Source organism: Chaetodon auriga, chromosome 22 (assembly GCF_051107435.1).
Source record: "Chaetodon auriga isolate fChaAug3 chromosome 22, fChaAug3.hap1, whole genome shotgun sequence".
Classification (NCBI taxonomy): domain Eukaryota; kingdom Metazoa; phylum Chordata; class Actinopteri; order Chaetodontiformes; family Chaetodontidae; genus Chaetodon; species Chaetodon auriga.
Window position 1 is genome coordinate 4,656,067 of NC_135095.1, and position 144,179 is coordinate 4,800,245.

The following is a 144,179-nucleotide window of genomic DNA, read 5'->3' on the forward strand; positions in this document are numbered from 1 at the left end:
CTGCAGAAGAAGAGCACTTAATGAGATGGTGTGAAGAGCAACAGTGAGATCTCAGAGGAACCAAAACGATGTGGAAATCATGATGGAAACATGACATTTCTGTTTGTTTCCCTGTATCAATCTGAGGAAGGTTACCGTCTCCTCATCGCTCCACACAGATCCTTTCATTGTGTCCTATTTCTCGTCTCTCCAGTGGAACAGAAGCTTCAGTGAAGGCTGAAGTCACATGCTTCATGTACTTCATGATTTATTCACTAAACCTGTTTCCATTTTTATTGATACACCAACACTTCAATTCCCAATATCCAGCACTTCCATCCATACAATTACAAACTGCATACAAAGAGGGGGGTGGAAACACGCTTGCGGTCGACCTGACTGCCTGATGACACGATGAAATGTAGTTTTTCACGTGGCAAACTATTTATATTGACACATTAAACTACACACACCACCTCAAGCTCAGTGGAAGCACCCACACAAACATCCTTTTTTTTTTAGGTCAGGTCTATTAGTTGTGTCCAGCTCACTCCATCATTGAGTAACCTTGTACTTTTTCATGCAACAACTGGAGCTCTGAATGCAAAATGTCACTGAAAGCAGATCCTTTTTAGAGCATGACATTTGAACATCGCGTGCACCAACTCGTGCACCTCTGTAACTATTAATAAGCTTCGTCTCGTCTTATAAATCAGTGAATAAATGCGGATTCTTGGATGAATCTGTTTCTCCATTTGAGATTGTGTGTGTATGCATGTGTGTGTGTGTGTGTGTGTGTGCGTGCGTGCTGTACGTCAGTGCACCAGCGTTTTGAGCTGACCCCTTCCACAGTGTGACATCGTGCTCAGGGTCCACTGATGCACAGCGTTACCGTGGAGTCACGCCCAGCAACATCAGTCTGACGGCCCGTTGCCAGGACGATGCCAAGGGGGAGGAGTCTGAGGGAAAGGACGATGCCGGCCGGCGAGGAGAGCAGATTACATAATGATAAACAAAGCCTGAGGTGTTTCCCTCATCGCCCCCTCTGGCTGTGTTTGTTCTCTCCCTTTCTGTTTGCTCTCCCTCTTTCCTTCTCCTTTCTGTCTCAGCATCCTTTACCTTTTATTTCTCTTCCCATCCTCTTTTCACTCACTTGTTCCACTCATCTTTTCTCCTTTTTACCTTTCCTCACACTCTCCTTCCTTGTTCCCCATCCTCTCCTTCCCTGCTTCTCACCATCTTTCCTTTACTTCCTCCTATGTGGCCCTACCCTTCCCTCCCTCATGCCCTCACCCTGTCCTTTCCCCCCCATCTCCCTCCCTCCTTTTAATCTTCCTTTCACTTTTCCATTCGAATTCTCTTTCTTAACTCCTCGACACCCTCCTCCAATGGTTTTTTCCTCCCCTACCTTCCTCCCAATATGCTTCACTTCCCTCTTCTCCCTTCCTCGTTACCCTTCCTGCTGTATGTGCTCCGTCCGCCCCTCCCTGTTCCTCTCGAGCTTTGAAGGAAAGCCAGCCAGTCGCCAGGATGATGTATCCTAGCAACAGTTACATTTGGCCCACTCAGCGTCAGGATGAAACAAATTGAATTTTTGGATGAAGGGGAGAGAGGTAGTGATTGGAGGAAGGAGAAGGGAGAGGAGGGGTGAGGAAGGGTAATGCCCATCAGCTGGTACCAGACAGTTTTTTTGGAAAATTGTACAGGTTTGTTGGTCACATCCATCACATCCGACGGCAGAGGATTGAAGACCTCCAAAGTTTCAGAGTTTCCACATGTTATATTTTCTGTGAGTCTGAAGGGACTCATTAGAACAATGAGTTGTGCTCAGATCTGTTTCCTAGTGCTGTTCAAGAGAACGTTCTCCATAAGCTTGATGGACATATTCATCCTGTGGACGGCCAAAGCACAGATAAACTGTGTTGATATATGCTGAATGAAAGTAGTGTTGGGAAGGAAAAGGAAAGGAAAAGACTAAATACTGCAGAAAAACAGCAAAATGATCATTTTTGTCTCCCCGATTTCTGAGGTCAGCATCAGGACCTCTGGATCCAATGCGGATTCAGCATCTCAGTGAGGACTCTTCATCAGGGTGGATGAGCACACCACCTCTCCAGTACTCCTGGCAAATACTGCATCCTCAACATGAGGGATTAATATCCTTCAGAAACACTTTGACGCCTGCCTGATGTTAAAGATTTGAAATGGCAAAGCTTTTACTAGGCAGAAAAGCTCTAATGAGAGGGGACTGCGTGAGCCCCGACGCAGCAGCTCTTTCAGCCAGTCCAGCCTCCCTGTCGGAGCTTCTTGTGAAATACTTTGTCAACTCAAATAAAAAACTCTGACTCACTATTTTATCAATGCTTGTGCAGCTTTGTCTTATGATTTCTTGCTGTGCGGTTAGAGTTTAGTATGTGACACGACTATGTTGCTCACTTGCTGTCTGTTGCTTTCTGTTTCTTTGCATGGCTGCATGTACTGATTCGTCGACATGGTCATTGCATCGCTGCATCAGTGTTCAGCTGTTTCCTGTTGCTCGTCTTTTTTTTTTTTTGTCTTCTGCATGTTCATTTCTTGCTTTTGTTGTCATTTTGGCATAGTATTGTTTTATGTTTTTATCTTTTAGCACATATTGTCTGGATGTTGCCAGGATTGCAGCTCTAAATGAGTCAGCTGGCTCATTTACAGAAATGTTTATTAATGTGTGTTGTCCTTATAAAGACAGTACAGAAATGAAATGAACCTCAAAGGCTGAGCTCTAAGATCACAAGACAGCACTGCCGCCACGTTTTCTAACCTTTCAGTGTGAAATACCGACTCATTCCCAGTCAGTACCTATAACACTATGATCATTTCCAAACATGTGACCACAAGACATCAGCAGCCCAACCTTAGTGAGAGGAGAGGAAACACAGGCGGGAGCAGAGCATTTTCATCAGTTTGCTCAAGTGAAATTGAAAGTAATTCAGAGCAAACACAGCGCAGCAGTCGGGACGTCTTTTCCGCTCCTCTTTCAAGAAAAGTCAACAATCATCCAAACTTTCTCATCAACATAGTAAAGTAATGATATTTTGAATGATTTTCCGTTTTAATTACAAGAATCAACATGAAATTCACACGTACGTAGAAACATATAATATTCATGGAAGTGCTGAGGCGGACCACCAGCTCTGAAGACTGAGCAGCGAGGAAGACGCAGACAGACAGACAGACAGCAGTCTTCACTGCTCTCATCCAGTCTGTCCAGAGAAGTCTGGCTGAGCTCGTTAAGATGATTTAAGAGGAACAGAGAACAACAGGCAGGAGAAACAGGCTGGATGTTTCATCAGAGAGCTGGAGGAGGAAATCTCTGATCGGATGAAGAGAAGCGCTGAGGTGGAGCAGCTCTCACACACCTCCAGTTCCCCTGAAGCTTCCCATCCTCGAACACTGGTCCACCTGCATAGGAAAAGTCAATTTTACATGAAGCTCAGGTTTATAAAGGAAAACTAAATGGGATTTAGGAGAGGCAGGACAGTCGGTCAACAGGAAAGAAGAAAACACACTGTTTCCTGAGAATGATTACTGGACTATATGGCACAGAAATAAAAGGGTCAGAGCTCTTACTGGTCCTTCTATCCGTCCGTCTCTGGAGTCAAAGCCTCAGAAGGTGGGTGTTTGTGAATCATGAGCAGGGCTTTTGGAGACCTTATCTACTCATTTACTGCGCGTAAAGTCAGAGAAACTCTACCCCGATCCATCTGATGGTCTTTTGCATCAGGCACAAACATGAGGCTTATCATGAGATTTGCTCTGAAATCCGTTGCACACTTAGGGAATGGAAATTAAAACTGTAGCAATCATTTCTTCTAAGAGCAATTACTCAAACCATTGTAATGTTCACCCTCCAACGTAGCAAACAAAGAGTTCTTAGCTTCACTTACCAAAGGCTTACAGGAGGGGGAGGCTGGGAGGGAAGACTAACAAGGGCCAGGTGAAACAAATCAACTCACACGGGGAAGGAAAACACAGGAAGTAAAGCCAAAGATGACACATTAGGTATATTTTCAACATAAAACAGGAAATAACCAAACTATCACTGAAAACATAACAAAATGCACCATCAGTTTGCATCTCTGAGAGGCCGGACCATCTCATATAGGGTGGAGGATTGGGATGGAGCTACAGACTTGCCGCTGCCTTCGAGTCCTCTGAAGGAGGACCAACCTTTGACTTGTACAGGCTGAAATGTGCCTGTAAAAACCGTCTGCAAGGAGCATGAATGGAAGCAGCAGCAGCTTTAGAGTTTCAGTTGCTCTTGCTCTGTCTCTCTTCAGGCTTTCCTTGCCCCCCCCTCCCCTTCCCTTTTCGTCCTCTCTCCTTTGTCTCCCTCCCACCCTCCATAGCAGCACCAGAGTGTTGATGCAAAACAGTGGAGCAAAGTAGGGAAGGGACAGAGCTGAGATTGATATCAGATGTTTTGTTGTTATCTGAGATGGACAGGAAGGACTGTTCTGCTCTATCAACCTTTGTCAACGTCCTTGGCTGAGGAAATGACACTGGGGACGCCTGGCCAATGAGCTGTCTGGCTAGACTTGGACTGCTCCGGCTCACTTGGACGTCACTTTCACAGACTTTCTGGGTGCAGTTTGGTGAATTTCAAGGACAGTGGCTGCGTGTTGGTCCTGGTTTCCTGAAATTCCAGATGAGCCGATTTAAGAAGTTTTTTTCTTTTAATGTTTCCACTTTTAATACTACACTGTCTCTTCAAATGATCTGTACTTGAATCTTCTTTCTTGTCATTTGTTCTGACCCATCAAGGATAAATAAAGCCACAATGCATTCAAACTTATGGGGATTTTTTAGGAGACAAGCCTTAAATTCTTTTTATCTTTATGTAACTGCAGCACAATCAGTCTTATCTTGTTACTGGAACACCTGAGGGTTGGTTACATTGCTCAAAGGCACTTAAACAAGTGCTGAATGGCTGATCCATGGACAGCCTCAACCTTTGTAACCTCCAGGCTACAGAGGAACCGTCGGATTATTGGAAAAAAAAACGGTGGACGTGACGGACTGGGTCACAGCTGGATGTCGACGCGTGTGTGTGGTTCAGGAAATCACAATGACAGGTCGAATCAGCTCTGACAAAAAAAAAAAAAAAAAACTGCTGCTCTGCTGGAAGAAGAGTCTCTATCTCCCTCTAATGGCGGCTGAGCTGATCTACAGTGAACTGATTCTTTCAAGCTGTAAAGAATCTTGCAAGCGATCACTTCTGCTGCTTTTATCCCACTTAAGATGATAAATATTCATCTCAGAAGCCAAATGGAATAATGTTATTTCACTTTGTGATTTCAATATTTTATCAACACTAGCTTATTAAGGCCAATACATAGTTAATGTGAGCAAAATACACAGATTTGAATATTTATATGACATAAATGTGTTATTTTTTAGCTTTGAATTTTTTATTCTTTTTTCTAATTATTATTTCCACCATTATTACAATCAGTATTATTCATTGCACACAAGTCTTTGACCTTGCATTTAACAACAAACATTGTGGATAAGACAAATAAAACCTTTGAAGACCTGTGAAAAACAAATAATGAAACATAAAAAGTTCAGTTTGAAAATTGAAAATGGCATCAACTGGCTGCTTCAAGGCCTTCCTGGTATTATAAATAAGCATTATTTCACGCATCAAAGAGGGGCCAAAAAAAGTGCACATGAACTTAAAATGAGAGATAAAAAATATTTTCAACCGGAAAAAGATGAAATTGTTTTGTTTTTTTGATAATAAGATCACAAGTAAACAATCCCAAAAGCATAATAAATCTGATTTAAATCGATAAAATCCTGAACCAATTCCCTTTGTCCCACTTGTCTCTCTCTCAGACACGATTTCATTTTGTGTGTCAGGGCTGCTTCCATTTACTTTCATTTTATCTGACTGCTATTCATTTCTTTTCCTCCATTTGGTTTTTCTGATGTTATTTCGATTCTCTTCTCCAATCCAGAGTCTTGGCCAGGATGTGGACTGACTTCCAGATGTTTCTTTATGCACCTGCTTAGACATCACCTACATATTTGACTAATCTGCATAACAATAAACAAAGTTGCTTACACCAAACACAGACAGAAGACCCCAGGATGTCATTTGTTTTTATTCTGTTATGTTACATGTGACCATAAACTTCCAGGAAGCTATAGTTGCCATGGGGATACAGTAAATATATTCAGGTACTCAGATAGGCAAAAGGGTAGGTGTGTGTGGAAAATCGAGGGGGAGGGGGCAGTTGACATTGACAGTGTGCACAAGTTGAGGACAAGTCGCTTGTGTTTGACGTCAGGTGACGAGGAGTGGAGTAAAACAATCGGTTCTTAAAATCAGCATTGAAAAAGGAACAGTAAAAGAGAACAGTGACCTCACGCTACAAGCCGAGAACAACAAAAACAAACATACAAAAGAAGAATAAATAAAACGTCTTATTTCACAGACGGCGACAACAGACGGCAGAGATGTTCGTTTCCCTCTGAATTTGGTGTGTGAGAGAGCGAGAGAGGGACAAGGACGACGGCGGAGAGGAGCGGTCTCTCTCCCTCTCTCTCCTGTGGCAGGAATCAGCATCCGGAAAACCTACGAGTGGGTTGCTATGGCGACGCTGCGGGAGGGGAGGCGGGAGGGGGGTGAGCTGTGGAGCGCGAGTCAAACACGTTTCTAAGGCTTCGTATGGCACATCCGCTCTAAAACACTACGGTGACTACAGCTGCCACCATGGTCCCAGTCCAAGTCCCCCCCCCCCCCCCCCACCGACGATCCAGATCTTTCCCTTCAGTCCACCTTGGACTCTGGCTACGTTTGCATGCTCCACACCACACCCACCACATCCCTGCTGACCTCCTATCCCCTCCTCTAAACCCCCTACCGACCCCCCCTCCCCAGTCTGACTCTAGAAGGCACTGGTTTATACTTATTTCTCCACATTCTAGCATCTGGATTCTCTATTTAAGCTGAGCGATCGAGGCAATGAGGATACACAAAAATACATGTACAGATACACACGGGCCAGCCGGGTAACTTACGGGGGTACAGCTGGCTCCCGACGATGCTACCAGTTTTTCTTTAAACCTGTGTTAGCTTTACAAAGTTTTCATCGCTCAACAGTCTGCTGACGGCGGAGGCAATCAGATATGTAAACGTCGACAAGGCTAACGTCATGACAGGCAAAGAGTTATACAAAATCAATATTCAGATATGGTCCACAAGTGGTTTGGATCTTTTTTTTGAATTGCCTCAATTAGTAGTTACTGACTTGCATCTCAGGAGAAAATCCTGACAGACTGTGTTAAAAAGGTCAGGTGTAGGTTCTACTATGCTGCCATCACCCTTGGCTGACACTAAAAACAAATGCAGGGTCCAAGGTAAGCCCTTAACTTAGTCAGTCCTCATCAATCAAAGTCCTCAGAATTTTCAGGGTATTATGTCAGCCATTTATTTCTGAACTTTAATATCTAGCGTACTGCTTCTGAGAATATTTCAAAAATCTATGTTTCCAACGAGGAAGGCAACAGATTGGAACCACGATGTTCACTAACTACCTGCAAAACGCCCAAAAAGTCATTTTATTCTGCATCTGCTGCTCAATCACAGCAACGTCTTGAGACCATTGATACGATATGATACGTTTTTCGACGTGAATCCAATTGTGTACCCCAAAGATTTATTTTTTTTTTTTTTGCCCATGTCAATGTGTATCTACAGAGCAGTGGACAGAAAGACACACAAGGTTGAAAAGACTGGCTTGTGCACAGGGCGCGGGAGTGTCTATATTGCGAACCTTGGTGTTGAAATGCCACGCGCTACTAGGAACGAGTCACCCTGTTGGATATTTACACAGTGAATGGGGCCGACTCCTACTCTACACACTGAGTTTGGCTGGTACTTGCGTACATTTGGAATGGTTTTACTATGGTGATAGTAGTAATTATAAAAAGTACATCTCCTCCTTCCACTAGTAGCTTACTAAAGTGTCTATTCTAGTTTTCCTGGTGAACATCTGAGGCGCAAAAACACTGGAAGCAACGATGCTCTGAAACTGACTTCGTCGTTACGGTGCTGAAGTCAGCAGATAAGGGGAGTGCTTCGGGTTTTCTCTTCCACGGCTGAGTCTGGAGTGTGTTTTTATACTTGGAGAGCAGTCTTTAGACCAGCGGGTCAATACACTTTTTAGATTTTGCCTTATATGGGCTAACAAAACATAACTGCATCGCAAAAATGTATGGTGGGAAATGCACTTATTCAGTTTCGCAGTAAGTTAGGTGAAAAGATTGATGCCGTAAAGCTAAAGACAGCAGCCAGTTAGCGTAGCTTAGCATAAAGGCTAGTCAGGCCAGCCTGGTTCCATCCAAAGGGAGCAAAATCCACCTACCAGCACCTCTAACGCTCAGCAATGGACTCATTATATCTTGTTTTATCCGAACAAAAACCAAGTTGTGGTTTTACGGACGGTACGAGCACAGTCGCTTGAAATATCTGATGGTTGCCTCACGTGCTTGTGACGGTGACAAGACATAGCCTCGTGCGTAACTCCCTCTAAGTTAATAAGTGTTGCTTTTCACTGTTTTTGTGTGTATGCTTAAACCAATGATATATATAGCATGTTGAGTAGTGAAACTGTTCCATTTGGACAGAGCTAGGCTGGTTGTTTTCCTGTTTCCAGTCTTTATGCGAAGCTAAGCTAATCAGGCGCTGGCTGCTTTGAACTGACATGTGCAAGAGTGTTTCAGCCTAGCTTTGCTGAATCTTTACCTCATCTTGGGCAGTGGTCACTGAAGTTCATGACAAAACACATCTTTTTTTGGACCTTCTGTTGATGCTCCGAATCTCCTGGGAGCCGAAATGTACGAGTACTTTCAAAGAAATGATGACGATATCAAGACAAACAGCTGACGTTCCCAGTGCGTTTGTGCCTCAAGACAAAATACTGTACATGCTACCTACAGTATACAATGACATTGTGTCAAACGTCTGACTTTTTTTTTCTTGAAACATTGACTTCGTATGCAAAAGGTGAAGTTTTGTTACACAACAGAAATTATAGCTTCTCTTCCTTTTGACATATCACTTGTGTCGTTCGTCTTCCTCGTCCATTTCCACGCGTGGACACCCCCAGTCAATATGAAAGTATCTGAATAAAAAAATAAAAGTCACATAAATTGGACCACTTGGATTTTTTCTCCCTTATCGACGCTTTTTGTTCCACGTGGACCGTTAATCACGAAGGACACACCAAGCAAAGACATAAAACTCTTTAAAAAAAACACAAAAAAACAAAAACAAAAACAGTGAAATTAAAGTTTTGTTTTTTTTTTTTACCATCTGAGTCGTGACACTCTCCACGTTGAAAAGGTTCCCTGTCGTTTGAGGTGAAATGTGAATCAACGGAGCGGTTTCGCTCCATCGGGAAAAAAAACAAAACAAAACAAAACACAAACAACAGCTAAAAATGTCTCCTGTGTTCGCCTGTTACGTCAAGGCAAATCAGTAAGCTCCAGAGTGGCAGTCGAGACTTCATCGCGCCGACATCTCGCCTCCAGCGATCTCTCCTCATCGCTGCTCCTCTCTGCTTTGAAATCTGTGGATCTCCCTGGAGTTTTGGAATGGACTGATTAAAAACAAACAAGTGTTTTTTTTGTTTTTTTTTTAAAAAAAGTCTCTTCTTGTGTGGAAGGCTCCACTTTTCTCGACGTGTGTGGTTAATAAAGGACAAAGAAGAAGACGGTTGGAGGAGACTGTTGTCGTCACTTCATATCTCTAAGTCCCCTCCCCCCCCTCCCCACCGTGACGCCTAATGTTCAGACACTACGTGAGTGTGTTTGCGTGTGTGAGGGCGTCGCTCTCTCTGAGGGCTATGGCTGCTACTTGAAGACATAGTTGATCAGGACCTGAAGGAGGATGAGGAACACGATGATGACGTAGTCGCGCTGCTGGAGGAACGAGCTGCCCTCCACCCGGCCTGCCGCGCGACTCCGCAGCACACTGATGCTCCTGCAAACGACACACAAATCACGCGTCGGCGCTCAAACGGCAGGCATCGCGTCACACTCACGGCACAGTGACACCAACGCTCCGCTCACCTGTTAATGTCCTCCTGCGTCTGCTTTATGGATTCAATGGCACTTTGAAGTTCACTGAGGTCTGCTCCCTTCTTCCTCAGCCGACTGCTATGCTTGCTTTTGTGTCCTGCAGCAGAGCGTGTTAAACGCGGTTACAGCGAGGTTCACCACGTTCAATTTTGAAAGACATTTTGAATAAATGGACAGAGATGGAAATCCAGTCAGGAAAATAAGGCCCACCATTATTCATGAAGTACATGAATTAATATCATATTTCTGACAGAGCTTCCCAGCTGTATGTAACAATTATTCCTCCCATTATAATCAATTAATGTGACCTGAATCCAGATAAGCAGCCATACATTTTCTCTAAAATTGTCCCTTTCCTCAATGCTCTTTAACACTTGAAGGTACGATGGTGAAAGCTCACACTGTTCAACTAATTCTCAGCTTTTTAGTGCACAAATACCTTATTAGCTTCCAGTTAATTAGTATTTTAGATCCTGATGTTCATGCGTATGGACACTTCAACTAAATTAAACAAAACGAAATTTGAAATAGAAGCATGTTCTTTCACCATCACACCACCAGAGTGTGCTGTTTAGTAACTTCATATTATTCTACAAGACCTGAAGTTCATCACATTGTCCTCATTTGGTGTTTCGCAGATTTAGAGCGAGGTCTTAACAAGTGGATGTGCTGTAGATCAACATAACCAAATGATGATTTTTACCATAAATAGTGCAACAGAATAGCCAGTTTCCCTCATGTTAGCCTCGGTGTGTATTTGAACGTGTGTGACTCACGTTCGCTGCCGGACGAGTCTTGGCGGTCGGGTTCGGGTGAAGAGCAGCCACTCTCTGGGCTCTTGGGCTTGTCGCTCTTGGGTTTCCTCTTTGGCACCGTTACCTAAACGCGCATGCACGGACGCGCACATAGAGCACACACACACGCAAAGAGAAAGTGATCAGACAAAGAGGCCACACACACAACAGCTGCAACCAAATAAGAGCACATACACATTTTAGCATCCACACAAGATCAAAAGTCAAACATTAACTGAAGTGTTTACATGCACATTAATACAACAAACTGGTGTGATGATGCAAGAGCTCCCCCCCCCCCCCCTCCCACACACACACTCCCACACAAACATGCTCGCCGGCGTTGGCGCGTCAGTGATATGATGTGCAAGGCATGCTGGTACATCAGTCAGCCACATCCGTTTAATACACTCAACAATGACGCACAGACGGCGTCCAAAATGAACCAAACCTGCCAAGAGCTGGGCCATTAAAATAATTCAGAGGGATTAAAGCGGATTACAGCTCTCATTCTTTATTGAATGCGATGCACTTGTTCAGGCCTGCAGTCTTTGTCAGGCAAATCAGATTTGAAGGTTGATTTGAGGTTGGCGGCACAAACACATTCCAGATTTTGCCTGACAAAGTGCACAAACATTATGAGGAGAGAAGGTTTATTTTAATGACTTTTACCTCCCAAGAAAACCAAAACCAAACGCCAAAGCAAAATACAGTCAGTGCTGATGGTGACAGACACTGATGCACTGACCGAACAGACAGATCACCAATGTGCAATTGGCAGGTGGTTACTTTGAACACACGGACAAAAACAAAGAGTTTGACAGACTCCAATCGTGTGAGCAGCGACTGCAGCCTTTAGCTTCTCAACATAACACGAACGAGGAGCGGCTCAGTAGAAGCTGAGGCCCAGTGAGCACACACGACAGAGACACAAATGAAGTGAAGATGAGGGCGGGTGAAGGGTGAGGAGGGCGTGCTGGCTGATGGCGGTGGTCGGTCTGTTGATGTGATGGATGAAGCTGTTCTCTCTTTGAAGCATTTTATGGGAGAAAATTAAATAAAGCGCAAAAACAAATGTTTGCTCATGTCGTACTGATGTCTGACGGTGTCCCAGTTCTTCTAAGTGTAACTTGTAACCCCTCACCAGGGTTTATTATTATCATTTCATTACATTTACACTGGAAATCTTATTTGCAGCTACAGATGCTGCCTCTACACTGCAGGATTAAGCCTGCAAACACACGTTAAATGATCCTTTTCCTCTTGATAAGACGAGAAAAGGAAGGGGAACGTCTGCTTATCCACTTCCTTTAGCATACAGTTTGACCAAACCTTCCCTCCCATACAGAGAGAACAGCAGCTGCCGGGGCAGGAAGAGAAAGAAAATGAGACAAAGAATGAAAAAAGACAAAAAAAAAAAAAAAAGAGCAGAGGCGACAACGGCGATGGCGGCACAGTGATGGCGACACAAAGAGAAGAAGCCACAATGAAGACGGTGCACCGGATGCTGCGTGGAAGGTGGCTGAGGCGGCGAGCTGCTTTTTTTAATTTTTTTTTTTTAATGGCGGTTTTCGATGGGGGCGACGTACCTGGCACTTGCAATTGTCCCTCCGCGGCCCCTGGTTACTCAGACTAATAAGACTGCCAGAACGTACCATAGGGGTGCGGTGTCGGACCTTGGTCTGGATACAGCCGTCTTTCTCAAACTGGATCAGATCATTGAGCGGATCCCATGGCCTCGTGCTGCGGAGAGGGCAGAGGGGACGCAGGGGGCGAGATGAAGAGACATGGACGTGGGAGGGAAGGTAGAAAAGATGACAGAGACAAAGAAATGCATGAATGACAGAGAGAATATGGACGAGAAAGAGAAAAATGTGAAGAAGAAAAACAAAAAGAAAGAGAAAATGGAAGAAGTATTATTATTCATTAAATTCTGCCACCTAGAGGACTCTCCTGTCTGTCATATGATATATTAAAAGCACTGAAGTCATCAAGAGCTGTGTGACAGTCAGTTAGATGTCACCCCTGCAGTTATAGAGAATGGGCACTAGATGGCAGCCTGTCACTCTGGACAATTCAACACAGAAGAGGGAGCAGCAAAATGAGGGAAGCTTCAATCTGAGCCACCTCATATCAATACCAGCTATGACTGCAGTTCATGTTCTAAACCAGGCGCGAGCAAGACTTGTTTTCAGATCCAGAAGTGTGATTCTGCAATTCTTATGAAGGCAGCTGCATGAGGAGCATCTAACATTAAACTTTCATTGTTTGTTCTGCATAAAAAATGCATCAACGGGAAGCTGTATCAGCACATGTCCACCTATACCAACAAGAAATTGCAGTCCATTCATGCCAAATTCATGCTATATATATGCTTGAATGTTAGAGGAGTCACTCACTCGGCATATCTGTAATGCCACTCTCCTGTGACTGGGTCCTGCTCGAACAGGGCGGGGATCCACTCCTCACACTTGGCCTTCCGTTCGCGGGCCGACTTCCTCTGAACTTCCTCCAGGATGAACTTCTCGTTGGTGGCCTCGGTCTGGTCCTTGTTGTTGATGGCCCGGGTCACGTGCTGCCACAGTCTGACGGATCGAGAGGGGATAAAGTCAGAAGCTGTATGCGAGTAATAAAACCTCCACACTTTTTTTTTTCTTTGGTTTGAGGATCTGCTGATAATCTGGTAGCAGTCCACCTTTCTGATTCGAGCTCGCCCTGCTCCTCTGGTGGGACCGTGCAGCGGGTCAGTCGACTCTGCCTCAGCTCCGGCGTTGGGTTCCAGAAAGTGTCCACAGTCCCCGTCTTCTTGTCGTTGATGAAGATCTCGCTGTCCTGTGAGGGGAACGTCAACAAATAAGTCCTTAGCAGATCAGAAAAGGGTTTAGAATATAACACAGGTCCTGGGCATGACCTGAACCCTTGTTACATATTGTGTATTTGTCAGCGTTTATTATACAACAAGCAGTCATCAGAAGAATGTGTGAATAGCGTGTCTTACCCAGTGTCCTTCCAGCGTAGCTAACACTTCCTTTCCCAGCTTGATCTTCCCAGAGACCTGATTGACGCTGTCACTGCTGCCCAAGAATGGCTGAAGGGGAGAGAGGAGGAGCAGGGAGAAGGTGGGAAGTCAGGACATAAGCACAAGGAAGGGGAAAGGAAGAGAGAGACGCGCATACATACGGTTTACATGCTGCAGTTACTGTGGAGAGAAATACTGCGATTTCTTATGTGTAGTTATATCTGTGCTGGTGTGTCTGTAGGAATAAAACAGGATGGTAGAGTGTGATTTGGTCTGGCTTGGTTTTGAGATCAGGCTTAAAAGCACTTCAACGCTAACTATTAAAGACCAATCTAACAACCAAAGAAATTAAGCTAGCAATCATTGTCAACTTCCAATTAAACTTAATGAAAGTACTTATACTTAATGGTTCAAACAGACAAACTGCATTCAGCAGCGCTCGACTAATCTACAAGAAGCAATAAACCGCTACAACATGAAGGCTGACAACGAGAGACGTTTGTGCGCTAATGCTGATTCCGCTGGTTGCATTCCCTGACATGTACCTGTCGCTAGTTCATCACAGGATGATGCAGTTGCAGGTGTGAATTGTGGCATGGAGGAGGGGATGGTTTTCAGGGGGGAGAGGGAGTGGAACGGTGGAGTTGGTGGTGGCGTGAGACATTCAGAAAAGTCACATGAGTTCTCTCTTAAGACGTTCAGCAGCTTCAAAGATCCTACTCTATCAAAAAAGGACTGATAACATCTCCTACTCTTATCGAAGTTCCTTCATTTCAAACAAGAAAACAGAGCCGTACCTTCAGTTTGAACTCAAGCTGAGCGCTGTAGCCTGTCTTCTCACACGCGATGGTGATCTGACCACCCAGCTCCAGGGTCATGGTGCCGTACAGGATGCCTACCAGACGACAAAGCACCACCAGGAAATTTCAGGCTCAGAAAGCGGACACAACTTTTCATCCTCACTCTTGGTAGCTTATTGACAGACGTGTCAAACGTTCTGGCTTGGTATCCTTTCACTGCTCGTGCGCTATGTTGTATTTGTCTTACGTCTCTCTGTGAGTGACATGCTGATGTGAGATCAGGGCGTGAGAGAGAGAGAGCAGGCTGAACTCTGACCTTTACAGTGAGCGTAGGGCATGTTCATCACATAGTCCTCTCCCCGGTTGAGAAAAGTGAGCCGAGCCTCCCCGTCCAATATGGCCGACAGGGAGTTTCCTAGAATGCGCACACCGGCAGTCAGTGGACAGATGTTCTTGAATAATAAATCCACAGCCGAATAAACACGAGCATATGTTTTTATTAGAAATGGGTGACATCAAGCGGCTTTTAGCGGTGCCAGTGTGCGCGTACCATAGAACTTGGACTTGGCAAGGATGCTCCCGCTGAGGCAGAACCCGTCCTTCCTGTTACTGACATAGAAGGCTGACACTGGAGGATGATGGGACACCTGAAGAAAAGAAATGGCTTGAAATCAGTCGAAACAACGACCATCAGCCATTGGGTCATCTTCTCACAGAGAGCTGTTTTATTACCTGTTCCGCGATGTAGAAGGTCTTGCTGTTGGTCTTCTGGTGGAGCCACATGCAGCGGTACGTCTCTCCAATAATGGGGTTGTAAGGCTTCTTCAACCCCTGCGGATGAAGACACAACATCTCTTATGATATTAACGTAACATATTGTATACAGAAAGTATGTATACTGCAGCTGCCCAACATGAAGACTCTTCTACATTTATTCCTCTGACCTTTGGTTTTTTGTAAAATCCAGAGATGTACCACTTCACCACCTTCTTCATCCGGTTGTAGGCGTTCTCTTCGATCGCAGCCCTGAGAATGAAACAAATTCAGACTGATGTTGCTCCATAACAGCTGCTGATGAACTCCATATGGAGAACTATGTACAGCATTCTCTTGAACAGCTCTTTCAGCTTTCAAAGAAAGCGTCCATGTGTCACATTTTATAGAGCAACCAGTCACTCAGCTGCAACTACAAAGGCCCATTGCAACAAAAGGAGTCACTGGTAAATTCATGCAAATAAAAAAGACGTGTACTCTGATGTTAAAAACTAAAAAATTAACTGAGGACACATGGGAAAATACCTTCATAATTCATTACTGAAGAAGAAAAAGGGCCATCACAAGCAATCACCTGATGTTCTTTAAATTAGCTGTTGTGCTAAAAGTGCTAAATTTCAGTCCTTACAGATATTAGATAGATATTATTACAAGACATAATGAAGTATGTTTTTTTTTTAGTATTTGAACTTTGGACAGAGCCAGTCTAAACTACGCCAATAGCCTGCTGGCTCAAGCTTCATATTCAGCATAAAGATGTGATTTGTAGTGACCTTCTTGTCTAACTCTTGGCGAGAAAGCAAAAACACGTATTTCTGACAATGTGAAGCCTTCGGGCAACCTGAAAATGAGCAGGCCTTACTCTGACAGGAAGTCTGCGTGGTAGTAGTAGTCTGACAGTTTGTCCAGAAAGGACCTCGGCTCCAGGATGAACGTGGGCAGCACCACCTTGGACAGGTCCATGCCAGGTCGCACCTGCTTCAGCAGAGTCCAGATCAGAGATTTATTCTCCTCTGAAACCGTCTCCGTCTGCGCGGCCTCGCCAGCCTGGAGAGGACGATGCACACAAGGGAAGAGAAGTGAAAATACTGCCTCAAAAATATTCCCATTCTTGCAGGAGTCTCCACATGATGAGAAGTTTTCTGTGACTGTTTGTGCGACTGGTTTGCAAAAGGAGGTTTTAATTGGCTTCTAAATAGAGAGATTTTCCCTTGGCTTCAGCTGGTGTTTAATTAGTGAGCTGTCAAATGCAGATTTCATCAGAATGGAAATGCTTTCACACTTATCTTCGTACCACCACAGTCACTCCCATGCACACCAACCCACACAGACTGCGATCAAAGCCTGTCCATGCTTTCCTGGTAGCCCCAGCAGAGGAAAAAATGCTAATTCCCCCTTGTTATGCTTTCGGCTGCACTTTTGATTCAAGCTGAAGATGGAGCTGGGTGCTAGAAATCCTCTGAGAATACGCTGCATCACTTCAATCACGCTTCATCAGTAAGACATTTTTAATACCAGCTCTGCATGACAGCAGTGGATTTGAAACAAACTCTCGTCCCCTACCTCTCCAAGCTCCTCGTGGGACTGTTCCAGGTACGGGGTTTCCCGCAGATGTTCATTCGGGTCCAGGTCGATGTATGAGTCGTCCTGCCGCTCTGACGTGTCGCTGTCGCTCTCCTCACTCTTCTCCAGGCCCTCTGGGTCCGACTCCTCGTGGTCCTGCTCCCCCTCCCTGTCTGACTTGTCTGAGTACAGGTCTGGGTCTTTCAAATGGTCACTGTCATTGAACCTAGGTGGATTGGGTGGTACGATGACAGCGGTTAGCTTCATCCTTTAAAATAGGAAACATAGTTGTAGCTGGTGGTTTATGTCCTACTCACTGGAAACCATGGATGTTATGTGCTCGGAGAAGGCTGTAGAAATTAATGGAGTGTTCTCCGCCAGTGGCTACTGTGCTCATGTCCTCCTTCCCCTCGCGGATCATGGTCCTCTTCAGCAGGCTGGAGCACTTCAGGGCCAGCTCTAAGGCGTCCATCCAGCATCGACCTGGGAAAGAGATCAGGAAAACCCGCTGATGAGTTTAGCTTTGCTGAAGACAGGTGCAGCAAATATTTTCAGGCTTTGCTGTGAGTTCATTTATCCTGCTCGCTAAATGAGGAAAACATGCTGGAACAAGGTTTCTGACACCAATTTTTCAGGGCATTCTATAAATCTTACGCATAGAAATTATACACTGACATGGAGGAAAGTAAGGAGTGCGCACTAGAGTAGAAAAAAGCAAGTGATTTTGGACACGCTTTGAATTCCAGCACCACGGAGAGAGACTCAGAGAGGGAGAGACAGGATTGGATGTTTCAGCACCATGGACAGAGGCACAGTGCAAGATGGGCTGTGGCTAAAACCATTCACTACTTACAGTGTGGAAAAGTCTCTAAGATTTTTTGATGCCCTTATGACGGATATTTTCCTCCTGACAACAATAGCTGAAGTGTGACTGACAGCCTGTCTCTTACCATCAGACTCAGAGGCAGCACGGAAGATGAGGTGGCTGCTGGGTAATGGCTGAGTGATGGAGCCGACTGCTTCTCCTTTAGGACCCTGAAGACAGCAAGAAGCAAAGGGAGGAAGCACATGTCAGGTAGGTGTTGTTTTTGTGTCTTGATTGAGCCATCGGTCATGTTTAACTTTGTTTCTTTTCATTTGAGACGATTTAGTGAGTTCCTTGGTGGTTTCCTCGCTTCAGCTGCACAATTTGTGTTTCTTTTTTTTTTCCCCCATTTTTAATCATTCATGTGTGCAAATAGAGTAAATGCAGACTCCAGAGCATGCCATTATGTAAATGAGCTATGAGAGGGGACAGAGGGGACAGAAGCTGATTGAGGGAAGTGTTTATTTCAATACTGAAGAGGACGATGGGGAGAGCAGGAACGCTGTAATCTAAAATGCAGACCGCTAATTGCGATTCAAGCCTTTTCACGATGCAAACAGGAGGGAAAACACTTGCAAAGCGAGGTCAGTGATGAATACGAAATCACAGTTAGAGTGGACGACTGAACAAAGCTGTAAACACGGGAACAAATGGAAAATGTGCACTGGCAAATATGAAAATGGCCTAAATCAAACAAAGATGAGCTCTTAATTATACAGTTAACGTCCATATTTGTTTAACTATTTGCTTTAACTGCGGGGGAACAAAGGAAGTTTCGTTCTCCTGATTGTCTGTTTGTGTTCACTTTGTTTTGTTCAGTAAAACAGGCTGCATTCAAATTCATCCATCCGTGTAACAAACCTCTGGCACTGTGCTCTATCATCAATCTATTCTGAAAAATAATTAGAATATACGGTCAGAGACTTCCACTGCAGGACAACGATATTATGTAATGTACAGAAAATATTAAAGGTAAAAGAACTGATCAATATATTGGGAAATACACTTAAACTATGATGTTGATACCAGTCTCATTTATGCATGGTAATTATGAGGTTTAGCTTAGCTTAGCATACAGGCAAGAAACAGTAGGAAAGAGCTAGCCTGGGTCTGTCCAATGGTAACAAAATCCAAAGATAACACATTAAAACATTGTGGTTTTACAAGCAATGATGAGGCGTGTGACCACGAAATGGTTGCACAACCCCCCCAAAAAACTGTAAATTATTTTTTGTTTTTTGTTTTTTTAAAGCTCTGGTTATTGTACAGATTAAAAAACAACAAATAATGTGTTAGTGAGCTTTAGATGTGCTGGTAGGTGGATTTTGCTTCTTTTGGACAGACCCTGGTTAGCTGCTTCTCCTTGTTACCAGTGCTAAGCTAAGCTAACCGGCTGTTGATGGTAGCATTGTTTTTACTGTATCGATCTGAAAATAGTTTCAAACTTCACATCAAACTCTCAGCAAGAAAGACAATAAGCAACATCCCAAACTATTCTTTTAAAGGCCAGATTTTCTCTTTGCTTTCCTGTATTGAAATATACGTCATTTTTCATGGACTTGCCTCCAAGAAATCTGTTTCCCTGGGAACAATAGGGCGAGGCTGATATCAGAATAACAGTATATTCAAAAGAAAACTGCTGCTTTTATGACTTAAGGTTGGAATTGAATATCAGGGGAAACTTTTACAAGCCAGAATATAGCACACTGGAATTAGGCCCAAGAGAGTTGGAGGACGAAGAGGCTGTTTTATGAAGTTTTAAGAAGAAAGTGTCTCTTTTCCTGTGGTGAAAATTCTCTTTAAGGTTTCCATTAATACTGTTCAGGCAGGGCATTTTTATCAGAGAGCCAAATTTCACTCACCACTTGCTTTCTTTTTGCATTTACTATTCTATTTGATCCATTACAAGCCTTTCCTTTATTCACGTTAGTAGCTTTTACTCGGTTCAATGGCTTCCTTTCTTGCTGCTGTCACTCCCTACATCTTAAACTTCTCAAAGTAGTTGGTTTCAATGACTTTTCTGTCTCTTACAAGTCAGTCAGACTACTTGCATCGCCTGTACATATATATACGTATAGATTTTCTCCTGAGACTCACTAATGGCTGCAAACCTAGTATCTCAAGGTATATTCTGACCTTGACAGCCCAGATGGACTGTTCCAGCGGATGGAAGAGCTTGAAGCAGAACCCGTCCTTCTTAGAGGGCCTCTCGATGAGCTCGCAGGCGTTGAGCAGCACCGTTCCCACCCACTGGCCGTTTTTGTGGGTTTTATAGATGAGCAGGACCCCTGGTTTCAGCACGCACCACAGCTTGGTCCAGCTCTTCAAAGTGCCACGGATCTGGATCGAATAAAGACAAGACAGATAAATGCCAGACAGTCTAAGGCCTTACCTCAAAATTACCTTCTGTATTATGCATTCTGTATTATCATGGTCCATGAGGAACCTGGAGGGGTTTATTCAAAGTGTTTGCTTTCTTCCTTCTGGCCACTTGAGGAAACACCATTTGCATTAAATAAGCAAAGAAGCTGAAAATGTGCTGTATTTGTCCTGTAACGTGGTTTGGGGGTAAATACTCTAAGAAGTGTACTTCCAATGTGGGACAGTGTTGCCAACTCTTTTCAACGTACAGCACTGAAATCAACTGGAAACGTCTCTACAACTTGCTAGAGTGTGTCTCATGCTGACCCTTGTAAAGAAGATATTCAATGAAAGTTAAAAAATACAATCAAGAAACAAACTAACAGTAGGGTTAGGAAGACTACTATCTGCATCCAGTTATCTTCTACCCTTTAAAAGGATCGTTAAGTAAAATACTGAGTGCTGCCCAGTCAAATGTTGACTGCGGGGGGCAGAGGATGTTCCCACCTTTAGCCAGTCGGCCATGACGATAACTGAGGGATCAGTGATGGTGCTGAGCAGCTCCTTGGTCGCCCTCTTCTTTTCTTCCCTGTAGTTTTTCTTCTGCACCTGCAGGGAGGACAGACAGACAGACAGACCGGCAATGCTACGAACCTCAGTTCAAACAACTGTACACATTAATATTCCAAACTGGCTTTTGCACTGAACATTTTACATTTGGCAGGAAATAATCAGACTGGAATCAAACTCCTCAGTGTCACCTGGCACCTCCTGACTGTGTAGTGAGTTATCTGCTGCGTTCTACTCCTCCCTGTAAATGTAATATATCCTGCCTGTGCTGCACTGGATGACACTGGTGCGCAATTTGAAGGAACAACACAGTATTAGGAGAATTCTACGCAGTATTCTCAGCAGCAGTGTTTAGGCTATATAACACTCTACATATAAGGTTATTTTTAAGACTCATCAAGCCGGACTTAAGCTGGTTTAAGCTCACTTACCTTGAGGGACTCCTTTTTGGTGAGCTTTCCTCCAGACGCCGACACATCCTTGTCTGAGCCATTGTACAGCTTTGTTTCAGACTGTGAACGCACAGGAGGGAAAAAAGACCACATTCATCTCCACTTAACATCTTCGAATATTAAATCTCTATCTATCATTCGTCCATCTATCGTGCTGACCCGAGAAAACACGACTCAAACATGTCTGATGACTCTAACCAAAGCTTTCCTGTGAGGATTTGTGTTTCAAAATGCCATCTACTTAACATTCACCAGCTTGTTGTACTGCTGTACTCTGTATAAGCTGCTCTGGATAAAGTCATCCACTAAATGACAAAACGTAATCTTGGCTGCAAAGTGTTCTTCTCTTACTAACAAATACATTACCGCATATGACACAATCAACAGAATTTGCTGAAATGAGGACCTGGCATTCTATTTTTTGACGACAGCATTAGCAGAGAGCTGCGGCAGCAGTGGGAAACAGCATCTAGTAGTCTGCTTTTTCTTTCCCCTAAAGCTCGCTTGCTTCCCTGGTAGCCCAATCTTAGCTCAGTTAGCAGAATGAAGGCTATAAATGCCAGTGCAGGTGTGTGCCAGCTCCCTTCACAAGCCAATTGGAGCGATTTAAAGTGAAGAGACAGACAGAAACGTGTGGGGATCCTAAAGCACTGCTACTTAATGCCTTAAACGCCCACAGGCAAATACTGAAGGGACACGATAACAAGCACCACAGCTAAAATCTTCTCTTTGCATCCTTCTCATATTCGGAAACGCATAAAGAGTTTCGTCTGGCTGAGGCTGAAATGCATGTGAGGTTCTACGGAAACATGACCAAGGCTCAATCCTGCTTTTCTAAAGATCTTGGACATTCTTGATAGCAGAATCTAAAGATCAGCGGAAATCCACAGATATGGATTCATCAAAATTTCCTCTTAGTGTTGGGAAGCCTCGCTGATTTCCAGCTTTTGAGTCTCTGAAATGATTACCCTGTCATATGTCTTCATACTTTACAAAATCCTCACAAACACGGAACAGGATTCCTGTCTGATGAAAGTGTCTCTGCTGTGACTCAGAGGGAGACTAAGACACCCACGGCTGAACTGACAAACATATTTGATGTGGACTCGACAGATAAACCAGACGGGCCTCCTCCACACTGAGGATTTTGAAAGCACGACTGAGTGTGAAATGTTTGATGTGTACAGTGCACTTGATGTGTGACTCATCTCAATGTAGGATATCTCATACCTGAGGCGAGACTGGGAAAAGGAGAGACGACGAGCAGTAATTCCCTTATTCTCCGGTCTCATTACAGCATTGAGTGTGCCCAATTGTTCCTACCCGCCCATCATAGAATATTGAGTGATTTTTCTTACCTTGCTCTTAGATATGGAATGTGAGTCCTCTTTCAAAGGCAGAGGCAAGAGGTCCTCCTTCCCTCTCTCGAAACCTGCCAGAGAAAACACAACAGCATAAAGAAATGCTCCATCATCATCATCACTCTCCAGGTGACCTGCAGCATCCCATTCCAACCAAGATGCTGTGAATTCAGGCAGACTCCAGGACACTGACGGGCATTTTCCACTCTTTTCTGATGTTAAACAGAGTAAAAGACTCATTGAATCATTGAAAATAATCAGGATTTAAAGTTTTAAATGAAGACAAATTGTGCTTGCCCAACTGGTTTTATGTGGTGTTGAGACTGAGCTCAAAGTGCCATTTTTTTACTGCCCTCCCTTTGATGTCCAAAAAGGAAGTTTTCTAAAAATATATTATTAGCTGTACATTTTACAGCTTGCTTTAGTACTAAAATAATTACGTGATTAATCAATTTGTCAGTGATTTTCAAATTATCTACTAAAAATGATTTTCTTCTTCAGAAATACCACATTACTGCTCCGACTGATCGGATGTGAGCTGCTTTTCTGTTTTATATCAGTGGCAAACTGAATATCTAAACCTTGAGGTGATAGCAACAAGCTGATGCCTGCTGCAAGTCCCTAATCTGAAGTGAGCTCTAAAATTAGACAGGCTGGCTGCTGAAGGGAGGTTCCCTGTTTTAATCCATAGTGTGGAAAGTGAACCAAAGATTTGGATACTCCATCACCAGCTGCTCCTGTGAGGTTGCTGACAGGGGATGTGTGTTTCCATAAATGTCCGACTCGACAATACTGAGTGTGTCTGAATGCAGCTGAATGTAGATATGATGCGTCATGACAAACCCGAGCAAACGGAGCCTCGCTGATCTTCATTTGAGCTCCACCGTCGCATTTCTAATCTTTATTAGTGAGCCTGTTTCTAACCAATTAGTCTCACCTCAGCAGCAGGTTCCCCACTAAGACTCCCGCAGTTAGTGACACCAGTGGTCTGAAGGTGACGGAGAGCCTTTAAATATTTGATAGTTTCCGTCTCCTATCCACAGCCCATCAGTGTTCAACCACGAGGAGGAAGGAAGTGCTGCTGAGTTTCATGCAAATAAGATATTTAGCAGCTGGAAAAGAGTCACATCTTATTGGAGCAGTCAGTTGTTTTAATAAAACAACCGTGTGTCTGTGCTTGTGGAAAAACAGACATCCTTCCTTCGTATGTTTTCAAATTGCATACTTTAATTTCATCCAGCGCATTCCTTGGATGACATCTTTCGTGAAGTTTCAAACTCGGATGCTTTTAATAACAACAATGTGACGTTCAGTGCGTTACTGGACTGATTTTGTGCAGAAATGTTTGTCATATCTACTTTTAATAACCTGCCTCTTCTACCTTGCTTCCTCTGTTTGCAGCAATGTCTTTCAACAGCCCAGGCAAACACGCTGGCTTGCTGACAGTCCTGGGTATAATAATGGAAGGTGCAATAGTGCATCAGTGTTGCCTCTAACTAGCTGGTAAACAAACACTTCTCATGGCTTGAAACACATAATACAACACAGGGTAACTGCTTTAAGCCGGAACAATACCTCTTGGGAATGAAAATAAGGTGCAACAGGTGAACTCATCTGTTGTAAAAGGGGTGCCAAAACAGAATGAAACCAGTAACTACAGATAAAAGCGCCTTCTTGTTTTCTATGCCTACCTGTATTGCAGGTGATTGAGAGGAAACTAGAAACAAGAGTCTTTCATTTAGCTGATTGCACCAACATCAGAGTTACACAGTGTTATTTTCAATTAGCTAAAGCTCCGATTAACAATGAAGAATTGAGGGCATGCACTTGTCTTTGCTGCCTTATGAGCGCTGCCTTTCTTTTAACATGGAACTAGTGTCAGTGGTACATCAGATGTCCCACAAGACCATCTGTGCCCACTTCACAGGGGCATCTCCATGCCAACTTCAGCTGGAAAACAACTCAAGGACAATTTAGCCACTATAGCAACCAACAAGAAGATACGTCACTCATCGTCCTCTTCTCCCCAACGTACAGTGAGGAAACTGGCTGATGGCTGATTCAAATGTTATATAGTCACGGTGTTAAAAATGATGGCGCGGTAGTGAATTTTGGGTTACATGCAAATATTTAGCCACCGGATAATTTAAGTGAGACAAAGAAACCTGAAACAGGATGAAATATTTTGAAAGAAAAAAAAAGGACGAGCACTAAGTTAATGAACTCACTAATTTGCATGCTTATTAGCCCTCCACTTTCCAATCAAGCATTTCGACTAAATTAATTTAGTCCACTGTGATGAAGTGTCCTATTTCAATTTGAGACACATTCAGGGGGCCCCTCTCCACTCCATTACAAGTTGTGTTCAGAGACCCAGATGTATTAGCATTTTGTGTCAGAATTATTTTATTATAAGGTGAGGAGCGAGATGATATTATGATAAATAAAATGACGAAGCAGAACATTTAGCTCCTGAGGTGTACTGGAAAAACACAACTTCATTTATCAGTGCGTCTAAAATAAGGAAGGAAATAGATGGATGTACTGACATGATTATTGTTGCCAAAGATGCCTGTAATTTGTTGAAATCATGTGCAATTAGTCATTTCAGGTGTCACTTTAATCAAAAGAACACCTTTCCTTCATTACTAGAAAACATTAGCTCCTAATATCATCCACAGGGTTTGAGGAATCTTTCATGTGTAATGTTAATCCTAATAAACCCGCATGAACCTTTGTGGTAAATGTTTTGGATTATGCAAAATGCAAAGGACAATGGCTAGGCTTAGAAATGGGATTTGTAACGAGGGCTACGGGAAATTTTGATAAGCGTTTCTTCCGCTCGGGACAATGGCAGAGCGGGGAAGCAATCAACGTGTGAAACCAGCGGGTGGCTGGTAGAGGGGATTTTAGCGAGAGTGAATTTCACACAGAGGAGCTTGAGCACGGTGATTTTTTTTAAAGGTAGGAATACGTTAATTATACTCAGAATACTCAGAATACTGTCAGCTGTTGAAAGTATCTCACTTTAAAAAAGGGAAGGATTCACAGAATGGTTTGGAGGAGCAAAGATCAGCTTGCAAAGATTTTTTTTTGTTTTTGTTAACCTGTCACAAAGATAATGGGGACAGTGCTGACAGATGCCACTGGGGCTGGCTAAGGTCAAAATCCAGTCTCCCAGACGGAGACGTTTTGGATGCTGTTATCCCTATCTGGTCTATTTTTTTGGACTGGCTGAGAAGAGGGCTGCACCGCTCTGCAACACAATTGTTGCGCTGCAAAATGAATCATTTTAATGTACTACAGCTATCATTGCAGCCAAATTCACAAAGTGTGGCAGGAAAAAGACCCCATCCAGTCAGTGTTCAGTCTATTCCAGACCTCTGACAGCAAACCACTTGGAAACGGCTCTAAAATGGAAAGCTTAGAGTAAAAGATAGCACATAAGTCAAATCAAAAGGAGCAAAGGATTGAAGCTCAATGAGAATATCAACATAAAAAAAGCTTATGCGGTGAACATCCTTTGGGAGATTTCACTGGGTCAAAGCAAATGAAGTAACTGGCAGAATGAGTCTGTCTTCATTTGAGCTCTTTTTTTTTAGATTTAATGTCTTTACAAGTGCTCATGGCTTTTGTCTCACTGCACATATTTACAGGACACCTTTTCATGACCTCGAGTGTGCACATCGGCTAAATCTAACCCTTTCTTTGTGTGACTGAACGTCAGCGAGTGTGTGTACGGAGCTGAAGTTGCAGAGGACGCACGCACCACTGCAGCCTGACTAAGGCATTTGCTTTTAAAGACTAGCGCTGCAGTGATCTGCCTCTGCATCAAACACCAGAGATTGGAGACAGAAAGAGGAAGAGAGAGAGAGAGCAAAGAGACAGAAACAGTAAAGAGACGGAGAGAAGAAGACCTGTACGCTGCGACAATGATTGTCTTTCCGCATTAATGCTCTGCCTCACAAAATGAATACAGTCGAGATCGCTCGAAGCACTGCACCAATATGCCCTGGACGACAGACACAATAACAGAGGTGAAAGTAAGGTGGAAAAAAGATGAACCACTGCATTCAATCAATTCCTGTACAAAGCACATATTTTCAAAATGTGCATGAACGCTCTCTAAACATGTTTCCTATTTTCATTGAGGTATTACAGGATATGAACTGTCCTGTCACTCAAGTCTCAAAAAGTGCTGTCATGTTTGAACGCTTAAACATATCAAGAGGAAACGCAGTGTTTAGATGTGGCTTTGAGTAACGTGTAAGAACGGCTGTGGTCTATTTATGCTTATGGAGATGAAGGTAAACACAGCGACATAAGAGAAGGAAACACTGAGGTAATCGTGATTCAGTGTCAATTTCCATCCAGGTTCATGTGAAAACATCACTTGAGAAACATGATTTGCACTGTGGCATTTTATACATCCAGCAACTCAACCCTGAAATCATCTGATATCGTCCCAATCATGATTAATGCAACAGTGGAGCAGCCTCTCCCACCAAAAGCAGATTCTTTTCAAGCCACTTCAGACTGAACTGTGTTCTTTCAAGACAAGAGCACTATCATTTATTAAAGCTTCGGGGAAAAACATGATCGATTGAAAGGAGGAAGTAATGCAGCTGTGTAGAATACCAAGCTTATATTTTTCTTTAAACCACTATTCAGAAGCAATGCAGAACTGTGTGAAGGCTACCATGGCAACAGGTAGAGAACAACAAATGGAGGAAAAGGCTGACAGCCCTGTTACCCTTCATAATACATCACATTTAGGGAGAAAATTGCCTGAGTGTTTGCTACTGTGGAACACTTGCCATGGCAACAGCGTGTCTAGTATTTTGGCTCAAAAATCATGAAAAGTTAAAGATGGCTGGTCCACCGAAGGGAAAGGAGGCACAAAGTTATCCAATTAGTAGCCTGTATTAATCCCAGATCTGTAAAGTATAACATATTTGTTGTGGTGACACTGATTCATTAGCAAAAGTTCTTGAGTGGAACGCACTGCTTGGCTGAATTCAACTGTTTTTGCTGCTCAGACTGAATGCAGGATTAGAGAATATTGCACCACAACAACAAGTTTCAACAACATGACTTCCTGCAGCTGTGAATGCATCCAGACTGAAGGAGAACAGTCTGTTACAGATGTCAAATATTTGACTGTAACCTCTGCAGCTTGGATAGTTGGGATGCAGGTCAGGATGGCATAAAGTTGTCCCACAGTAATGCAGAGTCATTTAACTTCATGAAAATACAATACTGGTGAATGTAAACATAATATGTGTGATTGGCATGCACGTTTCTCTGGAATTACCATCATCATTCTTTCAAGAATCTACAGAAAAGAACCAGCTTCCACTAGTATTAAAGGTAAAGACGAAGTTGGTTTTATTAATGACTATATTTCGTTGTACTTACTTTGGACATAGTAATACAACTTGAACAAAAAGGATAAAGGAAAAGGGATCTCTTGCAATTTAATATTGTACTGTCGTAAAGCTGGGAGACTTAAATTTTAAAGGGGACGGTCAAAATCAAAGCAGAGGAGGATGAAATATGCTTAATTTTAGCCGCTGGTGTGGGTGTAGCTCCAAAAATATCCCAACCCACATTTCCCATATCGCAATTCAGTGTCATCTTTCACTGACCCTGACTGTCTCTTAAACCTATATATATTAACACAGGCTTCCTGTTATCAGTATGTCATCTACGAGCCCAAACTGTCATAACCCTGATGGCATTATCAAGATTATTTAGTCAGACTTCACAAAGACATCATACAACTGGTTTGACAGGTTGAACAGCACTCTGTGAGATCAGTAAACTGATTATGTAAAATTGGTGGTATTTCGGCTGTGTAGACTCTCATTCATCAAGGTGCTTCCAAAGGCAACTGGACTTGCTTGCGGTTCTAGATAAAGGCCAATCATCTTCTAGAACCACAAGCAAGTCCAGCTGCGTTTGGAAGCACTTAGACGTGGTAGGATTTTCCTTTAAAAGAAAGCTTTATCAATAGTTTTAACATCATTGCAGGCACTTTTCTATCCCTTTGGGTCCTTCTTATCCACTCTAAGCTTCATTTCTCTTCTTTGCTACTGGGGCACACCACGTCATGCCAAGTCATGCTGACCTCAAGATGAGCCCTTATTCCACCTAATTAAGTGACAGCAAGGGTACAGCCTTTTCCACTTTCTTGTTAGCTTTATAAAGGTCCGACTTTCAACCTCCAAATCAATTTCCTTGCAGTTCGTCCCAGGCTACAGAGGACGCAACGGTATACAACGCAGCAGAAAGTGACAATGAAAAAAATGTTCTTTAGGATGAAGTGTATTTGTGGCTTGTCACAGTAGTTTGTAGGGGCATCAACAACCAGCACAGCTGAGCCCAAGCCTGCCCCCGCACTTGATCATTTTCATCTCCAGGCCTCGTTCCTGGCCTTCAAACCTGTTTCTTACGCAGCCTGTCAGAGTATTTCACTGACAAACATCACAACAACTGAGCTGAAGTGGTCCAATCCACTTTAAAAGGGTTGTGTTTTCATTCTGTCTGCACACAGGCAACTTGACAAGACAGAAGCACATTAACTCTCGGAAGGGGTGATATTTCAAACAGGATGTGTCTGGAGGAGAATGGGGGCATTAGGCAGGTTGTATTACCATGGCTGCTGTTCCGTGTTGGTGTTCTATTTATAGTCCACTGGTGGAGTTCATGTGTACTGTCAGATGCTGGCCTGTTGCTTCGCCTTTGGTAAAGACTGCAGGCCAGTGACCTGGTGTCCAGTCATTTGATATAGATGAAGGCTTAAGAGAATGATACTTCAAACTTTTTTTCAAGTCTATTCGTTTCTGCCACAATGATTAATTAACAATCATTTTCATTATTGATTAATCTTGATTAGCCCAAGAGTCCAAGGTGATGTCTTCAGATGTCTCATTTAAAATGTCATTGCTCTCTTAGTTCTTGTGTGCCCTTTCTGATCAATAACTCTTTGGCATCTGATCATGTCCCTTCGTATTTCAAATAATTTGCTGTTCATCCACTTCTCAAAAAACAAATATTGACCCTTCTTTGTCCCAGAACTACACTGCCTTTTCTAAGTTAACTTTTAACAATGAAGGTCCTTGGAAAAGTTGCTGCTAAGTAGCTTCCACCTGTCTTAGATGAGCACAACATTGTGCCCATAGTGTCGCGAGTTGAGATGGCGATGATTAGACACACACTCATCCCATCTTGGATGGATTGTAATTTCTTTGTGACCTGCCTGAGACTTTCCTGGAAAGCTTACAAATGGTCCAAAATACTGCTGCCAAGATTTTTGACCAGGTCCTCCAAAAGGTCTCATGTAACACCAATTTTAATTTCCTCCTCATCAAATTTGGAATCCAGTTCAGTATTCTAGTCTTGAACTGGAACAATCCAAAACCCAAAGCTATTCAGTTTGCAATGGTATAAAAGAAAGAAAAGCAACAAATCCTAACACTGAAGAAGCAGTGACAAGCACATTTCTGGCATTTTGGCTTGAAAAACACTGAAAAAAGGTGATAAATTATCATGAAACTCATTTTAGGCATTGCATCTGCACAACTAATGAAACCTGATAAAAGACTCTCTGCTCCAATCACAATAGGAAATGAAATGGCTAGAGACAATTCTTTGACTGGCAAACATAACCGCAAAGCAGAGCTTCTGACACCACACACATTGCCAGCAGACAAACAAAAACTGAGTCATCAACCATCCATGCGAGGCTGTTTTCTATGAGACACAAAGAGAGCACAAATCCTGAATATGTTAAAGCTACGCAGGAGTAAGCACAATCGTGTCTGCAGACTGCAGCCGCTGCGGACATAAAAAACAAGGAGATGGACGTAAAAAGTAATGGAAGGTATAAAAAAAACAAAAAAACAAAGTGAGTAAGTGCAACCCGCTTGCACCAGCTGTCTCCTGCAGTCTCTCTAAAAGCTGTTAGCAGAGCATCTAAAATAAGGATGAATGGAGTCGAGGCTGGGAGCTGACTGGGAGAAAAACAACATGACTCAGACGATGTCTCGCGGCTCCAGTTATTTGTTTTTAGGAAAGAAATGTGCTTGTGGCCTAAAGGTCACCAGCCTGAATCCCCAGACATGGAAAGGTCTGAGGAGACAATCACAGTGATGAACAATCTCCAGTCCCTTGATAACTGCTGTTCAGGTGTCCTTGAGCAAGGCACTGACTGAGCTGCTCACTAGAAAACGGCAGAGGACTGAGGTTTCATAAGGCGTAGGTCCGAATAATGTGAATTATTGTTTGTGCACAGTCAGCCTGTTCCCGGATTAATAAAGGTGAAAACAGTCATCTGCAAAGGTGGAACAGAGAACATCCACTCTGAAAGCTCCTGCGGCTGCCAGCTGTCTGCCTCCAGGCTTGTGTCCTTTTCAGCAGGACAAACATAGGAAAGATCACAGAGGTAGGGATTTCACAAATGAACACTAAACTGATTTAATCCTAAACGTTGTATGAGCTTTGGTGCGCTTCTAAAAACGAGGATTATCACTGCACTCTCAGAGAGGTATCACCGGAGCCGGAGTGAAAACGAGCCGGCTGAGCCGAGACCTGAGCCATCTTCGTTCATCAGTTTGCACTGGCCTGCTCAAACTGCAGCAGCAGCCCGGAAACGGTTATCAGTTTTATTCTCACGGAATACAGAGAGAGTCCTTGAAGTTAAGAGCCACAAGCAAACATCTAACAACTACTGTGTGACCAAGCAAAATCCTTCAAGGACTGACACAGTGTTGCCTGTTTCAAAGCATTTATCATTAGTATGACTTTTAACACACTACCATTTCTTTTTCGCTTAAAGTTGAACTGAATTGAGTTCATTTTGCTCTAGAATCAGTACATATATATCCCCTGTGTTTGCTCTGACTTTGGTACCTTTTATTTCTTTGAGAAGACGTTAAGATTTAAATCACAGGGTAGCATACAGAGTGCTGAGGTTACAGGACTACCCGCTGCTGCAGGTTCTGACAGTCTGATTTGCTATTATCATATCAGGAGGGGACCCAAGAAAGGGAGACGGCTTCTGAACTGTAACTGCAGGTGCTGATGACTGAGCAGGTGTTGAAATGACGTGAATCAGCCAGCAGTAATGTTAACAAACTGGGCTAAATAAATTCCACTTTCAGTGTGGACGTTAGCCTAACTTGCTAACTTACACCTTCTGCGGGGAAAAGAAATTCGACAGCAACCAAATGTTGGGTGTTGTGTCGCGGATGTCTTAAATCACAGCTGATGGCAACATTGTGTTGAAAAGGGGGGGAAAAGCATCTTGCACAAATGTTCATAGAATATCTGATTATGAAGCACCACTTTCAGAGGCTCACCCCAGAAGTTGACAGTGGATGTCTTTGCAATGCTAGCCCTCAGATGTCAGTCAACAGCTGCCATGAGAAACACCATTCCAACAATATGTCCATATCCAACTATGCTTAACAGCTGCAGTATGATTGTAGTTTGTAATGTAGTAATATTGGTTGCGTCCATTGTGTTTATCAGTCAGAAATGATTACACTGTATTTCTAAAGAAAGTTACTCCTTGACTGTGTTCATGGTGGTAATGCATTCAAAAGCCATTTTTTTTAGGTTCCTTTCCCCTGCTAAGATTAACAATATTTGACAGCAGAGAAATGCTGTATGTCAGTCAGACTATCCAACCTCATCCAGACTGTCTGAACCCATTTCTCCGAAGGTCTAGACTGAAATCAGCTGAGTGCAAACAAGCTGACACTGCACTGATCACAAGAACTCATCATTTCTGTTTGAATGTAGAGACCTCAGCTACTGCCAACAGTCCAACTGAACAAAACCCTGTAGTGAACTATGTGACACACTTTCTTCACAGCTCATCGGTGCCAGCACTTTAAATGAGGAACTGAGGTCTGTTCACTTTTACATCCACTACCACAGAGATGCAAGTCAATCACAAAGTAAAACTACAGGGTCCACTAATGGGCCAGCAACACTTCCTGGTATGAAGATCTACAAAATGCTGTCTCCACACTATCATACACCCACCTGGCAGCGAGATGGGTGACAGCTCATTATAGCCCCCAAAGGAGGCATTGCGGATGAGTTTGCGTCCGTCCGGGTGCGGAGGTCGAAGTGACGCTGTCCCGCCGCACGTCGAGAAACGGCGACGACTCAGGACGCCTTCCTCTTTCATCATGGGGACGGCGGGAGCTCCCTCGGCGTGTGGCAGGAAGGGAAGGAAAGGGTGGGGGACTGGTAAGGAAACTCAAGGGTAGAAGGACGAGGGGGGTCGGCAAGAAGTCCGATCTGTCCCACGCAGCTAGTGAGCCAAGAGCAAGAAACCAACCAACACACACACACACACACACACGCACACACACAGAGTAGCTCAGACACCAGGCACTGAACCAGTGCAATATGCTGCTCTCCTCTACGCTTCCTTCAGCCGACTGCTCCCTTCCTCCCTCACACACTCTCACTCTCTGCTGTGTGAGTGTGTATGAAAGCAGCAGCCTGTGAGTACTTAATAACGAATAAGCCGAGCCCCTCCTACTCCCTCTCCTCTGGATGGGTAGGAGAGCTGCATCTTAGCTGGAAAACAGCCCTCGTGCTGCACATCCCATCTTTCTCTTCTGTCAATCTCCAGCTGCATTTTTAATTCATGGTTTTAGACTCAAAGGGACACTTCTTTTTAATATTTTCTAAATATTGCTCCAGGAGAATTTAGTCTCACCAGCCACTCTTATGATATCAGTGAATGGTGGGAGAAACACAGGGAGGATTTGGTTAAAATTAGTCTCTTTTTCTTCTCTCACAACAGCTGAGTAAATTAAAACCCACATGTTTGTATAAGACCTATAAGATCTGTCATTTGTCAGATCACAGACCACAGACTACTGAGGTACCTGCCCTCCAGCTGGTGGCTAACACAGCCAGGTAGCAGCTAGCGTGGCTGTTGAATGGACTGCCCAAATCAGAAGCATCAGCGCTACCAGCTAGGGTGGCATCATCAGAGACAGCGGGAGTTTAAAAAAAAGAGCTGGCAAACAATATTTTAATCCAGGTGCCCACAAAACCATCACTTTACCTGGAGAGAGTTCCACCACTGAGTGTTTGCTTTTTCCTAACGCTGCCAGTTATATTTCACCTTAACGGCGACACAAATACAGCTACTAATTGGAGCTTGTGGCCAGATTGTTTTCAGCAGCTTCCTGGATGCTTTGTAATTTACTCTTTGCTACTAAGAAAAAAGATAAAGGCTTTGTTAAATGAGATTTCTCAGACACTGAGCTTGACAAGTTGATCCCAACATAGATCCAAAATGGAACTCTACTAGAACTGGCTCTCTGTAGAAGGACGAGCTTGCAAGCTGGCAAACACGGTCATCTCCCAGGCTGGTGTGGGTTTACCACTGTGGAACACATGCAATCCACACTGGTCCATGTAGGCACTCTGGTTTAAGCTCTGTGCAGAGGAAGACTCATTTCTCCACCAATAGGAAAGGCTCTAAGAGGTTGCTGTTGTGTGCTGTTACTTATGAATATGCACATTAATAGCCATGAAATGTCCCTTTAAGGCACTGCATGTCCATGCTCTCCCTCCTTCTAACCACACTATTCTATTGTCTTCATCACTCAGGTCATACAGCTCGTAACATGTGAAGGCTATGCATCAGACTGTGCGCACAGACACACACTCACTCACACACACACACACACACACACACACACACACACACACAAGCACATACAACCACAAAACATAAGCTCTGTTGAGGACAGAAGGAAGCTCTTGATCACACCAGTGCTCAGCTGATCCTGCTATATTTCCCAGATGTAAACCAAGAAAACCAATCTCTTTCTATGGATGCACTTTCACATTGTTAGATTTCTACATTCAGCTTTTACAGAATCAGCATGAAGATTCACAAAGACTGTCATATTGAAAAGACTCGTCACTGACTCCTGGGTACAGTTTATCCGTGCTGGAATCAAACACTTTGTCTGTAACCAAGCAGGTAACGCTGACTGTTAATTGCCTCGGTTGGCAGACGTCTGTGACGCACTCATCGCACATTTCAGGACATCATGTTATTTCAAGGGTGCGATTCCAGCTGCATTTCAGCGAATAAAATGTGGCTCGGCCGACATGAAAAGCTGACATATTCTGACGTGTTTCAGTTCGAAACTGAGCACTTTCAAATGCTAGTCGTGTTGTGCTGTTTCTGATTTTTAAAAAGGAAAACTTGTTTATTTGCTGTGCAGAAGGCCATGAAAGAGAATTACTTTCATTAGGATGATTCATACCAAAAGACAAGATAGTGTGCCTTGGAAAAGGATCAGTGGGCACCAGTGGGTCCTGTATCTTTGAGGAAATGCTTGCACTGCCATTGGGTTTTATCTTTGAATCCCAGTCTCCGAGGCACCTCATCTTCCCTTCAGATGACCGGTCCTATTTTACTCATATTAGCCCCTGAAAGAACCTCCAGCATTCTGCTGGCATCATACCAAACCTTGCTACCAACTGTCCATGGACACATATAATCCCTACAAAACAAGTGTCCCTGAGCTAACTGATGAATCTTAAAACTGACAAATTTGCAGCTCTGCCTGCCTGACTCAAACGTGCTTTAATTAACACAGGTTATTAGGATGTTGTAGATGTAGAATTCCAGATCGCAGACCTAATTAACCTCCCTGCAGAGGAAAACTCCACTTCTGCTGGTCCAATGGTATTTGAGCAGCATTTGAGAAACATCTGCTAAGTATAGTCATCATCTGGGTCATTTGTCAAGTTATTTCCACTAAAGTAGGAGTTTCAAACAGGCCTGAATGAAATATTCTATACACTCTACTACCAATAGTAAAAAGCATTCCTGTCACAAGGACATGCAGAGCTACTGAGCACACAAATGTGAGCGCTGTTCAGTATCAGCTCTTTGTCTTGACCGGCCGGAGTTCGTGCACCACGTCTACCTGCTCTACACAGCAGAGCAGATATCATAAGTGATAGCTGAGAACAAAGCAAAACCTTCTGAGCCAATAATCTGTTTTATTTACAGCTGATATCAGCAGCACCTACGAGCACACAAAGGGCAGAACCCACAGAGGACAATAATCTTGCATCGTCATTCATAAAATTTCGAGTGAATAAGATAGTTTTAACAGTGAAGCTGCCTCAGAGGAGGGGCCCGTGTCAGGCAAAACAACTACACATGATTGCGCCGCAGATATACTATGACACAGTAACCCACGAGCTGCAATACATCTGATACCATGCAGTGCAAGTGATACACATACTGCAGACAGTAGGTCACATGCAGACAGACACATCTAGTCTTACATAAAGGCTACAAGGAGACCCTGTAAGCCTGGGATTAGCTCTGCAACAAAGAGGCTTTCTGAAGAGTGGCCTACAGGCATCTCCTGCCGTGTTCCCCTCCTCCCAGTCTCACTGGAGGAATAGTCGGGCACTTTGTAGAATGGAGGAACGTTTGCTCTCGTTTCTGTCCATATGACAACTCGGCTGAGAAAAGGCCTTTTTACGGTGTGATCGTCCTTCTGTCCTCATGTGAGGCACCTCACGCAGACAACGCACTCATACCAAATGACAATACAGAGAGCGCAGATCAGGAATCATCACGGGGACGGTGGCGAGGAGGGATTTCATGTGAGCAGGTACGACTGAGGCAACAGAGATGTCAAGCTGTTGCTCTCCCCGAAACACTAACAAGCACCTTGTCAACTGATACTACTTCATACTGTACCTTGCTTTCCTTTAGGCTAAAACTGAAGAGCCCCAAGGTCAAGTGCTGACAGGACTCTAATCGCCCAAATCATGCTACAATCCCTCCTGCTTTAGATCCAGGTTGTGTCAGTCCAGGCAAGCCTTTGGCCGGCTGAGCGGAGCTCAGGCCCCAAGGCCGAGATATTCCCCATCATCTTCCTCCTGTCCTCTTCCACAGGCACAGACATTATCTACAGTGCATATCCCCGCCGTCAAGCCCCGTCCCTCTTAGCGCTCAGGCTTCCCGGGGCTCAGCAACTCATTGGATGAGAGCGTGGGCGGAAGAAGAAATGCTGGATTGGCAGTGGCTAAGGGTGCAGATAAGACCGGCCCCCTGCATGCTGATAACCCTGTCTGACGGAGCGTAATCCCTGAGGCTGAGCTTAAATCCGCGCTGACCCTACCTGCTCTCTCGCTCTTGCACTCCCTTGCTTTCCATCTCAACTCTTCAATTTACTTTCTAACTTCAATTATTCTCCGTCTCTCCGTCTCCTCTCCGTGTGTTTGGTTTTTAACTCCCTCTCAGTTCTCTCACTACCTCATCGTCCTCGTCAGATCATTCTCTCCCTGCTGCACCGTTCTCCTTCTCCACCTCTCTCACTCTCCAGCGCAAGCAGATTTTCTGTTTACCTGGAAAGAGGACAGCAAGTCAGGAAAGGCGGTTAAAGCGAGAGCGGCTTCAAAGCCGATTGGAGAAGCCTCGTCAAACGACCTCCTGGGTTTATTTTTGTTCTTAGTGAGTCATAAAGAAAAGCAGTCTCCCTTGGCGGCCAGACCACAGACGCCACAGTTTGTCTGCGCATATGTCATGTTGCAACAAAACTCACATTCAAATAAACAATCCAAACAACATTATGAAAGCAGTCTGAGTCACAGACTAATAATACACAGTTAACTATAAATAACTACTGCTACTCTCTATTAGAGCCTGACTGGCACAGATTTTTATGAGTCTAAAAAAATAATAATTCAAATAATGATATGTTGAAATGCAAACTTCTGAGGAAAGAAATATTACTTATTTGTGATTTGCAAGGGATATAGGATTCACAGTTGTGTTCTGTGTTTCTTCACAAACCGATAATGATGATGTGAAGTTGAGAGGGTAGAGGACGAATCTGATTACTGAGCAGACCCCGTGCAAACAAGGGTTTGAGAGAGCGAGTACTTGTGCATAAGTACTATTTAGCAAACTGGTCAGTCAGAGACAAGGACCTTCACTCGGAGGGTACAATCAAATGTAATTATGTTCCAGCAGAACTTATGAGAGTTATTCTCGAGAAATCAGGCTTGTCGTGTACTGAGCACCACTGAGTCACTAAAATGAGCTCTGGAAAAATGACTCAAAAAAACAAAATAAATCATGATCGTGATCGATCTTTACACCTTAGCTGTGAATTTTCACATGACTCCTACAATCTTCTTCTCAATTCAGAAATAACTATGTCGATGCAACAGTCGTCACCTTGTGACTCTGGAGTCTGCGCCTCGACGGAGCCTCGCATTAAACATTTCAATAACGTGCGACTGCAGCCTTCAAACGACGACAAACATGACTGGTCAAGGCGAGCAAATCAAGGCATACGCCGTCATCGCTTTGACGCAAGACCGAGGGCTAGCTGAAGAAAAATCAGTTGCCATGGATACCACTTTGGGCTGCAGGGAGTCGAGGGTCAGAAAAAAAAAAAAGCTTTCTTGCTGACTTGCTTCGAGCTGCAGTTACGTTCGGAGGGTGGTGTTGCTGGACAGACAATAGCCATGTCGGCATGTAGGTTTGCTGCTGCTGCATCTTTCTTACAAACAACGCTCTCAGGAAAATATTTGCCAAGGAGTAAAGAGTTTCATTACACTGATGGTCTTCAACTACAATGTCTGTGTACACTGCATGGAGACATGTCTTATTCTTGATAAATAACTGCACACACAGGGAGAGATTTGATGTAACACATTCCCAAAAGCTGGGCAGCTTCAGCAGAACCAGCCTTTATAGACGCTATCACAAGTGGTCGTTGATGTTGTTGTATGCACACATTTATCACACTCTGACTGGCCATCACATGTGTCACACACTCACTCTCAGTCTCGCGTGTGACACGTGTGATAGGGAGTCAAAGAGTGTAATTATGCTGTACATAAATATATTTATTTACTGTGTTTGTTTCCGTGTTGTGCTCACTCCCTCTTGTGGTAAGAAGTTAGAAGTAAGAAGATAAAGACACTGAGCTGCTACGTCAGACGTATTAATGCAAATGGATTCAGCTGGTAGCGACAATAAATGATGGAATACTAGAGCTACTCAACGTGTCCCAAAAGTTTTAACATAAAACATAAAAGAAACGTTTGAGCATTGATGAGTCACGTGTTTGAAATTACACTCTGACCCAGCTTGCATGTGCGTGACACACTGGGTCATGCATATGCAATTTTACGTGAGAATTGATATAAGAGCAAACCTGCAACATTCCCATGGTTCATCAAAACCAGCAGCGCTCAAAGCTTGTGACATATGATACTGACAGACCATGAAACTGGTGGAAACTGATCAGTAGCAGCCAAACAGTGTTCATCTAATTTAATATTAGATTGTGTGAAATAAGATTCTTGTTCTGCCCATCACAGGAAACAGAACTGTCTATCTTAAAAAAAAACAGAAAACCCTACATCCACCAAAGTATTGCATTTCACTGCAGTTACAGCAGAGAATCCACAAGAGGGTGCTGTAACATAAGAGCACAGTCCAGGCAGGATGATGGGTGATGTAAGACCTCAGTCCAATTTACCCTTGAGCTTATTTCTGGACAGTTTTACTACACATCTTCTATTTGATTTATTCCTAATCTGAGGTCTAGGGATTTCCCGTAGCGTGAATATCATTAGACCACAATGAGTGCCAATAAAACACAATTCCACTTGAAATGACCAGGCTGAAGGGTTGAAGATAACACAAGCTTTTAGAGAAAAACATCAAATGTGAGGATCAGGCAGCTAACATGGTCTGGTTTTTTATGATGCATCACAGAGCACAGCTGCTTATTTGCATTTATTTATGTTTGCCTTGATATAAACCTGCTCATCCCACAGGTATATGGCTGCAAGCAGGCCGAGATCCACTCAACAAGTATGAGTCATCGCTTCTCAAAGGAGTGTCTGGCAAAGGTAAAGGCTAAACATAACACCAACAGCTGGCCTCGAGCTAGAAATGTCCACTCTCACTGGCTTTTAATTGTCTTAAAGCATTATCTTAAAACCAAAGAAAAGAAAGACAAAGACAGGAGGATTATAAGAGTTAAGAGGCTCAGCATATATGTAATGCAGGTCTGTGTTGAGCAAGTGTGTGTTTGTAGCAATTGTAGCAGCATAACTGCTGACTGTACCGATCTGAGCCAGAGCGTGTTTCATGATTCATGAGTTTAACTTTTCATCTGTGAGACGGCGAATGTGTTATTTCTTGTTTCACTTAAAACACAGTTTCACTTTAATGGGAAAGGTCTGCAGTAAGTGGTTGGATTTAATTAACAATGGCTTCATGCAGAAGCAAAGGCACAGAAGTAGAAGCTATTAACATTATTTTGTGAGTCAGAAAAGTATTTCTGTTACAAAGCGGAACTAAGAGAGCGTTGAGCAGGCTGCGGAGATGTCCATTACGTTCAATTTACCGTGGCAAAATGTAAATATGGAGGAAGTTTTCTCGGTGATCATCCATAATAAACGACGGCGCTCATATAATACTGTTCAAACCAAAGCTAGAAAGGAAGTGCGTATCTTACCGTGGCTGTAGCTGACCCCTGGGCTGAGGGTGGAGGGGGTGGCGACGTGCTCCCTGTTGGGCGTTTGGAGGCCCGCCTCCTTCTCCCTCTCCTTGTCCCGCTCCTTCACCTGGCGCTGGCTCATCCTGCCTGGGGTCAGAAGGACGGTGTCATCACCGCACACTACGGCAGCTACAGGCGGAGAGGAAGAGAGCAGGACAAGCGATGAAAGGGAAGGACAATGGAGACATGCTGCCATCTTGCTTCAGATCACAGGACGTCTGCACGCAGCCCTCTTGTGGAGCAGCTCGCAGTGCAGCATTCTGTCTCGTAACATTTGTTCTCATCCACTTCTTATGACTGAAAAAAGGCGTTTCATGAGTGCTGATAACCTCAATACGTGTCCTTCTCTGCCATCACTCCACCTTGTTTACATGGTGCTAATGGAGCAAGCACGCATGTTCCCAGACAATGGGAGCAGCTTTGCTTGGCAGAACATCAAAACAAATGGATGTCATTAAAAACGAGTTTTATCTGTCCTGAAGTGGACACTCCCTAATGTTGTTACATGGCGGCTCCTTATTAGCATCATATAAATCCAGCACAGCTCACATCTGAGTATGAGATTTGAAATAATTTCGGATGTGAAACCTCTTGCGTTTATCAAGTTGAGACACATTTAGAACAGAAACTGCTTCCCCCAAGTGAAGACAGATTAGATATTATGTGGGGCTAACACAGCGGTGCTCTGCTTGTTTTTAAGATACAGTGTGGGAATCGACTGGTTTTTATAGCTTTGCACAGATTTGCAATTCATGCTAAAAAGTTATTTTAATTCTTAGCTCAATTAAAAATTCAGTGGGGGCACGGCTTTTAACTTTAATGTGGCAAATTAGTGAGCCTCTAAACCCTCTGCTGGGCTGTACCCTCAAGCTGCTGTGCAGAACAGGCAGGTTATGCATGCTGGTATGCACACAAACAAACACATAAGGTGACAACGATAATGCAGTATATAATCCAGATCATAATCCAGTGATGTCAGTGCCTGTCTACCCTATCAGACAGCAGTGTGTGTTCAGCAGCTGAGCCGTTGTGGATGTGTACTCTACATTTACATGGACGTGTGCTGTCATGGGTCTGGGTGAACCACACATACATGCTGACGCGCTTTCCCAAGAAACGGGTGTCAGAAGCAAACAGGACAGTTCATAAAGAACCACAGAGACGAGGCACGAGTTTAACGGTCTAGACCTCCAAGACAGCAGAGAGAGACCAGGTGGTAAAAACACTTGAGAGGGTTTTTTTTAAGGAGGCAATGGTGCTGCAGACAGACAGCCTATACAGCTTGCAATACCTGCAAATGCAAAAAAAGCCTGCAGCAAAATTTACGTCAAAGAGACATTATGCATATTCTGTCCCATGACAAACTGCAGTTAATGGTTTATTGATGGGTAGACCATTGCTAATAAACAAAGGTGCCGGCAGAGCAATCAAAGTAACTATTAGGAGCCTAAGAACAGTTAAAGTACACAAGAACATAGAAAAATACACTTTTATAAGCACATATGTCTGAGAAAATTGTGCAACATGGGTCCATTACTATTAGCTTTTTGGCCTACTTGAAAAACACACACACACTCCCTTATGTTCTATCTGCTCCTAAATACCAGCCCTGGCCCATCCCATGTCTGTGTGCACTGCCCTTAGCCCTTCTCCTGAAAGGTCACTGGCTTACCGGAGTTGGCATGGTGCTCTCTCAACTCTGCATGGTGCTAGCAGGGGAAAGGGTGGAGGCAGAAAAAGAAAAGTCCAAGAGACAGAAAAAAAAATAAAAAAGTGATAAAAAGAGAACAAGGAACAGAGAGCGAGAGGGATTGAAAAAAAGTGTGTCAGAGATTTTGGATAAAGATTAAAGGAGGGGAAGGGAAGAGGGGCGTCCACCATGTGTTGTTGACCAGATGTTGGCAGTGGTAGGTTTGCGTGCAGCAGGATGCGCGATAGCGGGCAGCATCGGCAACAGCAGCAGCAGCAGCAGCAGCAGTAGAAGAAGCCGCAGCCACACAGGACGACACACAATAAAAAAAAGAGGAGACAAGAGACAGAAAACAAAAGAAAAAAAACAGACATTAGTTTAACCAAAACGTTAACGGAGGACATAAGTTGACACAAAACTTGCAACAGATCGGAGCAATGGCAGAGATAAGCTGGAGGATAATGGATAATGCATGAGGACAGAATGATAGGACATTACCACTCTACACACACATTTATACTAATTCACAAGAGTAAATACTATATCTCATCCATCCACAATAACTAAAGCAGCACTGACATATCCGTGCTGTGGTCTTGTCTCTCATGAGATGGAATCTGACCAAATCAGCAGATTGAAATACAGACATTTCGGCAACAAAATACTATTTTCATGATTTAATAATCTGCTGATTATTTTTTCAACTAATCATTTAGTCTATAAAATGTCCAAAAAAAGAGTTCAATCTAGAGCCATGCACTGGAACATTCCCACAATGACAATGCTAATACGCTGATGTTCATAGCACCAGGTGTAATGTTAACTATGCTAAATATTTTATTTTAGCGTGTTAGCATGCTAACATTCACCACTATCATCATTAGTTTATACAGGTATTTGGGAGTAAACCCAAGAATTTGACTTATTTAAAATATGAAATGGAGGGATCACTACACACACACACACACACACACACACACACACATATATATATATATATATGTACACACACATATATATATATTGATATTAGACATTTTTTGAATATTGTGTATTAGAAGTATTAATAGAAATCATTTCCATGTACAGTTTCTATCTGTTAGTGCCAACTAAAACTGTATTAAATGCAACTCTAAGAGCACCAATAGGAGCTCTTATTGGTCAGATGTTGAACTCTGATCCTGTGCACAGCAGAGGGCGGGGGCACTTTACAACTGGCAAAAAAAGAATCCAATCACATTTGCTCAACATGGCTCCACGCTCACTACACTCACAGCCACACAAAATGTCAACACATCACAGGATTTTCCTAATCCCTCCATCCTCAGGAGGACGTGGCTCTCATAAAGGTTTACGTGGAACTGCTCATTTAATAAGATCCTAATTAAGTCATGAAGGCAATCCGTGCTGCTGCCGCGGATAGTGGAGCGAACCGACGTCACAGTCATACCTGGAACAACGCCGGATTGCACTGATCTCCAGTCAGACGAAACACTACCACAGGCAGCTACGTAAGGAGAAAGATAAAGAAAACAATGCCACTGATTGGATACTGCTCAGTTAATCAGGAAGGGGAAATCAAATTGCTATGTTCTGATTGGTTAGAATCCTTGTCTGAGAGGATAGACAACACTAAGAACTGCTTACAACAATAAGGCGAACGGATTAGGAAACTGTCACCGAGCATCAGAGGTCAATTAACAAGGCTTTGTGGAGAGGCATCAACACTGTAGTTTTCTAATTCAATCTTGGCTCAGCTCATATTCTTGTAGTGGGAAAGCACAGATAACACTTAAGCCCCTCCCTCTGGGTTGCAAAACACTGACCTCCAGTCACCGGGGGAATGGAGGTTAGACGAGTTCGTGTCTGGAATTCTGGTTGGATTCCTCGATAGTTCCTTCCTAAATAGTCCAACGGTTCAAACCAACAATCTTTTTTTTTGCCCCCAGTGTGCACAATAATGCCACCATCAATTATTACAGCCTAAATCTGATCCCAAAACAAGTGGTGCTGTCGGCAGCTTCCCTGACGGACAGACTGACGTGTGAACGCAGCGTGGATGCTCTTTATAGAAGCCTCACCTGATGATTAGTGTTGATTAATGATGCAGATGAGTGCGTGGGGAAGAGACTGACAGAGAGACAAAGTGAAGGGCTATGAATAATCTCAAGTGTCACCAGCACAAAATCTAAATTGTGACAGGCAGCCCGAGAAGAGTTTTATTGGTGCGGTGTAATGAGAGGCACAGTTGGATCACTACATGCGGCGGGCCTATATTAGCATTTGAAAAGCTTTCTTGGCTATAAATTGACAATCAAGCTGTAGAGGCTGGTGGGTAACTTGAGTGCAGGGGTGGGAGTGTGGATGTAAATGGGTGGCAGAGCAATCAAAGGGGTCCTTTCTGCCTTAAGTTTGACTCATTCAACGCTGCAGTTTACTTGATGCTTTGTAAAACTTTGGTGCACTTTCTTTTATGTTTGTGTCTTCAAAAATCTTTTCGAAAGAGGAACTGTACAGTGTAGCGGCACGGTGGTGCGTGCCTCACAGCAAGGAGGTCGCTGGTTCGATCCCCGGGTTGGGCAGGGCCTTTCTGTGTGAAGTTTGCATGTTCTTCCCGTGCATGCGTGGGTTTTCTCCGGGCACTCCAGCTTCCTCCCACAGACCAAAAACATGCTCATTAGGTTAATTGGTGACTCTAAATTGTCCATAGGTGTGAGTGTGAGTGTGAATGGTTGTCTGTCTGTGTGTCTGTCTATGTTGCCCTGCGATCGGCTGGCGACCGGTTCAGGGTGTACCCCGCCTCTCGCCCATTGCTAGCTGGGATAGGCTCCAGCCCCCCGCAACCCCGAAAGGGATACGCGGGTATAGAAGATGAATGAATGAATTGTACAGTGTAAGGTGCAGATGCAAGAAGACTCTCTTGAGGTCTAGTGACCTGAAATGATGATTGGAATGAATGTACCACTCGGAGCTCTCTCAATTCTTCAAATTAAGTTTCCTGAAGAAAAAAATGTGTTGTCCCAGCATACACTGCTCCTCCCTTCTTGTAAAAAAGTGAACCTGCATGTTCCTTTAGGCTGAACTAGCTTGCAGTGTTTTACATTGCAGAATTAAACCATCCTGTACACTTTATTAAACTGCGGGAAAATGCAACCCTGAACTTACATTTCGAGGATGATCTAGTGTTGAATGGAAAATGAGACAGTGCCAGGACATTTCTCATTAAATCTAATATATTATAGCAACATTTTATTCACCGATTTTCCATTAAAATGTGACAATAACACCACCACTAACCTCAGTATCCACAGTCATTTTAAAAAGCTCTTTCAAAGCTGTGCTGTGTGACTAGTGAAGCAGCAGGCACACACACACACACACACACACACACACACACACACACACACACACACACACACACACACACACACACACACACACACACAGCAGGTCTGATCACAGACACTGGGAAAGATGACAGCTGGCAATCGTGTTATTCCTTTTAACAAAATCTATCTACATCTGCCTTTGTGAGCAGCCCAATACAACCCCGTTCTTTTTTTAGACAGCCGTTGGACTTTTAGTACCTGCAGGTAGAGTCAGTTTTCATTGAAGCGTAAACCAAACAGCAGATCTCAGATAAACCAGAGATGAACAATCAATGACACCAGGACATGCACGTATGACCGTCATACTCAGCAGTAATGTCAACAACTGAAAATACAGAAAACCAGGCTGGACGCGGCAGGTACTGCTGCAGCACAGGACAGCGATCAACCCTCTGCCTGACGTGTTTGACTAAGGCGAAGTCAGAGGATATGACTCAGAGCAAATAGACTCACAATGACTGCTCACACGTTCAGATCCAAGCGTAGTCTGGTCTTCCATGAAGGACACAACAGCAAAGATGTGTCATTTAAGGCCAATAATTCAACACTGACTGCAAATGCATTCATATAAACTTGTAGTTAGTGCATCATCAGTGTCACGGCACTGTTCAGGTTTAGTTTGAGCAGCTTTAAGTGTGTGTGTCGGTGTGTATCATTGCATGCATGCCAGACAACCTACCCAGGATTAACAAAGTGAGAAAAAAAAACCAAAAACAGTACTATCATCATCTCAAAGTGTAGTGTGACTGTTTAGTTGTCTCTCAGATAGAAAACAGAAAAAGCTGTATTTTAAGACAAGGTGACATTTTGTTGTCTGAGTTTTTTTTTGGGGGGGGGGGCAACATCCTGCAGTGATGACAAGGACAGTGCTCCAGTTGGTGTGCCGTATGATTGAGAGCCATATGCTCTCAATCAGTGTGGCAGAGGGCGAGGGATTCAAAGAGCTAGCTCAGTACTTGAGGCTGAGTATGTTATGTCATCTAGAGCTACTATGACTAAACACATTGAAAAACACCTCAAGGAGAACAAAGATGAGCTAAAAGTCGAGCGAGTCAGGGCAGACAAGCTAGCTCTGACCGCCGACACACAAGCAAAGCTACGTCACAACTACCTGTCACTGGGAGCAGGGTTTCTGCTGCATGGTAATAAACGTTTTTTTACCTGGACATATCCCTACAGGTATAACGTCGAGTGAAAACAATTCCTGTGTTAGATGTGAAAACATTCCAGCTCTACATGCTGTTTTCACTCCGCTGCTTCTCTGATGTCTGCCCTCTCCCGATTCAGTGAATTAAGAGGTTATTTCGACCAAACCAGAGTTGATAGCGATTGGTGGAAGAGTGAAAAATGATCCAAAAAGAGGTGAGTTTAATTTCATTCCCGTCAAGTTTGAATGAAGTATGTTTTATCAAACATCTGTAGATATATATATATATATATTGTGTGTGTGGATATGCAGTTTCATTCAGATACTGAAGCACACTAACAGAAATGACCCGCATCTCCTTCAAAGCTTCCAAGCGTTAAGCACAGCACGTTCTCTCTGCCCCTGAAAAGATGAAGAGTGCTTGCGCAGGATAAAATGCCATGACATATTACATAATGTTTAAACATCACTCGCAGCAGATTCCTGACCCAGTTTCCTTTTAGTAGCAGGGAAAGAAGAGGTAACAACAGCAGCCCCCCTCCCCTTTTTTTCTATATCTGAAGGGCACCTTTTGCCATTTACTCAGCTTAGAATCAAAACACATTTTGATGAAGGCAAAACCTAAACGCTGGTCTAACACAGAATGGGCCATCCTGTGTAGTTAACCTCCAAATATCTGAAAAATATTGATTTCAAAAAATCCTCCAACCCCGTCTTTGTATAAGAGAGTCAAAGAGAAAGAGAGCAACATCTTTTTAGGTGCCAGACTGCTGCTGAACAGCTGAGTCATCACTGGCAGCCATTTATTTAGCGGACGCTGAGGCGGTATATTCTTAGAAATCCAGTGACGATGTGGTTACAAACATTAGCATTTTATTCAGTTTTTGTTTGCGTAGGAAAATGCGAATCATGCTTTCATAACTTCCCTCTCAACATACCATACTGCTGCTGCTGATACAGATGTGTTACAAATGAAAGGAAAAACCAACATGGTGTCGAAGTAGTAGTTGTGTTGTTGCAGTTGTAGCGCCATGATCCTCCAGAACAGTTTCATTGATCCTCGTCATAGAGTCTCTGATCACTACTGGACCACTACTCAACATTCCTTCAAAAGATGTTCCCTTATTTGGTGCTTTGATGAGAACTGTCTCACTCAGTTGCTCCAAAATTTCCCTTAAATGTTCAGCTGGATTGAGATCAATGATTCACATCCTGTTCTTACTCAAATCAGTGAGCTATCCCTTGTTCCCTGTGTGGATGCGTCTTCCACCTACATGTATCTTTTCAAACCGCACACAGCAGAACTTGAACTTGAGCTTAAATACCAGAAATAACTTCCGTGTGATTTGATTCTTTACATAAACACTACATTTGTGCAGCTTTGATTTAAAGCTTCATCTATCTGCTTTTCAGTGTGAGACACCTACTGTAAAGTGGGTTTATCTGAGCTGCTGGTATACTGAGAGTGAACCAAATCTACAAAGTTTCAGGCTGGAAAACCAAACCAATGAGCTGAAAGACACTAAAACACTCCTTCACAGTGGGTTTGTCATTTGCTCCATTGTTAATATGAAAACATAAGAGCAGCTTTAAACAAAAGAGTGCATTTGTCTCCATTCACTGTAGCTAATGTGATGTGTGAAGATCTCTTCAATATTCTATCTCCCCCTCTTTGTTGCAGTGACCCAATTCCCATCCACACATCAATGAACGACCTTTAACAGTGTCACAGAAATGCCTCTGAGCCCCTCAAAGTTCAACCACTGGACAACAATGTTGATGAACTTCTCAGCATGTTAATGTAAAATTGGGATTTGCCTTTGTGTTGTTACTGAGGTCGTGCCCTGGGAGTGAATGAACAACCATTTAAGGTTATTAGGAAAGTCTCCCGCCTACCACACACTCTAATGAAGTTTCTCACAACAGCTGTTGTGACACTGGATTCATCAGCAGTGTTTATACAGCCCAGCTGAAGCTAATGACTGGGGTTTATCTGTGTGCAATATATTAGAACAGAGGAAAATCAATGTGCAGTGTTTTGACTGTTCCCAAGAGCTTGAAAAAGTTTGTTCTTATTCTAAAATTCCATCTAAAAGTACCTGGAATGTGTAAAGGCCACTGCAAGTGAACTAAAAACAACCATTTTGTTGTTTCCAGGAAATCCACAGCACATGATGGTATCTTGTTTCATTATGTGCGCCTGCTCTGCGCTCACCTTAATTAAGCAACCTGATACAAGCTATCTTCTACAGATGTCCTGATCTAGAGAGTTTGCCTCACATCCTGATCCTGTAAGTGGTGATTAACTGTTCTGAAAGGACTAGTTCTCTAAGAGGCAGAACCATCATCTGAATCACGACGCGATGTGAATAGCCAGCCTTATTTCTTGCATGAAGAGAAGTGCGAACTGTAAACTGCTGATATCAAAATAAGGCAGATAGCAGCTTCGGCTGGTTACAGGGCAGCAATAAGGAGGCATTTAGGGTTCTGGAAAGGTGTAAGAATAACCTACAGCACACGTGAGAACAAATATAACTCCAGTTAAGATGATAAGAAATTAACTGAAAGCTAAATGCTAATCTTCTGACCTCTACACAAACACTGTATTTCATGTAGTTGTTTTGCAATCGGACTGTTAATTAGCATTCTGCATTAAAAATGTGAGCCAAAAGTTTTACCTCTGTTAACCTGTTCAGTTTAAACACATCAGTACAAAGGAGATATTAAATACAACCAGCAGCGGGCTTCTCCAACTACTGCATGATCTGAATCAACATGACACGTTAGTTTCCATTCAAATGCATTTAAGAAACTAAGACTATAAGTGTTATCAGTGCGACGGTGATCAATCTAGCTTATTCAGACTCATTTGAGTGGCAGACAAATGACTTAATGTGGTTCAACACTCTCTCCAACAACGCCACATAAAGCACAAACACGTAAATCCACAAGTTGATATAAAGCACTCCATAATGAAAGACTAAACAGATTATTCACATTTCATTTGATCTGTAATTTCCAGTGAAAATGGTTGTCACAAACAACCCAAAGTCATAGAATACAAAATACCAAATTGTATTCACTGAGGAAAAGTGAGCAGTGGAACAAAAGCTCAAGGTAAAACTGAGGATACTGCACATCTCACCTGTGCAACGGCAAACTTAGAAGCCATTTCTACAGCGTTTGTCAGACTGCCAGGGTACTGCATTTCACCAACTCCCAAACCATCCTCCTCTGCAGCACTGGCTGAGTGTGAAAACACTCAGTCTGGGAGTGTCAGAGTGGCTTTATCCATCAAAGCATTGACACATCTGTCAGCATGAGGTGGGTCCACGGCTAAAGCCTGAGTTCTGGCAGGCGGGGAGCGACTCTATGAGCTGCTGATATTGGGAGCAGCCCATATAATGGATAATTTACAACTGGAGTGGAGCTGTAACACGCTTCGTAAATAAAACGTCTGAGAGTGTGGCCAGGGGCGACTCTGGCGGCCAAGATACTGTCCAAAGTAAAACCTGAGCCAAGGTGCTAAACACTATTCAGTGTGAGGATGTGAGAGCCAAGATATTCAGTCACTTGTAAAGTAGGCAGACAGGAAGAGGCTACAATCTTACAATCTATCAGAATGAGCAGCCTGAAAGTCTCCGGGTGTTTCATGTATTCAAATGGCTGTGTCGCAGATAATAAGCAAACAGGCAGACGCAGAGCAGGTGAGGAATTACAAACCAGAGTGATGCTGAGCAGGCCTGACTTGTCATCATCACTTTTTAAGCATGACCAGTGACAAACTCTGAAAAAAGTCCTGCCATTTGTTTCCTGTTAGGGCGGTTTTGGGCTTTAGATAACCAGTGAACAGACACAAAAGGTGCGGGCAGAATTCGATGGATGTGCAATGACTGCTGGGATACAATGGCACCGAGCCCACTGCCGCAATCCAAATCTGGTTAAGTCCAGGGAGCCTTTTGCCACTGTGCTCCGGAACAGGTGTGATCACTGAGGAGCCTGACCAGCGTGCTGCCAGACAGTGAGCCCAAAAATACTCCTGTGGGAAGCAGGCTAATGGTGCTGCTCCATTCAGAAGGTGTGCAATGAAAAACTCACATGAACACAAACGCACCCACATCATGTACACACAGTTAGGTATGAAACAATTCATAAAATACAGAGAAAATACACACAGACAAAATCAAGACAACTGTGCCCAGACAATGAGATCTGCATATGAATAAATGAGACTGTCAGTGTTCCAGGAGCATGAGAACAACGTGAAAGGGGCGTTATCTTTGTCAACTTGAAAAAAGTTAACATCGATGGATTTTGTCACACCTATTTTTATCATTTTTCTTCTATTTAGGGAAATCTGTCTGAGAAAAAAAAACTTCCAGGAAGCTGAAATATATCTCAGGTTCATTTTAAATATTACACATTATTGGTCATCTTATTATGAAGTGTAAAACATAAAATGCCGAAAGTCCCAGTGTCCAAATATATTTAATACTGTGCTTTTGACAAACACAAAACAAATTTAATTCACTGAGATTTTAGAATTTATTCATCTCAGATGACCAAAACAAGTAACTTGCCCGCACTAATGTGAAGGGTGATATTGAGATCTGGACTGCAGTACAGAGGCCAGGTCTGGTTCAAAGGCAGTGGTTTGGATGTGCAATATATCAGGCAGGTGAGAGTCACTTAGTCATGTCCTCACGCGGTTCTTGTTAAAGTTCATAACAGACTGTCTTCTCACACAAGCATGTGGAGCCAAACAAGCTCATCATTTTCTTAGCAAATGTTTGAATCTCTTGAAATCTGCCTTTTTTCCAGCTGGCAGTAAAAGTTCACAAGAGAGAGCTGTTGGTGCCGACTGTTCCACTCGCTGTCACACTGCAGCTCAATGAGCTCCAGCTGCAGCTGATCCGGAGCATCGTTGGGCTCGACGGAGAAGGGAGAGGGGAAAAGCATGATCTCCTTTTCAATAGCTGCAAAATCCCAAAAGCGTTGTTTAAACTCCTCAGCCAGAGATGCGATGTCTGCTGCATACGTCCTCGTTTGCGCATTGATATTGTCCTGTGGATTTACCCTGTGTCCATTATTTCCTGCAGTGCTGGGAAATGTGTGGTACTGGGCAGCGTTTGTGACAAAAAATTGCACTGTGTACATGTGTAATTTACATACTCTGGTCGACAGCATGGCGGGCCACAAGTAATACATTTTATGACAGAGGCTGCGGGCTGTGTGAAAGTTGGGGCTGCAATTGGCCCCCGGGCCGGACTTTGGACATGCCTGATTTAAGGGATAATCATGATCCAAGTCTTGGAGCTACAGTTCCTATAATGTGGGGCTTTGAGCCTGATTCTTAGCCTATTTTTGTTTACATTTTGACAACTTGGCACCATTAAAAGTACGCTGAATTAGCCATTAGCAGTCGTCAATGAACCCATGGATGTACAGACAGCTATCAAATGTTTACTTTGATATTTAAGAACATTTAAAAACCTGATGATTCTTCTGTGAGTTCTGGACTTAAGGAGCTGAAGTAGATTTATGGACATTTATTAATGATTGACAGAGACAATGATACACACAGGAAGTGCAAGTCACACTGAAACTAAAAATATGTGTATCATGTCTGTGTGTTCAGATGTGACAGGGGTATGACTCAGAGGAGTCTGACTTTTGTTCCAGTGCACCTTGCGCTGTACCACTGCCTCCATGCCTCCCACCTGTCGCTATGCCACCCTGCCCCCAGGGAGGTGTGCCTCACGGTTTGACAACCTCTGGTCTGCAGGAATATAATTAAAATATGCAAAACTGGAAGAAGAATGATGGTGTATGAACATCTGTACTTCAATAGTTGCATGCAAGAGTTATGCAGATTCATATTCATACTTGCAGATACTGTGAGTTTAGGTGTCAAAGCAGTTTTCAATACTTTTCACTACAGTCTTTTACTGACTTGGAGGTCATGAAAGCTCACTTAATTTAAGCATCTTTTTCTTCTTAGTATTGAAAAATAATCTCCACTGCGAACAGTGTGTACCAGTCCATCCTTCTTAGAATTAATTCACTTTACAGCTGAGGGCTCTAAATAGGTTTTTCTTTTTCAATGTAAAATGTGCTGGGAGGCGCTGAGCTACAATTAAATGTCAAGATACCTCCAGATACAGGTGGAGGAGGAAATCAGAATCCTTGTATGGCCTGACAGGAAATCCATAAAGAGATCATTCTCAGCAGCAGGGCATATTCTGACACTCGAGCAAACAGGAGCAATCCCGACGGGGTGCTGCTTTACATCCTCCCTCTCCCCTGCTAACTTAAAACATAATGGTGTCACCTCAGAGGCGACCAGGAGGCGAGCAGACTAAAAAAAAAATAGCACACCTGTTGCTTTTCGGATCGGTAATTTGTACAATTGTGTCTCACCCGTGCTTCATCTTTAATGAGGAAGGAGCGGAGAGGCGGGGGGGGGGGGGGTGACGGTCGACCTCACACAGGCTGCAGGTAGCGTTTCATCAGACTGTAGCATTTCAGCACGGCGGCCTTCAAAACAGGGGAGGTGGGGGGTAGCTGGGTGGGTCCATGGGCCTCACATAGAGTGGAGTCTCAGTTTCATCACTGCAGGGGGGCTCGGGGCTCAGGGACAGCACGGAGGCGATAGGATAAAATCTTAAGAGGAACTGTCGGCACCATATTGAAGAAAGTGGTTGAGAGGGAGGTTAAATACAGTGCTTAACTACAGAATAATGAAGTGAAATGCTATTTTGTGATTATTGTCATTCAAAGCACCTTACAACAGTGCAGTGAATACACTTTAACAAGGGGGAATAAGCTGGCCTTTAGAATACTAGTATAATGCTCAACCCATTGATCAAAGGCAGTGTAGTATGCAGTTTGGCCCAGTCTCAGCATGGCAGAGCTGTGAGCTTGGCCATTAGCCATCTGAAATGTAAACCTCACAGCACCATCGAGGATTGGCTGAACAATGAGGAAATGCAACCGCTGACTGATCGCAGCTGGATTTCTTTCTTGTTAGGGGGTTTTGACAGCTGAAGCGTCCAGCTGGAGGTTAACGCTGGAAATGCAGTATGTTGTTACATTCTGAAGAGTTTAAGGTGTATGCAGACTCCAAACAACATCTGTGCTTGTTCCTTTATTCAGGTTTGAGGTGGAGGCAGAGCTCTTTCCCTTGAAGAGCTCCTAGATAACAGCTGAAATGCTAAAGGCAGAATACAATCGATGTTTTCCTCACTGAAGGCTGTTACCTTGGTTGTAAATAACATAAAAAACCCTTAAACTTTTACTTGTGATAAGGATCTGAATACTTCTTCCACCACTCGACAGCCAACATGAACACAATATCAGATTAAATAATGAAATGGAAAAAAAAAAAGCCAATTAAATCTGATCACAAGGCTGTAACTAATGCTCATGATTCCACAGAAGTGTTTTGGTGGTCTGCTGTGCATCGTCCATTTGAATGCCTGTTCAAAAATGTTGCGTCGAGCTAAACTCCAGACTCCAGCAGCTGTTCAGAATTAGGGGTGTAATGGTTTTGAAACAGAGACTGAAAGCGAGAAACAAACATCTCGCCTCGAGTTGCAGTTCGGTCTCCTGTGTCGCCAAACGCGCTGCCAACACGGCAGGTGAGGCCCGTTGAGCTCATTACGTAACAACACTCCTTTTTCATCTCACAATTAACACTAGAAGACAACTAAATGACATCTACCAAAAACATCCCGAGCCGTGACCCTGAAACTGAGGTACATACCGATCTGTGAATTTTGTGTACCGTTACACCCTGGAGCAGAATGAATGAACACAGGCCTCGCCGATCAATCTGATTACGCTCAATCCAGCCCAGCTGCCTGCACCCCTGTGCCGCAGCCAAGATTCCTGCCTCTTTTGTGGGGAAAAAACATGAAAAACAAAAACACAACAATTCCCAGAAAGCTGTTGTTACGTAACTGCATCCCAAACAAAAGATAATTGGTTCATTTATCCTCATTCAAATGAGCCACGCACACGGTCAGACGTTTAGGTTGCAAAATTAAAAATCTTTTGCTCTCAGTTTACGTGACTCTTTTAAAACTGTACTTGCATGTATTCGGCTTTTAATTGGATTTGAGAGCGTTGCATTATGGAGCTATCATGTTTCTATAATGTACTCAATGGTACTGCAAGCAACCAGACACTGACCACCACCACCCCCCCACCCCCCGGACTAGATGCATGCTTTGGCTCTCAGCCAGCAGCAGCCCCCCCGGGGTCAGATACATGCATCCACCACTCTAATAGAAGCAGCATGATTTGCGTTAGCTGTAAATGCAGCCCCTTAGCGAAGCGTGGCAGTGAACCTTGGCTTTCATTCAGTGACAACATACTGAGCAAACAACAAGCTGGAGTGGAAACAGCACAGTCGACTGTGTCCAAGTGTGAAACCTTATCACAAAGACAAGTCTGATGGCAACACCGCATGACAACAGATTATTACCAGAACATGCTTCAAATGCGACCGTACAACAGCATGAGCTCAGTCTGACGTACAGGCTAACCTGCCCACTCCTGCTTCCTGTTTTGACACTTGACAGTGTTAAGGCTCGCTAGCAGAAAGAGAGGAAATGCGTACCGTGTCTCAGTCAGCCGAGGGAGGCGATCCCGTCGCCGCGACCGCTTCTTGGTCAGACTAAACCTGGTACGACAAGTCACTGAGCTCAGCCCCGTCTCTCCCGCACACACTAAACATTGAAGGGAGGAGACAGGGCAGGGAGACCGAGCATGTGAGAGAATTCGAGCCTCCCTCTCTCTCTCTCTCTCTCTCTCTCTCTCTCTCTCTCTCGAGTGCTTTTCCTCTTTCCTGTTCTTTTTCTTCTTCTTCCTATTTTTGTGAATTTTCTTGTTGTCCTGCTCTGTAAATTTGTCACATCACTGGAATTCATTCCCTCTCCCTCAGCTTTTATCTTAGCCTCAAAGCACTCATGATTTTCCCTCTTGCTGTGTGCCCGCCCACCCATCCACCCATCCATCCACCCATCCACCCATCCATCCACCCATCCACCCATCCATCCATCCATCCATCCATCCATCCATCCATCCACCTCTTTCCTTCCTTTCCTTCATCTACTTTTCTCTCTCTTTGGACCCCCATCAGGCATCTTCACTACAATACAACTCTTTTAAACATGTTTTTCAGACAGACATCACCTGACACACAAAACAGCTAAACACCACACAACCACAAAACAAGGAAGTAGGCTGTGGCTAGTTATAAAGGGCTGAATCTGTTGTATTGAAGCAGTTACAGTGGTAGTCAGTGCTCCGTGTATGCCCCCGAGCGCACAGCTACTGTAACCACATGGCTCTTCCTCATGCTCTTTTTGAGTGAGGCCCTCTTCCTCCTGCACCATAAACCAAAGAGGCCGAGCCAATCTCCCAGGCCATCATGGAAAATCACCCCAGAGGACACGCATGCACAACGCAGCCGCCCTGTGACCTTATTGCGGGCCCAATAACGGAAGCTTTAATGCACTCTCCTGTGCTACTGTTTCCATTAGCCTGCTTTATTGTTTCCCACAGACCACAGGGCCGCCGCCACTTAAAGATACAACGCCATATGCAACAAATGTTTGTAATCACAGCAGATGCATTGACTGAAGGTCATATGTAGATGCAGCAACACATTGGATTCAATTTGATTTGAGCTTCAAGTTGCATGAGAGCAAATAATCTGCAAAACAAGACGCAGCCAAATGCTCTCGATGTCATCCACAAACACATTTAGTCTCCTCGGGTGAGACTGAGGTCTGCAGTGTTTACTTTTCAAAACACTTGAAAATTTTTGCTCTACAGTTAGGATGAAAAGGATAGCTGATGGTAAAGCATAGCGTCAACAGCCGCTGCTCTGAGAAATGGTACGATGTGATTGCAGCCCACTGTGGTTCTCAACAAATGTGTCACCAGCTTGCGAGAAATATGATCTAGAAGTGGATAGCAGGGTTGGTGACAGCACAGTGTACTGTGAAAAAAAAAACAACATGTCACCAAATTTGTTTTCTAATCTCCCTGGCAAGTCCCTTCAAAGCCACCGTCTGCTTTGACACATTTTCTGTTTTGCTGGTAGATATGTGAACGTGTCCGTTGCCAGGTAGATTCTTTCAAGGAACAGTTAACAGCTTTGGGAATACGCTTATGTGTCAGACCGTTGGCTGGAGTCTTGTCGTCAGCATGAGGATTCCAGACTACCAGACGAGACTCCATAAAGCGACTTGGCCAAAAAACAGTGCAGCATACAACCTCCAACACAACAACCACGTGTTGTTTTTTTGACCATGATGTTTCCTGTCCTCGACACCTACTGTCACAGTGCTGTTGAGGAAGCAACTTTACAGCAGCAGTGACTGATTTGATGTTTGGCTGCTTGAGGACAGCAGAACATGTAAGCATGACATTGACAGATCTACTTGATATCTTACATCTTATAAGGTTGTCATGGCAAACAGCTGTCTGAGTGCACATGCAGCAGACACAGAGCAATGTTAGCTTTTATTTGGTGTCGTGTTTCTGGCCACCTGATTAATGTTCAACCTGCTTTAACTCTGCTTTGGTCTCCATCTTTAGCTGCTAAATGCTCCATTATGTTCACCAGCTAGTTGCTAACTTTGTCTGTCATTGGGTGCTGAGCAGCTATAGTGCCATGCATTAGATTATTAAGAGCATTTCAGCTGAAAGCAGGCTGGATCTAGCAGTGAGGTCGATGACAGTTGTGAGAGTGAATCTTAACAAGTTGAAAAAAGCATGTCCTTTAAAAGATCTACACACCTACACGTTACAAAATAAACAAAGAAAATAATGTTCTATACAGCGTTGTTGAATTATTCACCCGTTTCAGCTTGACCTTCATTTCATTTCTAATCAAAGTGATGCTGTGTGCAGTTTCCAATTAGTGGCGGTCCACGTGCCCTGGAAGATTTCAACGTCCCGGAGAAAACAGGACAAAATTCCGGTCAAATATTATCAGATTATGGACCTTATTTTCCTGTGTTTTCATGTAAGCGACAAACAGAGACTACAGTATAGAGTACTGAGCGAGAGCGCCGGCAGCTGTGAAACAGGCTGCAATGTAATCCCTCTGGGCGTTTGCACACTGTCAGTGTACGTCCACTAACAGTGTTTGCTTTTGCCAATGACAGCTCAAATTGTTATTCTAAGTGTCTGACAACATTAAGGATCTCTACAGAGATACACCCTTTAAAAGGGATCTGCTTTGTTCGACCAGAAACAGCCAACATATCGCTCTCATCAGAGCAACCAGACTCCATTTACAGAAACAGTCATTTTATCACTGGAAAACACGCTTCAATTAATGTGGCGGAAACAGAATGAAACTCATCAAAACTACTTCTTCATCTTTCACTCCCCTAACAATCACCACCAACTCTGGTTTGATCAAAATAAACCCTTAATTCACCGAATCGGGAGAAGAGAGAGAGAGAGAGAGAGGACAGACATCAGAGAAGCAGCGGAGGGAGAACAGCGTGAAGAGCCAGAATATGTCAACACCTGACTCTTATTATCACTGGACAATTTAAATATGTCGGACTTCAACAGATTTTCCCAGTCAAAAAAAAAAAGTTTGAAAAATGGTACTTACTGGACGTTTGACGTTTTGTGACTCCTGTGCACCATGCAGTGCTTTCAATGCGTCCAGCGCAGCAGTGCTGCTTGTTTTTCCACTATCAAATACTCATTTTCACAATCAAAACGAATTGTTTTTTTCTAATTCAATGTGGGTTTGTCAGCAAGGGCAACACCTTTCACATTACACATAGTCATTTGATCCAAAGTCAATATAGAAGTATTGCTCATAGCAGCTTTAAAATGTGCACTTTGAAATGTTCAATCTAAACAAACTCAAAACCACATCTATCTATCTATCTGGAAAACCGAAAGTCAGTGCACCTAAAATGTCAGTTATATTCCATCACTGAACAGGAAATCTACAGGTAAATAAGGTTGATGGCTTCCTCTCTCTCTTTTTGTGCACTTTGGTGCATTTTATGACTCATTACGACTGCAAACTTCATGTCAATATTTGGAATTACATGGATACTCCGCATGTTACCCAAGTGCTTTAAGCGTGCATGTGTGTCCTCAGAGCTTGTGCTAGTAGAACATGAGAACAGCAAGAGAAGGACTCATCAACACACTGCTCACAAGTGTTAAAAGGCCACCAATAACTACCAAAGGTTCAGGATAGAGAATACTATAAAATACTTTGTCAATACTGGAAGAGTATGTTTCAACATCTGGAAACCCTCTTTCACAGCTGTGTAGTGACAAGCCTGCACATGAAAAAACAGCTACGTGCTTTGACCTGGTAGAGGAAATTGGCTAATTTTTTTTCCTTAACAGGCCTACAAAGGAACAGTTGTGACGGAGCAGGCTACATCTACTCTTAAATGAGATAAATTCTTGGCATCTTTTCAAAAAGGGACTGGCCCTCACACTGTACTGTGGTGACAAATCTCGGCTTATGGCAATCGGATTGTATATTGATGATTGAAGGGATGATCAATGATCCTTTTTTCCTATGCCAATATTAAGGTGAAACATTATTGCTTGCAAATAGCCCGCGTAATATCTTTAGGTTCACCCTTGGCATCAGGGTAAAACCTACAATATCACCAAATACAAGATGTTTGACTTTTCTTTGATAAAGAAAGTCGTCCCTGCTGCCATTTCACTGGCATGTTGTGACATAACCATCCCCACGCCCTCCTATGCCCGCCGCCTCCTCCAGCAATCAAATCGCCTATCGTGATCTCGAGCAACCCTGATTAAATGATATGAAAACGGAAACGATCACCCGATCCCGCCCCAACCTTCCTTTAGTGAGACTCAAAATAGTACAATCGACCCGACAAACAAACTGCATCCATCACGTTCAGAAATGTAAAGCTCATTTGCAATGGAACACTGGTCATTTTAATTGGACAAAAGAGCTCAGCTGCAGGCCAGGGACTCCTGCTGAGTGTGATTTAGTCTGTGACTTTGACAATGTTTCCTCAAAGAATAAGGAATAACAAAGCACCCGTTCATGGTCGTGGCCGTGGCAGCAGCACAAAAGCATTTAAGAGGAATTTAAAGTTTATTGACAAAAAGCTGAAATTCAATCATTCTCAAAGCAGGGGCACTTATGTAATGACCCAAAACTGTAAAGTCCCACGTATACATCAGGGGGTCATCATCACTGCACCTTTTTTGAGCTGAATCACTGAACACAGAGCCATATAGAATAGAATTACAGCATGGCAGGCAGTGTACTCTACAAACCAAGTCCTGTCTCTGGACTTTAGCACTAAACTGTGATGGACATGAAGAAAGGTGATGGAAAGCGAGGGCACTGCAAAGCCAGACAGCACGAGGCAGAGCAGCACGACTCGTGTCTGTTGGCTGCTCCGACGCTCTCAGCTCCGGTGGTGAATGCCAATGAATTCTGCTAAACTTCTTTTGAACCAGACGCTGGTGCGACCTCCTCCACAGGCGTCCAATGTAAGCGAGTCTTCAGCTGGCAGCGGTGACAGGAGAGAAGCTCTACGGAGGGCTAGGACTGTTTACTGCATGCTTAACAAGCTGTTTCTAACCAATTACATGGCAGTATTTCAGGAACAGACTCCCCATGTCTCAAAACAGGAACAGCTGGGCCCAGTGGGAATCGATTGAGTTAGCTCATCTCTACACACACTAATCTTTTTGGTATCAAAAGTGAGCTAAAACTCTGTGCGTGAATTCAACTGGTGACCATAACCGTCTCAAGATACAACATGCTTGCCATTTCATTGTCTGGCATATTCCATGTTGAGATATCTCATTCATGCTCAGAGAACCAGGGTTACACAAGTAACCTAAAGTTTTACTGCATTTTTTTTTCTGAACCACTGCTGCTCTTCTCCTCCATCGCTAAGAAGGAAGCATCACAAAAACACTGCTATTCTATAGCTCCTATAGTTTATGACATTCTATATATTGTGTACTAAATGGAGGATAAACGAATGACTGTTTGAATGAATTCAACAGTGGGTACCACTGTATAGACTGTATACAGCGGCCATGCATACAGCTACAGGATAGATCTGTAAAAAGGAACATGTATAATACACAATGGCAGACATGATTGTGAGGATTGCTGCCACTCGTCTCTCTTCTCAGTATTGAAGGCAGCAGAAAACACACTTCAGAATTGCAGCCAGAGAGCTGACACACAATATATCACCCTCCTGGAGGAGGAATTGGATACTCCAAGAGGGATGTGTTTGTGTGTCTGTCAGTTCACTGGCAGAGTGCACTGAAAAAACAAAAAAACAGAGAGCTAAACATGTTCCTATAGGATCCTATGTGTCCTATAGTGATGGCTGCATCTTTAGGGAGAACACACACCATTTCTTTCTACCAGTTATCCAATCTATGCGATGTCCCTGCCCTTTTCATTCCCCAGCGTTAATAAATCCATACTGTCTTGATGACTGCTCTCAAATCAACAGCCCACCCACCACCCACCAGACGCTCAGTTTCTCCTGCACTTCACAGTTAAATCCTGAATGTTAAATTTCCCCCCACATCGTCTGAATTTCACTTTCTCGAGTCTTTGAAAGTTACTGTATATTTTCAGACTTTCGTTTGCAATTTTTCCACATCTGAGGACAAGCTAAAGCCGTGGAGGATAAGCTTGCGTTTGCTGTTTACTTTAACCCATTTGCTTTAGTGGTGAGAATGTGTCTCATCATCAGCCCAGGCTGTCGGCTCAGGTCTGTCAACAGCACCCTGAGTCTGACCACTGATGTACAGAAGCTGATGTGGCCTCAGTTTCTCACTCCCTAAGAGCAGCCTGAAGCCAATTTTCACCTCTGGCTTCTTGCAGCCCCCCCACAGCTTACTCGTGTCACATGAAGTGGTGCTGCATGTCTAAGAAACAAGAGCCTGTACCTCTGCACTGCAAGGTCAGAAATAATTTAAATGCACAAACAAGATTAAACAACACTGCTTTCCTGAAGAGCTTTTACTATGTCTGATGTTTTTAGTCCATGGCACCAATGGTAAACATCAGGTTTTGGCGTCACAATCAAAACAACGATGCTTTTGTCATATTCTGTACCAGCAGGACAAATCAATTATATGAGGAGGAAGAGACATCAGCTTCTCCACAACAGAAGCCTCCACTGATAATGCAATGCAGCCACAAGACATGTTGCATGTTAAGTAAGGGGTGTGTGGTCAGCACCACATCAAAGCTAGCCATAGCTAAATGATCGGTCTCAGTATAATCATGTGGGTATTCAGCATCCCAGTTCATGCCCATTCTCTTGGTGTTGTCAAAAGGCAATCTAGGATATTTAGGGAAGCGTTAAGTGAGGCGGAGGCATCACTTTATAGAGATTTATTTTTACTTCGACATTAAAAAGCCTTTTTCTGTTGATCAGTGAAAAAAAAACAACACGAAAGCCACATAGATACTTTATTTATCCCTGAGGGGAAATTCTCATGACACAGCAGCAATACACGAACAAAGCACACGGTACTATGAATAGCGCAAATCAAACACGAGTATTAACATAAAGTGAAAAGGGATTCCTACTTTTTCTACTTTGATTCACTCTTGCACAACATCCAAAACTAATTTGTCAAAACATCTCCCAAGCATCACCGGTAAACCTTGCCATAGCTCGCGCATTAAGGTAGCAAATTCTGACTGAGACGGCAGCTTATGCTCCCAAACCAGCGCTCCATCCATCTACCAGTGGTGACTACCAGGCAGTGAATCCACATCAGCAGCAAGAGGGACAAATGGCAATCCATCCAATAGTTGTTGAGGTATGTCAGGCTGGACCAAAGCGGTGACCTGACAGATGGACACCGCCATTGCTAGAGCCACACAGCTAGCATGGCTAAGAAGTGCCCTTTAAGTGAAACTGCTCTTTGAATACGCTTAACTCCATCAATATGGTCAAACCTTAGATTGCTTCAGAGTTTCATTTTAATGATTCACTGAGCAGAGGAGGGCATCCCGACACGCATGAAAAGAGTCCATTAAGGGGTGACACCATTTGTCGATTTTTATTATGAAAGACTGTCAATGCAGAGCTCTATATGCAGTAAAGAAGAAGTGATGCAAGCTAAGGCAAGAAGCCTCTTATATCAAGAATGTCAGGCTGCTCTAGATGTGTACACTGTACTACTGTAGACGACTGATCAGCGTTCACAGAGGAACTGGTGGGAGAAAATTCTGGAATATGAAGATTCAATCAGGAGCCTTCTGGGAGTATCACGGGCCTAATTATGTGCAAACAAACTGGTTGATGCCACGTGTTATTAGTTGCATCAGATGGGAATGGTTACTATCTCGTTCCTGAGAGACTGCGATGGCTACATTCACACAAACTTTTACGATTTACAAATTACACTTATCTCCTTTCCAAGCAATATCCTGCTTTGCATTCACACTGGGAGCTTCCCAGTGCAACTCGTCCTGTACTGTTGGGAACTGTAAAGCTTCTCTGGAAGACAAATGAGGGTGAAGTGTCTTGCCAAAGGGAAATTCAGCAGCCACTCAGGGTTAAAGTTTTTTCTCATTCATTTCAGCTGCTCAAATGCCCTCAGTAAGTGATGTCCTGGTAACAGATCCTCTTCTCTTACCTCTAAGCTACCTCAAACCCATTGTTCAAGTGCATAATGGCCGTCTATGTGCCTTTTCAGTGCTGCCTCTCCTGAACAGCAGGTCACCATCTCTTTCATTACAATATGTACAATGCAAATGACAGCGGACTGAATGGCGGTGGATGTTTGAAACAGGAGGGGGGCTGCCTGCCATAAACCGTCCTGAAGCGTCTCCTGACTGTGAGGATGTCAGAGCAAGGGCAGAAGCGGCAGACACCTGGCGTGCTTCCCGGAGCCTTTCATCTCGTGTTGGGAGCCATCCTCTCTACCAACGGGCCCTTTCAGCAAGCAGCGGGATATGCCAGCAACACAATACGTCCCACAGTCTAAGTCTCACACCATCCAAGCACTGCGGTCGCTCATAACGTGTGATCAAGGGATAGCATGCTGCCCCAGAGCCTCCACAAAGAAGGATTATTGCTAAATAGCAGAGAGGTACACATTCATCAAATTCAATTCAGTCCAAAAGAAGGCCTTCAAAAGAAACATTAAAGACACCAACATGGCTTTCAAACCAATTTATGCATCAGCGGTTTAATTTTGCAGCCACTAAAATAGGCTCCGGAGAAGGCGGGGTGACAAATTAGCTTGCACTGCTAACAGACAGAGTGTTATTAAAAGTCACTCCCACTCTTTGCAAGACCTGAAGTAGGAAACGCTGTTAGCCCTGCTCCCCTACAATCCCATTGTGTGTCGCTGTGTGTGTGGAGGCCTGTGGGAGAGATGGCCAGCTCCGTTATCACCGCAGTTTTCTGCAATTATAATTGCCCTCCTGCTCGCTGCAAAAATGGCTACTGAGGATTATGATTAAGGTGAAATGAAAGGGCAGAATCACAGTCCTGGAAGCTGAGAGGAGGGAAGTGGTATTCTGTGTGTGGGTGTGTGAATGTGTGAGTGCTGACTGAAGGTGCCACTGGTTCAGCAGAATATGTTCCTGTATGAGATAGTAAGTGCAGATATGGTTTCGATGCTTTTGCTCAGAGCTGGTTTCATATACATTTGCCTGATTGAACACAGGTTGACCTCCTTTGTGATAAAAAAGGAGGAACCAAAGCTGTGTCTATATTGGTCTACCTTCAACATTCTCCAGAGATCTGACTAGAGATAGGACAAAATGTTTCAATGCGAAAATATATAAATACATAATGGTGCTCAAATTGAAGTTGCTCAGTCTTATAATAACGGGGACCTTGGTTGGACAGCAATCTCACTTTTAAACCTCTTGTGGAACAACTGGCATGAATCTGAAGATGAAAATGTGGTTCTTATATGAGAATAAAGCATGTTTTATATCCTGTGGCCCAATCCTGCTCATTCCACCTTAAAACAACTTGATGCCATTTATCATTTTGTGCTTCATTACAGCCGAGAAACGTCATATTCATCACTGTAATATGCTAAAAATCATCATGTTTGTTAATAAATGTGTTCTACTGAAGCTACCTCAGTATATCCCATGTCTCCCCAAATCTTCTCATCAGATCGGATGTCAGGACTGGCTTACACTTGATACCCCGTGAGTACATACTGAACTTGTCCTCCTGTACTTTCCTGTACATAAATGGAATGAATTACAGAAGACTTCAAAACTTCTCACACCACTGCATGAACTTAAACAGCTAATTTTGGACCTCTTCACAGCTGTCTGTGGTTGTTTCTGATGCTGTTTGTATGACTGAGGTACCTTTGTACCCTTATTTGTGTGAGAACATCATTCAAAATATATGTTCTCTATGTTTGACCATGACAGATGCCTGAAAGGAGGCCTGCTGTGTGGTTTGTTGGGAGTAAAATCCTAAACTAAACCATCTACAGAAACAAGAAAACACTGACTGATCAATCAAATTGTGTCAAAAGAGGAATGACTTTGGTGAATGACACCAAACAGGAAGTTGCCACAACTTTATATTATGGTGCAGAACAAAGCAGAAGAAGTACAGATGACTGTGTCCTTTTCATTTTCATTGGCCTATTTTATCACCGTTTCTGTCCCTAAGAAAAGTATGTTGAGGAAACACAATTATGTGTGACCTTTAATCGTCTGCAGCGAAAGTGACTTCAGCTGTCTTGTCGTCCTGACACACAGACACACGCACACAATGATAGGCGTTTAATTAAACGCAGCAAAGAGCAAATTGCTGCCACGGCGACCCTGGCAACCCTGTGGCAGGTTAGCAATATTAGCACCTGAAGCTAATCATTAAATATCCCACGTGTATTAAGGCATGCATAAAAAAATGTCTAATGTGTGTCTGACATGGTTTATGCAAGAAAGAAAAAGCATAATCACCACATTAAAATCCTTAAAATGGCACCTACTACTTCTTCCTCATTAAAAAATCCCAGAATGTATTAATGTGAATATTTTTCATTCAACTGCTGGACACGAGATGTCCAGTCTCAGTGTATGTGCACTGGAGGCTTCAGGTGTCCACATCACATTTGTGTATGTTGAATATTGGACCAGGATTGGCCACAAATCATGTTCGTCAAGACCGAGAAAAGCACATTTTTGGATGGAGGGGGACTTAAACAGTCCTCCTGGAGCAGACATGCCGTCACTGTTGACAGAGGAAACAGGAACCCTTTTCTACTAATGACTGCGCATGGAGGTTGAGTGAAGACCACTAATTACTAGGGACAGTTTTAACATCGCTCGTTTGATCTTAAGTGGTGCCTACCAAGGTATGCGTCGTGGAGAGTTTCATTCCAAGACACTCAATAACAAAATCCAGAGTTGATCTGAGTTAATCAGTCAGAATCTTTAAAAAATATAACAGTTATGAAGGTCTAAGTAAACTCTGGGACTATATCTACATATGCGAGTGTATTGACTCACCAAAGTTTTCTCAGGCTCCTGCTGGGACTCAGAGGATGACTCCATGGTGGTGCTAATCCAGAGCCAAGCCTGTCAGCGATGCTCTGACGACTGCATATCTGTGAAGAGGGAGATGCAGTGTGTTACCACCACAACAGGACAACATTGGAACACAGGTGCGCAGTTTATTTCACTTCACAAATTCAAGTGTATGTGTTCAAAAAAATGTGGAACAGCTAGTTTGCAACATTGGACTTATTTGGGACATCATACCTACTTATCAGATCAAACAGGCTGGACTGGCTGTTTACCACTGAGACACACAAAGAGAGTGTTTTCCAATTTCTGTCACTTTATACTGAGGCATCAGAAATCTGCTCACCATTCCCCACTGCCTTTTCTCCACCCAAACAAATGTGCTGTGGCTCCAGGCTTTTAATAAACAGCCTGTTCCTTGTGCAAGCAGGGGAGGATGGAAGATAAGCCAACCTGTCAGCTCCTTCTCCCAGAGAGTCCTGAAAAAATCTTTTTCTGTCTGCCCTCGGCTTGTTTTCCCTATAGAAGTGTTGGAGTGTGACACTGTTTTTAACCTTTATCTATCAAGGGGAGGCTTCTGGTGGCTGCCGCTTGGCCGCTCCACTGACCTGCTGGAGAATTACTCAAGGGTACATCAGTGAGGGTATCTGGAGTAGGTTACTTTGTGAATCCACAGGAATGTGACCCTTCTACTCTTTGTATAGCATATTAAAAGTGGGAACACACAGGAAAGGTTCAGAACAGGTGTGTTTGTGACAGTTTAGATCAACAAGGATACAATAAGCTTTGAGCACACACACAGACAAACATTTTTAGTATCTAGCAAGTACCTTCATGGATTAAATTGATTCCATATCCAACAACAGCTCCACTACATCTCAAATTTCAGACCCAATTGTATGCTCTTGAATCCTATATATCAATAAAACCCTAACGCTAACTTCAACCTCTAATGGCCCACGTGGCACTCATCCACGGAGAGTCCCAAAACAATTTTACTGACAATTTATGGGAAAACAGAGCTAACAGGCACTAATGTGAACCACACAAAAGCAAATTGTGTGCATCGGGCCATTAGCATTCATTACCCCACCCACCCCTCCATCAACAAGCTCTTGAATGGTCCAACTCATTACCTATTTGTTCTCCATGCAGTCACTATACCTGCACACAATGAAATACAGGCCTTACCCCACTGTTCGCCATTGTAATGCCACTGTCACTTAAATCCTCAACACGACTTCATGAACAAGTGGGACCATCTGTTAATTACGGGCTACGCTTTCAGGGAGATTATTTTGGGTGGAGCAACTGCCTGCCAACACGTGGTTGTTCTAAAAATGCTTTCAAGATTACACGAGGCAGCCACTTATGCTGATTGCTGTTTTGTGTGGATATAATGGTATGAACCCTGTGGTCCCAACTGAGTTTCTAATTTATCAGACTATGTTACCACGAGAGAGCGCTTGAGAAAGCAGGACTATGACTTAAGGGTTGACACTGCAGATGCAAGGATGGTGTGGAAAAAACTCAAGCATTGCAAGCTTACTATATGCAATAAAGAGGCTAAACTGAAGGTGGTGCAGCTCTCTGGGTGAGAGTCGATATAGCTTTACCACTGGAACATGGTGGTTACAGTGGACTCAAAAAGATGTCTTTGAATTTACAATTGTGAAACAAAGCTGTGGTGAAATACATATATATATATTTAGTCATTCATTCCTGAATAACGATTCAAAACACATAATTTGGTTTGCCTCTATCAACTGCACTGAGAGCAGTGATTGAATCACAAGCAAGGGCAATCTTATCCTGAGCAATCAGAGCTGAAACAGTGCCATAAATACCTGATGGGGACATGGAAAGGCTCTTCCAAGTTCAAGTCATGAAAGCCAAAATAGAGTGTGGGGATTCAGATGAGTCTAGGAAGGAGGCTGAGGCTGTACTGAGAACCAGAGAAAAGCTGGATTTTTTTGTGGTTCGAATCATTCAATTCGGTGTTTCAATGTTGTTCTACTTGAACTCAATTTCTTGGGGAAACTATAATCCAATATAGTTTCAGCAAAAAATAACTAAAACAATTTTAAAAAATGCAACTGATTATTTGGTGTACGTGCATGTCTGTGAAGCTTTGTTTACAGGCAGGCAGCTCATGCCAAAGGAAGTTTCCTTAGAAAGAGGGTATGGAGGAAGTGTAAGAAACATAGCAGGAAGGAACTGGCTTGAGGAGACTCTTCAGAGACAAATAGGTGCTAATATCAGACAGAGGACAGGAGGACATCCTGACATAGAGAAGGTCACTAAATCCCCTCACCAGTCATTCTACTAATGTAATGCTCCAGCGCTCCAACAGCCTCTTGGCTCCAGCCAGCACACACACTTCATCTGGCCTCCACTCTCAAGGACCCGTCACGCCGAGACAGATGGTTTCCACTCTTCCTCAAAACCGGCTTTAGCAATCAGTCCATGACTCAGCCTGGAGCAGCAGCCACACAGCTGAGGTATGAACATAACACAGAAATCAAGGCCTGCAACTACAGGGAATGTTTTGTAGTCGTGTAAGGGAGGTAAACATTTTTTCCAAAGGTTCTTTGTCATCATTTACTGCTATTATTCGGTCTCTGAAGTGTGATGACAACTGAACTTCCCTCTGGCAAGCACAAAGTGTTCCATCTTGAAACAGGAGGGGGGCTGATGTACGTTTTCAGTCTTTAGTTCACACTCTTACTCACAAAAACTCGTGTCAGTGCAACATGTGCTTCAGCTTCTGCTGCAGCTTCCTTTGTGGATGACTACACATTAGCTCTGAAGCTGCCCTCTATTAGCAGCTGTGCTTATGGGGGCATGGCAAGGATCTTCAGACACTCATGCTCTCCACAGGATTCCTCTTGTGTCACTAGCAGGCCAAAAATCAATAAATAAATGCTCTGTTTATTATTGATATTGTTTAAGCTTTTTTCTATGTCCTTACCAAGCTCTGATTATGACACTTCCAATGATATGCACACACAACGGACAAGCAAACGACAGACAATCCACTCTGATGTGGCACGTAACAGTTTCAGTCGTACCACAGCAGTCTGTTGGGCTAAGAGCTATGAATCATTGCCAAAAATAGAGGGCAAACGCACAGGGAATCCGAAATTTGTAGCTTGGCAGTGGCCCCAAAACAAAGCCAGAAACACTGGCTGAGGGGTTTCTCCACAGAGCCAAGAGATAGCAGGGAAACCTCTGGGAATACTGTTTTTAGTTGGCACATTTTCGAATTTACACTCTACTTCAAATGCATAAAAACAAGGTAGGTGAATATGCATCACTGGCTATCCAAATGATTGGATTTACAGATGAGCAAATGGACGGATCACACTCCACCAAGCAGGGCAGGGTATCAGCACAATAATATCAATATTAGTTGCATTATGTAACATTTTAGCTATCATCTAAAGTTTTCACGAACACTATCAAGGTTGTGGCCGAAGTTGCCATCTAACAGATTTACAGTTTCAATAGTATCTCTACTTTCACTTTTGGAGGACATGAAGATAAAAATGTTTTTAGGTGGATGAACAGGTCTTGTCGAACAGGTGACCTTTCTTCACCATTCCTGATGTTGCATATTTGGAGAGATGAAGGCCATGATGGCTAAGAGGTGGATTTATGAAACAATGCCACAATAACAAATGCAAAATGTTTCAGTTAGGAATGATAACACAAAATCCCTGGCATTGAATAAATAGTCATGTGCCTCTGGGTCCTGACGCTGAACAGGAAATGATTGCCATGCAGAGCAGTTATGTCAAATTCTACCTATAATTAAGGTCTAATTACGGCTGCAGAACACAAACTCAGGTTTGTCAATCATTATAAATATCACAAAATATGATGCATACAGACTTTTAACCAAAAACATATATGATGGAAAATGCTTGGCTGAAAACAATGAGAGCAAACCAGAAAATATTTGTTTGGATTGCTTGTCGCCATTGTTTTGAACGGGCAGCGGTGAAATACTTTGATCGTTTTCAGATTAACAGTAGCACTCAGCTCAAGGGCAGCCAAGGACAGCAATCATTTCAGGCTCCTAAGCTGATTGTAGTGATGTTGCTGTCCATCCTCAAAAGGAGAGGCAGCTCTCTGACAGCTGGAGAAGCAGATCTATAGTGGCCTATCACCGCTGTCACTGCTGAGTGTGTGGGAAATGATTACCAGTGGTTAAGTGAGACATACGGTGTGCTACCATGCTAGATGAGTGATAACGGCAAAGGGTGAGATTGTGACAATGTCGTATGTCGGTCCCTGCTTTCTCCTCGCTTCAGTAATAGGATTCAAACACCAAACCACCGCACAGACAAGTGTCATTTCTAGGTTTTTGTCTGAGGATTTAATCTCTCCTTCGTCGACACTCGACAGTCAGCCGCTTTGACGACTCTGAACAAGGCCTCTGTTTTTGAATTATTTCAGCAAATAACAGTGTAGAAAATATATCATGTTTCACTTTGTGACCCTGTCTACATGCTGAAACCACCAGGAAACATCCCCATTGTTCGCTCACACACTGCTGACTATCTGTTTCTTCTGTGCTGAATCCACAGATGCCAAACACTTCAACCTCAAGCTAGGTTTCATCAAGATGACCGACGAGGGCTGAGGCATGAACGTGACCGACATATGAGGAAGAAGGGGGCACACCCTGCCTCGAGGTGAATGGCTCAGTACTGCAGCTCCGTGACGCTTTGAGCTAAATGCTAGCCCCTTGAATTTTTTTCATTCTGAACTCCCACCGAGAAAAGTGCAGCTTCAATGTAAGCCACCCTAAAATATACCAAGTATTACGACAGAACACAATTAATAGCCATACCATTAAAGACAACTGGCAGCTTCCATCTGGAGGTGTCTATCCCCTATAGCACTGCAGATACAGCACCATCATCACTTCACCGCTTCTCATTACACACATAAATAAGACATATGGAGCTCGGGAATCTATTAAGCATCAGCTTTTGAAGATAAAATATGCTGGAAGTAATTTCCTGTCAAGACATATTAAAACATGAGGCTATGCTAGAAATGCCAGCTCGTCAGGAATGAGGGGCTGATGGTCAAACTATGTTTTCGAAAATGCCCTCAATGGAAATGAGAAGAACAGGACAAAGAGAAGGGGAGAGGGGGCATTCAAGTCACTTGGTCCAATGTAATCTTCTGCCTGTCCCAGTTCGGTGCCGTGCTCAGGGGGTGACATCTTTAAACAGAATTAATCCATGTGGGTCAGGGAGTGAGGAATATTAATCAACCATGTAAGCAGAGGCAGAGGATTGCCTTGCTCGACCACAGAGAATCCAGCACTGTTTCACCAGAATAAGAATCACTTTTCATCCCCCTGACAGGGATAGACATGTGGAAAAGTCGAGGAAAGCGGTGTGAAAACCGATACGCATAGGAATACATGTAGACCAAGAAATCTCAGGAGCCAGTGCGGGGCTTTACAAAAATAATTGCAGCGTTGTACAATTAAATATTATCTGCCAGCCATTTCTGTAGCACAGATTAAATTTCATTCCAGAACAGATCCTGTTTTCATCAACACAAGATGTCTTCACAATAAAGCATCTGGGAGCATCCTGGAGATTTAGCCATCTAATAAAGCAGAAATGATATAAAAGCCTTTTTATAAGGCAGGCTGACACACTCAGGAGCCTCATGTTGGCCTGAGTTATGCCAGACCTGACAGATATAACTTGCAGAAATGTAAAAAATATTTGATTTGTTATTTGGCAGCGAATAGATTAATTGTTTAATTGAGGCAGCTGTAAACTGTGTGACAGTGTGTGTGATACTGATAATAAAGGAACATGTGACCCAGTCTTTAACCTTTTAATGGAATTTGTTGACAATATGAGAAATAGAAATGATCACCACACTTGTCTGTGAACATGTTTATCTGTTACAAGCCCATTTCTACTTCAGCTCACCCTCAATAGTAAGTGCTCCGGCAGCATCTGCTGCCACACTTCTGGCCACGGTTCGATCACCACTTGATTGAAATTCAATGCCACGTCGCCTCATGTGCCACACGCAGGTCAGTTTCCACACCCTTGCCTCTACATAACATGCACCAGCACAGTCAAATGGAGCCCTGCTCAACCAGAAACAAGACCATTATCATGTAAATAAAGCGGATTCAGAATTATATAACGAATGTTATTATTGGTTCCTCATGTTGAAGCAGTGTTCCTGTGTTGCTCTACCCACATGACAGAGAATCTCTTTTCTCTCTATGACATCCCATCTGTAATGTGGGGGAATGGCATGAGGAGCACCTTGCAGAATTAAAATGGTTTTACACTTTTAAAATGCAACAAGGTGACTCAGCGCTCACTAACATCCATTTATCTGATTCATCAGAGCGACATGTGGATGGGAATGCTGATGAGGAGGAGGAGGAGGAGGAGGAGAAGGAGGATGAGAGGGTCTGAACTCCTGCGGTGTCAAGGAGACTGTGGTGACCTCAGAGTGGTCAATCCCCTTCTAGGAGAAACACTGCGGCTGCTTGGCTTTCTTACAGGCTGTTGGCTCATAAAGGACAGTACAAACCAACCCCGCCACAGAGACAGAGAGGAAAATCACAGAGAGAACAGAGCCACAGCTCCACTACAGTGAAAATGTGTATGACGCACACAGCCCGAGTTGAATAATATGACTGTTTGTGTGTGTGTGTGTGTGTGTGTGTGTGTGTGTGTGCGTGTGTGTGGTACCTCTTGCATAACAGAAAAGGAAGAAAAGATGTGAGGCTGAGATGCCTGAACATCGAGCCTAAAGATCGCATTTTACGCTTCAAAAGGATCTGCGGACATCACGGGGAAGTAACGAGTGCAAAGTTCACGGTGGCCGACAATTTATATCCCTGTGCCCCATGAATGACCTTTTAAGAAAAGAGCACCTGGGAAAAAAAGGGGGGAGCTGGAAGACAGGATTGTAGTCATCATCTCTACAGGATCGGCGCTGTCAGAAGCTGGGCAAGTATGATTCACCTCCTCGTCTCATCCTGGGATTTCAGCAGCTATCTGCAGTCTGACACCATCAGGCACATTCTGACTAGCTAGCTGGGTAGCGGGACACATCATCAAGCTGTGGCGTGATGTGACCCCAATGTATTAGCATCTGTTACCCTAACGGAGCCTTCCTACACACACATGCAAAAGAAGCCTCAAGAGTGACAGCATCCAGCACACAGCAACATAAACAAAATGCAGCTATCCGCTTCAAGTGCGGGGAAATCTAAACACACTAACACAGAAGCGTGGAGGCAACAGGACCGATGCAGCATGCACATGTGCAAGAGAGCGCAGGGAGGTGAATGAAGGACCTACCTCATGCAGCTCGGATAGCAGAAAGCACCATTACATTCACAGCACAGCCTCTGAGAGAGGGCGAGGGAGAGAGAGGGGGAGAGAGAGGGAGAGAGAGGGAGAGAGAGAGAGAGAGACATACAGATGACATCACCATATTTCTTCCTCCTCCTCTGAATTGTAGGCTAGTGCTGCAGGGCTGCCAGTATCGGCCGTGGAGCAGCAGTGAGAGCTCCCTCTGTGTGAGTGTGTGCAATGGCAGAGGTGTAAGCTTTACATAGGAGCGGTCCCTGCTGGATGTGACCTCAAGTATTAGAGTCATCAATCTGCACCCCCTACACACACACACACACACACACACACACACACACACACACACACACACACACACACACACACAGCATGCAATAAATGAGAGATTGATATCATTCCTGGAGGAGCTACATACAGAAGAAGTAATGAGAGAGGCTATTGTCTGACCCATCAACCACGTTGCCTAAACAATACGTCTGTTATTTCTATGTGACTGTGACCTGTGTGCTGACAGTAAAGTTATGAAGAGGAGAAGTACGCCCCCAAGGCAAATAATGCTAGAATTAGGAGCTAATGCTACTTCCAATTAGCCCCAACCCCAACTGGAAAGAGAAGAATGAAGCTGACCCAAGAACTAAGTATTAAGTATTAGGAGTTTTTTGGGGGTGTAATGGTTTATTTTATGAACCGGTAAGAAAGTCTGTCTTCTGGGGTAGGTGATAAGATCAAGACTCTCCTGCAACAAAAAAACCAGCTGAGCGTGTTGCAGTATGAAGTGTGGAGATAACATCAGCTCTGGCTTTGTGAGACAACATAACATGCAACGTGAAAAAACAGTTACCCACATCCAAGATACTACTCTGGTTATTTAATTGGCTTCAAATGAGGCTTAATGTTCAAGCAGTTTCTCTTGACTGTCCCTCGATGTTAAATAGTCCAGCTTATGCATCTATGAGAGATGCCGCTAGCCACATCAGCTGCAGAACATGCTAACGCCAAGTTCAACAGGCGAACAGGCAAAATAAATCAGCAACATACAAATGGCAAACCTTAAATACTCTAAGTTTGACATTGGTACCGATCCATCCTTGAGGCATATAACCTGTGTGTGTGTGTGTGTGTGTGTGTGTGTGTGTGTGTGTAACATGCAGGATGTATGGTTCCTATATTATTATGTGCGGTGTGTGTATGTATTGATCAAGCTGCAGGGGACACATGCTGCTGACAAAAGCAGCCAGCTGTGAGTGTGTTTCTGAGGGAAGAACAGGCAGGTCAGAGCTATCACAACACGCATATACCATACGATGGCCATGGGCATTTGGATGTAGACAATATTTGATAAAACATGGCAGTGAGTTCAGTGAGTTCACCAGGTACAACAGAGTGCTTCGTCCTTCCTGACCCCTGTAGCACAGTCAGAGCACCTCCACAACCTAAAAAAGCTTTCCCTTTACTGGTTTGTGTTGTTCCCCTGAAGGGGCAAGTCTGGTTTCCACAACTGCCTGACGGTGAAAACACACCATTCAAAAATCCATTCTACAACATTTCTGTGCAAATCAACATTTTGTAAAACATTTTCAAACATAACAAATCAAATGCCCATTTTGATATTGACTGTCAAAGCTTCTGAATGTTCCAAACACCCAGTGACTGACGGGAAAGATTTCTCCTGAACACCATCTGCTCAACAGAAAGAAAGCGACACTCTATCTCACCTTCTCCATCATCGCTCAACAGACAGATGCATCGTGTTCAACTCGATTACTCAGTTGTATGAAGCTTGAAGCCAACGGTGAAGCATCAGCCTGAGCTGGCTTATCTGACAGCTGATCGCAGCCAGCAGATGATCAGACAACTCATGACTACCCCCACCTCTTGAAATAAATGTAGGACTGCTGTTGTGATGCTGCTTGAAAATGAGTTATACTTAGGATTTTTCAACAGAACATAGCAGGTATCAGTTAATGCAATCGTTGGTCGGGACTATTAACTTCATCACTGCCAAGCCTCACTTGTCCGCCAGTGCCGTCTTGGCATTAAACTCACATTTCCAGTGCAATAGGACATGGCTGAGACCAAATTACCGGCATAAAAGTCAGATCACGCCAGCATTTAGAACGGCAAGATTTCACTGGGAATTCAATCAAGTTCAGTGGAATTGCTGCCGACGGTGCCTTTGCTCACAGGGGCCGAATGAACCTGCACTCACATTCACAGCAAGTTCCACTTTGCTCAACTTTAACAGAAGAGCAGATGCAAGTGCAAGCCCAGTCAGCTAACGAGTTAGCGGTAAGATACGGAAGTTCACTAAGTAGTTTAATGCTTAAAGTAGCCCTGCAGGTAGAATCACTGCATCACCAATCATCCAGAAACAAACATTCCACCTAAACCCAGCACCTTCCTAGATCTTACTAAATGTTTCCCCTGCAAAGGAGCTTTTGAATGAGAGACTGGGGCAGCTCGTCTGACCTTGCTGAATGGCTGTGACCATGTGACGAGATTACACCACTGCAATGAAAAGTCATCTTCAAGGGGATTAAAGAGAATGAAGGCAGTGTCAAAGACCAAAGGCTTGTAATGTGGACTCTGTTTGGAGGTAAGTGTGACACTCTGCTAGAGTTTTAAGTGAAATGGAGGGCAGAGCACAGCCAAAGGCTTAATTCTAACACAATACCTCAGAGTTAAAAATCTCTTTGTTGAAGAGGCATTCTTTTCCACAAATAACAGCAACTATTAGCCCTAACCCTTGCCCTGAGACTCAGTAAAACCTGCCCAACCTGAACAGAGGGTATAAAGATAGAGACAGTGATAATGTTGAAAAAAACAACAAAATGTAGATCACAACATCACAAAAGGGAAATAAGAGAGATAAAAGTAAAACAGGAAGTCTTTGATGGACACCAAGATGCAGAAACATTGTTCTACTAACTTTAATAATTGAATAACTTCTGTTGTTAAGGTCTTCTTTGGTTGGCTATGTTAGCGCTTCAGGGGAGCCATTGATATTATCACACCACTGACACTATTCCTTGCATTATGGCTGCTTGTACAACTGGGGATGGGGGAGAGTAAATAACTAAATGCCATCTAGTCATTCACCTTCCTCCCCGTCCAAATCGCTTTGTGCTGTAAGATGCTATTAGAAAGATCTGCAAATTGAGAGATGTGACACCCCAAGTGGAAATTCTATGTGAGTAATGCAAGTGACATAAGTATGCAAGTTTGCGTCACATCCACCGTCCCTCTCCCCCCAGGCTGCAGCTTAGGCCGAAGGGATTATTACAGCCGGACCTGAGGTGATTTTTGGAGACTTCTGCCAACAGAGTGGAGGGTGAGGACATCACACAGTGGCTGGAATAAATACTTCAAAAGCTAAAAGCTGGCACAGGTTTGTTTACCGTAACAGCGGTGGTGAACTTTCTGATATGATTTGAAATGGTATCCGTGCAGAACGTGGTGCACTCTATCTGAGCATGAGCTCAGCAAAACAAAGCATTGCCATCCCTCTGTATCAAAAAGCATCACTGTGCAGCCGTCAAAAGAGCTGCAGCTCTGCACAGGACTCTGGAGTCTGAATGAGTGAACTGGGACACTGGAAAGCAGAGGATGTTCAACTCCTTCAGCTTCACAAAACAGCCTGACCTGTTTGTACTGCAAACAGCTCGAAATTCAGTCAATAATCACATAAATATCTATAAGATCCTGGAGAGCATTAACTCATATCTCAGGTCATGATACATACACCACAGCTGCAAGAAAAGTATCCTGCTCAATGTCTGCTGAGCTGGACAAAGAGGCCTGATGTGTGACTGCACACCCTGTAAGAACAGCTAAAGGCATGATTCTGGGCGTCAGCACTGTGAGATTAGAGGTGTGGATGTCTGTCTGTGCATGTGATGTCAAAATGTGATAAAGCTGTTTTAACATGGGGATAGGAAATGCCTCGAAAAGAGCAGCAACCGCCGTCCTCCCTTGATTCACTCCAGCGCTTTAGCATGATTTGATAACAATTGTTTAGGGAAGAATGGTTGATGACCAAGGTTTTTGGCCAACTGTCTGACATGCATAACAGCTGCACCAAGAAAGAGAAAGAACACAAGCTGTGAAAACTGTGAGCGGACCAACCCACCGAATGGAACAAAAACATGAAGAGCACTGGGATGCAGCAGCTAGTTCAGTCACTAAAATACCTGCTCTTATGTTTCTGAACAAACATCCCTTTGAGATGCTGTTTCTTTTTGTTTATGACATGTTTAGTACCTTTGTTCTTGTGGGAAAATATTTACAGCCACGACAACAAAGAAAAATTACCCAGGGTGCATTAAGTGCAGTGGCAGAGGAGAAGAAAATGGATGCTCAAGAGCCATTGATTCCACCGTGTTCAAAGGACACAAGGACATTTTTCGCTGATCCTTTCAGAAAGCTGCACGAGTGGATTGCAGTCAATTTCAACTTCAGTGTCTCAGGTAAAAGCATGGTGCGCTGGTAATCATTCCCACCACCTGTCAGTGTTTTAACCACAACGTCTGCTCTTGAAGATCTTCTGTGATGGCGCTCAGTACAATCATAGGCGTGGTCAGAAGTTACACCTACAGCCAAGCTTTCACAAGTCAACCCATGAGCTCATGCACAGTGGTCTTTTTTGTCCAATTCAGATTACCATTTGTGGATAACAAAGAAGGCTCGGCTCTGATAATCAAGCCAAAGTGCAAAGGAAGGAAGGGGTGCATTATACAACTTGACGAGTTCTTTCACATTAAAAGGGATGAGTGAAGAAGATGAACTCTCTCTGAACACTTAACAGATACTTCATTCATCTCCAAGGAGCACGTGGGAGAAGAGTGATTCTAGTAATTCAGAAGGCTACTAAAATGCTATCTTTACACACAAGTGCTACATTATGTAGAGCAAGGTCCATGGAGAGACAAAGACATTATTAATTTTTACTCAGGCTTGTTAAAGTTCAGGTCATGAGTCAATCTGTCATGTGGTCACTACATCAATAAGATGAATCAATAATACGTCAGGATCTGTCTGCTTCAGCCCAGCGTGTGATTGACTGATCAATCACACCATATCTCTCCTTGGAATTTTGTGCATCGTGCGTAACTTTGAAAGCAGCAGATATCTATGTGATACAGGGGGAAGCTGCAGTTCAGGTAGGCAGTAATGAGGATCCCCCATCTCTGAAGCTATGCTCCGGGGCCCCGACGAGGGTGGACACTGAAGTTAATGGGCTGGGACGTTCATAAAGGGCTTGACACGCCCACGCTCCTTCATCAAATACCAAATCCTGCTCAGCAGTGGACCTGGAGCAAGGCTGACACATGAAACTTAACTAAACCCTTTATCACTGGAGACAGGTGCGGATTAAAGGCATGTTTGTTCAGTTTTGTTTGATGTCCGGGGGCCGAGGGTAGTCGAGATTCTCGGAATAATGAAGGCAGAGGTAATGAAATGAAAAGTACACAATGATATGGTTTCATCGGACTAAAAACAGCTGTTTTCATCGGTAAGCCTCAGCTAACGCTCTCGTCGATGATAATAAAGACTGTTGAACTGAGCGGGCCGAGATGTAACCTGATTTGTGTGCTGCTGTTAGACAAATCCACACTGACAAGAACGGAGAGGCAACTATCTCACATCTGGCATTTGTCAGAGCAAATGCATCCAATCAGTCAAAGCACAGCCAGTGGCCCGAGCGTCCCAGCCGGGAAGATAATGCTGCACTGATGCTCTGGCCTTGGCATTTCAATAACATCATGAGCAACACAGCATTTGTTCGAGCTGCTAATAGTGTGAGAGCCTGGAGGCCTCGCTGACAGGTGAATATTTGCTCAGAGAGGGACTCAAGTGGAAGGAGTTGTTGAATTGTTTCATAATGTGGCTGCTTTGAAGCCCTTGAAGGACTCGAACTGCGATGAAGGACCAAATTCATATACTTTGCCAGGTTTTCAGCTCCAAGGGGATTGGCTGAGATAAGCACAGAGTACGGACGCTTCACCTTAAAACTGCCACACAAATGATTTAGTTTCTGAAAGCATCACTCTTAGATCAAAATGCAGACTTCACAAAGACAGCAAACCTAAAAAAAAAAAGTTGCCATTCCCAAAAACCTCTGTGAAATGTGGCTGCGACAGAACAAAAGCACAAGGAATTTATCGCTTTCACAAACCAAGTGACTGCAAAGAAGGGAAGCAGGTTTCATAACAGAGCACAATCAATCCCAAAGCAGTTTCCACCATATGACATTTTGCAAGGGTGGCAAACAGTCAAGTTGCCGCGAGTCACAGTCATGTGCTGCTGCCTGCAGATGTCCATCTATCTGTAACTGATTCATTTTTCACTGTATTTATTTCAAATCTGACAAAAGTCTTCAAATACTTAAGAGTTCTTTATGCATCAGCTGAAACATTTAAGACCTACTATGAATCAGCTCATTCGGGACATCAGTATACACTTGAGCCTATTTTACATGGACTTAGTCGGTGTAAATTTAAAATAGACTAGTAAGTACTGCTGACCTCTTCATACCATGACATTAACTGATATAGTATAATGAAACAAGGATAACGAAAGTCAGAAATACACTGAAAATCTCCCTTTATACATTCTTCTCTATTTTTTCAGAACAGGAAGGGTGTTGAAATCAAGTCCGTATAAGAAGAACAAGGCGGTGTTGGCAAACAGCTTTCATGCTCAGCAAAAGCATTACCAGAAAAGTAAGAGTGTAAAAAAGAAAAACACATTCTGTCCTACCCGTTTCACCCACATGATTTGATTTCTCCTGCCTGTGCAAACACATGAAACAATAAAACGCAAACGAAAGCTTCTTTGGAAGCCACCCGTCGGCTCTGCAACAGCTGCAGACGTGCATGTGGAAGAGCAGTATTCTGCCCGACAAAGAAAAGATTGACTTGTCCATGCCCAGAATTTTACACATGCACTTCATTTACAGAATGTAATTATTCATAAAGCAGGAACCAGCTGCTAAAAATGTTTTGTGCAGACGAGGCTGTGTTAAATGGCAAGTATCCAAAGAAACAGCCTCTCTCCTTGCGACAAGTTCGTCCTCTAGCGCAGCACTTGGCATAATTTAACAGCTTCATTAATATAACAGTGCATCTCAGGGTAAATGTTCCACTAAAGCTCTATTTTCCAAGGCTTTTAATGGGTTACAATAAACAAAAATTGCAAATTTAATAGATTTTTCTGCAAACAAAAAGACTGAAATCATAAATTGGGAAGCTGTTGCTCAATATTTACTTCATTTAAAAGTATTCAAAGTCATTTAAGCCTACAACCACATATCTGGGATGCATGCTGAGCAGAGACCGCTTGACGTGAAACACTTCAAATTTGGAAACTTCCTTATTCACAATGGAAATCTTCCTCTTACACAAATACTCTTCCTACAAATAACCTTTCTATCAACAGAAAAGTAGACTAATCTGTAACTTTGATCACTTACTTGCAAAAAAATATTTTTTTGGTTCCAGCCTTTCAAATCCATGGATTTTCTGCCTTTTTTCTGTATATATCATTGTATTTTCATGTATTTCTAGACATCACATTGGGCTCTGTGGCACTGTAATTGGCATATTTTGGATTCTGCTGTGTGCACAGCAACACTGCTTGCGTTGCCCCGTGGGAAACCATTTCAGTTTCCACTGCTGGTTTCCTTTGCATGGCAGTATTAATAAAGTGCTGGTGCTCCCAGAGTTGATTCTGCATTCAAATCTAGATCTACGTGTCGACCAGAGCGGTGTGTAGGCAGCCAGTTGCGGCTTGAGAAGGGCAGAATGGAAACTCAATTTGACTGGCAAATAAGCTGGTCGTTCTTGTGACCCTGGATTGCAATGCTCACCTCTGCAGAAGTCTGGCATGGAAAGTCTGGGATTTACATGCAAATCAGGCGAGGATGGAAAACATGAAAATACAGTGTGCGAGCAGCAGAGCCAAATTTGGTGCAGGTACAAAGCATTAATTGACCACTGTTTTTAATCAGTGGCTCAAATCATCTGCGGTCAATGACAAGGTAGCTCAATTCCTATAAATTGTAATGTGCAATTGTCTATGAAAACAAAGCCAGAGTTGTTGGCTTATGTTAACATTATAAACCCATTATACAGGGCGTAAACTCTGACAATTTTCAAACAAACTGACTTGTAAATGGCGCTACTGTCCGAAAATCATGCTCCTCACTACTAAAAGGACAATGACATCCAAGGCCTCCAGTGAAGAATCAGCTTTGAAATATGAAACCCCATTTAGCATCTTCATAAACTTAGAAATCAAATACAAGTCAGGAGGGAGAAAGCTCATGGAGGAGAAAGCATGAACGCTCAGGTGGATAACATGACAGGGTGATATCAGGTATCTGATCACAGGCCAGGATCTGCCGGATGCATCGGTTGTCTGACACAATTAGGAGCGGATCTTACTGACGGTCAGTCTCCTGTTACTGCTCCTGTCAGGAGAAAGTGGGAACAGAGCACCAGGGCTGAGGAGGCTGCAGACATTTACACTGCAGCACGATCATATGTTTGAGGATGATGCGGGGGGGTACTGTGCAGTTAGCAGGGGAGGTCAGGGAGGAAATACTGCCGACCCTTCCTTACACAGAACTCAAAGCCAAACAGATTTTTAACCCACAGCTACATACTTAAATGCCCCAGATACTGTATGGTTGCAGGAAATTAAAATGAGGCACGACTAACCACTCACCACTTTGCTGCATAGCACACCGAGTCCCACATCCACGACTGCAAACAAGCTAACGGCTATTCCTCAAAATGTTCACCGGGGAGAAAGAGTTGGGATCGGCGCAAAGGACGTAAGGGAAGCGTGTGGAGACAGAGAGGCTGCTAGACTTCGGACTATCGCTTTCCCTGGTTTATTACATAACAGTACGCACTGCTCGACTGCAGAGTCACGGCTACTCGCCACAGACACACACACATACAGCGAATTAGCAATTTAGCTAGCTGCGCTTCATCAACATTAGCAGGTGATGGAAGGAGGCGTTCATTCTGTATGTTGGCTGTTTTGTTTGCGCAGCGCTTACCTTCGCTTCGTTGGGGGTCTCCCGGTAGGTTGGCTGACGGGCTCACGAGGGGAAGGCTGGCTGTAAAGAAGCAGGCAGTCCTCAGGGACGTTTGTCTGTCTGCTAACTGTTAGCTGATGACGTTTTAATGTTTATTTCCAGTACTCGCTGTAGCAGCTGGTGATGGTTCGCGTCCTCCTCAGTCCAGCGGCGTCATTCTGGTCCAGCATTAAAGTCTGGGTACTTAGAAATCCACTTTACAGTTGCTGGGTTGCTTTTTACTGTCTTCACACAACCAATATTCAGTCAACTTGTTAGCCACTAGCCCGCCTGTACCATTCTATCATGGGTTTGAGAGGACAAAGGTCAAATTTGTCGAAATGAAACATATTTCCGGTTTCAGTTTTCAAAATAAAGGCCTCGAGATGTCAAAAACCAAAGGCAGCAAAATGTTCTGCTTCACTTCATACAATAACTGTCTTTTAATCCAAATGTGATTCCATTTATTTTTCATTGTTATATAATAGAAATAAAACTGTCTTACATAGCCTAGCTTTTAATATAATTGTCTTAATTATTTTCTGGCTACCTTTAAAATATTTCCACAGTTCATAGATCAGTTTCTTTTTGTGCCAACCCCCCAAATTCTCCCAAAGTTAGCCCCACACTGCGACATTAAATTTGGAAAGATAGAAATAAATATATAATTCTTGTGCAAAAAATGTGGCATAACATTTCTTTTGCTGTGCATCTGGGAAGTGGACTTTTTACCATCACATCTTAAAATTCCATCTATTGTAAAGCAGAACTCTGTTTGTGTGAATAAACATTTTTTAATTTAGTAAAAACTGCTTTTTTATTAATATATATTTTGTATTATTTCTTGCAACCTGAACACTTTCTCCTGAGTTTTCATATTGTTTATATTCATTACTGTAGTAGGGTGTGCCTTTTGTAAAACTGAATCACATAATAATTTAATTTATCATTGCTATTATTATTCTTGCAGTTACTCTTGTGCTTAATACTTTTCTTTTTATAATGTACTTCCAATACCAATTCTCTGGTCCTGACTTTACTTTGAAGGCTAAAAACTCAATATCCCGTCTCTGATTTCAAACGGGTTAACTTGACGCAGCAACAGGAGGCTTCCTTGTTTCTGCTCGGATATCATCTGATCTGCCAGGCAGGACAGGGCATTGAAAACGTGATCGATTCAGTCCACTTTCGCTTTAAACGCAGTCAAGCTGAACCCTTAAAATCCTTGAAAAAGACCATTTAGCTACGTATGTCACGTCATGCTTACATGATTAATTTCACCTCAAGGGGGTGAGAATTATGAGCCAATTCATCCATGCAATGCATATTTTAAATGCAGTATTTTAAGTATTAGGTGTAATTAAATAAATATCATAGTATATTTAAAAGTATAATTCTGAATGATTATGTAATATCCTGCCTGCATGTTTGTAAACGTACTATAATTGGCTCTTTAGCGTGTTGGATGATCTTCTCATAGATGTTCCTGATCTTTTTATTAACTCCCATGATAACACTCAATGCACACTGTAAAATGTGGAGGATAAACTTAAAGGATTATTTCAACTGTTTTCAGTCAGGATGCTGCATGCATGTAAGCTTGGCTAAAGAGTGACATCTAGTGGCTGATGGAGGTTCATTAGAAATATGTGTGATGATGGGACATGGTGAGCATCTACTGCGTGATGTCCGTCCTTTCCATGGGCTGTTTCTGGCCTTCTTATCAGATGTCACATAACATCCATTCCCTTGTTTCCTCGCCTTAACACTGTCTTATGAAGCTTTTGTTTCTCCTTAAAGGTATACTATACAGGTAACACTTTTGCATACAGTGTCCCCCATTTTGGTACCTTTCTCTTGCATGTGCTGCTTACAGTCTGGTACCTGGTTGGGGGATATACACCCATTGCCCACACATTGAGCCTCTGCAGATAAATATGCCACCACACACCTCTAGTAGGTGATAAGAGATGACTGAGAGGGATTACTTTTAGATGAGTCTACATTGTCTACAGAGTCTACAAATCCTGCATAGAATACCTTTAAATAATTGAATCAGTCCATTTCTCTGCTGGGTATTTTTATGATCAATATTTTATGATGTGTTGTAACTGTAAAGAAATGTTAAAATAGGGAAATTTTGTCCCAAATTATTTGCCAGTGACAGTTTCAACCTAACACAATCAGTAATGACCTTACCTTCCACACATATATACACATGTACTGTGTGTGCTGTGCATATCTAATAAGTACATACAGGATACTCATGCAAGCAGTAGCTGTATGAATATGTATTCTCATCTCATGCAGTTGTTCTGAAGCTTTCCAGAAACTAAACAAATAATAATGGCATCATAACGACTTGATTATAGTTGATATTTCAAAAGTTGGTGGCAGAAATTGAATTACTCAGATTACAAATCAAATCAGTGATTGTGGTTCCGGTGTCAATGTCTGAGACTGCAAAGGAAATCATGGCCTTGCTCTTTTCAGCATTTGACCACACAGCTTGTACTTGAACTTGTCTTGCATCTGGCCACTGAATGTAGAACGTCAGTGTAAATAAACTGCAGTGTGAATAATGTCATGGAAGCAACAAAATTTTAAAATAGCATCTTAACATTTGAAAATAATTAAGGTTGAACAGTTAAACAAAAGGGATTTCAAATATGTACTATTTGGACTCAAGCCTTTGCTCTCAAATAATGTCAGCGCGGCCTCAAAACAAACGCGAGGCGAAATGAAATTAAGACCAGTGATACACCACAATACATCTAAAGATAGAGAACTCTTTTGCTGTTTACTGTATTGCTGGCCTGACTGATTCTGCTGTTGTCAAGTTAACAGTTTACATCCTCAGGGAAAAAATGTACGGTGGGCCCCCCTTTGACCCCCCTCTTGTCTTCTCTGCAGGTGTCCATGTACCCTGTCTCCTTCAGATACACTCAGTGCAATGTGCAGTCCACATTGTATAGGTTAATTAATTCTAGAGCCCTTGATGATCAGTGGGCCTCGGTGGTGGTAGTGTTATAGCGACAGCGTTGTGTTGGTGACGCCTCAGGCTCTGATTAGGCTAAGAGGAAGTGGAATACAACACATCTCATTGTTTTCTCTAATATGAGAAACAGGCCATCATTTGTGTTTCTGTATTTTGCAGTAGACACCACACAATGCAGGTTTTAAGGTGGTGATACAAGAGAGTCTGAGGAGGATATGTTGTCCATATTCTTTTTCCGATGTCCATTATAACCCCATAGAGGCAAGAGACACACAGCACGCTACTCTTACATAAACCCTCAGAGGTACTGTGGTGTGTGCAATAATAATGCCATTTATATCTATTTGATATTAAATGTCTTCTGTTCTATATAAGTAGCCTGTAGTCACAGACTATAATATGATTATGTGACCCTCTGTGTGATATGGCCTGCCCTTCATCTGTGTTTTTTGACAGCTGCTCTCTCCTCCTCCTCTGTTTGTTTCCCCCCTACATAGCCTCTTGTTTCCCATAATGCTCAGCGAACTTCACCACCAAGATGGCTGACGCTATGGAGGAATATGAGAAAGAAGCTGGCTGCGTCCCTATTCTCCATCCCGAGGTACGGTCCTTGGACTTCACGCCGTCGCGCATACATATGAACATAGACAAAACATGTTACAGCTGCCTGTGTGTGGGTGGCTGTGTGATTTTGCCGTGCTTATTGGGAAACTCCGATGCCCCCTGCATAACCACCGGTGGGGGGTGGCAGGTAGCTAACGATGCTAAAGGTGCTAACGCTAGCCCCCCTCCTCCTGCTGCATAGCAAGTAAACGCTGGGCAGATGTTCCTGTTAATGTTAACGTTAAGCTAGGTGGTGCTTTCCCTGATGGTATCGCCTTACAGCTAGTAAACAAGATTGGTAGCTGGGTGTATAGGTCTGTTATGGAAAAGGTAACGTTAGTGCCTAATCCTTACAGTATTACGACGTTAGCTTTGGAGCTAAACTGGTAACGTTAGAGCTGGCTGCTTTAGCTGCGATGATGTAAATCGGGGTCAAGTGTATATGAGCATATTGAGCTGTGGTGTCCAGTCGGCCGTCATAGGAAGTTAATGTTAACAGCCGTGAATGTGGAAATAATCCACTTTCATCTTGAGAACCGTAAGCGTTTGTTAATATGAAATTTTGGAGTCACCCTCAGCTAGCTAGCCTGCAGCGGTGCCACTATGTTGGGGCTGTCAGAAACGTTACCTGTCAGTTTCTCGTTTAAGTTAGCATTCATCGTTTCTGCATCAGGATAAACAAATGGCTTGCTTAAATGAACGCACAAAAGACAACGTGTAAATTTGTCCAATAATGACGAAAGAAGAAAAGATACTGTGGCTGAAAAGGATTCATTTCAACATTTTTAACTAATCACACAAGCTAACATGGCAGGAACGTAATGTTATTTGTTTCATGTCCTTCTCATCGCCTCGTTAGCTTGATGTTGTAAAAGCTATTTCACCCCAAGTTACCCATCTTTATTATTTTTACTTCACTGGATACAGTAGCTACCACAATCACAACCTAAACTATTTTATATGAGGGGGTTTTAACGTGACTTCTTCATAAACCAGACTCTGGAAAGTCACCTCTTTCTTTATTCTGCAGTCTGTGCAGACAGTACTGTACCTGACTACATAGCGCTTATACACCAATAACTCCTGGTTTGTTAGGTTTTGCATATTGAACAAAGCCTGGTTATCAGTTACTATGATCTGTGTTTGCCAGGTATCATTAGGAAGAGTTCAGTATGATACATACAGTAGTTTTCCTTCATCGTGGTTGGCTTTCTTTTCTCTCAGTCTTGTTTTGGTTGTAGGTTTATAGTCAGCAGTCTGGGAGGTTAATTCACCTGAAGGCTTGTTCGGTAACTGTTAATCCTGGCAGTCCATACTTCAAATGAGTCATTTTTTAAATGTCCAGTCAGTTTGTACATGCAGCCTCATGATTTAATGTACATCGTGAAAATAAGTTGAAAAGGATATGGGGATTTATAATCTGGTTTTGGCTGTTGTAAGGTGAAGGTGTCTTGAAAATGTATCAGCCATTTTGGCCGGTGAGCCAAAATGTTAATGCACTGAGTGTGATGGTCCTGTTCATACATTTAACTCATATGGACCTGCAGTAGTCATGTCGCTGCACCTTGAGCAGTCAAATTGCGACGTTGGCTCCGAGGCCATACACAGGCTCATAATAGGAAAATATGGTTGAATGGCTCATTTCTGAACGCATACACTGTCTATTAATCCTCTGTTTTTGTGAGTTTTGTTTTTTGCACAAGGAAAGGAAACCCAGACAAAGGTAGAGTGTAGATTTGTGATGTTACCCCGTTTTCCTCCTCTTGTTTCTTTTTGACAAACCTTCTCTACCGTAGATGCTTCAGTGAAATTTAATACCACTTTACAACTGAAACAGTTGGGTTATACCCACATAAGCTGATCTGACTCAGTCAACATATGTCACCTAGTGCTCTTCCCAAACTAGGCTGAATGCGGGTCCAACTTTGGCTCTGGTTAACTAATGTCTCTGTAAAGAATGATCATTTGATTTAGTGTTATTATTGACATACAAATGCAATTTAAGTATAATAAGTGATGATGTGAAGGGAATTGAAACATATGTGTATTTGGTACTTATGTGGTAATTTTATGCATTGGAAAATTGTGACAGCAGTCTCATGACCTGGGCAAACGCTAGTTGAATATGCATAACATGCTTAGCGGACCCCTGTCACATGTGCAGCTTCTATATGAAAGCTGTACGACTCGGAGGATTTACTTCAGGCCAGCCAAGCAGACATGAGCAAGGCTTTACGCGTCAAGGTTTGCAGTGTGTTCTGAAGACCAAAAACACACATATTTAAGTCATTTTACAAAACAGCTTTTCTGAAATGGAAATTAAGATCTGAGTATGGTAAGGTAATTTGTCTGTTTGTGTTGTTCCTGTTACACATGCGCCTGGTCCTGTGTACATTTGCAGTCAAAGGGCATTGTTTTTTATCTGTGTTGTAGATAAAATGCTTCCTCTCTGTGGCACACAACATGCAGCGGGAGACTGACAATCATCTTGCTGTTAGTTCTTGATTACTGCTGAAGATCTTTCCTCTGTAACACTTGGGAAATATCAGATTGGGGTGGGGGGAGGGGATCTCCTGGTTAGCGGAAATGTAATTACCTTCTGTTCTTTGGTCCTTTGATACAGTGAATTGTTAGTGATTCCCTTCTTTCTGTCTTTGTCTGGATATCGCTGCTTGACCTGACTGGGAAGTCTGAAGGACCTTCGACCAACTTTGCTAGGTCGTCTTGTCAGTTATGATTCAGCGTTGGAGGCTGAGCCAGGGATTGACCCTGCATACAGTTATAAAGATACAAAAACACTGCATGCAAAGGTGGCTGGTTATTATCAGATGAAGTTTAATGCACCGCCAATGTCACGGCATGATGGAGCTGATAAACTTGAATTATGCATTGGAGAAATACCATATAACATTATGTTGACTTTATATGCAAGACCAAAGGAGTACTTCGACTCTGTCCAAAGATTATTTTTAGCCAGACTTGCAAGAGGTAAACTGTCTACCATGAGTGTAGAGGTGCCACAGCCTCCAGCGTCTTGAAATCATTGCACAGGAGCCTCCTTTTGGCAGCACACCTAGCTACCACAGTGAAGGAATACGTCTAACGGTACCTGCTTCATCATAAATTTACTTTGTTTTTCTCTATGTCTATACAGGCTTGGCATAAAGTTGGTCCGCTTTACAGCAGGGTGTTGCTGGAAATCTGGGTCATCTCATAGATTGTAGTGAGAGCAGAGTGAGGCTGAATGTCTGAGGCACCTGAATTAGAGCATCGGAAGTTTGGTTGCACACTCAGAAGGGCCATGTACCTTTTTTCACTTTGAACCAGTTCAACATGTCAAATGCAAACATTTCCTCTCGAGAAATGTACGGGATAAATGTCCCCAGGTTCCAGTCTCATTTGAAAATGCAAATGAGTGTTCCTGCATGAAAGGCGCCTAAAGGTGGGGGGACATGCTCAGCCGCTTTCCATACTTCACGTGTAGCGCAAAGTGGAAAACATGCATTCTGTTAAAAAGTGGCCCTCTCTGCTTCCTTCTGATCCATGGATGTAACTGTGCCTTGAATATTGAATTAGCTGCTTGAAATGGCTCTCATATCAGATCAAATCTGATTGTGAGCTATGGCCACAGCCAGCAAGAGGAAGAACACAATAACAGTAAAAAACTAGTCTCAGCTAAGTGGCCTTTGGAGATGCAGTGCAAAGGCAGTTCAGTTTGGTTTTATTTTCTGTATTCCTGGTATAAACCAATAAACATGCATTTTTAGAAATGGTGCTGTCTGACATTTTTAGCTCAAGGCATGTGACATCCACCCCCACCCCCCCAGGAGATGTGACCATATGTCCCACTGACCAGCTCCATTGACAAAAGCCAAGCCTGCTGCTTCACTGAACAGATGAAGTTCCAACCTAAAATCAATGGTTAGCGTAAATTAGACAACAAGTTCAATTGACAGTATCATCGCTGCTGCCTGCTTAGTTGTTGAATGCAACACCAGTATACAGGTATGTAATTAAGAGGGGAAAAATGCACGGACTGCAATTATCACTACAGTTACAAATGCCACCATCAGCCTTTTAGATGGCTGAAGGGAGTGAAGAGCGGGCTGCCGTGACTGGAAAGGGGTCAAAGGTTATCTCCACGGAAGGTTGAGATGGAGAAAGTGATTTAACATCTGCTATCTGAGGGTTTAGCGACAGGCCCTCTTCCTCTTGTCCCTGGACTGATGGGGATGGATTTTCCCATTCAATGAATTGCGAGCACTTTGCCTCAATTGAATATCCAGATGAAGGGTGAGGCTTTGAGTTCCACATTTTTCCTTGGCTTCTGTTTCTCAGTCTGTTGTAAGGGAAAAAAAAAAAAAGCTCAGCACAGTCACGATAAGTGAGCAGCTCTCACCTGCCCCCTCTTTTCTCTGGCAGCTACACCAGTCTGAATAGCACACGGGGTAGTTGAAACAGATCGTATGGATTTGTAAATGACCAAAACTTGGCAGCGAAATGTACAAACGCCTCCCGGCAGCTTTGACACTTTAAAAATACAGAAATAAAAATATGAGACGGTAACCTTCATATCCCCTCTGTCACGTCCTCCTTCATCCTCCTCGGCAGTCTGATTTACTCTCTAAATAAAATCCCTCCTCTGCTGGTCTTAGCTTCTGTTTTTCTTATTCGTCCCTTTCATCATAGTAAAATCGCAGCAACATTGATACTTTTTCTCCGTACTACTGATGATTTGTAATGCTTGGGGTCTCGGAATTAAAAGCTTATTCTGCCGTTATAGTAAATGCATAAGCTTTGGATAAAAGCGCCAGAAAATGTGGGGGGATGGATACAGTGGTATGTAAAAGTTGGTTATTGTGAATAATTAAGTGAGTAATGATTTCCACATGACATAAAATTAAAGATGATGCTTTTCTTTAACATTTCAAGTGAGTTCGCTTTTTTATTTCCATCTTTTCCCACTTTTAAAATAGCAAAAAATGGTAAAGGGCTTGAAGCAAAAGTTTGGGCCCCCTGCATGGTCAGTGCTCAGTAACACCCCCTTTGGCAAGTATCACAGCTTAGAAAGGTTTTTTGTAGTCAGCTTCAAGTCTTTCAGGGCTTGTTTGTGGGATTTTCGCCAGTTTTTCCCTCTCTAAGGGCTTCAAGTTCTGGGGATTCTTGGACCATCTTGCATGCACTGATCTTTTGAGGCCTATCCACAGATTTTCTATGATGTTTAGATCCCGGACTGTGACTGTGAAGACCTCTGTAAAACCTTTAGCTTATACTGCTTGAGGCTGTCTAATATGGATTTTGAGGTGTGTTTAGTCATCCTCCTCTCATTTGCGGCTTTTTTTTTTTTTTTTTTTTAATAGACGATGTGATGTTGAAATTCAGCGGTCCACAGGACTTGTTTCCAAAATGCATCCGGCTTGTTTAGATGTTTCTTTTGTAAATGTCTGGTGCTGATTTTTATGGTGAGGATGCAGTAAAGGTGCTCCTCTGATGACTCTTCCATGAAGCTTATACTTGTCCAGGTGCTGCTGCACACCACTCTGGAATCTGCTAAATCTTCTTCAAGGTCTTTTGCAGTCAAGTGGGGCTTTGATTTGCCTTTCTAGCAATCCAGTGAGCAGTTCTCTCAAAAGGTTTTCTTGGTCTTTCAGATCTCAGCTTGACCTCCACTCTTCCTGCCAACGGACATTTTTTAATTACATTAAAAACTGAGGAAACAGCTACCTGGATGCTTTACCGTCTTCTTATAGCCTTCTCTTGCTTTGTGGCCATCAATTATTTTAATCGTCAGAGTGCTACACAGCTGCTTAGAGGAGGCCGCTGCTGCTGATTGTTGGGACAAGGGTTTGAGGAGTCCGACTATTAATAAAGCTCTTAAGTTTGCATCATTTGATCTTTAACTATATGCCTTTTGGAGATCAGTCCAGTTTCTACTCACTTAGCTGTTCACAATAACAGAAATTTTGACCAGGGGTGCCCAGACTTTTGCATGCCACTGTATGTATGACTGGTTTTGTCGGGACGTCATGTGCACATGTTGAGCTTTCATTTGGAGGTGGTTTTTGAGGGCTGACATTATCACATCACATCGCTGCATGTCTATCCAGGCATGGCTTAAAATATTGGTCAGGCGTCTAATGTGGGTGTATGCATTTAAACCCACAAGGAAACCGCATCTCAGTGGAGTGTTGCTTCTGCAATTTCATATAATTTCTTGTGAAAACAGGATATTGTGACACCGCACAATAACTCAGGCAGGACTGTTGAAAAGATAGTGAGAGTTGTATGAATGTATTTAAAGTAATATAGTTCACTGTTTAGCTGCTTATGTTCCTCTGAACAGAAACTGAGTCCTGCTGTGTGTTTAGCTCTGTTAGGTGTGAGCTCTATTAGCTCTTTTAGCTCTAAGTTCTGTTAGCTCTATTAGCTGTTAGCACTGTTAGCCCTATTAGCTTCCTTAGCTGTCGAGCCAAACACACAGCAGGACTCAGCCGCCCGCCAGCTGCTAACAGCTGATACTCTCCTGTCGATTTTGATAAAGATTAGTAGCTCACAATGTGACGCATTAACAGGAAAAAAAAGGGTGTGTGCAACACCCCTCAGTACTGAGCTCACTTTGTCCTTTCAGATTATACCACATCAGAGATGCAGGACTCATCCCAACCAGTCCCACATTGAATGCTTGTATTATTCAGTGTTGTTTTTCAGATTCCAAACATCATAGTTCTCTCTAATAATTAGAGTTTTCTCTCGGTTTGTCTGTCAAGTCGTTAGACCTGGGCTCATAAGAAAGGGCCATTTACACACTTTAACCAACAAACCAACCGAAAAGACAATATTCCAGGAAATGTCATCTCATGTATAACACTCGTTGAAAGAAGCGAGTGTATTGTTTTCCAGCAGGGTTCACAATTCCACAAATATAGCCACCTCTTCTCTTCCGAGTTTGGAAAGATGATCTGTGGAACGTTAACCCGAAGAGCAACGATTAACGTCACTGTCTGATGACACTGTGACTTTCCTTAACTCACTCTCACACATATAACTCAACACTCATAGTCGTGTTAAATTTGTTGATGAACTAGCGACATTTGAGTTTTATGATTTAGCATGTCATGGTTTTAGGGAGTCTCCTTGTAAGCATGGACGTAAAACAATGCAGCTTTCAAACTTTTAAGAAAAGTCAGCTTTTGCAAATGTTTTTTGAGGACGGACGTGCCTTCATCAGGTTTGGTTAGACCTCAAGAAGACAAACTGCAGGCAGCACTGACATGAGACAAGCATTGTTCTTTTGCACAGAAACTCCACAGGGCACCTTTAAGTCTGCTTCTATTGTTGTCTCCACACGCTGTAATGACAGCTGCTGCTGGCAAATTAACTCAGCTGAAGCAAATTTACATGAATTCTGTGTTAACAAGAAAATCAGAAAGATTTTGGATGTTTTTTTTTGGCACATTTACTCCAAATGCCAGTATCTGTACGTTCACACTTGAGCTCTGTATTTTTGATGTTCGTTCTATTCAAGTGTCACAGTAAGTCATGGCCGTGTGACAAAATAGCTAAATGGAATTCAGCCATCGTTAGTTTCATTATTTACACCTGTGCCTTCTCTACTGTGAAAGAAACCTAAGCAAGCCGACTACTTAGCAGCGACTTTCCTGTGACTGACTGGTTTTAAAAAATCAATTTCATCACTTTATTTGATTCTGTTGTTGTTGTCTCGCTTGCTGCAATCATATCCTGTGTAATACAATGTAGACCACAAATCCAGGCCTGCGGTTTAATTGAAAATAATCACAGTAAGCACAGAAAAAATGACAATTCGATCATTTCCTAAAACTCCAGCCCGAGCGACGCATTTTCCGTCTTAGTGCAAAACAGAATCTGCCCCTGTTAGTTTTTTCTCATGCACCCTCGCCATCTTGTTTCTCCACCACCATTCCCCACGGTGGCAGAAATGCTGGTTCAGCACTTCCCTCTGGCTCTTTAGGGAAGCCCAAGCTAAACTGAGAGGCAAGATGGTACAGCTCTCTGTCTCTGTGGCTCTCTCACCGCAGGCTACCCAGCAGCTCTGTGCAAACCTGCCATGTCCCGGGTCCCCCCCAGAGGCTGCCTCGTTATTCCTCATTGTTCTATGCGTGTGAGCAACAGCACAGCTTTGAATAGTCTTAGTAAATAAACTTATATTCAGTTACTCTGCAACAGTAAATTCAAAGTTACTTAACACAACAGAAGCGTCAGCTCTCATTCACAAAGTCGAGAGTCAGCATGCAGTGAGGGTGTTCTGCGTTTACCAGACGCAGCCGATGTGTCCGGGTGATCCTGAGGCTAATTGTTGTTTCCTTGGTGTTTCTATGGACGCTAATTGAACGCGAGTAGCACAGCCGCCACATCTGTGTGACAGATTAGATCCTCAGCAGCAACAGAGCTCGACAGGCCCGTCGTCGTCCTGCGGCCTTTATTTTCCCCGTTGAGATAGATCAAGTATTTTTTTTTTTTTTGTAGTTCTGTTACACCTTTCCGCACACGGCACAGCAGTGCTAACCAGACGGAAACAAACCAGCAGTCCCCACAGCCCCACCATCCAGTTCATGTTCACACGTTCCAACATATTGCTGATGATCCAGCACAGCAGCACAACCTACAAACGACTAACTCATCTCTGTCTTTCTGTCTCTTGTTCTCCCTCCTTCTCTTTCAGGAAATCAAACCCCAGAGTCATTACAACCATGGCTACAGCGAGAACGTTAGCCGTAAAAACCATGTGGATGACTACAGCACCTGGGACATTGTCAAAGCCACACAGTGAGTGGACGATGCGTGCGTATGTGTGTTGTCGTCTCACGCCGACATCACGATAAGCTTTGGGCTCGGGTCAGTCAACCTCAAGAATAGTGACAACAAAGAACTACGCATTTAGAGCTTTTCTGGTGGAGCAGCATGTCCGCCCGCTGAGCCAGCCCCGTTAATCAGCACGAGTGACACGTGAATTTTAAGTCCTTAATTATAAATCAGTTTGCTGTCTCTTCTCCATTAATCTGACACCCCACATCTCCGTTCTCCATATGCCTGCTCACCAGAACTTTGCATTTGCGCTCCACAAGAGCCGTTAACGTTATGGATATTATTTGGATTGTAATACTAAAGCCAAGATGATGTTAAGCAGAGCATGATGCTGTGGTGATAGCGCACACACACATCATCTCTGACGTACAGTAGCTTGCAGATAGTCTGTGGAGTTTTTCTTTGACACCGCCTTATCTGCACTGTAAGCGTATCTGTCATTTTCATCAATGCGGGTGTTTATTTGCACTTCCCGTCTGTTTTTTTTTTTTTTTTGAGAACACGCATGTTGTAAAGGCGAGGTTGATGCCCAATAAAAAGGCACCAAATTATAATATTTATCTACATTTACCAGCCTAGGCAGAGCACAGTGTGACAGCCACATGCACATACACACACACACACACACGCACACACGCCTCTTTTGCACCAGGTTTGCTGAAAGCTGGAGCGATAGCATCAGCCCACATTTCCCATCATGCCATGCTGAGTAGTTTAAGTTTGCTGTTTTACATTCCAAAGTGCAGATGTTTTCTTTTCGTCAGTATTTGTAATGTGTCTGCTCAGAACATGCTGGTTTATGTTGGTGTTTGTCATGTTTGTGCTGGTTTGTAGTTTCTCATTCTGCCACCTACCACCAGGCAAAAATCCATTCTCAAATGTATTTATTTAATCTCGGAATTTCCTTTTTCCAGAAAACCAAAAATATGTGTTAACTGCATGCAAAATTAATCCGAGCACACAAGGCCAAATTGTCTTGCGGTCGGTTGCTGACAGGCAGTGCAGCATTTAAAGGGATATTTTTCCAGCTCGGTGTTCACTCCACATAAAAACAGCCAGGCTACTTTACGTCATCACCTCCAGCAAACTTCACATAGACCCACGAGGGCAAGAAGCATAACCGATCTGTTTTAACCAAATATCAATGCCAGGCCTCGTAACACGAGGGTGGGGGTCTATTAATGGAGCCCTCGTCATAACTGGAGGGGGGCAGCATGTTTACTTGTTCATTTATGTGTTTTTGAGTTATCAAGATACCACAAATATCAAATCTGGATCTACTACCACCATATTTTCTGCTGTGGTTTCCTGATTCAGCACATGCCAAAGAAGAAATTCACACAAATTATGAGAGAATGTCGGTGACGGGAGGAGGAGAAATGTGGAAATGTCTTCCCGATAAGACAACAGAAGCTTTGTCTGGGATGTTGTTATATTTGACAGCAGCAGATTTATGTCGCTTTAATTTGAGGTCAGGAATATCCGCTTTAAGACAGCCGGTGCCAAGTTCTGCCACAGTGTGGGTGTCTTGTTTGGTTCGGAGTATCTGTTTATCAGTTTTTATGTGTGTGTACATTTTGTCAGTTTGTCTCAGTTTTGTGTATTTAACCCCGTTTATCTGTGTTTGCCCGTGTGTTTGTGTGTGAGGAGACGCTAATCTCTCCCCACCCCTCTTCCTCAGGTACGGCATCTTCGAGCGCTGCAGGGAGTTGGTGGAGGCGGGCTTCGATGTTCGGCAGCCAGACAAAGAAAACGTAACACTCCTCCACTGGGCCGCCATCAACAACAGGATAGACTTGGTCAAGTGAGTGATGTTTTGTGTGAAGTTGGTGGTGACAGTCGCAGAGAGCTTAGAGGCTTGAGCTTGTGGTTGGATGGTCATGAGTCTGAATGCCAGGACTGGCTGGAAATATGCAATACTGGTCAGTTCCCAGGTGTGACTTTGACATACAAAGCAAAAGATCACAGGAGAGAGAGAGAAAGAGCTCAAAATGACTGAGGTGGTAATGTTTTTGGCTTGGTGCTGCACGCTGTATGCAGCTCGTATGGGCGTCATGTGTTGACAAGAACAGTCAGTCTATTGTCGTTTATACCAGTTATACAGCCTCCACCTAGATCAGATGAACAGAAAGAGGTCAGATTCATGCGTGATGCAGGATAAAGTATCACCTGATGATTGTGTGTGTTTGTGCAGGTACTACATATCAAAGGGAGCCATAGTGGACCAACTGGGAGGAGACCTCAACTCCACGCCTCTGCACTGGGCCACCAGGTAACACACAGATAGCATATCTTCCATTTGGTGGACATATTTAATCCACCAAGCCTTTATTTATTTTTATTTTGAATATGATTCATGGCTTGAAAATGAAATGTTTCTTTTCATTCCTTCAGATTGCTTCTTTCTTCTTGTTCCCAGTAAATTTCAGTTAAAGTAAAGTTAATCAAACATAGTGTGCCAGAGGAGATCAGGCCAGCTTCCTCACTGTCTCTCTAAATCACTCCGACAAGCACACATTTCTGAAGTTATCCCACCATCGTCTCTTTTATTGCTGTTTTAATATTCACTGCTCGTCAACGCTGCGAGTTTACGACGAGTTCCTCCATGTCAGCTTGATTGTTTGAAAGTATTCTGTTTCCTTCTTCCTCTTTGTAATGATCACTCAGTCAGGCTGTAACTGGTGAGAAAGTACAGGTCACATGACATCCACCTCCCTCTCCCAAAAGCAGACAGGGGGCCACGACGCGCTATTGTCCTGAATTATTGATAGGTTTGACACACAGGCAACCGCGCCATCGCTGGTACACAGACACTCAGGAGTCCTGTGTCACCCTCTGCCTCCCCCCACCCCACCTCCAACCGGCTAATGACCTTTAAAAGCCCCCAGCCTCCTCTGTCTGCATGACCTCAGCCATGCTGGAGCTGAGTGTTGGGTGTTAATGGCTTTGTCTGCTCAGGTTTACACACAGCAAATAACTGTCCCACGTCTGTGCAGTGAAAGTGATCGTTGCATGTCTCACTAAGGCAATGAAATAAAACTAAAACAGTTTGGATGTCATTTTAAATCTTCATTGTCCTGTGGGGGGGGGAGTTTACCTTGCAGACAGGCTTAGTAATGCAAATAGATTTTGAAAACTCAATATACTGCATGCAATAAAAGCATGCAACAAATTACCTGCCAGACCACGGAGACAAATATCAAATGATAAGAGCACTCAGGGAATCAGTCTCTCAGTGTCGTCTCAGAATATGAGGATCCATCATTTCATGTGCAAATGTAGCAGTTTAATATCAGTGAGAGTAAATGAGACCCTGATCTTTGGACTGTTGAGCTTAGCCTTGGCCTGAAAGACGGGGGTCACTCCCTCCTGCATGTCACTGGCTATTTTCACCTAACTACAAAACGTTCTGCAGCCCAACCGGCTCAGTAAAGCTCAGAAGAAACAGAGCATCTAAGACGTCTTTGTTATGTGTTTATCTTCTCCCAGACAAGGACACCTATCCATGGTGGTGCAGCTCATGAAATATGGCGCGGACCCGTCTTTGATCGACGGCGAGGGCTGCAGCTGCGTTCATCTGGCCGCCCAGTTCGGCCACACCTCCATCGTGGCCTACCTTATCGCCAAAGGACAGGTGGGAAACGGCAACAGGGCAGCTTATTCGTCAGGGAGAGAAAGTAATCTTACAGTGCATAAAATAGCAAATGCGCTCATCTGATAGATCTTTAGCACGATTGCTGTGGTCCACTGGGATATTTGAAAACAGATGTGGTAATTGCTAAAATAAGAACTAAACCTCTTGCGTTGATTTATCATCTCGTTCCTGTTTGTGTCTGTGTCATTTGGGGTTTGTCAGCCACTGGAGTGTGTGTTTTGCAAGCGGTTGGTACCAGTGCCCTCCACCAGGGGGAGCCCTGCTGCTTCTATTTGCCACCTCTCACTTCTCCCTCAGCTCCCCTCAGTTTGTTTATTGCATCTTTCCTCTCTATCAGGATGTGGACATGATGGATCAGAACGGCATGACTCCTCTGATGTGGGCGGCGTACAGGACACACAGGTGTGCACACAATATGCTCGTGCCGCTACAGCGTTGCGATGAGTCGCTGTTCAGCCTTAATCTGCCTTGACAAGAAATCTGAATGACTGTCTGCAAAAAGTTTGAAATACTGGCACTGTGCAGAAGTGCACTAATACACATGAACAAGCTTGAGCACGTTTGTTCTGACTGCAGCCACACACACACACATCATTAGCCACAAAAAAACAGATGTTGTAGCATGATGAAGAAAGGGGTAATGAGTACGAAGAAGCAGAAGATTAAGGCTGATTGGAATTGAGAGGTTTCTCTTGGCATCGATGGTGTTCTAGCAGTTCAAACGTGATCCTGTTTCAAGCAAGAAACACCAAAAATATCTGATTCCAGCTTCTCAGATCTGTGGATTTTTTTGTGTTGCATGATACATTATAATAAACTGAATCAAACAAGACATTTGAGGATGCCACCTTTGCTTGTGGGAAATTCTAAAAGCCGTTTTGCATTGTTTTATGATATTTTATAGATCAGATAATCCACAATTACAATATAGTCACCCTCTTCCTCGTGACAAGCCTGTTTGCCAGGTGGGTGTCTGACTTTACTGTTCCTCTGTGACAGTGTGGATCCCACCCGGCTGCTACTGACCTTCAACGTGTCCGTCAACCTGGGCGACAAATATCACAAGAACACAGCGCTGCACTGGGCCGTGCTGGCCGGCAACACCACTGTCATCAGCCTGCTGCTGGACGCCAACGCTAACGTTGACGCGCAGAACATCAAGGTAGTGCCCTCAGCTTCACCCACTGTCGTGTGAACAAATGAGACTGCTGCTAAGAATGGCGGAAGTGTAGCTTTCACGGGTTTTTGCGAGGGCAAAATGAGCACAGATTGGTCTTCTGTTGTTTTTAAGGGCGAAACCCCGCTAGATCTTGCCAAGCAAAGGAAGAACGTTTGGATGATCAATCACTTACAGGAAGCGCGACAGGCCAAAGGCTACGACAGCCCGTCCTACCTGAAGAGACTGAAGATGGACAAGGTACACACACACACACACACACACCATCAACTACATTGCATTATACATCAAAAAACAAAGGGCAGGCAGATAGAGAGTAGAAAATTCTGCTGCTCGAATTTGAAACATTGGACAGAAACAGCTAATTCTTACATTAGAACCACATGCAACCATCTAATCTTTGCTGTAAAGACACACACACACAGACACACACCTTTTGTCTCAGTTCAGACATGCTCAGACCAGCGTGCCCAGGCTGAACCTTTCACCTGAAAGCAGTCAGTTTGTCAGCTGTTTACGACTTTTACTACTTTTCAAGTCAGACAGTGTGACAGGAAGGAGACGGCTGGTAAGTGATGGATTATGTTTGCCATCACAACTGCCAGAAAATACAGAAACAAACTACATTTTAAAGCCTCCGGTGGGTGATGATTCATATGTTTCCTTATAGTAAATACCAATATATCAGCCACAGCCAGAACTGAGTGACATCTAACGTCAGTGGTGTGTCGTTTCCCGCTCTGGTAGAAGATGTGTGAACTCCTCAGTGTGTTTGTTTCTGTGTTGATTTTGTTGAAATGTGAAGGCCGTGCATGCATCAGATTTGTATTGTCGCTGTGTAAAACTGTTTTAACCCCTAAATGTGTTGTTCTCTTTCCACTCGTCTGCTGGGATATTATTAGTTAATTAAGGTAAATCTTAGAGAGAGTAGACAGCAAGTTTGCATACAAATAGACTACTAGAGCTTTTTGAATGTGACGCTGTGTTTCATCTGATAAATAGATTGTAGACTATCGCTCGAGTCACGCTGAGGTGTGAGGTTTGTCTGAGCTTTAGTCCCGATCCCCAGTGTCAGACCCAGTGATGTCATGAGCCATTTGTGGAATTCAAAAGCTGAACTTTTTGCATCTTTAGCTGTGATTTGTCTCATAACCGCTCTGATATTCAAAACAAACCGCCGTCTGCACTCTCACTTCAAACACGAACCTTTTCCTCTCTCCCCTGATTTGCCATCTGTATCCATCTGTCTCCTTCCTCCCCTCCCTGCTGCAGGAGTTCAGGCAGAAGGTGATGCTGGGAACACCCTTCGTGGTCATCTGGCTGGTCGGCTTCATCGCCGACCTGGACATCGACTCCTGGCTGATCAAGGGCCTCATGTATGCCGGCGTCTGGGTCGCTGTGCAGTTCCTCTCCAAGTACGTCTCATGACCAATAAACTATACGTGCACATATTCTTCCAGGCAGACACGCGTATAATTTCCACCATTCCACAACATGCAGTGGCAAATACTCACACACACACACATTGTATCCCCTGCTAAACCCCCCATTACCACTGCCATCTGGTCCTGCTGGTATAGTTTGCTACAGCACCACTGCTAGTTCCGTGACTACAATAACACATTACCCAGTGTGTTAGCTTTACATTTACTGCCATTCTTGGAATACCTACTTGTTGAGCACCGCTGCAGGGTGCCTTGAGGTCACGGTTTGGTTTATTTGTCCGCTGTCTGACTGCAGGATTCAGATCAAAGACTCAGGTTCGCTTTTGTCCATATGTGCTACAGTGAGCAGGTTTCACATCTGCAGCAAGAATGCCTTGATGTATTGAACGCCTAAATTATGAGCAGTGTTTGTGGAGGGAGGGGAAAAATTTCACCAAAACTATTAAAATAAGACCCAAGTTGTAATAAATTTGAATCTTTAACACCTTTCATAGTAACAGTGTTATTGCCACACTATGTCAAGTGTGATGAGGGGATGCAAAAAACAAACTAAAAAAAGCAAAATGGCAGATTAGACTTGCAGACACACAGCTGATGACCCTTCCCCTCCTCTGTCCTCTCGCTCTGCAGGGCTTTCTTTGACCACTCCATGCACAGTGCTCTCCCTCTGGGAATCTACCTGGCCACCAAGTTCTGGATGTACACCACCTGGTTCTACTGGTTCTGGAACGATATCCTTTTCTTTCCCCGACATCGTCAGTTTTCACTGTGCAGGACACGTGATGGTGAAGTCAGCAGCCGATTAGCGTCACACAGAATCTGGTATTAGACCAGTCAGAAACACTTTGCAAACAACACTTTCCAGTTTAAACCGTCAATAATTGTTTTCCTAATTGCGATGTTGGCAAATGCTGCACTCGTTGCATTAGTCGATTCTTCAGTCTCATACAAAGGGAGAAGTTAAGATTCAGTGTTTTGCTTGGAGACACTTCTCCTCTAAATCCCAAATAATGATGAGGATTTCCCTGAACAATGACTGTTGACCCATTTCCCTACATTAACACTAGGCTGGGAGTCAAGTTGTAGTTTGGTCCTTTTGTAGCTCTTTCCAGCCACTCCGGGTGATAGATGGCCTCTTCTCTCCACCTGTTTAAGTCTTTTTCACCCACAATCCACTTGTGTGTGAAGCATGTCAGAGCTCAGAGACCTGGCACACTGCTAACTGGAAAAAAAGACATGAATTCAGAGCATTGCAGTTGTGTAACATGCTGGTTGAAATGGGATATTTATGCTCACGCAACACAAGCCAAAAGCCTTTATGAATTAAGCAGGTTTGTAAATTTGGCAAACGTGGTCTCCAAGAAGGGAGGATCTCAATAAAACATGGACTTGTTAAATAGCTTTTTACTGCTTTCCGCTGCCTGTGATATGTATTATTTAAAGATTGCCAGGAAAATGAGCTTGTGTGGAGAGGGTGGAGCATCAGTGAGATAAAGTTACAGACCAGGTTTTAGTGGATGAGAGGAGCAGAATGAGGAGAGGTTAATGTAAAGAGCAGGAGGAGGTGGTGGAAGACATGAAGTGCCACGAGCACAGGGTCTCACTGTGATGGATGTTTAGCTAAAGATGTATAAATGTGCATGCTGCTTCCTTTTTTTTTTGGTGTCTGTCGCTGTGCTAGCATGGAGTTTAGTGTGCAGCAGCCGCTGGGTGGAACCCAGTGAAGCGACTCCAAAGAGTTTCTGTTGGCCTCAGTGCCGCTGCTCTCGCGTTTTTTTTTTTGTTTTTTTTGTTTTTTTTGTTCAGGGAAGAATTGCCAGTCTGTTCGGAGGCTGCTAATTGCAGGAGGTGAGAGGGGAGTTCTTGTTTGTGAAAGGCATTTAATTTTACGGCTCATTGCTCCACTAATGGGAAGGGAGAGGAAGATGTCTTTGACCTCGGCTTAATGAAAAAGGAACCTGCGCTCTCACATCTTTTCGGGTATTTAAAAATGCCGTTCTGAGCAAGTTGCTCCTTTCGCTGCTGGCAGGTTCTTTCTTGTGTGATGTTTGCTTACAAAAAACAAGTTCTTTCAGGCTTCCCTTTTACCCTGCAGCTATCAAGGTTGTCATTAAGCCTTTGTATCTGCCATAAATCCGTCTCCAGTCTTGCTGTCTTTCGCCTGCCTGTTTGGGTTAGAGACATGCTGTTTCATGTTCCTGGCTGCACAGAGGGTCGCTTCTCTCTGCGTCTCCCTGTCTCAGGTGGATTGTTTGCTCTTGTCAAGTTCACTGCTTGCAGACAAATTAGTACTTTTTAATCACATCTGTTTTTGCAGATCAAGTGATTTGCATGTCAGGAGCAGGGTGGGACTGAATGACTTGGTGCTTGTTGTTCGACCATCCAACAAGCAGTTAGTTTGAAACATACTGATGCCTTTGACCTCCTCTTATGTCCCGCTTTGTATTCTTGGGTCTGTGGTGTCCAGGCAGGCATCAGTTTACTCTCTCTGACCCCTCAGAGCATGCTTACGTAAACTGTGGACTGGGGCCCGACAGCGGGTTCCTGGAGCTCCACATTTTGTACGCGTTTGCAGTTAAAGTCAACATTTATTGAACTTGGATTTGAAGACGAGAGTATAAACCTTTCATTTGTGTCACAGGCTGAAAGATTCCAACATCTGGTTTAAAGTGTCCTGGCCTGATTATCAAACGTGGAAGAAGACCTTTTCCATTTCACTCTCACTGCCGCTGGGTGAGCTTCTAATAGAATTACTTACAGTAAACAAGAAGAGCGAGAAATTTGAGAGCGGAGACCGTTTTGATTCTGACGTTCCACTCTTCGCTCAGTTCGGCGGTGTCGTTATGCAGCCCAGCATTGTGCAAAACCTTTGTTCCGCCCTCCAGGTTAAAGCATTTTCTCCTCCAGTTCTGACCCATTTTCAGTCATTGTGAGCTCATTATCCTCCTCAGACCTGTCTTTGAAAACAGATCAGATGAGCAGGGTGGAGCTCTGTGGCCGTACTTTTCTCTTTCCCAGACTCGGATCAGATTTTCCTCAGTAGACTTTGCTCATGAATGCATTTCCAGCAGGTGAACGTCTGGAAATCACAGAAAAAGGACGGAATGAAAATTCAAAAGAGCTCTGCGCCGATTTCAAGATCCCTTTTTTCAGCTCAAAAACTTCACCGTCTTGAATTCAGCCTGGAGTTTTGCTCAGCACTGATACAGAATTCATTCCACCTCTTCCAGACAGCACATCACTGATAAATCCGTCTCCAGCTCTCTTGCTCGGCCCCGGCTGTCGGCTGCTGGGGAAACCTTGTCAAACACATCTCACCCCTCAGCCTTTCAAAAGATAAACGCACGCTTACGGGGAGATGATGACCATCTCTCCCCGAGGAGGCATTGAAGGCCATTTGTCTGACGAGCTGCATTGATCACTGGCACCAGCCCCTGCAGCTCCAGTGGTCACTGATGTAGTGGACCAGTAAGGTGCTCTGGGGAGTGTTTCAATAATCATTTTCAGGAGGATAATGTCAGCACCCAGTTCTTTATGGAGGTACTTAGGAAGATCAATGGCTTCATGTGGTTTTTAGAGACTTGTAGAGGCCTCTCTTGCTCTGTCTGTGTAGGGAAGGGCTTATCAGTGAAGTCATAACTGTTGCTGGAGGCATGACCATGAAAGCTGTCGACTGTTCCTCACCAACAAAGAAAAGTTGTCGGGGCATGTGATGTCAGTGCTTCCGGCGTTAGAGGCTGATGACTTCTTTCCCAAGTGCTTCAGACGGTTTCCCTGTCGTCTGTTTTGTGGTGGTTTGGTGGGACCTTTCGTGGCTGGTGTTCACATCAAGCGTGTTCTGCCACTAGAGATCCCAGAGTTGAGTTTGAATTCGAGCGTGCTGTATAAACTGAAAACGTATGCCTTGTTCAGCAGAGGAGGAGAAACTCATCTGTGCGAGGTTAGTCCATTTTTGATGGTCGTGTTGATCAGTCGCTCGTTCCAAACTGAAATACCGACTATTGGATGGATTGCTATAAAATTTGATCCAGACTTATATCGTCAAGCACCGGTGAGTTCAGTGCCCAAGTGCGTCTTCACAGAGCCGCTATCATGGCTGCAGTCTTGGTTCCTTCTGAGTGCATTAGACACGATTTCTCACATTGTGAAGAGCTGTGAGCTTCAGGGAGCTTCCTTCCTTCCTTCCTTCCTTCCTTGGACAGGAGCAACTAAAGACTGGGAAAGATGTGGAATGCTCCAAAAACACCTGTTTGGATCATTCCACAGGTGAACAGGTTGATTGGTAACAGGTGATAGTGTAACGATTTGATATGACAGCTTCAGTTTCTCCACAGTGACGATTCTGTTTTTGCAGTTTCAGTCACACATGAGCTCATCGTGTTGTGGCTTTCACTGTCTTGGCCTCTCGCTGTCACTTGGCCGGTTTCCCGTGGGATTCTGCTGACTCACGCACACCTGCATGACTGACTCTGCTAGTAATCAGTTGCGTCTTCGCGGAGCCAGTCCACAGCTTAATGTGGATGTATTCCTGGAAGGAAGTCCAGATGAGACCGAGCTGCTGTCTGCGTCACAGTCTGCTGTTGGTACAGATACTACGAATGTGACTCAGATTGATGGATTTGTAAAAACACGAAAAGCTTGGACGATGATTTGTTTTTAAAATGACGTGACACATACTTGTTACCTTTAGACAGAGGGTGAAGATCTGGTATCGGCCTGTGGCTGGTACTCTTCAACTGGGACAGATGGGATTGGGGGGGTCACTGACAGTTGTCCTACTCATTGGTTTAGGTTTGAGGATGTGTTGTCATACCTGTGATTTAAGCACTTTGCATGTTTCTCTATGACTCTGAAGCTGAAAGTTTTGACAGTCACACTCTGTCCTGTGCTGGAGCTGCCAGTGTCTCAGGAGGTGATTTAACATGACAAGCATCGTCTTGTGGGAATCAGTGCTAATGTTAGCAAGCCAGGTGAACTAAATGTATGCAAATGAGGCTTTATCTTTATTTGAAAAACGGGGAAAAAAAACTTACAGTTTGAAGTGTTATGGATAATTGCAATAGAATTCAGTTTGCGCTGAACCGCCAACAGTGACTCCGTCAGGCACATTACGTTATGATTTAAGCTGATGAGCCAGACATTATCCTGACTTAAACACACATCCTGCACTGCAGCTTAAAGGCGGATATTCCTGCAGTCAGTCAGTCTGTAGATGGTGTGCATTTTGGCAAATCGGCACCATTAAAAAGTACGCCGAATTAGCTATTAGCTGTTCCTGTCCCCCGTGGATGCACAGATGACGATCACTGCATTATTTGGATACTGAAGAAAAACAGGAAAACAGGAAGAAAAAGGACATGATGGCGGTGAAAAGCCACCGGCTGACAGTCCCGTCTTTAAAAGAGACAGGAAAGAGTCAGAAAAAGCATCTTCCTTAACCTCGCTGCACATCTCCCCTTTGCCACTGTCCATGTGCCCTTCCTGATCAACACCCTGGCTCTGTTCTACAACTTTGGCAAATCCTGGAAGTCTGACCCGGGAATTATCAAAGCATCAGAGGAGCAGAAGAAAAAGGTAAAGTTACAGCACAATGTCGGGCTGTTTTCTTGTATTTCACGTGTGTTTGCGTGTTTGTTTTGGTGTAACGTGGGTATTTTTCCCCACGTATTCTGACAACAGTCCAGTTCACAGCAGAGACTCTCGGTGGCTGATCCTCTGGCCTGCTGCCCACAGTCGGCATCCCTCCGCTCGACCTCTCTGTCCCTCATTATTACCCTCTGATGGAGGACAACAGAGGCCCTGTGAATGATGAAGAGCTAAATTTACCCCGCATTGTTAGCCCAACAGAGGACACGCCACTGTTTAAAGTGGTCAGCCGCCTCAGACCAAAGGCTTCAGAGCCTTCCTTTCCTTACAGAGTCCCCTTCCACCTTTTCCTCTGATGTCGCTGGGCATTCAAGATTTTGCCTGAAACGCTGAAAACAAACTGAGAGAATGAAACTGTAAATACCGCCGTAGCTGTTGTCCCAGTCGAGCGTGAATCAGCCGAGCTTCCAGTGTGAGCGTTCAGCTGGAACTCCCAGCCTCAGCTCGTACGCTGTCAGTAGGTCTTTTGTTGCCGTGCCAAATAGACCTTGGCGAGATGAATTTCTCAGTCGTTAGTTCATTTTTTCTGCTGCGCCTCCTGTGTGCTTTTATGAAATCGTGCCTTTGTTTCCCGTTTCCTTCCTCCAGACAATTGTGGAGCTGGCAGAGACGGGCAGCCTGGATCTGAGCATATTCTGCAGTACCTGCTTGGTAAATTCTTGCTCAAGAAATGGATGACGCGCAGGATATTAGCTGTAATAAGACCACTTTTAATGCTTATGTCTCTGTGTTCTCACCAGATACGGAAGCCCATCAGGTCCAAGCACTGCGCCGTGTGCAACCGCTGCATCGCCAAGTTCGACCACCACTGTCCCTGGGTGGGGAACTGCGTCGGTATGTCAGCCACACCGCAGATTTGTGAGGATGTCAACAACACACGCGCTCCCACACAGAGTCGTGGCTTTTTGTTCTGACGGCCCTGCTCTGCATTTATTCGAGTCGCGGTTCCCATCAGAAAAAACATGTGGAGGACATCTGAGTCAGCTGGGGGGGGGGCTTTAATGAACACTGTTGAGTCAATGATCCAGTGTAGGCCTTTAGGTTCGTTATGGCGTCTGTGAAGCGGAGGGGAGGGGGGAGGGAGCGCTGGGAGCTCGTAGCACGTCCAGGTTGAAAGCAGGTGGTCAGGAAGAAGACTTAAAAGTGTGGAAAGTGTCTGAACAAACAACAAGCTCTGCCGCTTTACCACTGGGACCAGGAGCCTGGAAAAAGACTGAGAAAGGTCTTCAGAAGTTTTAAAATATCATGAACACAATGGTGATCTTTTAGAAGGGGGGGGGGCCATAGGTTTCCTTCCTCGTTCAACAATTTAACTGACCGCCGACCGTCTGATAGGTGGTCAGTGTAGCTGAAGAGATGTGCGTCTTTTTAAAAAATATTTCAGCTCCAGGTGTAACTCGGCCGCACGTGTCTTTTTTTAGCCATGCTAGCAGTGTCTGTGAATGCATCCTCCCCTCGTGAGAAAACGCCGGCGTGCTCACATGCCGAGGCACGATGGCGAGCTTGGTAAACGTTCGATCCAGCTCCCTTTCATCTCGCCTCCCCTTCACCTGTCAGCAGCAGCCAAAGCGGCAAACTCAGGTGAAGAGAATGAGACCTGTTTGTTTCTCCTCTGCAGGAAGTGGCAACCACCGCTACTTCATGGGTTACCTGTTCTTCCTGCTCTGCATGATCTGCTGGATGATGTACGGCTGCATTTCCTGTGAGTAGCCAGACCTCTTGGTAATGTCTCGCCCCCGTTGCTCGTTCTGCCCCTTCACTCTTCTCCCTTTGCCCTCAGACTGGAGAATCCACTGTGCCACCACGTACGCCAAGGACGGCTTCTGGCTCTACCTGACCCAGATCGCCTCCTGCTCCCCCTGGATGTTCTGGATGTTCCTCAACAGCGTCTTCCACTTCATGTGGGTGGCGGTGCTCATCATGTGTCAGCTCTACCAGGTCTGGCTTCACCTTTGATTCAGCACCTTTAAAGATGAAAGCATTAGTGATGACGAGGACGTGCAGTTGAGCTTTTCATCTGTGGGCTTAGATCCTTGTACCCTGAGCTTAGAGATAATCTGTTTGAATTTTTCTGTGAAATGCGTTCGGCTGACCTCTCTCACCTCTCTTAGATCGCAGCTTTGGGAATCACCACCAACGAGAGGATGAACGCTCGGAGATACAAGCACTTTAAAGTCACAGCCACGTCCATCGAAAGCCCCTTCAAGTAAGCCATCCTCTTATTTGTTCACTTTCTTTGTTAAATTTGATGGTCAGTCTGTAGACTGTGACGCACTCACGCTCCTTCCTCTCTCTCTCTCTCCAGCCACGGCTGCTTCAGAAACCTCATAGATTTCTTCGAGATCCGCTGCTGCGGCCTGATCCGGCCCGTGACGGTGGACTGGACCACGCAGTACACAATAGAATACGACCAGACGTCTGGCTCGGGCTACCAGCTGGTGTAGAGGAGGAGGAGGAGGAGAAGGAAGACGAGCGGGGGGAGGGGAGCAGGGTGGAGGGGGGAGGGAAGGGGGGGGGGGAGTGGAGCGTCGGCAGGTGGAAGGATTGGAAGGATCGCCCGCCCCGTCCCCTCGGCGTTCATATCGGAGCGATGCTGTTCTCGGGAGCGCTTGCTTTTTTTGGACCATCTCTCCCTCACCGATCAATAGACAATGAAAAAAAAAAAAATCAGCCAGGACTAGCATGCTGTTATGGGGAAACACCACACCAACACCCCGCCCTCTCCCTCCGCCCCCCACCACCACCTTTACTACTATTACTACTACTACTACTACTACTATTCTACATCAGACTTCATTACTGTACCTCCACTGCTATCAAACCCCCCCCCTCCCCCCTCCTCCACCTCGTCTCTTCTCCCGAGCCCATTGGACGGTGCGTTGCTGCCAGGCACGAATGGAGAGGAGAGAGGCCGACGGACGCGAGGAATTTCAAAATAAAAGCTCTTCTGTTTGTACCGGAGACGTGACGCTGCAGAGACAGCAGCGCCGTAACGTGGCAGTATCGTTCTTTCCCCCTCCCCACTTTAAACCCTTATTTATGGTGTCCCTGTTGATGTGCCCTGTATGTATTTTTAAATTCTTTGATTGGTTCAGGAACTCGTCTGTTCCTGCGATAATGAACTGTGGTGGCCATGGAAGCTTTAAGGAAAGCTTTTTTTTTTTTCTTTTGTTTGTTTGTTTTTTTAAAAAAAACATGCATTTGATTCCAAGTATGATAGAGATAAGGGAATGTCTTTGTAAGGTCTTGATTTTGCACCGTGATGAATTTTCGAGTTGAGCTGATGAGGATTTGCCAATAGTTGAGCTTATCAGAGGAGGAAGTGATGGAGCCGCTGGAGGAGTCCGACTTCTCAAGCTGCATCCACTGAAGACGAAATTTTAGGAGATATCAGAGTTTTTTTGGGGGGGGGCGATTGTCGTGCAGTATTACGTGCATGAATTGGGACTCCTCCAGCGCTCCAGCACTGTAGACGTGACAGAAAATATCCTACAGACAATGTGATACAGGTATATTTATTTTAAAACTATTTATAGATAAAGTAACTATGTTCTAGCGCCATCATTTTTTTTTTTTTTTTTTACGTTTCACATCATTTTAGCCGAGTAGGTTTTTATGAGAAAAAGTGACGAAGCGAGCACGTGCAGCTGTTTGAGCGCAGAGCGAGGACGCAGCGGAAGGCTTGACGAGTTTACACAGAAGGTGTCATTCCGTGTTCGTTTTTTTTTTTTTTTTCTCCTCAGAAAGCTGTAAAGTCTTATTTGTTTTTGTCGTTTGTCTGCCTACAACATTGCACTGATCGTCGTTTTTTTTTTTTTTTTTTGTTGGCCGTTACTGAACACAAAGGGCCCAGCGGCGCCGCTTCACACCGACGCTCCCGTTGTTTACAGAGAGGAGGAGGAGGAGGAGGAGGAGGAGGGGCCCGTCAGACATGGCCGACTCCCCATCATTTCCTGTCTGGACCCCCCCCCCCCCCTTCCCGCGTGCAGTCGGCTCCACAGCAGCAGCAGGATGGACTGAAGTGTAAAGAATGTGCATCTGTACATAAACAATATCTTTCTCTGTAACTTTTTTTTTTTTTTCTGTCAGTGTTAGTCGAAGGTGCTCCTGGAACTTTTTTTTTTTTTAATTTGTTTTTTGAGTTTGGGGGATTTCTTCCGACCAAATGGAAAGAAGTGACTGTACTCCAAGTGTATGACTGTAGCTTTTTGTGATGTCCGACACTGCTGTCTATAGGCATTTTAACCCCTGATTACCCTAACACCCCCCCCCCCCCCCCCCCAAGAAACTCCACTGCATGTACGATGCTTGGGACAGCTGGGCTCTCGCCGTCCCCCATCGACCTGACCCCATCGTCATCACCACGGTGACAGCCCGGCAAGCCACGTGTCTGTATATAGTGAATGTTAAGTATTTGCAAGTACTTTTCTGCATTATGTTCATTTGTCTGTTTTTTTTTTTTTTTTTTTTTTTTTTAAATTCGTTTCTTTCTCAAATCCAGTATGTTTAGTGGAAGTTTTCTTTCAGGTTGCCGGATTTCCAGTCGGGCCCTCCTGTGCAAGTGTGTAATATATTTGAATGTTCCATGCTTGTGGACTCTGTAGTTTTGTTTTGTTTTGTTTTTTTTTTAATTTCTGTCATATACCGCTGGGTTTGTTATACCACTGGATGTACAAATTGTAAAGCAAAGACACTAGAGAACTAAGGCAGACGCCAACTTTTTTTGTTTTTGTTTTCTAAAAGCTGAAATGTGATCATGCAATAGTTTTAAGGATAGAGGGAGGTTATATTCCATTAAGGCCTCCCAAAACTTTTGGGCCTCTTGTTTGCATCATCAGAAGGGGACGGTTATGTCGTCATTCCCCATTTCACTCCCCCCCACTCCCCCCCGTCTTGCTCACCAACAACTGATGTCACTTCTGCCCTGCAAAGACAACACGCAGCAGCTACTTTTTGCGCGCTTTAAAGGTCAGAGGTCGTGACTTGGCTGTGGATTTCATATCAGCGCCGGTAACTAACCACTTGTGTTTGCCTTTTAAGTGACAGGAAGTAAAAGTGGGCGAGTGTTGGGTTTTTTTTTGGGGGGGGGGGGCAGAGTTCAGCACCCCCCAGCTCATCCAGGACATGAATTCAAAGCCATTTCAGTCCTCACTAGTTCTTCCAGCAGCCTAACGAGTGTCTGTTCCGTCGCCCCCTCTCACCGCACCATGTGGGATAATAAGATAAAAACAAAAAAAAGATAAAGCACATAATCATTTCCAGTGCCTCTCTGCCCACCTTCAGACATCACTGTAACTCCGCTTCAGATGTAAACATACGGGCATGGTTCAGTTTTAATGGCTTTAATAATAAAATACAGTCAAATGTGAACATGCGGTTTGGTTTGTTAATGTTTTTATTTGTGTCGTCAACATAAAATATGAGGGTGGAAATAGAAGAAAAGGGCGTGCTGGACACAGGAATGAGTGAAGGCGTGTGTGTCAGTGTCGAGTTCGGCCGTCACTGAGCGTGAACCAGAGCGCCGGCTCCTTGGCCGTAACCGAAGCCTTTGGGCCCAAAGTTCTTGGCGTAGCACGCTGTGGAGGGAGAGGAAGTAAAAAATGAACATTAACCAGCTGCAGATTTCCAAACTGCGTCCTGGCACAACCACCATTTAAACTCATTTTCTCTGTCACTGAGATGCCACATGGATCAAATCTCTTCCTCCAGGCTTCCATACAGTCCAGTTTCAACACAGATTAAACACCAGATCTCAACTGGGCACACAAATATCTTGATTTACAGACACACAACATCACTCCAGCACCCTAAATGTACACACTTTTGGTTTATGTCATCAACAAACACATAGATTCTCTCGACAAACAAATGTTTTCCTTTTCATCTGACAAAAAAAACCTCATGAAATCCTACAGCGGTGAAACAAAAGGCATGTTTTTATCCCAAAGAAAAAGCCAGATTCCATATCAAGGAGCTGATTCCATCACTGAGCTCCACAGGTAGGTGAGCTGCAGCTGGTGTTTGCATGTAATTCCAGCTTTGACCACCTTCAAGAGAGATCTCATCTGCCACAATGTAAAACACCTGCGTGTGTGTGTGTTTCCTCAGCTCTAACACCTCCATGTGTTCATCTCACATCAAGCACACTGCTCGGGTTGTGGCTGCGGTCAACAGTGCAGCGCAGGATTGTTGACTTTTTCTTAACTCTGCAAACAACACCGGTTTAGCTTTCTGTTGCACGTCTCAGGTCCGCCGTCCACATCTGTCTTCAGAGTGCTCCTGATGAGAGAAACGACATCCAGCTGCTGCTCAGATCAGGACGTCTCAAATCGCTGATTGATCGCAGCAGCGCAGTTTGGCCTTTTGGGGTTTAGAGCTGAGATGCAACATTCCTCCTCATCAGTACAAGGTTTTATTTTGACATTCAGCAAAACAACTATCTGCTGACGTCCGTGTGTGTGTGTGATAGTCCTGTTCAGCCAAACCATCCCATGTTGTGCTGATGAGGACTGAGAAATGCTGGACAGTGAGCGGCTCTGTTAGCTTGACGAGGCCCGAGTCGTCCAGCCAAACCAACACTCATGTGAGACCACAGTGAGTACAAGACCCTGTGCATGTGTGTTGTGTTTCAAGGGGTTGTTACATGAGAGCCAGGTCTGTTTTTGCTCACATGGTCACAGCAGTGACTCAGCTGCGCTCTGCAGAACGCTGTGGAACTCACAGATTGATATTTGGGAAGAAAAACTTGAATCAATGTTTGTCATCATTGCAATGCAAGTGTTTGTTCTGCAGTCGTTAGCTCCCAGTCTGTGCTTTAAGTTAAATGCTAATATCAGCATGCTAACTGGTGTAATGTTTACCATGTTGACCATCTTAGTCGAGCGAGTTAGCATTTGCTGGTTTGCGGTAAACATTAAGTCGAGCTGAGGCGGGTGTGGATGGCATCCGTTTTGCAGGTAAAACACAGCTTCATGTCGCAGGGAAACATTCTAAGTCTGCAGTTTGAGATCAGATTTCAGGGCCAATTTGCACACTTCCCATCAGTGTTCAAGCTCTCAGCTAAGCCAAGCGTGATCATTGTTTTGCGACTGGCTTGAAAAAGTGAAATGTTTGGCTCGGCCGTTGTCTTGGCAGATGTCTCAGTTTTAATGCCAATATCAGCACGAGCTGAGGCTGCTGGGAATGCCAGCTGTGTTGACAGCACTCTGCTCTAACACTACATATCGTTAGTTGGTAGTATCGTTAGTGTTTCCTCTCACCTTTGCAGTAGATTTCTCCGTCTTTCTCAGTCTGAGTGGTCGACTCCAGGCTCTTGCCACATTTTGCACATCGGAAGCAGTTCTTGTGCCACGGCTGTGAAGAGAAGGAGAGAGTTTTCCACCTTAAACTGTCGGGCTTGTGCGGTGTTAAAACTCTTCTGGTGTTTGCAGCTATTTACGGCTGATAATTACAGATGTTTGTTGGAGCGTACGTCATCATTTCCTTCATCAAATCCCATCAAAGCAGCTCAGCTTTCCATGGGCCCGCAGGCATGTGTAAATGTCTTTATTATACTTAAAATGACATGCTGCGCTTAAGCCAGAGATTAGATTTCCTCCCATTAGCGCACACATTAACAGCTCTCCGCCCCATGACATCACCTGCTATAAATCAGCCCGTGTGTGAACCCACATGTGATCGGTGACAGCAAATGGTCCACCCCCATTTTCAGAGGACACAGAAATCCTCAGAATGCGACTCTTAGCTCCTCTGTGGACAGCGACGTTCTTCCCCAGAACTAAACATCCTCATGACTTCATCTACTGTAAATCTGCGTGTCAACAACTGCCAGAACCCCGTACTCCCTCACGCGATTAACGCCAGCTGTTAGGGAGCACCAATCCAAACATTATGGAACGGCTTCAATCAGAAAAACAGGATTTGCGTTCTCTCATTATGAGAGACCACACCAAACCTCCTGCATGTGGTTCAGCACTGTAAAAACCATGTGTGTCCAATCCAGCTGCACTTTTTGCACCCCAGTGGAAGCAGCACTGCTTGGGTTAGAGGCCTGATTTCTGTAGGCGCTGTTCATGTTAAACTGCATATGATTACTGCTCTGTGATGTTGAATACGTGCTGCATATTTGAAAGGTCAAATATGAGCCCCTAAGTTCACACTGCAGCTTCGAGTCTGTGGATCACATCGCGTTTAGTCTCAACAAGAAACATCAGAGCAGAGTTAGAGGAGTGCATTCTTTAAACCTGTGGGAGAAGATCTTGTTCTCAGGCACAGCCTGCCTGGTGCTACACTCTGCATTAGTGTTGCCACAACAATAAATGAATCCTCGCCTTTGCCAGCAGTCATAATTTTTGCAACTTGGCTCCACTTGTGAAAGCCAAATAGTCAACTTGGCTTTCATCTTGGCAGATACCTCAATTTAAAACCTGCATGTTGCATCAAGGGTGTTTTTTTTACTCTGCAAACACGTCTTTGTGTCAGTTCATGCTGGTGTATTTACTTATATCTTCTAGATATCAATGAAGAATGACTAAGTTTACGTGCAAAAAATCTCCCACCTTTTGCCCTTACTCCGACAAAAAACATATTCCCATGAAGATGTTTCCATGGCTAATGAAAATGAATATTCTACTGACTCGAGCTAAATGCTAAAGTCAGCATGCTAACATGATCAAAAGGACAATGTCAACATGCTGATGTTTAGCAGGGATGTTGTTTATCATTTTACCCCTCTTAGTTTAGCATGTATTTGCTAATCAGCCGTAAACAGAGTGCTGCCGAGGCTGATGGGAGTGTCCTTTGCCCTGGTCATATCTGCTCATAAACCAAAGTGTTGGACAAAGACGTTGACCTGGAGCAAACCGTGGACGGACGTTGCCACCCCCCCCCACCCCCCGAGCAGATGATGCTTTAGATGGACCTCACCTTGCCTGCTCCCATGATCTTCTCGGCCGCGTAGACAGAGTCGTTACACCGGGCACATTTCTCTGAACCCCCAAACTTCTGGGCAAATTTGGACGGGTTGGGATTGGTCGTCGGTCTGTGAGTGTGTGTCCTGGAGGGGAGGGGCATACAAAGCGTCATTCAGTATATTGAAAATCTCAATCATCCCTTCTCTGATTACACCAGATGACACATCCTGTCATCTAAAGGCTCAAGCTGAAGTGGTAGATGTTTGATTTTGGAATGAGTGAATGAAACGTCTGCCCCTGAAACACAACAACACAAAGAGCATTGGTCACGCTTCCTCTCGAGAATGTTCTTTCTCATGAAAACATTTACTCATTGACTCACAGTGAAGCAAGTACGAACTAAAACACTGACCTCTGCAGTAATGAACACCTGAGCTCTGTGTCAGTTAAACATTAAATATCTCTCGAGACGACTTTATCAATGATTGCAAAGCCGTTTTTAAAAAGACGAAAGGACCAGAAATAAACCCGGCACATCCGCTGTCCTCAGCCAGTGGCGGCAAAGAGAGCAGGGCATGCTGGGGCCGGTGCTTATCGAAGGGCGGCTGCCAGCCCCCGAGGCCCCTGAATGAAGCCCTTTGTGGCAGAGGACAGAGAGGAGGAGGTCTGCCCCTGCTGGTTGCATAATAATCTCTTTCAAAACAGTCATCACCTGACGTCTGGTTGCAGGAGTAAACATTCTGGGTAGATGTGTGTGTGCGTCAGTGTTTTCCTGCTTGTTTTTGGTTCTCTCACGTCATGTGTGCATAAGGATTAGGATGGACTTACGCAGTCTAACACTCTGCTCAGCTCTCACAATGGAGACAAAGTAGATATAGGTATAAACTGGTATCATTCCTCTGAATCTCAGGCTTCAGCTTTGACTTTTCTCTTCTTGAATCTCCTCTGTTCCTTAAAACCAGCTGGGATGTGCTGCAGCCAAGCTGGGTTTGATCAAGAGGCCGACTGTGTGCAATATTCCTGTCAAGCTTAGTGGTTCAGGCAGTGAGAACAGAAAAGGATGCAGGGGAGGGCACGAACATGGGAAGAGCGAAGGCTTTCAGCTTTGACATATTTAAGCAGAAGGACTCGATCTTAAATATGTTCTTTGCCTGTTAAAAGTCCTCAAGCGTCATGACTGCTGATCTGTACTGAAGCAGAGCGTGAAACTCTTCTTATTGACATGACAAACATCTGAGGCCCTTAAAGCCAAAAAAAAGCCAAAACCTTGTAAAACTTGAATTCCCACTGACTCCTGCTCACGCTGTATATTTGACATTAGCTTTCATGAACTCCATTTTTTTTTCCCCAAGCGTACGCATTTGGGAACTATTTCAAGTTCAGCACCATGAATGCATGCTGTTAGGAGACAATAGCACTGACAGCATCAGCAGCCACATCTTGCAAACATCCTGACACACTGAACTCACTGACCTCAAGCTCACTGCTAACACTTGTGCAATTAAGTGCGATGAATGACGCCCTATTCAGACACTTCAAGATGTCATTTGTGTTGTGTTGAATGTATAAAAATGCAAAACAGAGTTATTGGCTTATTCCTTTCAGCGCTCATGCAGCAGCTCAGCTTACTCTTCCTGTTTGATTCCCAGCCGCTCTCCTCGGTCCATGTTGAGCGTCCCGGCCCCCTGACCGTAGCCGTAGCCTTTAGGGCCGTACTTCTTCCGGTAGCAGGACTTGCAGTAGATCTCCTGGTCATGAATAGCCAGTGTGGTGCTGTCTAGGGCCTTCCTGCACACCACTGAGGGCACAAAGAGGGCAGGAGTTATAGAAGCGAGATGGTGTCGGTATTGTCCTGTGATCAGGATGCAGCTGAAATGTTCTCAGAGAAACAAAGTATCTGTTCTTGGTTTTAGGAAGAGACAGGGTAACACTGTGAGCTTAAGTGTGACCGATGAATTGAGCTGGAAGGGTCAGCTGAAGTGGAAGCACTGCCAGTGTAAAGTTTGTATGAACTTTGACCACTTGCATGTCACCCGAGTTCATCTGACGCTTGATTTACTCCAGCCGTTTTCAGTGCCTGCACTTCAGCCGAGACTTCAACTCACACCGTCTCTCAGTCTACACCTGAACAGAGAAATCAGTTGTTGGCAGCTTTGTGCAAAGCGAAGAATGCATTGTTTGAAAACACACAAGCATTGCAGTGGCTTAAGACGACACACTGGCTGCTGGGATTATCGAAATTCTTTACACACTGGCCGACGCGGTATGACCATCTGATACTGGCTTAAGATTTCACACAACTGGCTGGAAAAATGCTCCCACTCATGTCTCTCTCAGCCCGTGGCCGATGCCTTTCACAATGAAAGCTTCCATCAAATTCAGCTCACATTTCCTGAACCATCTTTGTTGCAATTGCTCCGGTTTCTCTGAGGTTTGGTCACAAGTGTTCCCCTCCACTTGGGCCGTGAATCATCATGCGCTGGCACAGGCTGACAGTAGAAGCAAATCCAGAAGATAAAGCCACGGAAAGTGTTCAAAGTGACCTTTATGTCATTCTATAGCTGCCTTTCATGCACAGAAAAGGATGAATGTCAATCTGAGAAACTGAAGGAAAAGGCAAACCAGAGCCAAGGACACCACGTCCCCTTGCTCATCGTGTCTTCAGCAGGAACGTCGGACAAAGCTGCTTTTGTGTGGGAACTGCTGGACAAAAACTCATCTTTTGTGGCTCAGATCGCTTTGCTCTCTTCTTGATAGCAGCGGAATGAAAGTGTGTGTATGATCCCAGTCTCTGTGAAAAGGTCTTCGCTGGAGCGTCTTCACTGACATTTCGGGGGCCGGTTCAGGAGCAGGACAAGCCACACACCCGTCAAACAAACTGACAATAATACAGCGGGAAGTCAACAAGCGATGACCAGTCAGAGAACTGTCAGTACGAGCTCCCTTTGATGAGCTGTGGAGAGGTGAAACTGACTCTCTGGGCGTTCATGGCGCTCTGATGCTTGAACTAAAAACAGTCAAATACAGTAGAAGTTATTCCCATATTATGACTCCTATTATATCACAACAGATACTAAAATGCTTTCAAAGCAAATAACAAATGTGTTTGTCTGCGTGTTAATGGGAAAAAGTGTAGGCGTTCCAGCTGAACTTACTGCAGAGAAAACAGCATTTGTGGAAACTCTTCCCGTCACACTGCACCTCCTCAGCGTGGTACACTTTCCCCAGGCACGCTGCACACTTGTTGCCTCCTCCCCAGTTTGGCATTGCTTGCGGTTCTACAAGGAGATGAAGAGATGACATGAGAGACCGAAACATCCGGGGCAGGGTTGTTTCTTCTCATTCATTTGCACGCACGCTTCCACCTGTAGGGTGTGTGTGACCATCGTCGCGGCACCTGATAATACCTCGCTCAAAGACACAGCATCTGTAGTCCCAGATGGAGAGAGGAGCGTGTTGCTCATTCCCATGATGGTTCAACTGCTGTTTAAAACCTTGAAAAATCAGCCAGTGCTTGTTCTTCTTAAAGCACACAATGGCTTAATTGTAGCATACTGAAATAACTCCACCTGCCATTGAGAACATGCATCACTGCATTTGTGGTTGAAATGTGGTTGGCTGACTTGCTCCACCCAAAGAAATGTGTCGGGGTGTTGTTCCTCACGGCGTTTGTTGTCTGACGGGCTGCGGCCGCAGGACACAAACACAAACAGCGAGGAAGAAGCGTGAGCCTGAAGTAAACACTGCTGTTAGCAAGCAGAGCCCGCAGGATGCATCATCCGCTGCCTGACTCACATGTGCATCTGTCTGTAATTACAGACTCACTCCCCTTTTAAAAATGTGTCGAGAAGGCGTCGCTGAGGTTCCAAACGGGATGAATTTAAGACTTTTCTGGCGCATCACCGCAAAGCAAGCCTGCTGTGATATTGTACATTAAAATGAAAAAAGCGCAGTTTTTCTTAATTAATTAATTGAAAAGAAACTGTGACATGTAGAGGAGAGCCATCTAGATTAACTCTATACCTTCCTGAACATCGTTTGTAGTCAAACAGGGATTTGAATCTCCCTTTTCCAGCAATCCAGCAAGCATCTCTCTCTCAAACCTCTCTCCCTTTCCTTTTTTCTTCCAAAACAGTACAAATCCAAAAAAAAAAAAAAAAAAAAAAAAAACTAACCTTGCTTTAAATGTTGAAAAGAATGCTTCATTTTGAACTTCAGTCTTCATCTTCTACTCACTTAACTATTCACAGAAACAGACATTTTCACCAGGGATGCCATCGGTTACCTGACAGAGCACAGGTCCCCCACAGTTCATACAGAGCACATTACTGCCATTAAATGAACTTCTGAGTTTGAATTAATTAAATGAATCTTTCCTGGTCCTACTTAGATAGCCTTTCAGAGGATGCCTGTCAATAGGCACTGTCACCTCTCTGGTCTTCAGACCATACATACAGCTGAACGTTAACATTACTTTCTCACCGTCTGTATCTGTTATCTCACTAAATGTCAGTGGAGTCACCTTATTAGTTACTAATACAAAGGGTATTGCTTCCATTTGGCCACGAACTTATATATAGAAAGCCACAATAAAAGCACAAAGCAGCGTTAACTTGTTATTACTATAACATTATAAATAAATAAAAGTTTCTTTCAGCTAGCATGTTTTCGATGCTAACGTCTAGAGTTTAACCAACATAATTGCTGCTCTTCTCCGCTTCATTTCCATCGGCCACAAACGCCAAAAAACAAAATAAAACGGTGTATCCGAGCTGTTAGTAAAACAGTTAAGCATTAACATTAAAAACGTTCACTTACACCCTGCAGCTAAACTGCCCTGAAGCTTTTTGTAAAGGTGTCAGAAACCAACATAGTTAATGTGAAATAGTCAGTAATTAATGGTAGCCAGCCCGAAACGAACAACGCCAAGTTCACGCAGAGTGAGCTGAAAAAGTCACCTTGACGTGAAAAGCAGGTAAGGTGTAGATGTGGAAATGGCTGAGTTCCAGCTGAATGGCTTCAGTGTGTATCCGTGCGGCTCCCCGGTGCTTCGGCTGCAGTCTCCTCTGCACTGACACTAAATACGCCACAGACTCCACATATTTACCGTTTCAGGGCAAGGGGTGGTTTTTCAAAGGGGCCTGAACACAACACTGCCGCCTTCAGGTGCTGTGAGAAATTAGAAACCGTAAATGACGGACAGTGAGTCGTTGCTGCGCGAGTACACCTGCTTTTCGAAAATTCAATCATCTTAAAATGCGATGTAGTTAAGACTTTTTTTTTTTTTTTTTTTGCCGTAAGTGCATTACAAATACACCCACAGAAACATGCACAGTGGCAGCCGTGTTGATTAGAAAACTGTTCAGATCATTAAACACAGACAAGCCATATTTGATACTATAGTGAGGTGAGGTGGAGACAGTTGACTTCTACAAATAACCAACCTCAGTTTCCACTTTACTTTTCTGTCTATGCACGAATGTGTCTCCAAATGTGTGTAATAAGTTATATTAGAGATACTGTAAATGTTGACCTGCTGTCATCAGTGTGCTGAACCTTGCAGTTATCCTGCCCCCTGCTGTACACAGGATGTAATAAACAAAGGCTTATTCGTGTTTGCCTTGCAAGCACGGAAAATATTTGTAGCATAGAGAAAGCCAAAAAGGGAGGTTATGGTTGACATTATAACTGTGCTAACAGACTGTACTGTTGTCAATGACACATCGTTCACCGGTGAAGGAGCGCCCAAAGCCACCACACACCACATCCTGATAGTGACAACAATAGTAAACAAGTATTTATTATTATTATTATTTTCATTGTAGGTGAATCAAAGCTTTAAGTTGATGCATTTACCAAGGCACACAGTGAGGCAGCAGGCATGGATTCAGCCCAATCTGACAAGACAAACAACATCGCACAACCTGCGCTGGATGTCAAAACCTGTGACCTTCAGTTTCATGAGCTCACTGCAAGTCACCGCAGTGAAGCTACATGGCGGCACGAGGCGCAGAGTTCCATGATTAATTAGATTTAATTAATAGGGTAAACCATAAAATTAACCCCTTTAAAGGAGGGCAGGCTTGAATTATTAAAAATTTCGATGAAAACAGAGACACCATAAATCTGTTTTTAGTCAAACCAGCACGAGTCATTAATCCATGTTTCCGGCTGTTAGATTATGACATGCAGTAAGTGGACTGCAGAGGAAAAACAGACAGCACCCTGCACGGTCACCAACAAACCTCTGCTTCATTATTTATCAATCATGCTATTAATTTATCAATCATGCTTGATGTTGCCAGCAATAATCTTTGACATAGCGTCTTCAGACTGACTAATTTCAGGATTATTCTGTTCAAAACAGATGAGGAGAAGGCAAGTTACTGTGAATATATATCAGACCGCAATCACAATAGCTGGAAAATGCATAGGAAATGATCATTTTGGGTCATAAAATGAAGCCATGATTTCATTAGTGATGAAATTATGTGCTGATACTAAATCCATCACATGATGGTGGTGCTGTATAGAAGGCTATTATCACCAAAATGTTTACAATTCATGCTGAGGGGGACATAAATGCTGGAGCAAATTGCATGAAAATCCATCCAATCCAATAGCTGTTGATGCATTTCACACCAAATACACACACACGCACGCACGCGCGCACACACACACACACACACACACACACACACACACACACACACACACACACGTGTACATATAGATAGATGTATATGTATAACAAAACCTTGTTTCACAGGTCTGAAAGCTCGCTAAAAAGTTACTGGAGTCCATCTACGGAGAGCCGGAAACGATGGAGCACCGTGCTGTCTGACCGAGCTGTTAACTCATCAGGAACACACATCATGCCACCAGAGCGTCTGTCAACAGACTCTTATTTCAGTGGTTGCACAATAAATGGAAACATTCAGATAAATGTAAGCGATACAAAGTAGTGGTAATATGCAGACACAGAGTAGCAAGCGTGTGTGTAGGAAATGTTTATGTGTTGCCTGGCAACAGCCTTGTCTCCCTTCAAGTTGCGGAACTATTTGTATTGGCGGAGCCAAACAAATGATTAAATAAACAAACACATCATAATCTCTTGTCGCTTATTACTGTTAACAAATAAAATGCGCTTGTAGAACTTTTGTATAAAAGCAATATCACACTCGAGGTCGTGCTGTTGTGTCCATGGTGGCAGGCATGTGATCCAATCTCCTTTTTTTGTTTTGTTTTGTTTTGATTTGGTTTTTTGGTTTTTTTTTGAGTCCATGGTGGCAGGCATGTGATGTCACTGTGACATCACAGTCTGATCTTCCATATTTGGGGCGGGGTTATGATCTTTGAACAAACATCAAAGCACATCAAAGAACTTTGTTCCTGCTGTGCTGTGTTCATGTCATATATCAGGGTAGCACAATTTCACTGCATAGAATATTATCACATTGACACTTGACATTGACACACAACAGTTTGCTGTTCAGACCATATCATTTACAGTTGTACACTGAAGTAGACATAAACTAAAGGCAAGATGTTTTGGTTTCCGAAACCCAGAGAGGATACACAAAGTCTTCTTGACAACATTTCCGTAGCTACTGAGGAAACAGAAGACATCGGGCCTGAGAATGCCCGACAGCTTGATAGCCAAGATCTCAATGAGAAATATAAAGGGCTAAAGCAGCTACAAGCTGACAGAAAAGCAGCTAGTGCTTCAAACAAATATCTTCTCAACAAAAAGAGCAACTTGGACATTAAACTCCAGCGTCAAAGAGACTTGGAAGAAAAATGTAGGGTTGCTCGAGAAGAAACGCAAAAAATCACCCAAAACAACCACATTCTTGAGCAAGAAATTCAAGGAAGATACCTGCAATTAAAGGACTATCACGCCTTGGAGGGTGAATATCAGGGGATAAAGACTCTAAACAAGAACTTGAGCAACCACAGGAATCGGCTGCAGGCCAAGGTTCAGGACCTCCAGCAGAAACTCTTCAGGCAAAATCACTTGGAAGAGAAAATGAAAACAAAGAGGGAGGAGAATCTAAGCTTGAGCTACCTCATCACTACCCTACAACAACAGCATTGGTATTTGACCGAAAAACTTCGCCATGGATCAAGGATGAAGGCTGAGTATGCATCACTGAAAGCTGAGAAAATCGAATTCATGGACCAAAATTACGGCCTCCAATGCATGATCCGGGATATGAGAGATGAATACGAAAGTGTGAAACCTTGGCTTAGACAGTATCATCAGAACAAAGCTCAGCTGCAGGAGCTTCACCATGAGAACATTGTCCTCAGGCAGGAATTTAGGCACCTTCAAAGCAACCTCACACAGGGACAGTCACTTGACAAGGAGCAGAAAAACATCATATCTGCTGCAGAGACCATCAGCCAAGAGAATTCTGATCTGCTTAACAGAATTCAGAAGCTCCGCCAAGAGCTCCAGAATTTTGAATGTGAGGAATGTCCACTAATGGCTGTCCTGAGACAAGACGCTGGAGGGCAGGACAACAAGGTCCCAAACGAGACAGTTAGGGCTGAAAACACTGAAGTCAAGGAAAGGAAGGGGGAGGACGGGAGCTTAGATAGTGTCCAGCTGCACAATGAGGGGAAGGAGGGGGAGCAGCAGGTCCACCAGCCCCTCTTGTCGTCCACAGAAGCTTCTGGACTGACCAGAGAGGTACGAGGGCCGACAGGAGGTGTGCTGGACGAACAGCTGGACCAATCTGAGAGATGCCTGAATCAACCAGAGGGGAGTTAGGGCTGCGTTGTAGTTGTACTGTAAGAAAGTGAGGCTTCAACCCCCAGCCCTGCTTCCCTCTGTGTTCTCCATACAGGTTTTCTCCAGGTGCTCCGGTTCGCCCGCCTACACAATTGCAATCATCGAACAAACTTCAGCAGCCCGCAGGACTTGTTTCCAAATTGCATCCAGTTTGTTAAAGCCACTCTCGTGTTCCTACTTCTTGATCGCTACGTCTATCACTCCTGCCTGGTAGGATTTCTTCATATTATCCACTTCTTCTATCTGGCCGTTGTACATGCCGAGAAGGCATTTTCATGAACAGGGCCCCGTCATATCTGTTGTAAAGCAAATAGGACCTGGGCCCTTATTTGATGAATTGTAAGATAAAAAAAAATTGTTCACTTTTTTCATAACTGCAATCAAAAATAAAGAATAATAAAGAAGAAAATAATAAAGAAAATAATAAAGAAAAAAATACACAAGTGGTAGAGCTTTTAGAGTGATTGTACGAAATAGAATTGGTTTTAAGTAATACCTGAAAAATTCACGATAGGGTAGGTTCTGCTCATTTTTTGCATTTGATTTCAACATTTAAGATGTTTTCATTTCATTTTAGCCATTCCCCCTTTATTTAATATCTATTTATATATTATAAATATGTAAATGGTTGTTAATTACATGTTAATTGCTACCGCCGATATGAAGGAATTCAGATAAATTACTTTTTTTTTTTTTTTCAAATAAAATATATCTTTTCATTACCTACAACACATCACTTGGTAAAATATAAGGATCCTGCACTGCAGAGCAGAACCTGAACCTGAAAATCTATCAGTGTGTCTGAGGTGAAGCTGAAGCATTGCTTTCACTAAAAAGGGGCCTACAAGTCCACCACAGCAATGTGAAAGACTCATATAAAATAATAGGACATCTTCACATGATTTGATATTCACACGCAGAGCTCTTTGTTTGAAGTGTTACAAACCGGGCAATAATCTGGGTTTAATAATCCTAACAGTGAGAAAGAAACTAACCAGAAAAAAAAAGACTGCTGATGTTTTTTCCCCTTAAATGAACACGTTGCCCTTTTTGTAAAGGAAAGCGGAACCCTGTAAGCATGTGATTAACACTCCTTCACTGTCTTACAGTACTCTTTTGACTTATCCTGCACAAGTGCTCTGAAGTTATTTGATGTGAGTTGTAACTGGAGACATGCTCTCTTGCCTTCTAAGAGGAATGAAGTATAATGAAGGACGATGTTATATGGATTTTTGGGGGGATCACTAAGCCCACGGGACAATTAATGTTCACTGAATGCTCTTGAACATATGGAGAACATACCCCGCTATTAATGGTTTGTGGTACTGCAATAATAGTACTACCAGTCGTAATGTAAGTGGGCAGTAGTAGTGGCATGTCTGATAAGCACGGTTTTGTTGATCTGCAGGACTAAAAAATCTAGATTTCTTTCTAAACGATGAGTTTCATATTTGTTGTTTCAAAGGCATTTTAACATGATGGCGGTCTGTGAGTCCTGTCTCCCTACCCTCTCAAAACTGAGGGACAACGTCTGTAACCTGAGGGCTGACCTCAAGGAGAGGGACAAAATCATCATGGATTTCTCCACCGTCGCCTCGACCCAGTCGAAGCTCATCGCTCACATGAGAGCATCCGGAGCTGGTAACCGGAGCACGACAGCCGCGGACAACACCACCCTGCCATGGACTGGCTCCATTACCACCGGATCGCTGGCACCAGCACTCGCCGAGCTCCGCTGGCTCCACCAGGGCGCCAAGCCCAAGCCATCGGCACCCTCCACCTCCTGTCTTCGCCCCCCGGAGTGGCAGTGCTCCATCAGGGAGGACGGAGCGGCGGCTCCAGCACCGGTGAGCTCAACGCCACTCAAGCCGAGGGAATCCTGGTCAGTGGTGACCAGAGGCGCCGGGGCTCGTCCATCTCCCCCTCCTCCGCCTCCGGATCTTCTGCTGGAGAACAGGTACGACATCCTGAGCCTGCAGGATTTCCCTCCCATGGGAGCGTGTTCCAGTACCAGCTCGCCTCCAGGACCTGTCCACCCAGCTGGTCGCGGCTCTCGCCAGCCCAGGAGGCGGGATCCGCGCGTCCAGCCTGGCCCCTCTTCTCCATCTCGGCCGGGAGAAACCGCGGGCCGGCGCCACCAACCCCGGGTCACGCCCCGCCAACGGCGCACCTCCAGGCAGCCCGTGGAGCAGCGCACCCCCTCCGTGCTGGTCGTCGGGACCTCGATGGTCAGACACGTGACGGTGCATGGTGGCCGGACCTTCTGCCGCTCCGGAGCCCGCGTCAAGGAGGTTGAGTCCTCCGCCCTCCAGCTGTGTGCTCAGCACAGCTCAGCCTCCACACTGGTCCTGGAGGCCGGCATCAATGATCTCAGAGACCAGCAATCCGAGATCCTCAAGCGGGATTTCAGGTCCATGGTGGACCGCATGCTGGACACGGGGAAGCGACTGGTTATTTCCGGCCCGCTTCCCCCACCGCGCTACGGTGACGTCACCACCAGTCGCCTCCGCCAGCTGCACCTGTGGCTGAAGGGATATTGCCTGGGGAAAAGTATTCCATATGTGGACAATTTTATCGCTTTTTTAAACAGACCCCACCTTTTTAAACCGGACGGCCTACACCCAAACCAAGAGGGGTCACGGCTTTTATCAGTAAACATTGACCTGACAGTCCGGTCCTGCACCACAATCACCTCCTGACTCAGTACACCCATACACACGCCCTCTGCACCTCACCTACACTCACCTTCACCCACCCCCACCTACATCATACACGCCCCTCCCCCAGTGACCCCAGTGGCACAGGACAATATTTGCACCACTACCTCTCCCTACAGTACATCTCATACAGCAGGAATCACAGTCAGAATCACAAACAGAATTCACAGACCAGTTTCATCATGGACCAGTAACAAGCGAAATAACTTAGTTCCGGTCACACCTGCTTCAACCTCCTCACATTGTGATAAAGAGCGCACGTTCAGCACGAACATTAAGCTGGCCGTGCTGAACGTGCGCTCCCTTTTAAATAAAACTTTTATCATAAACGACCTGATTTTAGATAACAAGGTAGACAGCATTTTTTTAACAGAAACATGGCTCGGCACTGACGCACCAGTTGTTCTCACCGAGGCTTGCCCACCAAATTTTAATTTTTTATTTTCTACCAGGGGTGGTAAAAGAGGGGGTGGAACTGCCTCCATCACGAGAAATACGCTGAACTCAAATGAAGTCTTTTTTAACAGTTACACATCGTTTGAGCATCATGCCTTTGTTTTTAGCAGTCCTCCTATTCTCTGCATCACAGTTTACAGACCACCCCACCATCATCCTACCTCTTTTATCAGTGAATTCTCTGAACTATTATCAATCGTACACACCAACTATAACAGAATTTTAATAACTGGTGATTTTAATCTACATGTTGATAATAGCTCGGACCCAATGTCCAAAGAATTTTTAAATCTCTTAAGTTGCATGGATTTTAAACAGCACGTCACACAGCCGACTCACAACAGAGGACACACCCTGGACCTGGTCATAACCTATGGCCTGTCCACTGGTGTGTCCTCTGTTGTTGACCTGGCTGTGTCTGACCACTACTGTGTGTATTTTAACATCACCAGTTTTAACAACAGGGAGGCCCCGGTGGGAATGGTGAGGAAACGCTACATTACCTCTGAAGTGGCTGCAAATTTTATGGAGATTTTAAAGAGCACTCCTGCCGAAATTTTACCTGCACCTTGTGATTTTATTGTTGACAATTTTAACAGCAAACTGAAAACAACATTGGACTCAGTTGCTCCACTGTTAACCAAAACCATAAAAACGAAACCTACACCACCGTGGAGAAATAATGACGAAATCAAAAAACTGAAAAGAAATTGCAGGAGTGCAGAGAGGAGGTGGAGAAAAAACAAACTGACAATTCACTATGAACTATTATGCGAACAACTAAAAATCTACAATAACACAGTCAAACTGGCACGAATATCTCATTTCTCAAGACTCATCACAGACCATAAAAACAATGCCAAATTCCTGTTCTCCACCATCGATCTTTTAACAAATAGCAATTTTAAAAAATCTTCCAAACCCCCATCAGATGCCCTCTGTGAGGACTTTGCAGACCACTTCAGAGGTAAAATCGATATTATCAGATCCAGTCTTTTACCCCAACAGAATTTAGTTTTTAACACACCTGTACCATTACTTTTGCCTGAGGAAACACTGGAGAGTTTTGCCCTGGTTGATGCAAGGACACTTGGTCGAGTTTTCTCCCAAGTAAACCCAACAACCTGCCTTTTAGACCCAATTCCCACATCACTTTTAAAAACATTTTATGGCTTCTTTGAGGAACAGATTTTAAATATTGTAAATTACTCTCTTCAGACGGGTGTCTTCCCCGCCGCCTTTAAAACATCAGTGGTGAAGCCCCTTCTGAAGAAGAGTAACTTAGACCCCAACATTTTTAATAACTACAGACCTGTGTCCAACTTACCATTTTTAAGTAAAATATTAGAAAAGCTGGTTTTTAATCAAGTAAATGATTTTTTAAATAGTATCAATATTTTAGAGAAATACCAATCTGGTTTTAGGATGAACCACAGTACAGAGACAGCCCTTTTAAAGATTTTAAATGACATTAGATATAACGCAGATTCACAAAAACTCACAGTCTTGGTACTACTGGATCTAAGTGCTGCCTTTGATACAGTAGATCACCACATTTTATTAAACAGACTGAGAAACCTGGTCGGCCTCTCTGGTACTGTTTTTAACTGGTTCAGCTCCTATCTCACAGATCGATATTTTCGCGTAAGTTTGGATACATGTTCCTCCAGAACACATAAAATTAATTGTGGGGTGCCCCAAGGGTCGATTTTAGGTCCAATTCTTTTTAATCTATATATGCTTCCCCTTGGGGACGTCATCAGGAGACACGGCATCAGCTTCCACAGTTACGCAGATGATACACAGCTTTACATTGCCGTGTCTCCTGACGACACAGGGCCAATTGATGCTCTTTTTAACTGTATTTTAGATATAAAATCATGGATGGCAGATAATTTCCTACAGCTCAACCAGGACAAAACAGAGGTCTTAGTTATTGGTCCTGAAGGCAAGAGAGAGAAACTTTTACCAAAACTACAAGATTTTAAGCCAACACAATGTGTAAAGAACCTGGGCGTCATTTTTGACTCTGAGCTGAATTTTATTCCACATATAAAAAATGTAACAAAAATAGGTTTTTATCATCTTAAGAATATAGCCAGAGTCCGCCCTTTTCTCTCTCAAGCTAACACGGAGGTGCTGATGCATGCTTTTATCTCCTGTCGTTTAGACTACTGTAATGCCCTGCTCTCTGGTCTCCCCAAAAAGACCATCTCTAATCTGCAGTTATTACAGAACTCAGCCGCACGTGTGCTGACGAAGACCAGAGGGCAGGAGCACATTACACCAATTTTAAAATCACTGCATTGGCTCCCTGTGTGTTTCAGGATCGATTTTAAGGTTCTTTTATTAGTTTTTAAATGTCTTAATGGTCTTGGGCCCTCTTATTTATCTGACCTGCTTTTATCATATCAACCCTCGCGGGTCCTGAGGTCCTCCGGCACTGGACTTTTAATTATTCCTAGAGTTAATACAAAAACCCACGGGGAGGCTGCATTCAGCCATTATGGCCCTCGACTATGGAATAGCCTGCCGGAGAACATCAGGACTGCAGAGACTGTTGATGTTTTTAAAAGGAGGCTCAAGACTCACCTTTTTAATTTGGCTTTTAATTGATTTCTTTTAAACTTTTAATTCTTCTACTATGTTATTTTTATTTCTAATATTTCCCATGACTTCTTAGTCATCCATTTTATCACCACTTGATCTTAAAATCTTATTACTATTATTTATTACTTATTTATTTGTCTATTTTAACATTTTTAACTTTCTTAAATCTTTTAATTTTTATGCATTATACCTGCTTTTATTTATTGCTTATATTTTTAGTCTTTTAGTTTTTAGCTTCAGTGTTTCCTCATGGGGGGCCTCCACACTGGGATGTATGCCCGGTCTGCCCATGGGGGGCGTTGCCCTGGAGGCCTCCTGGGCCCGGGGGACTGGGGCGGCTCTGCATTAAGTGTGGAGTCTGTCCCTGTCCATCGGCGTCGGGGTGGTCTCTGTGGCGGCGCTCCCTATGGCTGTAGGCTGTGGCGCTTCTCGGTGTGGATGGCCCCCATAGGTGTTTCCTCACATGGTTCCTCAGTGCCCTGCCATGTCTCAGCACCGGGCGTGGGTATGTGTGTGTGTGTGTGTGTGTGTGTGTGTGTGTGTGTGTGTGAACACATATGTATATATATATCTATATTGTCTTTCATAATATGCTTTTATTCTTTCTGTTCTTGTATTCTTTTATTCTGTGAAGCACTTTGGGATGCATTTTAAATGGATGAAAAGTGCTATACAAATAAAGTTTATTATTATTATTATTATAGACTGTGTCAAGCAAGTCTTAACAGGACTGCACTTTAAAAAAAGAATCTTTAAAACACTGTTGAAACAATATGTCAGGAAAGTATATGTATCTAAAAAGTTTTCACCTTACAACCAAATTTAGGCCAGTTTTAACCTATACATACAGAGGAGTGATAAATTAGGACATAAGGACATAACTTACCATGCATCTTCTCACCGAACTCTCAGTGAAAAAGCTAATGAGCATATTTCAAACTACTCCATGTAAGCTAGCCCAGGTTAATCCTTACTTCACTGTAATGTTAGACGTTGTTTCACCTAAAGACCAAGTTCATCTGTCAGTTAGACCAGGGGTTCCCAAACTTTTCCATGCCATGGCCCCCCAAACAGCATTAGCTTCTAACTGGGGACCCCCTTTGCAAACCCACCGACAATGCTACAAAATACGTAAAGAAACATCAACTTTTAGAATGATTTTCTTACTTTTATTCACTATTCAACAATTATTACATTTGTTTAACATAAGAATATTATTAACGAACATGTTTTCAACACTGTATTATATTTCCACTGAATAATGAACTTTTCAACAAACTGTTGACAGACAAGAACAGAACAAAAGAAATCAAACCTCTGAAGTGTGTGTGTGTGTGTGTGTGTATGTGTGTGTGTGTGTGTGTGTGTGTGTGTGTGCGTGTGTGTTGTCAAGCCTTGGCTTAATATCTGTCAGTGCGCCAACCGCCAGGTCTACATGCGACTTCATGACGTCATGAACGATGTTTTGACTGGCAGGCAATCAGAAAGATGAGCATGGCAAATAACATTTCGAAATTATTTCTAAATTATATTTTATAATGACGATTTTAAAAATAATTAGATTATATTTTATAATAATGATTTTAAAAATATAATTAGTAATTAATAATGATTATTATTATCTCATTTTTGCTTTTTTTTTTCTTATCTTCCCTCCAATTTTCTGAGGCCTCCCTAGTGTCCCCTGGCGACCCCCCAGGGGGCCGCAGCCACTGAGTTAGACTACCTGGTTGTACTGGTGGTGTACGAGTAGCTAGACGTAGTTCTATCAGTCATAGTAATACGGCCATAAGTTGTAATGGAAATCTTTCCCACAGTGCTCGCTAACATCAGTAGCATGGATGTGCTAGCAGTTGTATCAACTAGCAATAATTGGAAAGTAGAAAAGTTGCATCTTAACATTGTGTAGGAGTAGCAATAGTATCTACTGTAGTACTTATAGTAGCAGTCATCATACACAAATAGTAGTGGTGTATACATGGAAGCTAATTGTTCTGTTTTGCCTCTGGAACAGCGCGCTTTCATCGAAGCATATTTGGCCACAGCAGATACTTGGCTAAGCTATCTATCTATATGAAGTTAATCGTCCCATCTGCTGAGGTTTATTGTCATAAATGCCTCGCAGGGGCCAAACATCTATTGGCGGCTCCCTCAGCTTGGTTTTATTGCCGATATAAAAAGCTTTGATTCGATGTTGATGTCCTCAGACAGCTGGTGCGTGTGTTTTTAAGCGTGGCTCAATCAGCCTTATCTGCTGCTGAGATGGCATCTGATGCGTTCAATGTTTCTCCCCAATAGAAACCCATCCATTATAATTAAGACTCTAACCACAGTTTACTGATGTGTCTACCAATAATCTGGAATTTGATTTTTAACGGCCCCTGATTTTTCACAGATTTTCCAACAATGTGTACCATAATACTGTGGGCCCAGATCATCGGTTCCATCTTATGTTTGAGCGTACAACACTGCAGTTAGCGAGAACAGGAAACGGGTTCGCGGTGAAGTGTGTCATCCGACCACATGAGCGTGGCTGGCTTCCATCTGCTGAGCCATTCTGAATTAGACCCTGAGTTATTGGTAGCATCTACACATTTGTAAATCGGTAAACTGAAGCCATCTGTAAATCTGTCAATTGGATTGCTGCATAATTCATACTAACAAAAAAAACAAGATAAAATCAGAATTATATGATAAAAGCTTTGGTGAAAATACATTTTTAATTAAAGTTTGCAGAGGTCATACAGAGGAAAACCAGTATGGGGGGTCATTAACTACAGAGAGAGCACAGCTACAGCTCAGTTTTGTGAAAATTAGATCAGCAGACACGACTACTACGACTAGCAGTGCAATGATCATTATTTGAAACACAGTAAAGCAGCGTTTAACGGTCTTGGCTGAAAGTAGAAATGGCACTATGAATACAATGTACAAACTTAACATAAAACTGTACATTAATGACTACACACCCACCGGTCAGAGTGGATCATCTGTGCACCCTTTGGCGTGACATAGCTAAGCTCTCCTGAATGATTCCCGTACAAAGCGCCTGACAGAGCACAGGTCCCCCACAGTTCATACAGAGCACATTACTGCCATTAAATGAACTTCTATCTGAGTTTGAATTAATTAAATGAATCTTTCCTGGCCCTACTTAGATAGCCTTTCAGAGGATGCCTGTCAATAGGCACTGTCACCTCTCTGGTCTTCAGACCATACATACAGCTGAACGTTAACATTACTTTCTTGCCGTCTGTATCTGTTATCTCACTAAATGTCAGTGGAGTCACCTTATTAGTTACTAATACAAAGGGTATTGCTTCCATTTTGTCATGAACTTATATATAGAAAGCCGCAATAAAAGCACAAAGCAGCGTTAACTTATTACTATAACATTATAAATACAAGTTTCTTTCAGCTAGCATGTTTTCGATGCTAACGTCTAGAGTTTAACCAACATAACTGCTGCTCTTCTCCGCTTCATTTCCATCGGCCACAAACGCCAAAAAACAAAATAAAATGGTGTATCCGAGCTGTTAACGTGAGTAAAACAGTTAAGCATTAACATTAAAAACGTTCACTTGAAGCTTTTTGTAAAGGTGTCAGAAACCAACATAGTCAATGTGAAATAGTCAGTAATTAATGGTAGCCAACCCGAAACGAACAACGCCAAGTTCACGCAGAGTGAGCTGGAAAAGTCACCTTGACGTAAAAAGCAGGTAAGGTGTAGATGTGGAAATGGCTGAGTTCCAGTGTGTTCAGTGTGTATCCGTGCGGCTCCCCGGTGCTTCGGCTGCAGTCTCCTCTGCACTGACGCTAAATACGCCACAGACTCCACATATTTACCGTTTCAGGGCAAGGGGTGGTTTTTCAAAGGGGCCTGAACACAACACTGCCGCCTTCAGGTGCTGTGAGAAATTAGAAACCGTAAATGACGGACAGTGAGTCGTTGCTGCGCGAGTACACCTGCTTTTCGAAAATTCAATCATCTTAAAATACGGTCTAGTTAAGACTTTTTTTTTTTTTGTTTTGTTTTTTTTTGTTTTTTTTTGCCGTAAGTGCATTACAAATACACCCATGTTGCCACAGAAACGTGCACAGTGGCAGCCGTGTTGATTAGAAAACTGTTCAGATCATTAAACACAGACAAGCCATATTTGATACTATAGTGAGGTGAGGTGGAGACAGTTGACTTCTACAAATAACCAACCTCAGTTTCCACTTTGCTTTTCTGTCTATGCACGAATGTGTCTCCATATGTGTGTAATAAGTTATATTAGAGATACTGTAAATGTTGACCTGCTGTCATCAGTGTGCTGAACCTTGCAGTTATCCTGCCCCCTGCTGTACACGGGATGCAATAAACAAAGGCTTATTCGTGTTTGCCTTGCAAGCACGGAAAATATTTGTAGCATAGAGAAAGCCAAAAAGGGAGGTTATGGTTGACGTTTTAACTGTGTTAACAGACTGTACTGTTGCAATGACACATCGTTCACCGGTGAAGGAGCGCCCAAAGCCACCACACACCACATCCTGATAGTGACAACAATAGTAAACAAGTTTTTTTTTTATTATTGTTATTTTCATTGTAGGTGAATCAAAGCTTTAAGTTGATGCATTTACCAAGGCACACAGTGAGGCAGCAGGCATGGATTCAGCCCAATCTGACAAGACAAACAACATCGCACAACCTGCGCTGGATGTCAAAACCTGTGACCTTCAGTTTCATGAGCTCACTGCAAGTCACCGCAGTGAAGCTACATGGCGGCACGAGGCACAGAGTTCCATGATTAATTAGATTTAATTAATAGGGTAAACCATAAAATTAACCCCTTTAAAGGAGGGCAGGCTTGAATTATTAAAAATTTCGATGAAAACAGAGACACCATAAATCTGTTTTTAGTCAAACCAGCACGTGTCATTAATCCATGTTTCCGGCTGTTAGATTATGACATGCAGTAAGTGGACTGCAGAGGAAAAACAGACAGCACCCTGCACGGTCACCAACAAACCTCTGCTTCATTATTTATCAATCATGCTTGATGTTGCCAGCAATAATCTTTGACATAGCGTCTTCAGACTGACTAAGTTCAGGATTATTCTGTTCAAAACAGATGAGGAGAAGGCAAGTTACTGTGAATATATATCAGACCGCAATCACAATAGCTGGAAAATGCATAGGAAATGATCATTTTGGGTCATAAAATGAAGCCATGATTTCATTAGTGATGAAATTATGTGCTGATACTAAATCCATCACATGATGGTGGTGCTGTATAGAAGGCTATTATCACCAAAATGTTTACAATTCATGCTGAGGGGGACATAAATGCTGGAGCAAATTGCATGAAAATCCATCCAATCCAATAGCTGTTGATGCATTTCACACCAAATACACACACACACACACACACACACACACACACACACACACACGTGTATATATATATATATATATATATATATAAAACAAAACCTTGTTTCACAGGTCTGAAAGCTCGCTAAAAAGTTACTGGAGTCCATCTACGGAGAGCCGGAAACGATGGAGCAACGTGCTGTCTGACCGAGCTGTTAACTCATCAGGAACACACATCATGCCACCAGAGCGTCTGTCAACAGACTCTTATTTCAGTGGTTGCACAATAAATGGAAACATTCAGATAAATGTAAGCGATACAAAGTAGTGGTAATATGCAGACACAGAGTAGCAAGCGTGTGTGTAGGAAATGTTTATGTGTTGCCTGGCAACAGCCTTGTCTCCCTTCAAGTTGCGGAACTATTTGTATTGGCGGAGCCAAACAAATGATTAAATAAACAAACACATCATAATCTCTTGTCGCTTATTACTGTTAACAAATAAAATGCGCTTGTAGAACTTTTGTATAAAAGCAATATCACACTCGAGGTCGTGCTGTTGTGTCCATGGTGGCAGGCATGTGATCCAATCTCCTTTTTTGGTTTTGTTTTGTTTTGATTTGGTTTTTTGTTTTTTTTTTTTGAGTCCATGGTGGCAGGCATGTGATGTCACTGTGACATCACAGTCTGATCTTCCATATTTGGGGCGGGGTTATGATCTTTGAACAAACATCAAAGCACATCAAAGAACTTTGTTCCTGCTGTGCTGTGTTCATGTCATATATCAGGGTAGCACAATTTCACTGCATAGAATATTATCACATTGACACTTGACATTGACACACAACAGTTTGCTGTTCAGACCATATCATTTACAGTTGTACACTGAAGTAGACATAAACTAAAGGCAAGATGTTTTGGTTTCCGAAACCCAGAGAGGATACACAAAGTCTTCTTGACAACATTTCCGTAGCTACTGAGGAAACAGAAGACATCGGGCCTGAGAATGCCCGACAGCTTGATAGCCAAGATCTCAATGAGAAATATAAAGGGCTAAAAGCTGACAGAAGAGCAGCTAGTGCTTCAAACAAATATCTTCTCAACAAAAAGAGCAACTTGGACATTAAACTCCAGCGTCAAAGAGACTTGGAAGAAAAATGTAGGGTTGCTCGAGAAGAAACGCAAAAAATCACCCAAGACAACCACATTCTTGAGCAAGAAATTCAAGGAAGATACCTGCAATTAAAGGACTATCACGCCTTGGAGGGTGAATATCAGGGGATAAAGACTCTAAACAAGACCTTGAGCGAGCAGAGGAATCGGCTGCAGGCCAAGGCTCAGGACCTCCAGCAGAAACTCTTCAGGCAAAATCACTTGGAAGAGAAAATGAAAAAAAAGAGGGAGGAGAATCTAAGCTTGAGCTACCTCATCACTGCCCGACAACGACAGCATCGGGATTTGACTGAAAAACTTCGCCATGGATCAAGGATGAAGGCTGAGTATGCATCACTGAAAGCTGAGAAAATCGAATTCATGGACCAAAATTATGGCCTCCAATGCATGATCCGGGATATGAGAGATGAATACGAAAGAGTGAAACCTTGGCTTAGACAGTATCGTAAGAACAAAGCTCAGCTGCAGGAGCTTCACCATGAGAACATTGTCCTCAGGCAGGAATTTAGGTTCCTTCAAAGCAAGCTCACACAGGGACAGTCACTTGACAAGGAGCAGAAAAACATCATATCTGCTGCAGAGACCATCAGCCAAGAGAATTCTGATCTGCATAACAAAGTTCAGAAGCTCCGCCAAGAGCTCCAGAATTTTGAATGTGTGGAGGGCAGATATGAGGAATGTCCACTAACGGCTGTCCTGAGACAAGACGCTGGAGGGCAGGACAACAAGGTCCCAAACGAGACAGTTAGGGCTGAAAACACTGAAGTCAAGGAAAGGAAGGGGGAGGACGGGAGCTTAGATAGTGTCCAGCTGCACACCGAGGGGAAGGAGGGGGAGCAGCAGGTCCACCAGCCCCTCTTGTCGTCCACAGAAGCTTCTGGACTGACCAGAGAGGTACGAGGGCCGACAGGAGGTGTGCTGGACGAACAGCTGGACCAATCTGAGAGATGCCTGAATCAACCAGAGGGGAGTTAGGGCTGCGTTGTAGTTGTACTGTAAGAAAGTGAGGCTTCAACCCCCAGCCCTGCTTCCCTCTGTGTTCTCCATACAGGTTTTCTCCAGGTGCTCCGGTTCGCCCGCCTACACAATTGCAATCATCGAACAAACTTCAGCAGCCCGCAGGACTTGTTTCCAAATTGCATCCAGTTTGTTAAAGCCACTCTCGTGTTCCTACTTCTTGATCGCTACGTCTATCACTCCTGCCTGGTAGGATTTCTTCATATTATCCACTTCTTCTATCTGGCCGTTGTACATGCCGAGAAGGCATTTTCATGAACAGGGCCCCGTCATATCTGTTGTAAAGCAAATAGGACCTGGGCCCTTATTTGATGAATTGTAAGATAAAAAAAATTGTTCACTTTTTTCATAACTGCAATCAAAAATAAAGAATAATAAAGAAAAAAAAATAAAGAAAATAATAAAGAAAAAAATACACAAGTGGTAGAGCTTTTAGAGTGATTGTACAAAATAGAATTGGTTTTAAGTAATACCTGAAAAATTCACGATAGGGTAGGTTCTGCTCATTTTTTGCATTTGATTTCAACATTTAAGATGTTTTCATTTCATTTTAGCCATTCCCCCTTTATTTAATGTCTATTCATATATTATAAATATGTAGATGGTTGTTAATTACATGTTAATTGCTACCGCCGATATGAAGGAATTCAGATAAATTACTTTTTTTTTTTTTCAAATAAAATATATCTTTTCATTACCTACAACCCATCACTTGGTAAAATATAAGGATCCTGCACTGCAGAGCAGAACCTGAACCTGAAAATCTATCAGTGTGTCTGAGGTGAAGCTGAAGCATTGCTTTCACTAAAAAGGGGCCTACAAGTCCACCACAGCAATGTGAAAGACTCATATAAAATAACAGGACATCTTCACATGATTTGATATTCACACGCAGAGCTCTTTGTTTGAAGTGTTACAAACCGGGCAATAATCTGGGTTTAATAATCCTAACAGTGAGAAAGAAACTAACCAGAAAAAAAAAGACTGCTGATGTTTTTTTTTTGTTTGTTTTTTTTTGCCGTAAGTGCATTACAAATACACCCATGTTGCCACAGAAATGTGCACAGTGGCAGCCGTGTTGATTAGAAAACTGTTCAGATCATTAAACACAGACAACCCATATTTGATACTATAGTGAGGTGAGGTGGAGACTGTTGACTTCTACAAATAACCAACCTCAGTTTCCACTTTGCTTTTCTGTCTATGCACGAATGTGTCTACATATGTGTGTAATAAGTTATATTAGAGATACTGTAAATGTTGACCTGCTGTCATCAGTGTGCTGAACCTTGCAGTTATCCTGCCCCCTGCTGTACACAGGATGTAATAAACAAAGGCTTATTCGTGTTTGCCTTGCAAGCACGGAAAATATTTGTAGCATAGAGAAAGCCAAAAAGGGAGGTTATGGTTGACATTATAACTATTCTGTCCTCGTCTGATACGTTGCTGTCAAACTAGACAGATAGTTAACACTTGAGGTGGTCCAATGAAAAACTGAGGCATGGAAGTTTAAGGTCTTTACTTATATTTCCATCCTTGAACAGCGTAATTGAATCCACTCTCAACATTCTTTGTAAAACTGTAATAAACATACAAAATAAAATCTAATCACTGTTCAGCTCTTTCAAGTATTTACATATTAGTTAAACATAATGTACACACCATAAACACACTCGAGAAAATGTAGATACGCCACACTTGTTCGATTAGCAACACTTTAGTAGTTAGCGGTGTACACACTCCACATACACATACTGCTTAACAAGCTAACTCCTTAGCAACTGTGATAACTGTGTAAAGGAACCGAATCCCTAGAAAACACAAACATATACATATCATTCTGCTACTCTTAAACATCACGCAAGCATGTCGGAATGTACTCACAGACATATAGTGTCCCAACATCGCCATGAACGAGGAGTGAACTGCACTAGCGATCTCCTGACTGAAGCAATTAATCTGATGCAGTGCCCCACAGACGTATAACCGAAAAAACCACAAGGTGGCACCAAAGGACAACGCAATGTCTGCATACAGATACTCATCAGATAAAGGTAAAACGAAATGAAATCAGGCTATTTAAATAAAACAAAGTATAGTTACAGTACACTCCCCGCCTGGTATAAACATCACCACTATGCTACTCAAAGATAAGTCCATTTCTTCAGAATCTCTTTGGAAGAAGAAGGATGAGTTCCGAAATTGGCCGTAAGTAAACCTTGACAGTTCCCTGCTTCACCACTTTCACTTCTACCTTTCTGACTTTATTGTCCTGACTTGAGATGGTATTTATGACCAGTCCAGTAGGCCATTCATTTCGTTTGGTTTGGCTGTCCTTAAGTAACACAACATCCCCCACTTGGATATTGCGTTTCTCTTCAGTCCATTTTCTGCGGGGTTGAAGAGTTGTCAGGTACTCTTCCCTCCAGCGCTTCCAGAATGTGTCGACGAGACACTGAACATGCTTCCACTGTTGTTTGTAGAGGTCTGAGAGATCGAATTCCCCTTGTGGAGCTGACGTAGGAGCCGTCTTTCCGGTTAGGAGCATAGCTGGTGTCAGGATAGTGGGTGACTCCGGATCATACGACAAAGGAACCAGCGGCCTGGCATTCATAATTGCCATAACCTCCGCCATCAGCGTAGTAAGGACCTCATGGGTCAGACGAGTAGGCCCTGCTTGTATCAACATACCATCCAAGATGCGTCGTGCGACCCCAATCAGCCTCTCCCAGCATCCACCCATGTGTGATGAATGAGGAGGGTTGAAGGTCCAGGTGCATCCCTCATCTAGGAGATAGTTTTTTATCTCAGGGTCGTCTGTCTGGATCTTCAGTTCCCTGCAAGCGCCAATAAAGTTAGTCCCACGGTCGGACCTGAGTAGCTTAGAGGGACCTCGGACAGCAAAAAAATCTTCTCAAGGCATTGATAAAGCTTGATGCAGACATGCTCTCTATTACCTCTATATGGACAGGTCTGGTCCCCAGACAGGTAAACAGCACAGCCCACCTCTTGCTGTCAGCACTTCCTCCCCTGGTGCGGCGTGTAGTGACGCTCCATGGTCCAAAGACGTCTAACCCCACCCGGGTGAAAGGTGGTTCAGTGGTGAGTCGATCTGCTGGTAGGTCTGCCAGGATTTGTTCTTCTGTCTTTCCTCTCAGCTTACGACAGATGACACATCCATGTATCACACTGGAGACCAGCTTCTTACCTTCTTAAGGGCCCCTTCTGTGAGGTGACGACCTTGATGAGCAACTCCTTCATGATAATGACGCACCAGTAGAGTCGATACATGATGTCCCTTTGGGAGGATGTATGAATGCTTCTCATCTTCTGGCAGGTCAGCTGAAGATAGCCGGCCCCCAACCCTTAAGAGACCTTCCTGGTCAAGGATGGGGTTCAACCTGTGCAATGGGCTGTTCTTGGAGACCTTCTGTTGTTTCTCTAGTCTGCCAATGTCCTCCTTGAAGACTCCTCTCTGAACACACCTGATGACCATGACTTTTGCTTGTGATTGTACATCTTGAGCATTCTGTTTGGGAGATTTGGAGTAGGCTCTGGCGAGGTGGATGAGCCTTGATATGCCTCGAATCATCGATCTCCAAACCGAAAATCGCCCAAAGCGTTGTGTGCTGAGACATTCTCCCTCAGCTTTAGTTGAGAGGGCAGTGACCTGTGGCCGTATCTCTCCATCTGTCTCAGGATCCACAAGCTCGAATTTCCTTGGTGTCTCGACTGTGGGTTCTCCTGTTTCAACTTGCTTGAGGAATGCAGGACCACAGAACCAAGTGGTGTGCTCCAAAAGACCTGCTGGAATAGGTCTAGTGGCGTGGTCTGCTGGATTGTGGTCAGTGGTCACATGATACCACTGATCTGGGTGCGTGGACTTTCTTATCCTTATGACTCGGTTAGCAACATAGACGTAGAATCGTCGGGAGGTGTTATTGATGTAGCCCAGGACGATGTTGCTGTCAGTATAAAATTTCACAGCTTGGATGTCGAGGTCCAGCTCCTGGGAAATCAGCTGTGCCATTTCAACAGCGAGGACAGCAGCACATAACTCCAGCCGTGGGATGGTGTGAGCTGGTCGTGGTGCCAATTTGGCCTTTCCCATCAAAAATCCGAGGTGACACTGTCCTGAAGAATCCACTACCCGTAGGTAGGCCACTGCTGCTATGGCGACAGTAGATGCATCAGAGAAGACGCAGATCTCTCTCTGTTGTGCTGAGCATAGTGGTACTGTGACATAGGGCCTTGGGATGGATAGCTGTTCCAAATCACATAGAGAATCCTTCCAAGCTCGCCAGTACTGCTCCTTTTCAGGAGGATGGGGGTCATCCCACTCACATAGCTCAGAAGATAACTCCCGGATCAGAGCCTTTCCCTGTACAGTAATGGGAGCAACAAATCCTAGACGGTCGTAGAGGCTATTAACTGTGGACAGCACGCCTCTCTTGGTGTATGGCCTCTCTTCTTTGGACACCTTGAAGATGAAACTATCCGACTCAAGGTTCCAAGACAGTCCCAGACTCCTCTGGATGGGTAACGGCTCTCCTCCGAGATCCAAATCTTTGAGATCTTTCGCAAGGTCTTCTGGAGAAAAAGATCCCATGACTGTGTAGCTGTTGGACGCTATCTTGTGAAGATGTATGCTGGACTCTGCCAACATGTTCTTTGTTCTCTTTAGAAGGCTGACTGCCTCTTCTTCTGTGGGAACAGAGGTTAACCCATCATCGACGTAAAAGTTTCTGTCGACAAATTCCTTTGCGTCCATGCCATGTTCTTCCTCTCCTGCCTGGGCAGCTCTCCGCAGTGCGTATATCGCTACAGCTGGTGAGGGACTGTTTCTGAATACATGGACGTTCATCCTACATTCGGTGATGTCCTTCTGGAGATCATTATCTTGGTACCAAAGGAATCTCAGATAATCTCGATGGTCTTCGCGGACGTTGAAGGAGTAAAACATCTGTTGCACATCTGCCGTTATGGCTATGGCCTCTTTTCGGAAGCGCATAAGTACTCCTACCAGCGTGTTATTGAGGTCAGGACCACTTAGTAGGACGTCATTCAAGGAAACACCTTCATATTTTGCACTCGAGTCGAAGACAACCCTGATTTGTTCTGGTTTTTGTGGGTGGTACACCCCGAAAATGGTTAAGTACCAACATTCCTGATCACTCTGCAGAGGTGGAGCTTGTTCTGCATGCTGGTTGTCAAGCATCTTTTGCATAAAACCGATGAAGTGCTCCTTCATATCCGGCTTCTTGTCCAGTGTGCGTCTGAGAGTGTTGAGACGTTTGAGTGCTTGGCTCCTGTTATTTGGAAGGCGGCAGCGTGGTGTACGAAAGGGCAAGGGAGCAGTCCATGTGTTAGAGCTATCCCTGACAACTTCCTTATCCATAATGTCAAGAAACGTCTCATCTTCTACAGATAAAGCAAGCCGATCATCATCCTTCGTCCTGTCGAAGACTGTTGAGCCGAGCCTGTCTGTGGCCTCCGTTTGTACAGGGCTGTCAGTAGAATGCTGGCGAAGATGGCTTGGCTGCATTGTACGGCCCGGCAAGGATTCCTTGACATGGATGGCGTTTGAGCAGGGTGTGAGGAATGATGACCTCCCGTTATTCAGCAGGTTTGTCTTGTAGACTGTTACATTGGCAGGCTTGTGAACGCGTCCCAGACACACATCTCCAATCACAACCCACCCTAGGTCGAGACGTTGTGCGTATGGCGCGTCATGACGTCCATTGTACTGTGCCCTCACCTTGTGAAGTCTCAGAATGTCTCTTCCTAAGAGTAGGAGGATGTGTGCCTGGGGGTCGAGCGGTGGGATTTGGTCAACTACTGCTTTCAGGTGGGAGTGATGTTGTGCCACATCTGGAGAAGGAATCTCAGACCTATCATCAGGAATTAAGTCGCACTCCAAAAGAGTAGGGAGAGGTACTTTAGTGTTTCCATCGAGAGATTCCACCATGTAGCCGTGGGCTCTCCTTCCTGTGGTTTCCATTACACCCGAGCATGTCTTTAGCGTGTAGGTCACAGCTTCTCCTCTGATGTCGAAAAGATCGAAGAAATCTGACCGTGCTAAGGATCGGTTGCTTTGGTCGTCCATAACCACGTACATTCTGACTGCTTTCTCTGGATGGTCTTTTGGATAGATTTTTGCAAGACATATTTTTGAACACGACCTTGGACTGTTTGCTCCTCTACAGATCTCAGTACACTTCGATGTCACCTCTGTTGATTCATCAATCCCTTGCTCC

At 43.8% G+C, this 144,179-nt stretch overlaps 3 protein-coding genes across 17 annotated transcripts; 1 reads left to right on the plus strand and 2 right to left on the minus strand.

The window, feature by feature from the left end:
- Positions 1-6,106: 6,106 nt before the first annotated feature.
- osbpl8 (oxysterol binding protein-like 8) lies at positions 6,107-82,855 on the minus strand. 14 transcript variants are annotated; one of them, XM_076721651.1, is made up of 25 exons: positions 82,500-82,846; positions 73,421-73,470; positions 66,039-66,136; positions 41,942-41,978; positions 40,228-40,398; positions 22,664-22,737; positions 21,285-21,365; positions 20,791-20,892; positions 20,059-20,262; positions 18,008-18,092; positions 17,375-17,540; positions 17,058-17,283; positions 16,357-16,541; positions 15,665-15,746; positions 15,453-15,551; positions 15,271-15,367; positions 15,037-15,135; positions 14,718-14,815; positions 13,900-13,989; positions 13,597-13,733; positions 13,301-13,486; positions 12,491-12,644; positions 10,884-10,986; positions 10,099-10,204; positions 6,107-10,009 (listed from the first exon to the last, which is right to left on the minus strand). In XM_076721651.1, exons 3-25 carry the CDS (start codon positions 66,081-66,083, stop codon positions 9,880-9,882), a joined length of 2,757 nt encoding a protein of 918 aa, XP_076577766.1. In that variant the 5' UTR covers positions 66,084-66,136; positions 73,421-73,470; positions 82,500-82,846; the 3' UTR covers positions 6,107-9,879. The 14 variants fall into 14 exon arrangements, with proteins under 14 accessions (XP_076577766.1, XP_076577769.1, XP_076577767.1 ...); XM_076721654.1 differs by lacking the exon at positions 82,500-82,846 and adding an exon at positions 82,160-82,237; XM_076721656.1 differs by having other exon boundaries at positions 9,007-10,009; positions 12,557-12,644; positions 82,500-82,640.
- Positions 82,856-86,040: 3,185 nt separating this feature from the next.
- Positions 86,041-109,535, plus strand: zdhhc17 (zDHHC palmitoyltransferase 17). Its single transcript, XM_076722015.1, has 17 exons — positions 86,041-86,116; positions 94,820-94,923; positions 96,644-96,766; positions 97,157-97,234; positions 98,452-98,596; positions 98,955-99,019; positions 99,617-99,779; positions 99,909-100,034; positions 101,067-101,209; positions 101,870-101,970; positions 106,689-106,813; positions 107,474-107,536; positions 107,626-107,719; positions 108,504-108,587; positions 108,666-108,823; positions 108,997-109,091; positions 109,191-109,535. The coding sequence occupies exons 1-17, from the start codon at positions 86,054-86,056 to the stop codon at positions 109,327-109,329; spliced, it is 1,869 nt and encodes a 622-aa protein (XP_076578130.1). The 5' UTR covers positions 86,041-86,053; the 3' UTR covers positions 109,330-109,535.
- Positions 109,536-112,263: 2,728 nt separating this feature from the next.
- On the minus strand, positions 112,264-120,884 carry csrp2 (cysteine and glycine-rich protein 2). 2 transcript variants are annotated; one of them, XM_076722016.1, is made up of 7 exons: positions 120,756-120,882; positions 119,973-120,037; positions 118,953-119,075; positions 117,427-117,595; positions 115,811-115,940; positions 114,145-114,238; positions 112,264-112,461 (listed from the first exon to the last, which is right to left on the minus strand). In XM_076722016.1, the coding sequence occupies exons 2-7, from the start codon at positions 120,001-120,003 to the stop codon at positions 112,385-112,387; spliced, it is 624 nt and encodes a 207-aa protein (XP_076578131.1). In that variant the 5' UTR covers positions 120,004-120,037; positions 120,756-120,882; the 3' UTR covers positions 112,264-112,384. The 2 variants fall into 2 exon arrangements, with proteins under 2 accessions (XP_076578131.1, XP_076578132.1); XM_076722017.1 differs by lacking the exon at positions 119,973-120,037 and having other exon boundaries at positions 120,756-120,884.
- Positions 120,885-144,179: the final 23,295 nt, after the last annotated feature.

Excerpts from the sequence above, each read along its gene's own strand:
- osbpl8 (XM_076721652.1), bottom strand. The coding sequence starts at position 66,083 with ATGGAGTCATCCTCTGAGTCCCAGCAGGAGCCTGAGAAAACTTTG. Across the intron at positions 17,284-17,374 it reads CATAACATCCATGGTTTCCA|GTTCAATGACAGTGACCATT; the intron begins GTGAGTAGGACA and ends CAATCCACCTAG. Across the intron at positions 14,816-15,036 it reads GCCCTACGCTCACTGTAAAG|GCATCCTGTACGGCACCATG; the intron begins GTCAGAGTTCAG and ends GTCGTCTGGTAG.
- zdhhc17 (XM_076722015.1), top strand. The coding sequence starts at position 86,054 with ATGGCTGACGCTATGGAGGAATATGAGAAAGAAGCTGGCTGCGTCCCT. Across the intron at positions 106,814-107,473 it reads CAGAGGAGCAGAAGAAAAAG|ACAATTGTGGAGCTGGCAGA; the intron begins GTAAAGTTACAG and ends TCCTTCCTCCAG. Across the intron at positions 107,720-108,503 it reads CTGGGTGGGGAACTGCGTCG|GAAGTGGCAACCACCGCTAC; the intron begins GTATGTCAGCCA and ends TCTCCTCTGCAG.
- csrp2 (XM_076722016.1), bottom strand. The coding sequence starts at position 120,003 with ATGAAGCATTCTTTTCAACATTTAAAGCAAG. Across the intron at positions 115,941-117,426 it reads CTGGGAATCAAACAGGAAGA|GACACACACTCACAGACCGA; the intron begins GTAAGCTGAGCT and ends CCTCCCCTCCAG. Across the intron at positions 112,462-114,144 it reads CGGAGAAATCTACTGCAAAG|CGTGCTACGCCAAGAACTTT; the intron begins GTGAGAGGAAAC and ends CTCCCTCCACAG.